The sequence below is a fragment of the Hermetia illucens genome, chromosome 5, assembly GCF_905115235.1.
Source record: "Hermetia illucens chromosome 5, iHerIll2.2.curated.20191125, whole genome shotgun sequence".
NCBI classification, from domain to species: Eukaryota; Metazoa; Arthropoda; class Insecta; order Diptera; family Stratiomyidae; genus Hermetia; species Hermetia illucens.
In genome coordinates, this window is record NC_051853.1 from 447,988 (window position 1) to 592,166 (window position 144,179).

Sequence of the window (144,179 nt, forward strand, 5' to 3'; positions counted from 1 at the left end):
AGGTGTATAAGGCTTCATCCTGCTGACTTGTTGGTAAAACTTGCGCGCCTGGTGCGGTTGCTCCCTGTACTTTTCTAGTTCACAGACTTGTTGGTTCTCCCAGGCTTCCTTTTTCCGTCTGTGAAGTCGCTTCTCCACTCGACGGAGTTCGTGATAAGTCTCTGCGCGTGCCCGCGTTCTTTGAGAATGCAACATTACTCGGTATGCGGCATTCTTCCGTTCCGTTGCTAGCTTAGATTCATCGTCAAACCAGCCGTTCCGACTCCTTTTGCGGCTGGGGCCAACTATGTTTGTGGCCGTATCCATGATAACGTTCTTCAGGTGATTGTGAAGATCATTTGTTGATGCTTCATCTCCAGGTCCTCTGTTGACTGCGGTTATTGCGGCATCCATTTCCCTCTTATAGGTGTCACGGAGGGTTGTGTTGTGGATGGCTTCAGTGTTCACTCTCACCTGATTGTCAGAGGGGATTCTAGGTGGTATTGTTATTCGAGCTCGGAGCACCATGCCAACGAGATAATGATCCGAGTCTATATTGGCCCCCCTATATGTTCTGACATTCATCAAAGCTGAGAGGTGGCGGCGTTCAATCAACACGTGGTCAATTTGGTTGAAAGTGGTCCCGTCTGGAGAGGCCCACGTATGTTTGTGGACCGCTTTCCGCGCAAACCAGGTACTTCCAAAAACCATTTCGTGTGACCTTGCTAATTGAATAGTCCTCAATCCGTTATCATTTGTTTTTTCGTGTAAGCTATGGGAGCCAACGTATCGCCTGAATACGGGCTCCTTCCCTACTTGGCTGTTAAAATCGCCAAGTATGATTTTGATATCATATCTGGGACAGGCTTCGAGGGTTTGTTCTACTGCCTCGTAGAAGGTATCCTTCTCCGACTCTGCAGTCTCCTCTGTAGGGGCGTGAACGTTTATGAGGCTTATATTTCTAAACTTGCCTCGCAAGTGCAGAGTGCATAGCCGTTCGCTTATGTTTTCAAAGCCGATAACAACAGGTTTCATTTTTTGGCTGACTAAGAAACCTACTCCGAGCACATGGTTTACTGGATGCTTGCTCTCCAGGAAACCGGTCCCTGTCCATCGCATCTCTTGCAACGCTGTTATATCAGCCTTATATTGGGACAGTGTATCGGCTAGCTGCTCATCAGCTTCATCTCTGTATAGGGAGCGCACGTTCCATGAGAAAATGCGCAAATTGTTATTCCGTGTTTGTTGCCGGGTCCGTCGTTTTAAAATCCGTCCTGTCCGAGGCTCCTATTGCGGCTTCGTAACAAGTTGTTTTCCGTGTAGGGTTGTCAGCCCTACCCAACCCCCAACCTGGAGGACCAGTTGGTACAATTTGTCCCGTTTTTAGGCGCGGGAGACTCGCCTTCATCCTTCTCGGTCTGCAGCTTTTCGTCAAGAAAGAGCTCCCAGCGGTCACCACGTGGAGGTGGAGATAGGGTTTGGTAGTAGAGCTGTTGGTGTTGGTTCAGCAGGCATTTCCCAGGTTTTATGCTTCATCGTGAGTACCAATCCGCGTTTCGCCCTGGGACCTATACTACCCTTTGACCAACAACGCTTTTAATAAAAGGATAATGGGGTTTGACACCAAAAAAATGTGCTTTGATAGTTTTTATTAGAGTCGCAACTTTCCGTTATTTGTATCTAAAACAATGATAGACATAAATATTTCAATTGCATATAGTTTTTATTTTCTCATAATCTTCTTACATTGCTTAGACGTTTGATCTACCTACAGTTCTTCTTACTTTTCGGCGATTTTCTTATGAGTATGGGTCTTAGTGTTAACATATATTACCCTTAATAGAGTTACTTCAGAACGAAACAATGCCTCAAAAGTTAGTGAAGAACCAATGAATCTTCTAACATATTTCTTTTACATTTAAATTTACTTATTTACAAATTATAAATATATTATCACATTAGGCACTCTTTTTGTTTCGTGTTATTTTTACTTAGTAGTTTTCCCAATACCAGTTTACTTGCCTACATAGTATGCGTACATTTAGAGCAAATGAAAGGTTATGCGTCTATTTAAAAAAATTGACTAGTTTTAATATGTGCTAATAAGACATTGGATATGGTCGTCGTATACTCTATATTTTACTTGAATTTATTAGTTAATATTTTGAAAACTCCGTTATGAATCAATTGACTATTTTGAATTAAATTTATTTCATAGCGTAATTCAGTTTGTAAACTGTATTTCAAATTGACCAGTTTTGTATATGATTTCTTCTTAATATAACTTGGAATTTTCGTCTTTTCTACATCAATGGCAGTTCATAATTTAGCACTTATTTCCTATTAAATGTTCACTGCATGATACTAGGGCGATACCTATATTTTTCATAAATTTTAGTCTTTTTCTGTAGACTTACATATCTAGGTTGGACGTGATTTTATTTATTTCATGTTGTCATCTCAGGAGTAAGACATTGCGGTTTATACAGTAGTACACGGATCTGTTTATTTTATAAAACCAACAAAATTAAAGTACACAATCGGCTACCATAATATATATATTTGTCGCTGTTCTGATTCACAATAATAAAGATGAAAATGATGATACGTGGACCAGAAAAATAGCCTCGAACAGTTTTTATATAACAATATAATTTATACCACAACAACAAAAAACCAAGCTAGTGTAACATTTTGATGTGAATCTGATTTATTATTATAAAACTTTAGAGAAAACTAATTGAATTGAATTTCTGGATAAATAAATTGAAAGCATTGTTTTACGGAGATGCTTCAATATTTTACTTAAAACTTAATTAATTAATTAAGTGTTTCCAGTTCATGAAGGTAGATGTCTAAAACGTACTGCAATTGAGCATTAATTTGGATTTATATGCACCAATAAACGAAATACAATTTCTGCAAATTTTCTTAATGGATGTTTAGTTCAAATCGTTAGAAATGAAAGTGCTTTCCGATTACAGCCTAAATATTAGGCAAATTAGCCATATATTTCCGTAACTAGAGGCTGCTGTTGAGTATATTAGTGATATGTTCTCCGCTCCATTGTTTCGTAAATCATTTCTTTTCAGACCCTTTTCAATGTTCGCCTCTGAAGCGACCTATCTCCACTCTGTCCACTTCAATTCAATCTGTATTTTGCTTGTCTAGTATATGTATTCTCAGCAACGCTGTTGCATTTTGAGTAAAAATAGCTCTAGGACGTGCGCTACTTTTCGTTGAAAACTGACGTGCAACCCAAGTATCCGAAGTCCGCTTCGAATTTGCCTGAACATACCGTGTGCAGCCATTGGCCACCCGCTTGTCCAGTTGCTGCTTCGATACATAGTGCACGCTGACTCGAAAAGGCTTTTACAACGATGTTCATCTAAATTTCATATCTAGGTTGTAAGCTCGACAGCTCAGCAAACATATGATGAGAGCAACATGAACGCCGACTAGAATTTGAAGATAAATAGACGCTCTAAACCCTAGGCGGGACGTCCGCGATGCCTCTAAATTCTCACGAGTGACTTGCTCCTGGCATCTCCCAATTGAAAATAAATCTAAATCACTCATTGGTCGACCATTAACTTCTAGCGGAGATATGCAGAAATTTTTTGAAAGAAAATGACTTTGGTGGTAGGTTCCATTTGCCAATGCGGAGTCTAACAACGTATGGATGTGGCATCCACAGGGAAAGTGATTGTTGATGACTGATAAATTCTCGACTCCATCCAAAAGGATTGCATTTGGATCGGGGGTTTCTAATAAGTGGTTTCCAGTGAACTTTAGCTTCTTCACTTGATTTGTATACGTAAAATTGAGCTCTTCTATGGCATCGATTTTATTGTTTAGTATTTGCAAAGTGTCGACTTGGTACATTCCTGAGAAAGCATTTGCACAGATCGTTCCCAAATCCGACTCCTGTAGTGTGAGAATTAACACATTGGTTAATCCTCTGAAAGTGTACGGCTGTAACTCCTTCAAATCCATGTAGGCAAGTTTCAAGAGTCCAACGGTATCCATACCATAGAATGCATCTTGTTCTATTTCACGGATGCCAGACGGCAGGATCAAGTGTCCAACGTTGGTTAACCCTGAAAATGCTGACGCCTCCAATTTGACCATGGGGTTATTGGATAGTAGAATCAATTTCACATTCGACGTTCCTGCAAATGCATTGCACTCTATGCGAGCGATTTGATTATGACTCAAAAGGATTGTCGAAATATTCTGGAGGCCGGCGAAAGCAAATTGCGATATTGTTCGTAGTGGTGTGTACTGGATGGAGAGCTCACGTAAGCGGGGCAAACCTCGAAATGCAAATTGTTTGATTTTCGTAATGTTATTGCCGTCCAACGATAGCTTCTTTAGCGCTCGAAGACCTGCAAACGAATCCGATTTGATGATGGGAAAGTTATTTTTGGTGAGGGCAAGATTCTCGACAGTAGAAGGAAGACTCTGCAGTGGTATTTGATTCAGGCCGCCTGTATTACAAAGAACCTGTAATAACGTGAACAGATAAAGATTTTCATTTTAGCATATTGTGTATTGCTTGTGAATAGAGGATTCTCACTGTCAGAGGTATGGAAACAAAGGACTAGTATCCCAATATGATCGATTATGCTTACCTGTGTCTGCGAGAGACATATGCACTCGGTTGGGCATGATATTAACGAATCTGAACGTCGAAAGTTCCAAAAGCATCCAATAATCATAATCGGCAACCAAATATTGACCATTTCACGGTTTGGTGGATATTATTTGTAGATATCTGAAAATGTGAAAAGCAAACTATAAGTCCATATTTCATAAAGTGCGCTTCAATAGGAAATACGAGCGGGCATTCATATGTATGTAGCCGAATTCTATGCAAACCATACTTTTGAATCATTGAAATCAATTAAGCAATCTAGTGAATTATTCAACTCCAGCAATCATTCTTAACCAGTTGCGTATTGCGAGTTTATTTGGTCTGAAAAACCCCCATAGATATCTTTGAACCATATATGGAAATCCTTGCATTGCTATTACGATAATATTGGAGAGCTGTAAATAATTTTCGAACAGTGTAGGATTTTTAATTGACCTTTTTTCAGGCTCGTCATAGTATTATACATATATATGTATATATATGTGTATAAGTATGGTTGCATTTTTTGTCGGCTTTACCTAGAATTTTTTTTTTTTGTGCGTACACGGAGGTGGAAAATCTTAGAAAGACACGTCCGCCGCAGCTCCGCCGCCCAAACGGCGGAACAACAGCGAGCGCGTGTGGGATTCACACCCACTAAAAACCACCCCCGGTCTCTCCAGCCCCAGCCCCGCGGGACCACCATTGAGGTATTACTTCGCGGGGTAGGTTTGCTCTTAGGCACTTATCCTTCTCCTATTTGCAGCTTTCCTCCTTCTTTGTTCCTTCTGCAACTCCTCCTGCATTTGGATGATTGCGGAGCCAACCGCAAGCCACTTCTCCTCGGACTCCAGCATCTCAGTAACCAAGCTCTCCGGGGTCCCGCTCCTGCCCAGCACCTGGTTTAAGCTCCTTCTTTTCATCGCAAATCGTGGGCAGTGAAACATCACATGCTCTGGATCCTCCGGTATGCCATCGCATCTGGGACAGTTCGGAAAATCATCCAACCCAAAGCGGTGCAGATACTGCCTGTAGCAACCACCGTGTCCCGTGAGGAACTAGGTAATGTGGTAGTTGGTATCCCCATGTTTTCGCTCAAGCCACACCCTAATGTTGGGAATGAGCCTGTGCGTCCACCGACCTTTCGCAGACTCGTCCCATCTGCGTTGCCAGAGATCAAGCGACTCTGACCTTGCCGCATTTCTACGCTGTGCATGCCCCTCCATGTGTCTTGCATTGTACAGGACACTCATTTCTTTGGCCAGAATGTCAACCGGGATCATGCCTGCCACCACCAATACTGCCTCATCCGATGTGGTTCTAAAAGCACTGCAAACCCTCAAAGCCATCCGCCGGTAAACCGAGTTCACCTGCTTCCGTCTCTGAGAGTTGGCAAGCGCCTCTGTCCACACAGGCGACGAGTAGAGCAGGATGGAGCGCGCCACTCCGGCTAGCACCAACCTCCGGCAATGTTTCGGCCCACCAATATTTGGCAACACTTTTGCAAGTGCCGTGGTGGCACTGGCTGCCTTTTGGCATGCATACTCTAGGTATTCCCTAAAACTCAATTTGGTGTCAATTATTACCCCCAGGTATTTGATAGCCGGCTTTGATACGACCGTATGTCCACCGACCTCCACTTTTACAGTGTTATTTTTCCTGCGTTTCGTTATTAAGACCGCTTCCGTTTTCGCGTCCGCCAAGGTCAGCCCGGCCTTTTCTAGCCAGGACTTTACCGCTCTCACTGTTTCTGTTGCGTAAACCTCCACATCTTCTAGGTGTTTTGCTGCAACAACCACAGCTAGGTCATCAGCAAAGCCGACAGACAGCCGGGAAGAGCGAGTACCCCATTATACATGATATTCCACAACAGGGAACCAAGTACCGATCCCTGTGGTACCCCGGCTGTGACAATGTACTCTTTGGGGCCCTCATCCGTCCCGTACCAGAGAGTCCTCTCTGAGAGGTAGTTTTCCACCAAATTCGCTAAGTATCCGGGGACACCTATGTCAGCCAACGCCCCTTTAATTCTATTCCAGTTGGCCGAGTTGAATGCGTTTTTGACATCCAACGCCACCACGGCACAGCAGCCGCCAGAAATCAGTGCACCTTTTGCCCGGTTTACCACCATGCCAATTGCGTCGACCGCAGAGTGGGCGCGTCGGAAACCAAACTGGCGTTCCGACAAACCATTGCTGGCTTCGACGATGGGCAGGGGTCTGTTGTAGATGACTCTCTCCATCATCTTCCCCATTGTATCCAACAGGCAGACAGGACGATACGAAGCTGGGTTTCCAGGTTGTTTGCCAGGCTTCGGAAGCAACACCAACTTTTGCTTTTTCCACTGGGCAGGGAATATTCCTTCTTTTAGGCACGCCTCGAAGGTGTTGACGAAAAGGTCGGGCCTAGTCTTCACTGCCAGTTTCAAAGCTCGGTTGGGGATGCCATCTAAACCTGGGGCCTTGTTGTCACCGAACCTACCACATATTTCCCGCAGCTCCTCCACAGTTACAGGCGGTATTATGCCGACATTTGGCTGGACAAAAATTTGCCTTCCCCTATTTTCGTGGGGAGGGAACAGAGTGGTAACAATCTGTTTCAGGAGGCGCCGACAGGTCACCTGGGCTGATTTCCGCAGCCTTTTCATCACCACTCTGTAAGCCTCGCCCCAAGGGTTTATGTCCGCATGGTCGCACAGCTGTTTGAAGCAGTTCTTTTTGCTCCTCCGAATGGCTTCTTTTAGGCGGCCACGCAATTGCTTGTGTGCCTCCTCTCGACCGTCGCCACCGGGTTTTCCCCTGAGCCTCTGGCAAAGCCTCCTTGCCCGAAAACATGCGGCTTGCAAACTTGCGATTTCGTTGTTCCACCAGTAGTTGGGTTGCCTACTGGGGAGCAATGGCCTTCTGGGCATAGTAGCATCGCATGCTTCCGTCACCCAGCGAGTGATCTGGGTGGCTTTCTCTCCAGCCGTACCATTCAGGGATATGTCGGATTTGAGCACCGCGGAAAACGTGTCCCCCTCGAACGCTTTCACTGTCCAGCCAAGCATACCACCCGGCATTTTGCGAAAACTCTTTTTCGAGCTCGATCCGCCCTTGATTTCTATGCAGATTGCCTGGTGGTCGCTGTGAGTATAGTCCTCACTGACATGCCAAGCGATTCTACTGGCTAAAGTGGCACTCACGTATGTCAGGTCCACTATAGACCCCAGGCCCCTTCCCCGGAAAGTGTACGAAGACCCAACATTCGCCAGTACCACGTCCAGCTCCGCGAATGCTTCGAGGAGAACACGTCCCCTGACATTAGTTATCCGGCTGTCCCATTCAAGAGCCCACGCATTGAAATCGCCTCCTATTATGATCGGCCAACGTCCTCTTGCATCCAAAACAAGAGCAGCAAGCATCCGCTCATACTCGACGAGTGTAGCGCTGGGTGGAGCAGCTGTAGATGTGGATGCCCTTCACCTTCGCTCTGATGAAGCCCTCCTCCGGGTGCTCCATTATTTCCTGGAAGGCTTGTTCTCCACAAGTCCACAACGCTGCTTGGCCCGTTTGGAATTTAAGACAGGTCGGAAATCAAAAGCTGGACTCTTCAACTCTGAAATGACTTTTTCCCCTTTTATGTGAGGGAGGGACGCAACATTTTTTTTATATCTATCCTACGTATTTAGATATAAAATGGTTGTCTTAAACCTCCGCATGGACCATAGCACGCTAACCGCATTAACGCGCCATCGCTGTGGATTTCCTACAATGTACTTCAATTCTACCCACGATGTTCCTAGAAACTTGCATCCCTTTTTCGATATGCTACGCCTCCTGCGATAGTGGGTTCGGAATTGAATTGCCGCATTTTCCCAATTGTGACCTATACACTATTTCTTTTGTCGTTTGATCAATATAAGTCTGGGTATCTGGCTCATACGCCGACAAAATTCTTCATTAATTATTGTCTTAGGGCAGAATTCACCGATGACAAAACGCACCCATGAGTTGATAGAAGCACTTGCTTTATTTTCTTGGTAGTCCCCTCTCCTCCTTTTAGCATGGAAGGCCCCGATCGTTCCATAACGACTAACTATCTAAAACAAAGTCTCAATGATGCCCTCTAGATTTATAATTGACCTTGTAGTCGGCGTACAAAAAAAAATGCAACTGTGGAACTTGAGCGTTGTGAATTATACATCCACCTTTATATGAGTTGAAAACGAGGAGTCAGAAATGTCTCAATCATGCTAACGGAATTACGCGCTTCTGCTGATCCTGATGTTAAAAGGTAGATGATCCACTGCAATGCTATATCTTTCACTATGTTTATTGTCAGCTTGAATGGGGAGGACAAGCCTAGAAAGCTTGGAGAGTTCCGCAAAAATTAATAGTGATCAACACATCCATATCCTGTTCGGCCTGCATGTGGGCAAAGTTCTTGTTATTTTTTCAGCCAAGAATAGTCAGATGACACTATGAACACGAATATTAATGAAAACTTGGAATATTAGAATCCTAACCGATAATCAAAGCAGTAAGTCGGACTTGTTAGCACTGAGCGAAGGGAACGAGTGGTTCCTGAAATATCGGTATTTGCAAAATAATAAATATCAGTAGCAAATAGAAAAAAGCAATTCTTAATTATTTCAAATATTATAACACTCGCTAACATTACCGCAGCTTCCAACATTACCGCATCACCTAACATTACCGCATTACCAATCACCACTGCATTACCTAACATTATCGCATTGCAAGAGTGATGTTGTATGTTAATATAGCAGTGGAAGTTGTCGATGCTGACGCCAAGTACCGTTGTGCCTTTGCGGTTCCTTCAGGCTGGCTTTGGGTTAGAAATTGTGGCTGCATGTGAATATGGGGATGCAGATTCTTGGATTTGAATAATTGATTTGTAATGGTACGGATTAGAATGAATGACGACTGCTGGTTAATATGTGTATCGCATTAGTCTACGCAATATTTCCTAACGCAAGTGGCTAAGGCGACTATCGAGTGCTGATATCGACTATCGATTGCGAATCTGTTCTCTTGGTTGGCTTTAATGTGAAAAGGTGATTTCGAGTTTGTGTGTGATAAGCAAACTTTAATTATGCCAAGCGAAGATATATCTAGCTGAAATAATGCTCATTCGCAAAAATCATGAGTTCCTCTTCTTTACATGTAAAAATATTGTACTGTCTATAGCCTTATCTGATGGGATGTTTTGTTTTTTTTCTTGTCTTACATGAAAGGTTAATTCCTTCTTCATTTATACTCAATTGGCGCTGTCGTATAGTTCACGTTATAATAATAATAATCGTTGGCGCAACAATCCATATTGGATCAAGGCAGGTTTAATGGTGCTGGTCAACATTAGACTTTCCTTCCAAAAGCCGATTGTGAAATCCTGAAATTTCGGAAAACTTTTTGCGTAGCCTATTCCGAAAATGTCTTGTATAACACATAGGACACGACAGACTTTAACAAGGATACTTTATAAGATGTTAACAATCCTCTTGGTTTTTATATGATATTCATACATGAAAATCTGTATATTCTGGCCCTATTGCTGTAGTAGTCAGTATTATGACATCAAATTGGTGGACCTCGTTACAAAACGAGTAGGTCTGGAGTTGGCTACAGGAATGAATTTGCTGAAGGTCTTATATGAAAAATAATCTTTTTATAAACAAAATTACTAACTAGTAACTTACTATCCCAGGATGGGCGACATGCAGCCACATGGCTGCCCGGGAACTCAGAGGAGAGTGACCTTGAGCGTGCCGCCCAGATGGTTGAGCGCGTCTCTGCACTGCCCCACCAGCCGGGAAGATATCGTCGTTGAGTACAAGGCCTTGATGGCCGCTTGGCTGTCGGTTAGAATGGCTATGTTACGCTTGGGGCTCGAATCCCGCTCCAGCCATCGACAGACTTCCAATATCGCCAGCACTTCCGCCTGGAATACACTGGCGAAACTTGGGAGACCATACGACTTGGATACACCGTATTCGAGAAAACACCCGCGCGGACTACATAGGCCATCTTTGATCCGTCCGTAAAGAATACCGTGTCGTAGTCTTGCAACACGCCGCCAGTCTTCCACTTAGCCCTGGTTGGAAAGTCCACAGCAAAGTTTCTCGTGCAGTTCAGCTTGCATGTGACATAGTCCATGGGGAATGCCCAGATTTCTCGGGGTATTTCATCTAGGATGTTGCTGTGGCCGTAGGACTTCGCTGTCCAGCATCCGGATTCACTTGGTCTGACGGCACTGCACGCTGCAACATATTTGATGTGGAGGTCTAGGGGGAGGAGATGCAGGAGTACATTGAGAGCATCTGCCGGGCAGAATGGCAGAGCCCCCGTAGCACTCGCACACGCGGTTATTTGAATCCTATTAAGCTTAGTTCTATTGTATTTCTTCTTCAAAGCCTGCCACCATACAATAGAGCCGTACGTCAGGATCGGACGCACTACAGCGGTGTACATTCAGAGAACCATCCTCGGCCGGAGACCCCATTCCTTTGCAAAGGTTCTCTTACAGGCATAGAAGGCTATACAGGCCTTCTTAACCCTCAGTTCTATGTTCAACCTCCAATTTAGCTTAGGATCCAGGATTACACCCAGATACTTTACATTAGAGGAAAGAACCAATCTTTGTTCATTCAGTCGTGGTAGATGGAATTCAGGTATCCTTGTCTTGGTGGTGAATAGCATCAGTTGCGTTTTGGTTGGGTTTATGCTAAGTCCGCATCTTGCGGCCCACAAGCACACCTTTCGCAACGCTCATAATGAACAGAAACATCCCTGATTCTAATATCACCAAGTCGTCGGCATACGCCACCATCTTCACCTCGCTGCTGTCCAATGTACGTAAAATTTTGTCCATTACTATTAACCAGAGCATCGGTGAGATGGCGCCACCCTGGGGTGTGCCTCTGTTCACAGTTGTGGTCAAGTGGTTGCCTCCCAGATCGGACTGGATTATCCTGGTACTCAGCATGGATATAATCCAATGCGTGAGATACCCCTCCAATCCAATACCGGTCAAGGCTTCCTTGATGGCGTTGGTATTGACGTTGTTGAAAGCTCCTTCTATATCCAAGAAGGCAGCAAGGGTATACTGCTTGTACTGCAGCGACCGCTCAACCGTGCCAATTACCTCGTGGAGGGCGGTTTCTGTGGATTTTCCTTTGAGGTAGGCATGCTGGGACTTAGAGAAAGGCGTTCTCTCCATAATCGTCCTTAAGTGAATGTCCAGGACGCGTTCTAGGGTCTTCAGCACGAAAGAGGTCAGGCTGATTGGCCGAGAGTCCTTCGCGGACTCATGACCGCGCCTGCCCGCTTTCGGTATGAAAACCACTCGTGCGCGCCTTCAGGACTGCGGTACGTATCCTAAAGTGATGCAGCTCTGGTAAATCTCATCAAGCCACGGCACAACCCATTCCTGCTGCTTCTGTAGCATGACTGGCATTGTGCTATCTGGGCCTGGAGATTTGTATGCGGAGAAGCGGTTTATAGCCCAGCCGATCCTATCCTCGGTAATTACCGATTTGATAGTCTCGCACAGCTGGGGTTGCCGCAAACTCTCCAAGCAAGGTTCTGACTCACAGTCCTCTTCGCTGGAGGGAAAGTGCGTTTGAACCAGCAGCTCCAAGGTTTCACTAGAAGATTCCGTCCAGGAGCCTTCCGACTTTTTAAGAAAGGATGGGCTCTTATGTTCCTTGGACAGAATCTTACTGAGCCTCGCGGATTCACTAGTGCTTTCGATGTTCTGACAATAGTCCAGTCAAGACTGCCTCTTGGCGGTCCTGATGACCGACTTGTACTTCTTCAGGCAGTCCTTGTATGGCTGCCAGTATTTTTGCCAGTAGCAGATGTTGAGGATTTCTCTTCCTGAGACTAGAGACATCTTCGTTCCACCACGGTGGCAGGGTCTTTTTGCTGTACTTAGCAGGGCACGAGACTTTAAAGGCGGTATCAAATGCCTTCTCCACACATGGATACATTGGGAGAAAAATAAAAAATGCACTCTTTCTGTACATGGGAGTGTTACAAGATCATGCCAATCTCTGAGTGTGACTTCACAGATTCCATATTTCCACTAAATTTTGTTTCAAGGGATATAACCGTTTTTTTTTAGAAAAGTACGTGTGACACACCTCCATATCATAAAACACACAAAAAAGATACATATAACACTTCGTCCTCATGAAAAGATGCAATACGTTTAGGAATTATATGCAAACACACATATTTGTGCATGTATTTATGTATCCCAATTCAAAATCTATAACAAAATTAGAAATTTTATTATTTGCAATTATTTTATACATTATTTTCCTTGTATATTGAGAAAATAAAGGAAGTAGTCCCAATTGTAATATTTAGGGACATGAAAATAAATGGGTGCATGTATTTATTTTGTTAGGAAGTAAAGGACGTTGGTACAGCATTTGATTCTCACATAAAACCTGCTTTTTACGATTTCCGAGAACTAACGTTTGGGTGTGCAAATTTCTCAAGCAAACATTATTGTAGCATTCTAATGGCGTTTTCTCATTTATGGTCTCGTATTGAAATCGATCCTTCTCCTGCATCGTATGTGTAACTTTTGTTAATCACTTTGAACTTGTAGTAGCTCATACATATGTACATATATGTTTGTATTTACTGAAAGTACGCACAGATATGCGCTGTGCAAGTAACAGCTTCTATCTTTAATTTCGCCTACTATAGACCATTGGAACCAGTTCATAGATTCGAAGAATTATTTCAGAGTGGGCCATCGGTAGCTTTTCAGGCAGCCCGAGAATTATATACCAAACCTCGATATCGATATAAAAGGCTACAGAATCGAAATTTGTATTTAAAGGTGTTGTCCTTACTCTAGAAGATGAAAACATGAGATATGAACTTGAACAATGGATTCGATTGCTGTACGGTTTATGTGGATATATGTATACATCAATAAGTTGGGATATAATTAGAGTGTCACTCCTGTATAGTACTACTCTAGCAAATTGGAAGTTCGAAATGTTCCACAATAATGTATAAAATATGCATATGCGTGTGACAAGTACGAAAGATTCAAATGAACAGATTTTAGTAGTGAGTGGCTTATAAACAGGGCATTGACTTCTAGGTTACTTTTTAAGTCCAACATCCATTTTCGTTAGAAGTGAGTTAGATCTCCATATTAACTTCTTTACATAAAACTGAGAGAATACAGTGAAATCTTGAACAGATTGGATCAGACAAGTTAATGTCTCCGAATCAATGGAGTTTTTTGTAAGCCGGAGAAGTCCGCTCTCAACGGTGTGAAGTCATTATTCGCATACAATTCACAGCTTCTGCCAATTAAGCAGTGAACTTCTAAGATGACTTGGGTTATTCATATCCGCAGGAAAGCGTTTAGCAAATTGAATTTCCCCGGAGTCCTTCCGTTTCGGTAACTAACTTCAACTTTCTTCAGAGGAGTTTTATTATTTCCTATCTTCCCCCATCGCTCGCCAACAGAAAATGAAAAATCTCATCAGACGAACAGAAAGGGTGAAAGGAAAGCTGAAAAAATAATTTTAGTGCGCATTCTGCACTAGTAGAGTAATGGTTTTCGACCCTTCGTTCCTTGTAGAAAAGTTCAACTATTCGTTTCGAGTTAAAGGATAAAATATTTTTAAGCGCGCGTAAGAGTACCATGTCTGGCAGTCACAATTGTTGTAGGAGCCCGAAATTCCGGTGATGACGGAAGAGATTTTCACCGTGCAGAATGTCGCCGTTTAACGTCAGAAGTTTTGTTATTTCTATCTTATTGGAGAGTCGAAGGGTAAGCTTTTGAGACCAATTGCTGGGCTATGAAAGACGGAGTAGCAAGCGAAATAAACAGAGCATAAGTGTGTAAATTGACATGCTTCAGTTACTTGAAATAATATGATAATAATGTTTTCATAATCAGTTCTACGTTCATCTTAAGAATGTGTATCAGGAAATTTTGTACCAGCTTCATACATACATATACAGTTACTCTTGAAACCAGTCACGCTTCATGTATTAAAAAATGCGACAGGTTTCTGGGATATAAGTTTTATTTATTTGTTTTTTGATCATGAAACGAAACCTTACTGAAAGTGATTCAACGCCTGTTTGTCCATCTGTCCGTCGGTTCGCCTGCCTGTCCCGTCTATCCGTTTGTCCACCTGTCCGTCTGTCCATCTGTCCGTCTGTCACACCCGATATACTCGGAAACGACTGAACCGAAATTGGTGAGAGCATGTGGTGGTACATGGAACGTGCCTTGGGATTAAGGAGGCTCCCCATATATACGAAAGAGGTGGGTAATTTTTTTTTCACAGAATATGATCATGTGAGGCATCAAATCTATGAGCTTATCTAGTACTTTTCGAAACTGGTTTTATTTTTGATAAACCCAGGGAACTAAGAACTTAAAATATCTGACAAGTCTCATTCTCCAAACCTACACAACCGAACAATCTGAAAAAAAATCACAGTGATGCATCTATACAAAATCTAGGCCTAAAAATATATCCCATTCTGATGTCTGCCTAAATAAAGCTGATAATAGCATATTACTATATTTTAGAAAGTTACCTGAAAATCCCCTTTAAGATCATTCTAGAAGTACGAAACTTCAATATAAGTGATAATATAGGACAAAATTCTGGAAAGTTTGAATGCAATTCAACCATTACTAATAAGGTTAGAGAAAGTCAAAGTTCTATATTCCGCGTGAATTCACTGTACTCCAAGACATCCGTAACTTCATCATCGATAAAGTGACTTACGACAGACGCTATCTACTGGCGGGTAGCAACTCGCTCCGTTCTTTGGTAAATGGCGGGCTCAGTTGAAACTCGGTGTAAACCTGGTCCTTTCGAAAAATAATGTATACCCTTCTTGGGTTTTGAATTAAAAAAAAAAATAGACCAAATGCCACCTGTAGCGGGTTCCGGTCACCCTGCTCCCCAATCATCTAGTCCAATAAAACTGTCGCTGGGCCTTGTAACTGTTCCGATGACATTTAAATTTTCACTGCTTACTCCTCCACTTCGTATTCGTGAATTACATTTGGCGAAATTCATTTTACGGAACCTTAAACAAACATATATTCATTAGTTGAGAGTTGTAATCCATAAACCTTAGCTATTCAGCGTAGCACCCCAAGCATTAAGAATTGAAAAAATCAAAAATTTTGACTGACGGTTTCGTCCAGGGCAGAGGCAACTCATCAGACGCTGCCTCCAATACTAGGGATCCATGGACTAAAAAACGAGGGAGTAAGTTGCTCCTCATTTAGTCCGGTCCACCATCAAGTGGATGGGGACTTAGGATCCCGCAGATCCTAAACAACAACCTAGCTTTAGTCTAGCTTAGACTACAACGACTGGTGTTTTAAGTCCAATATAACTCACAACCTTGTCGTGTTTTTGCGATGATAAAAGGGAGCGTCTTTCCACCTGTTGGCACTTTCGGTCACGCTGCTCCCAGGGCAGAGGTGAGGCAGCGTCTGATGAGTTGCCTCTGCCCTGGACGAAACCGTCAGTCAAAATTTTTGATTTTTTCAATTCTTAGCTATTCAATTTTTGACTGGCATTTCGACCCAATATCGTCTTTGGTTCTGCTCCTGTACAATAATATTTTTCTCTACTTTCTCTACTTTTAGTCTTGCCATCCTTGCTTCAAAGGCAGGTCTTTCACCGCTGTAGCATTCAAAACGATAAACACTACTGGGTCGCTCCTTACTTTCTAATTTTCTTCTTTCTATTACTTTACTTTCTTCATAGTTATTATTCCAGAACTCCAGCCTTTCCGTGCCGGTTTCTCCATTCCTTCTGATACCTTCCACTTCTTGTGTCGCTTCTTATAGTTGCATGTTACCTACCTTCCTCTATTCCAATCACAGCACTCATTTTCAAAATTACGCATAAGTGTAAAGGTCGTCGATTTTATAATTTGGTGAACAATTGCTTTCAAGTCACTAAGCAAGCTGTACACTTTTGCACATCTCCCTCGGCTTTGCACTATGCTGTGAGGCATGGTCACTCTGCTTAGAAGTTTCTTCCTGCTGCTTCGTACTTTCTTACGTGGGCTTGACCTGCTATTTGACACCTTTACTTATGACCTCCTGGCCATGGTTTACTGCTTTTTGGTAGTTTCACGCCTCCTCTTTAGCCATTCCCTAACTGACCTTTTTTTGTGATTTTCGATAATCTTGACTCGTACTCTCATGCACCTACGTAGCTGGTCCTGGCCGATTACTATCCTCCATCGGGTTTGGAATTTCACTGGCGTTCTTATGCTGTACTATATTGCCTCCTCCTGTTTATTCACTTCTTAACACTCCCCCCTCCCTCCCTTTTGACTATCCATAGTTTTAATGAGGTAGTCCTCCAAACACTTTATACTTTCTTTTTCCGTTCAGGTACTTCCTGCTTCCCTTTTGCTCTTCCGTCACCTCTAGCCTTCTCGTAACTCTCACTATTGTTTCCTTGCGTCTTTTTCTGGTTCTTTCCAGTCATCCCTTATAATTCCGGAACGCTTCCATGATTTATTGTTTTCTTTCTCTCCGTTACTTTGCCATTTCTTCCATTCTTTCTTCGTTTTGCATTTTTTCTACTTCATAGTGTTTTTTGTCATTTGTTCCATAAATTTTATCTGACTTTCCTCTTGTCGCCTTTCTGTTTCATCCCTTTTTGGATAAAGCTTGCAAAAGAGCTACCATACCGTTGGCATTTATCACGGACGTTCCAGCTGCTTCCTCGCGAACATCGGCAGATTATGTAGGATCACACTGGAATCCACGTTTCTTAACATTAAGACCTAGGACTCCAAAGCAACGGAACGGAAAAATGCCGCATACCGAGTAATGTTGCATTCTCAAAGAACGCGGGCACGCGCAGAGACTTATCACGAACTTCGTCGAGCGGAGAAGCGACTTCACAGATGGAAAAAGGATGCCTGGGAGAACTAACAAGTCTGTGAACTATAATAGAAAAGTACAGGGAGAAACCGCACCAGGCGCGGAAGTTTTACCAACAAGTCAGCAGGATGAAGCCTTATACACCTCGATGCTCATCCTGCCGAGACAAAGAGGAAACTCTGATTTGCGATAGAATGGGCATATTGGAACGATGGGTTGAGTACTTTGGTGAGCTACTAAACAACTAGAACATTGGCGAGTTGGAGGTCCCGCCAACTGAAGACGACGGACAAATACTGCCACCACCAAGTTTAGGAGAAACAGTCCGTGCAATTCATCGGCTAAAAAATCATAAGTCGTCAGGAGCCGATGGAATTACAGCCGAATTGGTTAAATATGGAGGCGACCAGTTACACCAAGTGGTTCATCAATTTGTGCTCAAGGTATGGGACAGCGAATCAATGCCTGACGATTGGCAACGAGGCATTATCTGTCTCATACATAAAAAGGGAGATATCACACAGTGCAGCAATTATAGAAGTATCACGTTGCTGAGTACCATCTATAAGATATTCTCCACTATCTTGCTAGGCCGGATAGCCCCATACGCCCAGAACATCATTGGCCCATACCAAAGAGGCTTCACTCCAGGCAAATCAGCAACAGATCAGATTTTCTCTGTGCGGCAAGCGATGGAAAAACTGTTGGAATATGGACAACAGTTGCACCATCTGTTCATCGACTTTAAAGCCGCCTATGATAGCATAGCCAGGGTAAAACTGTACACGGCCATGAGAGAATTCGGTATCCCGACGAAATTAATAAGACTGACTAGGTTGACCCTGACCAATGTGCGAGGCCAGATCAAAGCAGCAGGATCACTCTCAAGACCATTCGACATCAACAACGGTCTACGACAAGGGGATGTCCTATCATGCGTCCTCTTTAACCTGGCCCTTGAGAAAGTGATCCGTGATGCAGAGGTAAATGCAAGAGGTACGATCTTTAAGTTCACCCAGCTACTGGCCTATGTTGACGATATCGACATCATGAGAAGAACCACCCTAGACGTACAAACTGCCTTCATCCAGATCGAGCAGGCGGCGCGAGATCTTGGGCTGCACATCAATGAAGGCAAAACAAAATATATGGTGGCAACGTCAGCACCGAAGACGAACCAACCAACAACATCAAATCGTACTGGTCAAACAGGAAGAATAAGGATAGGAGAATACAACTTTGAGACCGTTGACAATTTCTCCTATCTAGGGTTGAAAATCACAGCCGATAACAACTACGATGATGAAATCCGCGCACGGTTGTTGTCAGCCAACAGAGCCTATTTCAGCTTACAAAGACTGTTCCGCTCGAAACGTCTCACCATAGGGTCAAAGCTCTTACTGTACAAGACTATGATCTTGCCAGTCCTCCTGTATTCCTCGGAAACTTGGGTTCTTAGCAAGAAAAATTGCGAACTCTTGGCCGCGTTCGAGAGAAGAATCCTCCGAAGAATTTTTGGCCCCCTACATGAGGATGGACGATTCCGTAGCCTACACAATGACGAAATCTATGAGCGATACCATGACCGTCCGGTTGTGGGTAAAATCCGGCTCAATAGGTTACGGTGGGCGGGTCACTTAATCCGTATGGATGAGGATGATCCCACCCGGAAAGTCTATAAGGGCAATATCTATGGTAGAAAAAGAAGACGAGGCAGACCCTGCCTAAGATGGAGCGATTGCGTAGGTCAGGACGCCAGACAGCTTTTAGGGATATCGAATTGGTGGACCTCGGCGCAAACCCGGAATGTCTGGAGTTCCTTATTAAGGCAGGCCTAGACCGGATACCGGTTGTTGCGCCGTTGATGATGATGATGATTCCATGCATGAAGACACCAAACCTCTACAAATTTATTACTATTCATTAATTTCGCAACTCGTTATTTTTATTCTGTTCCTGTTTAAAGCGATCTATTTCTACACATACGTATATTCCTTGCGTCGTGACGAAGACGAAGGTTTACTTAAGGTAGTGAACTATATATTCTTATAATATTGAATAGTTTCCAGAAATGTCAGCTACATTTCATTATCCTTTGCTTGTCAATTTTTTAATAATATATTCATGGAGCGGGTGAGAATTATTGATTTAAATTAAAACTTATCGATTAGGACTGGTCTTCAGCCGTAGTCAATTGCGCTGTCCTCCTTAGTTACTCTTGCGAAATAGACGTGTTTATTAATTATTCAGTTTGCAGGCAACGAATAAATTCACATCTGTTCTGGAACCCGTAATGATTTGATTTTGTCTTTGCTGAAATCGATTTTCAGATGTGGATGCTGTTTTCAGAGTATTAGTAGTGGTAAATATTTTCTGTTTTGGTAAAACGTTTTCATTTTTAAGGGAATAACTTTGAACGCATGGCGCAGCATAAACAAAGTTTTCCATACCAACTAACTATTCCCAGTAGGCATAAGTCTAGTAAAAATAACTTAGAGTGTAAACCACGTTACCAACGTGATTTTAAAGTTGAGTTCATAACTACATTTTTGAATGCATATTTTTCATAGAAATAACAAATTTCAGATAAATAATTGCAATTAACCTAGATTATTAGTATTCGATATGTAGTTGTAAATACATCTACTTGAGCGATTTGCCTAAATATACAAATCATTTCACGTCCTCGATGTCCTGTTTCAGTAGTCAGCCTGTGAATCTTAAGCTTGTTAGCATTTATCTTCAATCCTACTATGCTTGCCTCCTTCTCCAAATCCATAGACATTTGGCAGCACCCATAACTCGGCGAGAGCACAAGCAGATATCATCAGCAAGGTATTACGTTCTCCAACCAAGGCAGCATGAAGAACGTCGCTCCTTATTTCTTTCCTCAAATTTCTTCAGAGATCGCATGACATATGTAGTTGTTTACCATTCACCTCTTGTTGGAGTATAGCGCGTCAACCATGTCTATGCACCATCGCTTACGGTTACCTGAAATGCCCTTCAGCACGACCCCACGACCTCCCAAGACGCGACCACTCGTCCTTTACTGTTCTGTGCCAAGTGCATTTGTGGCGATTCAATCGTCAGCCATCTTGGGAGAGTGGATTCCTCTGCATGGTGCAGCCAGCAATGCAATTATCGCCCCTCCTTAAAGTGTGACCTATCCACTGATACTTTCGCCTTCCGATCACAGTGCCATTCCTGTGCGTTGAATAAGTTGTTCATTTGAGATAGTGTCAGGCCAGCGCACTCCGATGATTCGATACAGACAGGTACTGACAAAAGCTTGGAAAATTTGTGTAACATTGGAGTTAATTTTCCATATGCTACGCCTATATAGCAACACAGATAGGACACTATCAGGGACCAGTCTTGATCTTGGTGTTGAGATAACTGCATTTCCAGATTTTATACAGGACAGCGAAACCGGATGTAGCATCTAGCATATGTTAATGCGTCGGGCAACACCTATTTCGATGCAGATAGGGAGGGTGCGATGACCCGTCAGACTAAGGACCTTAGTTTTTTGGTGTTTATCTTCAGTCCAGTCCAGTCTACTTGCTTTTCTTTCTGCATCCAGAGCAATTTGGCCAAAGTCCATGACCCGGTGAGAGAATAATCAGATGTCATGAGCATAGTCGAGGTGTTTGAGGAAATATGTATGTTATAGACCATTGAACTATTCCACGTCCTCGGGACAAGGCAGCATGAAGGCGTTACTGATAACAAGAAAAAATCATGTCGGTGACATGATGTAACCGTGGCGGACTTCGCTGTGAACCTAAAAATCTTCTAAGATTTTTCCTCGGTGCAGCAGGTGACATCTTTCGTTACCATATGACGCTCTGGTAGTAGTTATCATATTAGTTTCTCCGGAATGATAAGCTTTCCCGAAATTGGTGAAGAGCAGGTGTAGCGAAGATGTAAACTCGGTAGGCTGTTGATCCGTAGGCTGTTGATCCGTAGGCTGTTGATGTGGTCAATGTAGGGGGATTCCGAGAAGAAACCAGCCCGCTCTCTGTCGATCAAGCTTTTGAGATGTTCTTCGATGCGTTCCAGGATTATTTTAGCTATCGTCTTTGCGACAGCAGGGGTCACACAGATACCCCTTCAATTGCTACAAAACGGGCCCGCTTCTTTGGGATCTTGACGATCGTTAAGACCCGTGGTGAAGTTTTCTTGCCACCTCTTCAGTTGTTCATCATCGTGGATAGTCGACTGTTGACGTAATCCACGAGACCATTGAAAGATTTAAGACCACATGCAAATTCTTTCGTGATGTGGTATGCATTCCTGAAATCATTGCGTTCTTTGACTTCTTCCGCTTGACTGGCCAGTGCAATAGCAAATTCTCTCTTGTCACGGCGTAGACTACACTGAACCTCTCGGGATTTTGCTCGGTATCGGAGTTCGAGCGCGTCACGCCGTCATCAGCGGTCAATAGAGCCTTCGACCCTTTCTATTCATCGATCCGCTTTCACGATTTCGCAGCCTGTCAGATATTTTAGCGGCCCTTCAGGACAAGTCCAACCACCTGTGCAGCACTCGAGAAAAGAGCACTTTTGATGGCAACCCAATGTTCGTCGATATTCTCAGGCTTATTACTCAGTTTATCTGTGTCCGAGCGGCAGCTGGGTTATACAAGTGATCGATGTTGAACTTAGGGGTCTCAGCCCCCCAACCCTACGATAAGTGGCGGACACAATACGCAAGCGAACGTAATTAACCATCAGATGATGATCCCTTTCGAGACGGATGTCAGGGCCTCTCTTGTTATACACATACAGCAGACAACTCCTAAGTCTATTGCTGATCGCGCGGTAATCGAGCTGAATGCTCATGCGGCATCGGTTAGTTGAAACCCAACTGACCTTATGGCAGGCTCTGTGCTCGAACAATGTGTCACCAATGAGGTTGCGGTGGAATTTGCAGAAATCCACGAACCACCACTATTACTGTTACGGTCGCCATTCAGATTATCCATCACGATTACAATACCATCTCTAGGAAATCTCCTCTGAACTGCATTTAATTGCTCGTAGAAAGCTTCTTTCCCCGAATATATCGGAAGTCTCTGATGTTGTGTGGCATTGTACAATTGTGATGCTCCTTAAACCTGGACGGGAAACTTGCAGTTAGGAGTCTGTCGCGCGCCTTGCGGTAGAAGTCAGAGGCAATCCGATATACGCAGCCCACAAAAGCACATTGCCACAAGAGGAAGAGGGTACTCCTCAGGGTCCCACCCTCTTATTTCACTTAGACCCAGAATGTCCAGCTAATATCGCTGGAATTCCGTTGGACGAAGCGAGCATTCTGAGAACCCTTGCTAATGTTATCGAGGCGCGTACGCACATCCCATAAACCATTCATAGTCTGTTGTCGATAGTCAAAGGTCGTTGCCATGAGGTCTTTCCCTATCCGAGGCGTTACGGACGTTTTTTCTACCTGGTATCGACTGGTATCCGACGTCAAATCATGAGTATAATAGGATTGATCTATGCGTGAGGAGCTATTATCGACTTATGATGACTCGAAAAGCACGTCCTGTATTGAAGTGAAATTCTGGAGGAATTTAACCGAAGCGAAGTCCACTAGGGTTACATTCTGTCACTGATTATACTCGTATTTCGTTTCGTTATCGACGATGTTTTCCATGGTGGCTTGTTCGGAGCAAGTAGAGAATTTCTATGGATCATAATATTTTTTTCAAACACCTTGATTACGTTGATACACCTGTTTGTTCTCTCAGCGAGTCATTGACCCAAATGGCTCCGAATTTTGAGAGGGAGGTGAACAAGATCGGGTGAAGGTAAATAACAGCAAAACCAAGGTTCCCAATTTGAGAGGTTATTACCATTTTCCTGTGGACATTAATGGGTAGCACATGGAAGATTGTCATTTTTAAATTCCTTCCCCCCTCACAGTCCTTTAAAAATTTCAATAAAACTGAAAACATTTGAAATAATAAAAAAACTTGTTTTTTCTTATTCGCTGATGTTGATATTTTTATTTTTGCAAATACCGATATTGGCAATCCCTCGGCGAATACAGTCAGTGTTCCGCTGGCGGCTGTCGGGGGCCGAGTCTACTCGCACTACCTAGCAGCCGCGGGCCTGAGATGACGAAGGCTTACAAGCTGTGCCAAGTCAAGGAGAATTTGGCCCGCTTATAACATAGCCCGATCACGAGAGCTCCTGTGCCAGACGCGTGAAAATGCATTCAAGATTACGGCGGTCTGCACGTGGCACTGACCCATAGGGGACCATGCCGCTAGGCTCGGCTTACCCTACAACTCGCATTGCCGAAGCTACGGAGAAGGAAGGGAAACCTTGATGCACTTTCTCTGCGATTGCCCAGCTCTGGCTAGAGTCAGGCTGCGGACACTGGATAAACCATTCTTTGGGGACCTCAGAGAGATTTCTAGCTGCAGGGTCGGAGAGCTGGTTTCCTTCGTGAATGCTACGGGCTGGCTCTGAAGATCCGAGCTGGTCTTAGGAGTTTGTGGCATCAAAACGGCGCACCAAAGTGCTAATTGGACTCCTCGGAGCGGCCACTGATACCTACCTACCTACCTACTGATATTTTGGGAACCACTTGTTCCCTTCATCAGTGCTAACAAGGACTAGCGAATAAGAAAAAACAAGTTTTTTTTTTATTATTTCAAATAATTAATCGCTGGAAACATCGCATAATTACACTCAGGCTAAGGACATTTTCCAAAATCTATGGACGTATCTGCAAATATTTCAAGATGATTTCGAAATGTCCATGCTTTACATAAGATATTAAATATAAACATACACATAATATACATACTATATATATACATAAACGCTGGATGACATTGATCTTTGTGAAAATCATTAAAATTCTCAACATTTCATTTACTCCTGTCCATGTTGGTAATCCCATCAGAGCATATTATATATTATACATACAGACAGACAGACATACAGATTCAGGTTCAAGCATGCAATGTTAAGGACCGGCAAGTAAACGAAGACTTTGCGCACAATGATGCAATAGTTGTAGAAATTAGCCGCAGCAAATGCTCCGGAAAATTTCTCAATGACCTTTCCCTACATGAAAGAACAAGAATGCAATTAAGAGATTACCTTTGCTTCCACTTGGCCCCCCTTGTTGAGCGTGTAGCTCTGCAGGTTTTTCCTTAATTACTAGATCCGCATACTAAAGAAAATATTGAACGTTTCTACTTCCACTGAAGTTAGTTGGTTTCGGTGAATTCCATATGGTTGAGGGACGTGTTCAAAATCAATTAATAGTGGCGTATAAAACTGCTGATTAGCAGAGAGTATTAAGAATTAAGGGGATCATCCCGTGTGTCGGATTTGCGGAATCGAATTTTTTTATTGGCATCAATTGTAGTTAGATATAGTGTAGAATGTGGCAAAGTTCAGAAATTATAATGTTAAACATGTGATAAGCCCTTGAGTTTTTAACTCTTCAGACACGGATTGATTTTGTGACCACAATCAGAGCCCCGCTGAGACAAGCAACAACGGTACCAGTCTATACCAAGTGCATGGCTTAGCGTTCATACTGGTGGATGCAAGAATTATAATACCTCAATCTCTACCGAACTAAGAAGTACGGCACCCGTGTTGAAACGCAACACCACGCCGAGGCCCAAAGGTCTTTTCTCGCTTGAGTACAACCACAACCACCATGAAACTCCCGCTAGGGGGCCAACCGCAAACAAACGAGCTGTACTCGCATACAACGGGAGTTCACCCGAAGTATGAGAGTCCAGGAGCTATCCCGGTTCCCATGGTACCAGTATACCCCTGGTAAGGTTTCGTGACCAATTTGCCACTTCAGATGAGTCTCCGTGCAGACTCGGGTCTGATCGCCCTAATTAGGCCTTTGGAGCATTCGCCTACTGCATCACGGCCGGCAAACCAAAGTGAGTACAGCGTCTCCCGGTGTCACCACTATGGAAGTTCTCCTCGGCCACTTGGTTCTTCTTGGTCTTCCTCACCGCCACCTCTGAGCACCAAACACGTGATAAGTCACATGCCAGATTTATGTCGATCCCGTAATAAAGCTCATATTTATCGGTCCGAATGACTTCGCTAAAAGGACAAGAATTGAAGTCAAGGCTGTACATGTGTTTCTTGAAGAAACCTAAGATTTATAGATTAGGTATAGCAGATTAATGGTCAATCAGTAACACGACGCCAAAAATTTAGCTTTTAATATTTTTTAATAATCCTAGTTTGCGGACTGTACGTAAAAATGCCGTTTAGTTTTTCGTTCGCAGCGCCCTCTAGTGTGGCAGCAGAAAAACACGTTTTTTGGAGATGGGTGAATAAATTGCTCTGTATTTCAATAATGAACTATGCGATCGGGCTGGAAAAAATATTATGCACGTTCAAGATATTAATAAATCTATGGTGGAATTTTATCTTTATCCAGTTCTTCACAAAAATTTTTTAAAAAAAGCCAAAAAACGGCCTTCACACGGGATGGCCCCCTTAAAGAAGGTAGCCTTAGTGATTGCGTTGAGTTGGTTCGTCAACTTTGCGATAGATGGGCAACTGTATTACACCATAAGGATTCGATGGACAATTTTTAAGGTTTTATGTAAAACAAAACCTAACTAAGGTTGGGTATGGAACAACATCTTATTAAAATCTACTACGAAATTTCACGCATACGGGGAGTGACATACATTTATGTGGAGTTTAAAGGGGAGGTGGGATGGGGTATGAAATGAAAGTGCCCAATTAGGATTTTCACAAACAGATTTTAGTTTCGACGAATAGTTAAGAAACTACAAATAGACATTTATTTTTGAGTTTGGGAATATGAAAATGAAGGAATATTTCGGATTTTTAGCAATGTACGAATAGAAAAACCTGCATAGAGAAAACTACCGGAGCGTCGGATGTTCCAAATTGTTTGGTTCTCCTTTATTTCCTTAGAAGACCGCTGTTGAGTTTTGAAGAATAACAACACTCTGGCCACCCTGTGTTAACATCCACTTTCACTTCTTTTGGGATTTTTTCGAAGAACTGGATAAAGATACAAATGCGAGTTTTTCACCTTATATTTATTAATATCTTGAGCATGCGTGAAAACTTTTCCAGCCCGATATCATGGCTCATTATTGAAGTACGTGGCAACTTATCCACCTATTTCCAAAAAAAAGTGTTTTTCGGGCGCCACTCTAGAGGACGCTCTGGTCAACTTAAAGAAAAGAAATAAACCGCATTTCAACGTGCGGAGTATATCTCGATTCGTGGACTAGGATTATGAAAAAAATATCGAAAGGTTGCTAGTAAAGGTACTAGTTTGCGAACCTTAGAAATACGTTCTGAAGAAGTCATTAATATTTCAAGAAATTTATTTGGAAATTTGAAATGATTTGTTTCGGATGAGTTGTCCTGAGCCCACCATCTACTTGATGGCGGGCTGCACCGCGAAGTAAGTTGCTTCTCAAATATGTGCAGCCCGCCATAAAGTAGATGGTGGGCTCAGGACAACTCATCCCAAACAAAAATTTTCATTTTATTAGCTTAAACCAGTTTAGGTTCTAACCAAGCGATTTCGGTCGTTATAATTCATACCCTTGGCGGGTTTTGAATTCAACGAGCTAAATGCCACCCGTTATCGCTTTCGGTCACGCTGCCCCGCAGGGTAGAGGCGCTGAGGCAGCGTCTGATGAGATCCTCTGCCCTGCGATCGAAACCGTCAAAGCTAATATTATAATTTTTAAAAAATACCATATATTTTCTGTCGATGAAGAATGTACAAAAAACCTATTTTTATCAGAGTGAAATTGAAATAATAAAACTTGTTGTTTCTTTTTCGTTGGTGTGGGTATTTATTCTTGCAAATACCGATATTTCGGGAACCACTTGTTCCCTTCATCAGTGCAAACAAGTTATTTTAGTTTTTCTCTACATAGTCTCCTTCACACTTTAGACACCTCTACCGACGGTGTAAAGCTTCGCGACGATTTCATTGTTTACCAATCATTCCTTCCCAATGGAGTTGGGAAAAATCATAATCATGATTGCGTGATTATGATTACGAATTTCATGATTACGTGATTGTAATCATAATCAAAGTGAAAGTAATTACAACAAATGTATGTGGTAACTCGGCTCTTCGGGATTTCGCTTTGCCGAAAATCCCCAAAGGGCAACCCTTTTGATTGTGTGTGTGTAATCACAAAATCACGCTCATTTCTGAATACAATCGCAATCATAATCATATGTGATCATAGTCAATCAGACGAGGCAGACCCTGCCTGAGATAGAGCGTTGGCGTAGGTCAGAACTCCAGACAGCTTTTAGGGATATCGAATTGGTGTGCTTCGGCGCAAAACCGGGGTGTCTGGAGTTTCTTACCAAGGGAAGTCTAGATCTTCCTCTGATGTTCCCTAAGGCTCTATACTTGACCCGCTACTCTTCCTGTTTTTTATCAATAACCTCGCCTCGATCCTCACCTGCTGGTGTTTGCTTTACCCAGACGACCTTAAATGATTTGCCTGTATTTCGTCTCTATTTCGTCGACTATGTTCTCTTGCAGTCCAACCTTGATAATTTGGTCCGTTGGTGTTCGGTCAACAAGCTAACACTGAATGTCAACAAATGATACTGGATGTGCTATTCCCTTAAACCAGCCCCTACATCCTTTTCCTATACTCTTAGTGGACCTAGTGACCTCCTTTCAAGATCTTGGTTCAATATACGACGATAAACTTCGTTTCAATTCCCACTTTGTTAACATCTTCAATAGAGCTTCCAAAACATCTGGTTTTATCCTATGTTCCTCCTATGACTTTACCTCAATTCAGCCTTCCTTAACACTCTTCTCACTTGTAAAACATCCTTGAAGATTGCTATGTAGTCTGACCCCCCTTCCGCATCCGTGGTTGTCGCGCTCTTGAAGTTGTACAACGCAAATTCATTCGCACCCTGTTTTACAAGAAGAACCTTCTACGGGTTGACTATTCGTCACGACTCCGCACCCTCAATCTCCCTCAATCTGTATACTCTTTTCAAACTGTGCAATTGCCTGATGAACTGCTCTGTCAACTCGGATATTACTTTCCGCACCGTCTCTCATAACACACGTAGTGCGGACACTTTTGTGGTACCCGGAGCGCGGAGCTTGAGATTTACTTTCACTCCCCGATCCCGAGGCTGTGCCGGTCCTACAACGCTTTACAGCTTGGGTCCTTTGGCTATGTCACTGATACACACGCAAGCCAACCTTGGAGTTTGCGTAACTCCGCGGCTTGTGTGTTGAGTTTGTTTCTTTCTGCCCAGAATATCCCCTCATAGGTAATCATTAGCTTTACTATTGCAGTATATATCCACAGCAGTATCTTTGGGGTGCAATCCCATCTTTTTCCTGCGATGGACCTGCAAATCATCAGAACACGCGTAACTTTTGGTCTAAAGTAGTTTCCAAATATTTGATTTCTGTTTCCCGTTTGCCCTTTGGATGATGGTAATCATGATTATGATTTTCCCCAACTCTGCTCTTCAAGCGACTTTTTCGTGTACATATAGAGAGGGTCTCTGTTATCATTCAGAAGAATGACATCTGCGATGTGCGTACTTTGTCTTTTACTTGGGTGGGCGTCATTCGTGTTATTCAAACAACTGGTAATAGTAAACCGCATTCACTGCTTCTGCCTGAGAGACGAGTGTTCGCCTTCCTGGGCAGGGTTCACGCTTTCTTCACTACTCCTTACTTGCCGTTTTTGATTCCGGAGTATCATTATGTACCCTCATCACATATGAGGCATTTGTCTTAAAAAATCCCTCGTTTTCTTATCGGAATCGATTCAAAAGCCTTTCTCAAATCTCAAACCTATCATGTTGTTGCTTTCTGTTAACAACCTCGAGTATTAATTTTTCTGATCCTAAGATGTTCACTGACACTATAAGCTCTCGAATCGTACGGATATTGTCATCCGTGAAACTTGCAATTGGCCCATGATCACGAGTTTCATTTTCTAGACTTTTTCGGCTGTCGCTAAATTGTTTGGCCCAAATGAACATCCGCTTCAGTGTAGCGTCACCTAACTATAACACATCGTTCAATAAGTCCCGGGACTAACTATGAAAACAACATTTTATCGGCAAAATTCTTTATTATTCATCAACATAATCTCCTTCAAGGGTTATACAATCATTCCAACGCTTCTCTAACTTTTCAATGCCAAATCTTTTTCCCTGGAGCATCTTTTTGAGATCCGCAAAGAGCCAGCAGTCGCTGGGGGCCAGATCCGGCGAGTAAGGAGGATGAGGAAGCAGTTGGAAGCCTAATTCGTTGAATTTGGTCAGCGTTTTGATTGACTTGTGGCACGGTGCGTTGTCTTGATGAAAGATGACTTTCTTCTTCTTCATGTGTGGGCGTTTTTTTGCTATTTCGGCCTTCAAACGATCCAATAACACCATGTAGTAGTCGCTATTGATGGTTTTTCCTTTTTCGAGGTAGTCAATGAAAATTATACCATTCGCATCCCAGAATACGGACGCCATCATGCACTACCAGTTGATATGTTCACTATCTTAGCTATCTCGCGCACTTTCATTTTGCGGTCACCCATCACGATTTTCAATACTTGCTTGGTGTTTTCGGGAGTTACTCCCTCATTGGCCGACCCGAACGTTCCGCATCATTTGTATCAGCACGACCGCGTTTCACGTCGAAAACCACCGACAAATGGTTGTTTTCGACGGAGTAGAGTCCGGATAACGTTTTTCAAGCCATTGCTGAGCTTGAACAGTGTTTTTTCCCCATTAGAAAACAATGTTTTATCAACACACGAAACTCGTTTTGGTCCATTTCTTCACGATTGCAAAGGTAGCGTCAGTTTAACCACTATAGCTTTCTTGGTTATGTTTCGAATTACATCAAATTTTGACATATCTTATCTGAAGGTTGGTACTTCTGAACCTTGGTATATAAATGGCATTATTACCACCATTTCTACGCTAGTCCCGGGACTTATTGAACGATGTGTTACCTTCAAACAAGTTGAAATCGTTATTTTCTTTTTTAGACTATGTCGCGTTCAGTAACGGGGTCGGTTAGAAATCAGTTAAAATTTCGAACGATTTAATATCTTTTTTAGCAATTTTTTTTTATAATAATATGCAGTGTCAGCCAAGTACACTAAAAATATTACCGTTTATATTTGAACCCCTCCAGTACCAGTAGCCAGTAGCCAAATTTCGTGACAATAGTTTTAGTCGTTCTTGAGTAAATTGGATGTGACAAACAAACAAACACAAAGCCAAACATTTGTGCCATTTTAATAAGGTTTTGTTTTACACGAAATCTTGAAAATATACGAGTATGTATTGACGAAATCGCCTTGATTTAAATTATGACCATGCCGAGTTTCCGTGGTTATACTTATAGTGTGTCCGGATAGCTGAGTGATTAGGAGGCTGTCGTACGGAAGGTCGCGGTTCAAATCTTACTGGTGGCAGTGGAATTTTTATCGTAATTTGACGTCGGATACCAGTCGACTCAGCTGTGAATGAGTACCTGAGTCAAATTAGGGTAATAATCTCGGGCGACCGCAATGCTGACCACATTGCCTCCTAGTGTACCGTTACGGTCTTGAATGAAGTGCTCTAACACACGCTGATCCAACATGGATTGTTCCGCCAACGATTATTTCCGAGTTATCACAATCTCGGCAGATGCCGGATTTTACCTAATACTAGCACTGTCTGTCAAGCAGTTAGGCTCGGACGATCCTACCTAGTTAAAAACTAAAAGGGCACTGGTGGTGGTGACCGGTGGTAGGTCAGTGGGAGAATCCGTCGAGTACTCCCCGCAACATCGAGCACGTATGCAGAATGGTGCACTTCTGCATGGTTTGAACCAGACTGTGCGAAAGTCCCAGGACATCAAGGGAAGCCGTCAGGGATTTAGGTACAATACCTGTAGCTGACAATATTATGGGAACTACAACCACCCGCTCGAGACGCCGAATTTCTTTGATTTCCCGAGCCAATGGCTCATAGTTCACCTTCTTCTCCACGTATTTCCGTTCACTGTTGCTATTATGGAGGATAGCAACATCAATAATATACGCGGAGCGACCCGTCTTGTCAACTAGCAGTACGTCAGGCTTGTTGTGTGGAGTATGGCGATCAGTCAGAACTTACCGGTCCCAATACATGCTGTAAGCAGAACTATCAAGTACTGCTTGCGGCTCATATCGGTAAACCGGACATGTTCCCGTGATCAGCCCATGCTTATATGCAAGGTTTTGATGGATAACCTTACATACAGCATTATACCTGGTGATGTATTGCACCCGTGCCATAACACTACAGCCAGAAATGAGAAGGTCCAACGTCTCTAACGTCGAACCACACATTCTGCACTGGTCGTTCTCCACCCGTTCTTTCATGATGAGCTTTTTATAAGCTCGGGTGGCGACCACGCCATCCTGAATGGCACACATGAACCCCTCCGTCTCAACAAAGAGCTCCCCAGCACACAGCCATCTGTTCGACAGATGCAAATCGACAAATGGCTGCCAAAGACAATTCACGTGTTTACCGTGCATTGCCTTCGACTTCCATTCATCGATCCGCTCTTGGTTCGACTTCACCCCACTCAGAGGATTGAAGGATCGATCCTTCAAGTTAAGTGGAGTCAGTCCACAGTCTGCCTTACAGACAGCCGCATGCAAGGGGCTCGCCTGCTCTTTGCTGTAAAAATAAGCGCGCAGCGAGTCGACTTGGCGATGATGTTGTGCCGCCAGGTCAACCATGCTCCTACCTCCGATGTCACGAGGCAGGTTCATCCGCTCCATGGCAGACTTTGGGTGATGCATTCGGAATTTGGACATAGTTGTCCGTATCCGCCGCTGGACGTTTTCCAGGTCGGTCTTCGTCCACGGCAATATTCCGAATGCATAAGCCAGTGAAGGGACAGCGAATACATTCAAAGCGCTTATTTTATTCTTCCCCGAGAGATGCGATTTCAGTACCAGCTTTACACGTCGCAGGAATTCGGACAGCAGAACTTCCTTCAGATCACCAACTCGAGCATGGGTTCCTTGCTGAATTCCTAGGTACTTGTAGAAGTCTGTCTCGGTCATAGTTTCGATGTGGAGGTCACCAATGCTATGTCCGGCATGCGGCTCGTGATGCCCTTTGCGGATGGCTTGGATTCGACACTTGTCTAATCCAAACTCCATCCGAATATCACGGCTGAACATGTCTATTATTCGCAACAGACTTCTAAGATGGTTGTCAGTACCAGCATACAGCTTGATGTCATCTAAGTACATCAAGTGTGTCAGTTCGCACTTAGCACGTAGGCCATATTATATTGCAAAACCATGTCCTCTAGTATCATTCAGTAGCCATGAAAGGGGGTTCAGTGCCATACAAAACCAAAAGGGACTCAACGAATCCCCCTGGAAGATGCCCCTCCGTATACGGATAGGCTCTGAGGTATTAGCACCCTCAGATGTACGCACCGATAAAGTGGTATGCCACCCTTCCATGACTGCCGCCAAAAACTTGATTAGTTTCGGATCAATGCGATACAGATGTAGGATATCGATTAGCCAGGTATGCGTAACGCTATCAAAAGCCTTGGCATAATCGATATAGCAACTGAAGAGGTTTCTTTGGCCTCTAGTTGCTTGTCCTACAACTACCGAGTCGATAATGAGCTGCTTTTTGCAACCCCTTGACCCAACTCGGCAGCCCTTCTGCTCCTCGGACAGAATGTTGTTGGTCTCGAGGTGCGCATTGATCCTTCCACTAATAATGGATGTGATGAATTTGTAGAGGGTTGGTAAGCAAGTGATCGGTCTTGTGTCTGCGGGGTCCTGCACCGTGTCCTTCTTAGGGATAAGGTAGGTAATCCCCGCAGTGAGAAAAGGTGGAAATTCCTCCGGCCGACTCATGACCTCATTTATACTGCGTGCCAACCGACTGTGTACGCTGGTAAATTTCTTATACTAGAAATTCTGCACCCGATCCAGACCTGGGCCCCTCCAGTTCTTCGAGATGTTTATGGCTCGTCGAACTTCCTCTTCGGTAACATCCGCAAAATTCATGCCAGGCGTATTGGCATGGCGGGTGCCTTCGGCGGTGATACACTCAGCATGCTGGGCGGGTAACCCCCAAAGTCCAACCCAATACTCTTTCGCTTCCGTCATCGAGAACTGTATTGTCTGGGCGCTCTGTTGGGATTCGTTGAGAGATCTGGAAAAGCTCCGCTGGTTCCTCGCGTATGTTGCATTCTGGACACGTCTGGAATAACTTTCGCCATACCGTCGTAACCGACTGCATATGACAGAAAGTTTCTGTTTTAGTGTGTCCAGAATTTCAACTACGGGTGTCTCACAGGGGATGGCATAGTTCCGGGAAACCCTCTGCACTTTATTTTTCACCCGTCGGCTGGCACTGCCAGTGCTGATCTGAATCATTCTAGCAATGTCCTGCTTTAGTGAGTCTCGCTGACATTCCAGACGAATTTTCCATGGTGGATCCCTTTTGTCACTCAAACCAATAACACGAAAGCGAATCTTCTGACCGTGCTATCTGATAGCCGTAACTGCACCACAATACACAAGTGATTGTAGTTGCAGCAGCGACATATCAGCACACAGTCGAGATGCAATCTCATCATTGATTTGAGATAGAATTCCCGGAGTTGCTGGAGATGCATAGAGCCTGGGAATACCTGGTCTATGCAAAGGATCCATATCCGAGAATTCTATACACGCTCTTTGGAATTCGTTCCGAACCTCAGCGGAAACCTCAGCTGGACGGTGGAGAAGAGTGCTTCGGCGAGTACTGAAATTGTTACCTGCAGTGCGGCGTGGTGTTGTTGATGCTGCCGCCTCTGCCCCCATCGACTCTCGGTCACCAGTTTCCCCGATGACTTCAAGTCAAACACGCTCCCTGATGGTGGCCGGGATTGTGTCGCTGCGAGTAATAAAGCGGTACTGGTCTGCGACTCGCTGCACAGTCACGTGCGCGAATTGCGGGAAACGCTCGACGAATCTCTGGTGCAACAAGGGGCGGTAAGATGTTGTACCCGCCCCCGCCGTTACAAACAGCTGCAGCAGGCGGAGCTGTGCTCCTGGTCGTCGTGGCGCCTAGACGTCGAACCGCCCCACGACTGGCGGTTTCGACGCCGTGCTGTCCATTACGAGAGCCCGACCCAGTCACCAAGTCAGACGACTCCCGCCGGTTATCCGTACCGGACCTTAAATTTCTCCTTCTTCTCATTTTTGGTGGTGCATTTTATCCCTAGCTGCCAGGTGTTGAGGTAGTTTCCTTAGTGCAAGACTGCAACGTTCCTACACTTTCCTCACCTACCCCCTGAGACGCGGCGGTGGCGTACAGCCATTCAGACTGAAGCTATCCATCCCTCCTCCTTTCACAACCGGGCTTGGGACCGGCTTCGGCGGAGGCTCTAACACACTTCAAGGCCTGATCCAACATGTTGCGCCAACGATTATTATTATTATACTTATACGAGTGAGTAATATATTGGAAGATTTCTGCGGTCATGTCACTTGCAATAAAGCTAAGAGTATTTGGTTGATAAACTGCCCGCGATATTTGCTAAAGTTTTCGTCCCTATGATTTTTAGATACAATCTACCCTTTTTTTACATCGGTTGTATTTTACATTTCTTTTAATTGAATAAAATATCAGAACAGTTCAACAAGAAATATCAGTCAGCTCACAAACAGATTTGGGCCAGAAGAATACATTTTAAAACCCAGCTACAAATCTAATAAATTATTCCTACGCATCTGATAATTAGACCTTTCTATCTAATGTAAAAGCTCATTAAGAAAATTTCGTGTCATCCGTAAATCCAAATTAATAAAACACCGCGCTACCTAATACAATTTTAGAAATGAACGAGTTAAGGTTAAAAAGATAAGGGAAGTACACGGGACGTTAATTCATTCCGCCATAAATGGGATTTTGGGGTATCCGCTTATTCCCCAGCATTGTATTATGTTCGGCGATGCCGCCTTTCTCTTTTTGCTTCATGCAAATTTCGGATAATGTTACAGCTTGTGCTATAACTTCACATCGAAAAGGAAGAGGTCCTTGGTGGAATGCAGCCCTACGATTTTTGGAAGGATCTGCTGTAATTATCATGCCTATCATATTATGTCGCGACGTTTGACCTTGTAAGGAAAACGTATTAGTGTTGAAAGGGAGAAGGACGATTATTCTAGTAATTACATATGTATACTGGCCTCCAGGTACGATTGGGATGTTTTCCAGGGATTGCTGGATCCATTCCGATTTCGGAAATGTACCAATATTTTCCTGCACACACTTTGAACGCCCGTAGGGGGACGAGAGGAGCATACCTGCAAAGTACCCGTGTGCTGAATCAACGCCAAAATACAACCGTGAACTTAGCGCGCACTCATCCTTTAATAGAGTTATCATATGCATGAGTGCCGTGTCCAATTTATCATGTTCACTTTGTCAAATAAAAATTTTTTTGGCAGGGTTAACAGTCTCTTGTCTGGGTTTTATATGCATCCGTGGGACGTAGGTATGTATCTACGTATTTGAATGACACATACGTACGTGCTCAATCGTATTCAACGTCACGGCTGCCTGCTTCCAGGACTGTGAGTTGTTTAGAAAACGCACTGGAGCAACATTGGCGCAATGGTCGACTGAACTTTATAGCCTCAATTGAGCAGGAGCGGATCTGAATGAATATTAGTATATTTTATGTAACTTAGACAATTGTCAAAAATAGTTACTCATCCAGCTGCATATGGATGCTAGGCATACGTGCTTTCCCTTATGCTACATTCGCACCATTCATATAGTAGAAGTGCACATATGTACATATGTATATATAAACATGTTTGCGGGGGAGAAAGCGTGTTTCTATCCTTCATAAATCAGCTGGCATCCACCATTTCCCATATGAATGGCTACTAAACGTTCTGGAATACGTATGTACATATCCATATACATATATTCATACAAGGGTGAAGCGGCGTACATATGTTCATCCTGATAGATTAGTGCTGGGATGGGAGTCGGGATATCTCACTTGATAAACAGTCAGATTCTCCCTTTCTGGAGGACGTTAAAATTAGTACAAGTTTCAATCATTTCGTCCCTCTAGAAGTTGCAGGCCTGATATACTCTCTTATCCTGTACCAGTTATACCATCTGGAAGGCGAGTATTATCACTCTAGATCTCTGTCAATCCTGTAAGTCAATGGAGCGCTTCATGCAGTTCAAGTACGGTGACATGTTGTTTATTGTGTGATAAATCTTGCCCTTAAAATTTATGTCTCCTGGGGAGTGGTTACGCTTTGCAACTTTTCCTAAGTGATTTATTGCATTTTCTCGTTTCTACATTTAAAATTGAAAAAGGATTTAATCAGAATTCCAGTGCATACAAATTTTGTCATCTAATATGTGTTTATGTTTCTCTAGTTTGCACCAAATTATTGATTCTCAATTGAGCGTGCACGTTTGAATATGCACATTCATCATCATCATCAACGGCGTAACAACCGGTATCCGGTCTAGGCCTGCCTTAATAAGGAACTCCAGACATCCCGGTTTTGCGCCGAGGTCCACCAATTCGATATCCCTAAAAGCTGTCTGGCGTCCTGGCCTACGCCATCGCTCCATCTTAGGCAGGGTTTGCCTCGTCTTCTTCTTCTACCATAGATATTGCCCTTATAGACTTTCCGGGTGGGATCATCCTCATCCATACGGATTAAATGACCCGCCCACCGCAACCTATTGAGCCGGATTTTATCCACAACCATGGTATCGCTCATAGATTTCATCATTGTGTAGGCTATGGAATCGTCCATCCTCATGTAGGGGGCCAAAAGTTCTTCGGAGGATTCTTCTCTCGAACGCGGCCAAGAGTTCGCAGTTCTTCCCATGATGTCGATATGGTCAGCATAGGCCAGTAGTCGGGTGGACTTAAAGAGGATCGTACCTCTTGCATTTACATCAGCATCACGAATCACTTTCTCGAGGGCCAGGTTAAAGAGGACGCATGATAGGACATCCACTTGTCTTAGACCGTTGTTGATGTCGAATGGTCTTGAGAGTGATCCTGCTGCTTTTATCTCGCCTCGCACATTGGTCAGGGTCAGTCTAGTCAGTCTTATTAATTTCGTCGGAATACCGAATTCTCTCATGGCCGTGTACAGTTTTACCCTGGCCATGCTATCATAGGCGGCTTTGAAGTCGATAAATAGATGGTGCAATTGTTGCCCATATTCCAACAGTTTTTCCATCGCTTGCCGCAGAGAGAAAATCTGATTTGTTGCTGATTTGCCTGGAGTGGAGCCTCTTTGGCATTGGCTAATGATGTTCTGGGCGTATGGGGCTATTCGGCCTAGCAAGATACCGGAGAATATCTTATAGATGGTACTCAGTAACGTGATACCTCTATAATTGCTACACTGTGTGATATCTTCCTTTTTATGTATGAGACAGATAATGCCTCGTTGCCAATCGTCAGGCATTGATTCGCTGTCCCATACCTTGAGCACAAGTTGATGAACCACTTGGTGTAACTGGTCGCCTCCATATTTAACCAATTCGGCTGTAATTCCATCGGCACCTGGCGACTTATGATTTTGAAGCCGATGAATTGCACGGACTGTTTCTCCTAAACTTGGTGGTAGCAGTATTTGTCCGTCGTCTTCAGTTGGCGGGACCTCCAAATCGCGGATGTTCTGGTTGTTCAGTAGCTCATCAAAGTACTCAACCCATCGCTCCAATATGCCCATTCTATCGGAAATCAGATTTCCCTCTTTGTCTCGGCAGGATGAGCATCGAGGTGTATAACGCTTCATCCTGCTGACTTGTTGGTAAAACTTGCGCGCCTGGTGCGGTTGCTCCCTGTACTTTTGTAGTTCACAGACTTGTTGGTTCTCCCAGACTTCCTTTTTTCGTCTGTGAAGTCGCTTCTCCGCTCGACGGAGTTCGTGATAAGTCTCCGCGCGTGCTCGCGTTCTTTGAAAATGCAACATTACTCGGTATGCTGCAGGTTCTTTAGGTGGTTGTTGTTGTTGATTTGTTGCATTTGTTGATGCTTCATCTCCAGGTCCTCTGTTGACTGCGGTTATTACGGCATCCATTTCCCTCTTATAGGTGTCGCGGAGGGATGTGTTATGGATGGCTTCAGTGTTAACTCTCACCTGATTGTCAGAGGGGATTCTAGGTGGTGTTGTTATTCGAGCTCGGAGCACCAAGCCAACGAGATAGTGATCCGAGTCTATATTGGCCCCTCTATATGTTCTGACATTCATCAAGCCTGAGAGGTGGCGGGTTCGATCAACACATGGTCAATTTGATTGAAAGTGGTCCCGTCTGGAGAGGCCCACGTATGTTTGTGGACCGCTTTCCGCGCAAACCAAGTACTTCCAACAACCATTTCGTGTGACCCTGCTAATTGAATAATCCGCAGTCCGTTATCATTTGCATTTTCGGGTGAGCTATGGGAGCCAACGTATCGCCTGAATAAGGGCTCCTTGCCTACTTGGCTTTTAAAATCCCCAAATATGATTTTGATATCATATCTGGGACAGGCTTCGAGGGTTCGTTCTACTGCCTCGTAGAAGGTATCCTTCTCCGACTCTGCAGTCTCCTCTGTAGGGGCGTGAGCGTTAATGAGGCTTATATTTCTAAACTTGCCTCGCAAGGGCAGAGTGCATAGCCGTTCTCTTATGTTTTCAAACCCGATAACAGCAGGTTTCATTTTTTGGCTGACTAAGAAACCTACTCCGAGCACATAGTTTACTGGATGGCCACTATAATATATGGTGTAGCGGCTCTTCTGCAGGAAACCAGTCCCTGTCCAACGCATCTCCTGCAACGCTGTTACATCAGCCCTATATTGGGACAGGGTATCGGCTAGCTGCTTATCAGCTTCATCTCTGTACAGGGAGCGCACGTTCCATGAGAAAATGCGCAAATCGTTATTCCATTGTCGTTGCCGGGTTCGTCGTTGTTTAATCCGTCCAGTCCGAGGCTCCTGCTGTGGCTTCGTAACAAGTTGTTTTCCATGTAGGGTTGTCAGCCCTACCCAACCCCCAACCTGGAGGACCAGTTGGTACAATTTGTCCCGTTTTTAGGCGCGGGAGACTCGCCTTCATCCTTCTCCGTCTGCAGCTTTTCGTTAAGAAAGAGCTCCCAGCTCCCCTGGAGATAGGGTTTGGTAGTAGAGCTGTTGGTGTTGGTTCAGCAGGCATCTCCCAGGTTTTATGTTTCATCGTGGGTACCAATCCACGTTTCGCCCTGGAACCGATACTACCCTTTGACCACCATGCACATTCATACATATGTATATATGCCGACAGCACCAGCTCCTTCGATTTTCCACGTGGGTTTATTTGTGTAAACAAGCTTAACGACAAAAATTTGTCTCTTTAGAATTTTGTGTAACACAAAACCTTATTAAAGTATGTTCAATGCTTGTCTGTCTACCGCTTTCAATTTATGGTTACAAACATACAATTATTGTGAACGAATTTGGTGGAAATATGAAGTCCCTGAAGCTTCCAATTCTATACAGCTGCGGACGAATTACGGCGATTGCTGCAAGCGACGATAGCCTCATCATTAAGAAGCATAAACAAGTCGGGAAACCGGAAGCTGGACGCTTCAGGTACGAAAGGTTTTGTGTATTTCTTAGTACGTAGCACGTAATATATCCATATATTATGTGAGAGCATCCACTTTCGGGTGATATTGACATTCATAGTCTTCAATTTTCAAAGAAGCAACAAATTTGAAGTATCATAACTTTGTTAGTAATAGTGCGATTTCCATCAAACTTGGTAAGATTATGCTCTATATTATAGCCTATATCACCACAAAATTTCATGGTACTAGGATGAACTTAAGGGGGGTTTCTAACCAATTACAAAAAATTGTAGTAATATACAATTATTAACTTTCTTTAAACAGATATCGGCATGGAAGGTGTTTCGGAGCCCAGGCACCATATAGTGGCAGCCTTCTGATTTTTTTCAGATTTTTCGGTTTGGTAGTTTCTGAGAATGGCCCCCTTAAAGAAGTGACCACTTTCAACCCCCGCGCTCCCCACCCTTCCAACTAATGTCAAAACTAAGATCGGCTTTGAAAAGTACTAATCGAGACCTTTAATTTGATACCCCACATGATTATATTTGATGAAAAAAAATTTTACAACCCCCTTTTGCATGTATGGGGACCCTCCTCCTTAAATTCGACGTAAAAGGATGTAATTCACTATATGCGTGAGCGTTAACAATTCCCACCTTTCCACCAAATTTGGTGTCAATCGCTATAACCGTCTCCGAGAAAAATGCGTGTGACGGACAGACAGACAGACCAAGGTTGGCGGAAGGAAAAATACGACGCAGAAAAGAAGATTACGGCCCGAATTAATCATCATCTCCAAAAAAGGGGATATGACTTACGCCGATATCTTTAGGAAGGTCAAATCCGATCCTGAGCTGATGGACCTTGGAGAAAACGTCAGCCGAATCAGACGCTCCCAGAAAGGAGACTTGATGCTGGAGCTGAAGAAGTCTCCGGGAAAAACGGTGGCAAGGTGGATAAGTCCTTAAGGGAAGAAGCTCAACTACGGGCCAGAAAGCAAGAGCTTGTCATAGAATGTAAGGACATTGACGAAATCACGACCAAGGAGGATATCCGTGACGCCTTAGAAAGCAGTTCGGACCACTTGGCTTGCAAGATTCCGCAATCAGGGGACCGAGGAAGGCATACGGAGGCACGCAAACGGCAACCATAAGCTTACCAACTGAAGCAGCGTTCAAACTGCTGGCGGCTGGGAAAGTAAAAATAGGTTGGGTCGATTGCGGACTCAGGGAGCTGGTGTCCCTTAAGCGCTGCTTTAGATGCCTGGAATTCGGCCACATAGCGGCGAAATGCACCGGTGATTGTGACAGGTCAAAATGTTGCAGAAAATGTGGGGGAGAAGGCCATATGTTCAGAGAGTGCAAGGCTGAGCTTAAATGCATGCTCAGCAAAAAAAAAGGGCGTCGACTGTCGGCACGTTGCAGGCAGCAGCAGATGCCCAGTGTTTAGGCGAGCCTTGAATGTAGTAAAAAAATGAGGTTGATACAAATCAACCCCAACCACTGCGAGGCAGCGCAAGACCTTCTCTCGCAGATCATCTATGAGAAGGGAATCGAAGCTGCCATAATCAGCGAGCCTTATCGCAACAATAAGAGCGGTGCCTGGACTTCAGATGAAACTGGCAAGGCGACAATATGGGCGTGTGGAAATCAGGCCATTCAAGAAGTGATGGAGTTTCCAGAAGTTGGATTCGTCAGGTCAAAAATAGCTGGTATCTATATATATAGTTGCTATGCTCCACCAAGCGCGACGATAATAGAATTCCAAGGAATGCTAGGTATGCTAGTCTCGGATGCAAGAAGTCGAAACCCCAAGATCATAGCTGGTGATTTTAACGCGTGGGCCGTGGATTGGGGCAGTCGCACTACGAACACCAGGGGCCGTATCCTGCTCGAGGCTTTCGCGGAGCTAGATTTGGTGCTTGCCAACACGGGAAACGTTTCCACTTTTCGTGGGACAGGGTCGGGCTCAATAGTCGATCTGACATATGTGAGTACCACATTGGCGAGGAGAATGACATGGTTTGTCAGTGAGCATTATACTCACAGCGACCACCAGGCAATTTTCCTCCAGATCGAATATGGGCCATGCGTCGATGCGTGTTCCCGTGAGGCTATGCCGAGGCGACGAGTTCTCGCAAAAAGGCGCTCAAACTATTGGTGGAATGAAGAGATTGCGGTGTTATGGGACGCATGTTTTCGTGCTAGAAGGATCTGCCAACGATCTAGAGCAAGACCAGACTTCGACGAGAAACGGCTAGCATATGTGAACCTTCGAGGTAGGCTTAAGCAGGCTATACGGACTAGCAAGCAAGAATGCTTCAAGGAGCTTTGCACAGAGGCAGACCAAAGCCCCTGGGGAACAGCGTACAGGATAGTTACGAAGAAGGTGAGAGGGTGAACACCACAATTGACGTGCCCGAATCTTCTGCTCGATATCGTGACGGCGATTTTCCCCCCGATAAAGGGGAGCGCAAACAACTCAAGCGAGCACTGGACGTCTACACCATACCTGCGGTAACTGAGGAGGAACTTATGCAAATTTGCCGGAGAATTGGTGATAACAAAGCACCCGGTCTGGATGTTGTTCCCAATAGAGCCCTTAAACTCGCTGTTAAGACCAGACCAGACTGGTTTATCAGCGTGTTTGACACATGCATGATAGAAGGAGTTTTCCCCGATCGGTGGAAAAGGCAAAAACTAGTTTTGCTCCCGAAGCCGAATAAACACCCAGGACACCCATCATCATACCGACCGATTTGCCTTATCGACACGGCAGGAAAGATGCTCGAAGGGGTCATCTACAACAGACTGCTCCCTATCATCGAATATAAGGATGGACTATCGGAGCGACAATTTGGATTTCGTCAAGCCCACTCAACGATCGACGCCGTAGACGTTGTTTTGAAGCTGGCTCGAGACGCGATGTCGTCTAAAAAATGCTGTGCTGTAGTGACGTTGGACATCAAAAATGCGTTCAATTCCGCAAGCTGGGAGTGGATAAAAAATTCACTGGCTAAAACGGGTGTCCCTAGTTACTTGATTAAGTTCCTCAACAGTTACCTTTCGGAGAGGACACTGTGGTACGACACGGATGAGGGATCCAAGGAGTACACCGTCACCGCAGGAGTACCACAGGGCTCAGTGTTGGGTCCTCTCCTGTGGAACGTCATGTACAATGGGGTCCTTGTCCTTTCCGTGCCAAAGGAGGCCACGATAATCGGTTTCGCAGATGATCTAGCTGTGGTTGTCGTCGCGAAAGAACCTGAAGACGTTGAAATGTACGCTAATGAAACCATTAGCGCTATAAAAGCTTGGCTGGAGATGGTTCAGCTTGACCTTGCGGAACAAAAGACGGAGGCGGTCTTGATTACCAATCGTAGGAAGAGGAATACGGTTAATATTCGCGTTGGTGGTCACGCCGTCACTTCGAAGCCGGTTATCAAATAAGAGGGGTGATGATTGACGCTAAAATCAATTTCAGGGGACATCTGGACTATGCCTGTGAGAAAGCGACAAATATCAGCGTATCATTAGCGCGGATGATGCCTAACATTGGAGGTCCAAGGTGCAGTCGCAGATTACTTGTAGCGGGAGTGGTTCGCTCCACACTATTATACGCGGCACCAGTTTGGGAGGAAGCACTAGCGTGTGAGAGTAATCGTAGGAGAGTGAATATGACTTACCGCTTAGTGGCGCTAAGGGTGTGCAGCGCCTTCAGAACAATATCAGGCGAGGCAGCGTGTGTTATTGCGGGAATGATCCCGATAGAGATTCTGGCAAGTGAGACACGCTGCCTGTATGAGGCAAGGAAAATGAATCCTCTTGAAAAGGATGCAGAATACCGAAAGGCGGCAAGACGAGAGTCGCTGGAGAAGTGCAGAAACGGTGGGATGACTCGCAGAGGGGTCGCTGGACCCACACTTTGATTCCCCGTATTGAGGAGTGGATCCAGCGATGACACGGTGAGATTAGCTACCATCTGACGCAATTCCTGTCAGGACATGGCGGTTACAGGAAGTACCTGCACCAATTCAGGCTGGATGATTCTCCCTTGTGACCTGAATGTGGTTGCACACCTGAGGACCCGGAGCATGTTATGTTCTACTGTCCACGATTTCTCTCAGAAAGGAGGAGTCTGGAAGACTCCCTGAAAACCACCCTAAGCCCGCAGAACATCGTCGGGGAAATGTTGAAATCGGAGGGAAACTGGTGTGCGGTGAACACCGCAATCAAACGAATACAAGAGGAACTTAGAAGAGCGGAGCGTGCAAGGAGGACGCGAAGAACGGAAGGCGTGGTCGCGTAAAGCGCAGTCCACCCCGCGAAGTAATGCTTTGCGGCGGTCCCGCGGGGAAGCTGCTATAATCAGCGTGTTTACACAAAACCTTAAAAAAACATTTAATCTGGAATAATAATATAAGTTAAAAATTGTCTTCAATACGTAACAGACCTCGTCCTACCAGTTGTCTGCTCGGGCCTCCTCTTGACAGAGGTCTAAGCACCACTAGTGAGAGTATTTCTTTCCTTATTTAAGTTTTTCTTTACTTCTCTATTGACAATGCCCCGGCATCTTCTCTCATTTCAACCCCCGCTCGGACTACGTCTTTCGAGAAGAGGAAAATTCAACTTATTTAATTAAAATTAGCGCCAGGTAAAGTACATATAATTGTAGAGTACGTTCTTACATCCGACATAATCATTTATTTGAAGGAGGTGGTTTTGTGCTGATGCAGGGACTGTGATCATCTCCATAGCATCTCAATTCTCTTCGCTGGCGAGGGGTTACGTTCGTAGTTGTAGTCCTTTATGCAAAGTTCCGAAGAATGTACTTTTTCTCTCCTCATTTTCCACGTCACCTTCTCCTTGAGCTGAAACTTTGTGAGAGTGCACGGCGCATCCAAAGGTTGATGTATGCCGTGGTGAAAATTTCTTCTCTCAACGAAAATGTTTTCCCAAACGAGTTTCGCTTTTCAAAGTTCTTGAAACTAATTTAGCACAGTTCTGAAGAAGCGAGACTACGAAGAAAAGAAAAATTGAATTTTATCAGGGAGGGAAGGAAGAATCTGGCAAAGAGTCCAATATTATCTTTTGCGCTTAATGTGGAACAGTCGTAAATGTTTGCAGCATTGAACACGCGGAAATATTTTCTTCTGAGAAGTAGGTCGTCAATTTGGAGTTTGTTGAAGTAACATCAATGGTTGCAGTTGATGATGTTGATTGAAATGTCAGTAATCAAGAAATTAGTAATAACCTGTTATTAGGGTTTTGTGCAGAAGAAGATCTTATTAAACTCCAGACACTGTATATCTGGCATACGGTTAGTTTGTCTACCTGTCGATTTATTTAGAAACGGTTATACTTATCGACAGGAAATTTGGAGGAAATGTTGGAATAATGAAACCTAATATTCAGTGGATCAAACGTATAATCGGGCTATAGAGAGTGATGCATGTTTTGAGCATATTTTGAGCATGTTTTCAATTGAAACAAAACGTTTGTCTGTCTGTCACACCCGATTTATTCGGAAACTGCTAAACCGATTGTCACGAAATTTGGTGAGCACGTGTGGTCGAGTGAAGAATCCTCCGAAGAATTTTTGGCCCCCTACATGAGGATGGACGATTCCGTAGCCTACACAATGACGAAATCTATGAGCGATACCATGACCGTCCGGTTGTGGATAAAATCCGGCTCAATAGGTTACGGTGGGCGGGTCACTTAATCCGTATGGATGAAGATGATCCCACCCGGAAAGTCTATAAGGGCAATATCTATGGTAGGAAAAGAAGACGAGGCAGACCCTGCCTCAGATGGAGCGATGGCGTGGGCCAGGACGCCAGACAGCTTTTAGGGATATCGAATTGGTGGACCTCGGCGCAAAACCGGGATGTCTGGAGTTCCTTATTAAGGCAGGCCTAGACCGGATACCGGTTGTTGCGCCGTTGATGATGATGATGATGATGACGTGTGGTCTGTGAATCCCTTTACAGGTAGCAAGCGGCGCCATTTTTTGTTGCACTTCACCTAGGCTCCTCTAGGCTCTTCTTTTCTTCCACGGACCTCGGATATTGGAAGAACATGTTCGCTGGGTCCTCTGGGACTCCTTCGTAATTTGGACAATCAGATGAAGTATCAAGTTTAAACCTATACAGTTATTGCCTGTATCCTTCATGGAGGAACCGAGTGAGATTATTATTGATTGCTGAGTGTAATTATGCAGTGTTTCCAGCGATTAATTATTTGAAATAATAAAAAACTTGTTTCTTCTTATTCGCTAGTGTTGATATTTTTATTTTTGCAATTATCGATATTTCGGGAACCACACTCAGTAGGCTTATTAGGTGTATAAATGCAGCTAATAAGCCTGCGGAGGAGCAGACTTGTTAGCACTGATGAACCTTTCGGTTAAAGTATGCAATGTTATGGACTTCGGTTCGGACTTGTCCTACCTGTCGCTACTTTCGATGCTCCCAGGGCAAAGGTGAGCCTTAACCTTAAGTTGTTTTTTTTAAGGTTTTGTGTAAAACAAAACCTTATTAAAATCGATTCAATATCTGTCTGTCTGTCACACGCATTTTTATCCAAAACGGCTAAACCGATCCAAACGAAATTTGGTGGACAGATGGGAACTATGAAATCCCACGCATACAGCGAGTGGCATAAATTTAGGTGGAGTTTAAAGGGGGGCTCCCCATACATGCAAAGGAGGAATTCAAAATTTTTTTTCACCGGATATAGTTGTGTAGAGTATCAAATGAAAGGTCTCGATTTGTACTTTGCGAAGCTGACATTAGTTTTGGCATAAATTGCAAAGTACGTGAGTAAGGAGTCAAAATGTACGCATTTGAAGTAAGACAGGACTCATTTTCGGAAACTACCCAACCTAAAAATCCGAAAAAAATCAGGGTGGTGCGCCTAGATGAAATCTAGGCCTCAAAATATGTCCCATTTCGATATCTGCTCAAATAAACTTACTAATAGTATATTACTACTTTTTAGAAATTTACTGAAAAACCCCCCTTAAATTCATCCTAGGACTTTCGAATTTCGAATTTCGTACCAGCATAGAGGACAATATTTCGTATATATGCGCTAAATTTCATAGAAATCAGACAATTAACGCCAAAGTTATAGCAGTTCAAACTTAGCAATTTCGCGCGAGTTTACTGCTTCCAAAGCCATGCAAATCAGATGCTGATGTCATAATTAACGAGAATAATTGAAATTCCAGTGAAATATTAAAATTCCATTCAAGAAGAATCTAATTCTCCCTAGCCCTTTTTTATATTTGATGTTGGTTAAATTGTTGGCATTTTCTAATAATATTAAACTCAGAGTGTGAAGCGTATGAGGTTGACCATTATCAACACAGGGCTTTCCATCAAGTGATTTATTTAAATCGCTTTCTAGAAAATAGAGGGCAATGGAATTTTTAGCTATATTACACGGAGCTGTCGTGCACTCGTCGCTCCTCACATCTTTTTCTTTTTCTACAGCCTTCAGTTCACAAGCGGGGTCGGCTAGTGGTGATCGGCTTTGTCATTTTATTTTATCAAATCCAGTGTATCATGCGACCATTGTTTCGGCCGGCTTTTTGGTTGCTTACCATTGACTTCGATGATCTCACCAATACTGGTTGTTGAATTCTCGTTAGCGTGAATTACGTGACCACATCATCGAAAACGCCTCTCTTGCAGTTTTTCCACAATCGGTGGAAACCCATATCGATCGCGATCCGGTCATTGTCCTTTATAGTCAACACTCAAACTATAGAGAGCGACAGACGGAGGACATTGCGATAAATTTTAGATTTGGGACGTGCGCTGATACGTCGATCACAAAGAACACCAGTTGCGGAATGTCACTTCATCCAGGTGGCGTTAATGCTTGAAAAAATTTCATTACGCAGTTCTCCATTGGCTGATAGCATTGACTCGAGATATTTAAATCGCTCAGTTCTTTCAATGGCAGTAATCTGCCCCTCCAGATATTTAAATCGCTGAGTTCTGGCAATGGTGGTAACCTGCCCAGAACTGAGCGATTTAAATATCTCGGGTCAATGCTATAAGCCAATGGAGAACTACGTTATGCTCCTCACATAGGGAAACACAACACCTTTTATACCTGAAGCGTCAAGCTTCCGGTTTCCCGACTTGTTTTTTTTTCACATCTAAACGTCATCGCCCCATCCGTTGTGATAAGAGCGCGGTTTGCGGCACCTGTTAGTATCAGTCCGACATCGGATCCTGTTCTACTACCACTGCGTTTGAAAGTATACAAAAGCTCAGTGTTGTCAGAGTAAAAACAGTGCACTCCTTACCACTTACCACTTCACTTCGCTAGGTATTAGGATTATCGCAGCCATGATGAATTTACAAAATGGTATATATATCATTTTCGTTTTTAACTTATGTTAAAGCTACTATCTTTGAAAGACTTAAGATCAACTGTTTAAATGAAGCTGGATAGTATTTACTTATAGTCGGATTAGGCTAGAGAATTCTCAAAGGTGAGGTGAGTACGCAGGTGAAATTTTTATCTTGTTCAACTGAGTATGATTCTCCTGTGATGTGTATCTAAATTGAAAAAGCGCAGTTTACTCTATATTACCGTATTATAAGGTCGCCTCTCGACGCATCTGCTTGTGAAGCCTTATTCCTTATTCTAGGTACATTTAACCGCACCACTCCGTATCATATTATTGTCAGATGTTTTAATGTATGGTTAAATTCCAAATGTTAATTTTCTCTGTGACACACCAGGTCTCCTGGATGTCTATATTGTATAAAACAAGGCCGTATTTCAATGAAGATGAATATTTTTTTGAATATATATGTATTTCCACTTTCTGCTTTCATTTAAAATTTCAATATAAGATATTTTTTATTGTAACCTTTGTCCTATTATTTATACATGTGGTTCGAACGCACCCATAAAAAGAGGTCATTCTAGCTATCATTGAATGTTCCGTCGGAATAGTTTCTATAGTTTAAGCTGCTTTCCTCATCCCTTACTTAGGTGCAATTGCAAAAACAATCTAATGAGTTTTTACTGTTTTCATTCTAAAGTTAAAGCTGTACCTTGTCTTTCACAATGAAGCAGAGAAAAAATCAAAGGCCTCAACTGTTTCTATGTGCATGAAAGCCAAGAAAGCGAAAAATTGGAAAACAGCGAACAGTGTCCTCATTTTTCATCTATTTATGCAAATTAATAATTGAGATTTAAAGTGCTCTATACACGGTTAGAACTTGTCGAGAGAATGATCAGAGTGGAACGCAGCAAAACATGGACGTCCGAAATGGAATACAGTGTATTAGATATCGAGTGTTGAAGTTATGGAGGACGAGAAGGCAGTTGTAGGGCGGAATTTAGGGGAAGACATCAATATAAATATTCTGCTGTGTACAGCTCGCTATGTGGGATCCAAGGGACGCTTAGCATCACTTTTCCGAGGGAAGTCGCTCCATCGCACTACCAACGGACGGACACAGTTGAAATAAAGTGTATGGCAGAATTCTGTGAGGTTTCATGCTCCATCTCCAGAATCATAAGTCATAACAATAAAAATAATGACACAGTCAAACGAGAAGACCGAGAGGTTGAAGTAGGGAAAGTCCTTCCGGGAAAAAATATGATGGAAAAAATAGCACTGGGGCTCCTATTCCTCTAGTGGGAATGAAGGAAAGGAGAAAGGATAATTCAAGAAGAAGTGCAGCTTTCCTCTTCGGATAATATGACTTCTTATAATGTGAGAATTTATAGATATGCGGTGCGTTATGAAGTCATATTAGAGCCTGAGCGGGTAATGGTACGGCACGCAGACCGTCATTAACAATCGATTGAATATAAGTCCTTCGGACTATCTGTTGTCATCATTCATCACAATGTCAGTCGGAATGAAGTACAAAACAGAAGCAAGGTGGGCAGCAACCAGGCTCGCGTGAGTAGGCATAAATTCTGGGATGGCTTTTGATAACTATTGTATACCACTACCATCAACTGTTTTCTTTCGTTGTTGCGCAGAGCATATTACGGAATGATAATAACAAACAATGGGGAATATTGGAAAGTAACATTTATTCATATTTGAATTATTGAATGACCGGAGGGAGGGTTCACTTCCAATTTGTGCGACCCTAAGTAAGTTTGTGGTCATGAGCGCCAACGTCCACTTTAAAGTTGGTTTCAACAAATATTCAAAAAAAAACATTTCTGAAGGAGTTAAACAACAGAGGTAGAATTAGAATCCATCTAGTCATATTTTTTAGAAGTTTTGGTGAAAGTTTGTGTTTTTTTCTTAATAATATTATTTCGTCGTAATCTAACAGATGAAATGACAGTATGAAAGCGGTTTGAACTAAATATGGAGTGAATTACTTCACTCAGGAAAAATTCAGATGGTGAATGAAAAGGCTTAATCTTTGGTAGAGATAAATAAATGCAAAAAAAATGACGGGAGAAATCAATTTACAATTTAACTAAGAAAAATTGAAAAAGAAGAAGTTTCTTTGCTGATGTTATATTTTTTTCTTAATTTTTAAGTTTTTGTGTAAAACAAAACGTTATTCAAATCGGTTTATTGTCTGTCTGTCTGTCTGTCACATGTATTTTCCTCGTAGACGATTATAGCGATTGACACCAAGTTTGGAGAAAAGGTGAAAACTGTTGAAATAAAGTGTGTGTATGTATGTACGAAATTTTGATTCGTTCGTGAATTATGAACGCTAAGAAAATATGCGAAGCTTCAACTACAAGCAGCAATAGAAATCAAAGTTTTCAATTTATGTGCTATATATCACAAAGACCCTTTGTATTAAGTTAATGTACTGCCCAGATACCATTGTATTTTCAATAAATTGCATTGGATCCGGTCCTTCCTCGGGAATGTAGCTAAAAATCATTACTGCTGGTGGATATTTAAACTTTTTAGTATCAGACAAGTGTTCGCCCTTCCTTCTCTGAACATAATTTACCACTTCAGGCGTCATCAAAGATGACATGCCAAAAATTAAAATAGCCAAAATTTGAAGTCCGAAAAAAAGTTGAGGAAAAAAACTTTCTCCAATAGCTCGAATTGTAATCCTCATGAAGCGGACCCATAGCAATCACGGTAGCATCGCTTATATTAACTTTGGCTTTTTGGCCTCTTGCAAACGCCTGTGTAGTGTATGATGGGATAACCCAATGCCAGTGCTGCACACGTCATCCAAAATACTCTGCGAGGTTGCAGTTCAAACCTTTTGAGACTTTCGCAAAATTAGTCGGTCTTCCCTTTGAATAACCTTCCATCTCTGGTCTATCACGAACAAAACTGATGGAATTTAGCAAGAGCTGATCCAGAGTCGCTGAGTGACTGTCATTTTGGAAAGTGGTCGCCGGCTACATAAAATGAGAAATTAAATCAGTGAAGAAGGGTTTCCGAAACGATAAGAGGAACAGAATATTGTTAATTAATTGAACCCATTTTGTTTTGTGAGGGCACCTTGATCCTGAGTTGTTCCTTAAGGAAGAGACGGATAATAAATGTTTTTAAAATTACAGATGCTTCACGAGAATTCATAATGGCTTTTTCGTTTCAATTTTGCTTTAATTATTTTCACTTTTATATTTTAGTTTTTTTTTCTGTGCTTTTCCTAGTCATTTAAGGTTAGTTTTACGTTTTCCTTTTCCACAACTTTTTTAAATTTATTTACTTTTATATTTTTTTTACAAATTATTAGTTTTGATTCGTTTTCTTTTATTTTTCCATAAATTATAGCTGACATGAAGAGAAACTAAACCTCTTTGATTTGTGAATTACCTCTTTCTTTTCTCCTCTATAACCTGAAAGGCGCACAATAATTTAGGGCCCCCTCCAATATAATGGCTTGAGGATGTTAAGCCTGGGATGAACCTCAAAATCTGGACCTCATGGTGCGAGAATGCGATTCGTTTTGCATCTTCTCCCTCTATCGCAGCATTTCCATGGTCGAGTCATCATAGTCTGTCAGTACTCTGAAACCTGCTCCGCGGCCAGGTTAATATTAGATTTGAACAAAGTGAACTATTTGATTCCAGGGCGGAAGGAGCTGCTTCCACTTTCCAATATTCGGTACCAGTATGTTTTGTTCATATATATAATCTGGGTTATTTACGCCGTTCTCTCACGCTCTTTTTCTAGTCCCTCTTTCTTGTTCCTAATTTCTACTTCCGCCGGCCCCCGATTTTTTAGTGCCTAGACATATTTAATGCATTGATGTCTAAAATTGCCCTTTGGGATGTCATGGAAAATTCTGCCTCACAATCTATGTGGATATCTCGTAGCCCTGGCTACTTATAATCTCATCAATTATATTCCAAAATATTATTATTGTTTGTACAATGTTCAATTTTAAAGTTAATTTAAAGCGAGTCGGGAAAGCGAGAGCTGGACGCTTCAAGGTTTTGTATATTTCTTTTATAAAGACATTTAAGTGTGCATTTGTTACATAAGTACGTAGTACGTAATATATGCATCATTATGTGCGAATATCCACATTCAGTCTTGAATTTGCAAAGAAGCGAAAATTTTGACCTATTACAACTTTGTTGGTAATAGTGCGATTCCCACCAAACTTGGTAGTATCATGCTCTATGTTATATCCTATAATATTGTATGGTGCTAGCATGAACTTAAATGGGGTTGTTACGAAAAATTATAGGAATGTAATATTATTAAACTTATTTATATAGTGGCAGCTTCTTGATTTTTATTCAGATTTTTCGGTTAGCTCATCAGCTTTCCCTCGGTCAGCCGGCCTCGGTCCCGCTAATTTCGTTCCATTTCGGTCTATGGCCTTGAATTTAAAAGTCTATGCCGGCTCAGCGTCAAGAACAACATACAATGTTACTCCACCCAATAATGTGCAATATGAACAAGTTTATGAAAAATAAAATTAAAATGGTTTAATTGAAATTGGACTAAATGAAGGACGGGATGGGAATTGTGAAATAAAGAATAAAGAAATGGATAATAATAGTCTTATGTTAATTGATATCCGCTAGTGATTATTATATTATTAGTCCCCTTTTAACAAGATTTATATGCAGCAAACTTAAAGAGATGCCGACAGCCGAGAAATATGCAGCAGAAAAGCTTAATATAGGCACTTAAGGAAGGTTTACCAACCTGCAAATTTCGGAACTTCACTGTTATCGAAATGTCAACAACTCCTTGGATAAAGACTACCTTTGGCTACTGAAAACGGACTATGATTGATGATTAGTTTCTGGAATGTGTGAATGCTCCTCGACCCCGGGGGTCACCAGGATGTTCGCTTTCGCCAACTCAAGCGAGAATTCCAGTAACATAACTTGGACATTCTGATCCTAAGCGAAGTAAGATAGTAGGACTCTGACGAGTACCGCCTTACCTTTTGCCACACTGATGGCGATGCGCTTTTGTATTCTGGAAGCCGAGTGGTAGTAGACACGAATCCGGTGTCAGGTTGTTTAAGACAGCTACCGGATAGCGCACCCCCTTGAGTTGGGAGCTGGTGCTGACAGAAGCTAAGGAGCAGTCAATTGTACAGTGGTATACACCAACAGAGACTATAGTGGAAAAGGATGCACTCTAAGAACAATTACAGGCAACGTAAGGTGGGCTCTTGCAATACCCTGCTGCTTTACAAACATGTGATGGGGAAACACAGTCCCCAGACCGTAACGATAATGGTAGAAGATTTGTGCATTTTTTATGGAAACAAATCTATGAACGGAAGGGGTGTTAACCGCTGCCAGTGATGGCGGGCGTGACGCTTTCGAATTCCGATACCGAGCAAAATCCTGTGATGTTTAACGTATTGTGCGCATGATAAAAGATAATTTAGAAAGAACTTGTATGTGATCGTAAGCTTTTCGATGGGCCAGTAAAGGACGTTAACGAACAACTCCTCATCCACGATGTTGAGCAACTTAAGAAGTGGAAAGCACACTGTACCACGATTCTTGACCATATAACATCCCGTGAAGTTCCTCCTCTTCTAGAAGTTTTGTCTAGTTACCATAACATGCGGATATGGACTGCTCCTCCAAACAGAAGAGAAATCGTTTCGGCCATTTATGCACTCAAACGGAGTAAAGCCGCTATGTTTGAGCGTCTTCCCGTAGAGTTGTTCAGACCTGCACCTGCAGATCTTCTACTTCCACTCATTTGGAAATCTTAGGAATCCGAGACCTGCATCTGCTCTTCATCGATCTAAAGAAAGCTTTCGACGCAGGAGGGGTATTCCCGATAAACCAGAGCTACATTTGTTGACTCGAAATGTCACTCACCATTCGCATCTTGTCACCGACATTACTTCTTCTTTTTATGGACGAATTAAATGACCCATTACAACTTTCCTAACACGTAGTCGAACTACGCTGTATTCAATCTGGAGATGCCATTATATCAACACCATATAGTAACATATGGAAAATGACCACCACTGCCACCAAGCTTTCGTGAGCACTTGCCTGCGACGCAATCCTGTTAGTATTTCGAACAAAGAACTTGGGCGAACGCAGATCTGTTACCCAGAAGGCGAATGTGGATTATTCACGCAATGGAACCTGCTCTGGCAAGATTGCCGACGAATGCTTGGCGTAGAACAATAGAAGCGGAGCGCGAGCGTCACGCGAAGTCCTGGAGGGAGTTGAAATGTATTTCAGAGGACGAGAATGTAGGTATAATGGGTGCTGTACGTCAACAAGGGGTGAATTGCAACCATATGTATTAACGAAAGATAAATCACTAGTAGATTATCATTACAATTTTTTTTAATTTTTTTTCTGCATCCTAATTTCATTTCAATCAACCTGCAATAAAACTTGATAGAGGAAAGTTCAACTCCGAATCATGATACCCAGCACAATGAAAATTTTCAACCTTGAATGAATCGCGAGAGAATAGTTTCTTCACTTTTATGAAAAATAGCCTTTAAAAGTTGACTCGATTAGAAATAATTTTACGCAAATCCATACTATTGTTTCCTGATAACCGGCAGAATTAACAATTATTAAATTTCCCCCCGTCACAGCTCTATAGTAAAACATCTTTCTCTCCACTACTTGAGCCGCACTGGACGACCTCAATTCGCTGAAGTACTTTTCCGGTTATGCGGCTGAGACAAAGTATCAACGATATTTTCCTAAATGTACCAGTTACCATTGCCTGGTCGAACCGTTATGAAGAATACATCGGAAGGCAATAAGGGGAAACATGTAAGGTTCAGGCGTCCGGATAGTCATACATAAAAAGGGGGATATCACAAGCCACTCTTCCATTCAGTATGTTATTAAAAACTCTCAATCCGAACGGACCGAACGGAAAAAGCGCTTAATTTTGTCATCAGTGAAAGAAAATCCAAGAATTACGGCTTCCAAAATTAGCGAAGATGTAAGGGAATCTTTAACAAAAACTTTCATAAAGATACTGTATGAAAAATATTGAAAAAACCCGATTATCATTGAAGTGTATCGCCTAGAAAACCGTATATATCCGTCACCAACCGAAAGAAAAGAATGGAATTCGCTAATGAATACATAACAAGTCGGGAAACCGGAAGCTAGACGCTTCAGGTATAAAAGGTTTTGTGTATTTATTTTATAAGGAGATTTGGGTGTGCATTTGTCCCATTGGCATGTAGCACGTAAAATATGCATATATTATGTGAAAATACCCACTTTCAAGTGATATTGACATTCATAGTCTTGAATTTGCAGAGGAGCGCAGATTTGACCTAGTATAACTTTGTTAGTAATAGTGCGATTTTCACCAAATTTGCCTACATGCCTACATTGCTGCAAAATTTTGTGATTCTAGGGTGAACTTAAGGGGGGTTTTCCTGTCAATTACTAAAAAGTATGGTAATGTACTATTATTAACTTTATTTGAATAGGTATCGGTATGGAGGGTATTTCGGAGCCTAGGCACCATATAGTGACAGCCCCCTGATTTTTTTTCAGATTTTTCAGTTGGGTAGTTTCTGAGAATGGCCCCCTTAAAGGAATGATCACTTTCAACCCCCCGCACTCCCCACCTTTCTAACAAATGTCAAAACTAAGGCCAGCTTCGAAAAGTACTAACCGAGACCTTTAATTTGATACCCCACATGACTATATTTGATGAAAAAAAAATTTACACCCCCCTTTTGCATGTATGGGGACCCCCCCTTAAATTCGTCGTAAAAGAATGTAACTCACTGTATGCGCGAGCGTTCACAGTTCCCACCTCTCCACCAAATTTAGTGTCAATCGCTACAACCATCTCCGAGAAAAATGCGTGTGACGGACAGACAGACAGACAGACGGACAGACAGACAGGCAGACAGACAGACAGTAAACCGATTTTAATAAGGTTTTGTGTTTACACAAAATCTTAAAAATGGCTCCAGAATTCTGGGAACGGCTCCTATTTTCCGAGGAAAGCAAGTTCTGTCTTTTTGGAATAAAAGAAAACAAGTTAGTTTGGCTGAAGAAGGGAACAGCGCTCAATAAAGAAAACCATGCTCCTACGTTTAAGCACGGAGGAGATGGTGTTCTGGTTTGGGGGTGTATTTTAGCTGCAGGGGTTGGAAAATTAACTTTTATAGAATCCACAATGCACCAGCATAGTTATTTAAATATTTGGAAACAACATTTACAACAAAGTGCATAGCAGCTGAACCTAGGACAAGATTTTTGGTTCTAACAGGATAATAATCCTGACACCAAACATCAATTGTATACACCCCCTCAATCACCAGACTTTAACCCTATTGAACATTTGTAGGATTTACTGGGGCGTAAGATTCGCAGAGATAACATCACGTCGGTAGAAATGCTTAAAAGCGTTATTATGGAGGAATGGGGCAAAATTAGCGAAAAAGAGACATCAAAATTAGTCAGATCAGTGCAAAAACGAGTTTCGTTGTTTCTCCAATGCAAAGAATTTGCCACTAATTACTAATAGTAGTTATAAGATACCATAAAATAATTTTTTTTTCCAATTATATTTCAAATATACAAATACTTTTTCTGGTGGATAATTTCTATAATTTGGTTTATTTTTAATTTAAAAAGAAGTTAAAACATAATGAAATTTGTAATACATAATAAAAAGAAAGTAAACTCTTCAACAAAACCAGGACATTTTTTAAAATTGAAAGTTTAGGTTTAATGTGTACGAACAGTTTTTTTGGCAAGTGTACGTAGCTTAAGTGGAAGAATTCTGCTCACTGCGGCTGTGTTTATTAAGGGGGTTTTCAAATGTTCTGCAAATCGTTAAATTTTTCTTTTATATATATTTTAATAGTAGAATGTGTTGGGAGCACACTGCAGAAATTTTAGACGGAAAATCTCAATATCACGTCATACTGACGTGCCTACGAAATGGGAAATTTAAACGCATTTTTTCGAAACCAGATTCTTTCAACTGGTGAGAAACACTATTAAGATCCTGTTGATTCCATCCACTTGAAAGCTTTACACATTACTCTACACGTCAGTAGTTCTGGTCCGAACCACGATTATGAATTTTCGTTAATGATTTCTTATCTTTATTCTGAATTTCCAATGAAAAGTGGACCCAATTTTTGCAGATTTTGCTTTAAAACTCGGACATTTTAATATTTAGTAAGGTAAAATTACAATCGCCAATTTTGACCACAAAAAAAAAACAAATACAAACGATTATCAAATTCGTTAATTAAAATCATGCATCATACCTACATTTTAAAAAAGTTAAAATACTGAGCGTCACACGGGGAAACCACCTTGGAAATCGTGCAGTTAACACTATGTGGAAGAAACCTGTGGCATGGATGTGTCACTTTCCCTTGTTTGTAGCTTTCAAATCCTCTACATTTACTTCATCCTTCCCAGGTATGTATACTGCGACACAATACCAAGGATAAATGCCCTCAACGAATATTAATGTCGGAGATAAAAGTTTCTCTAATTACCAATTGTCTGCAATGCAGAGCAAAGTCAAATTCGGCATCCATATCTTTCAAAGAAGAAACCGAAACATATTTGAAACAAGAATGGCGTGTGGGGCGTGCGAAATATGCACTTATGGAAAATTGTGGTGAGATTATGAAATCATCTTTTCTACAGAAGACGCAGGCAATTTACTCTCGGGTGTATGCATATATAATAGTAACAATCTTGTATCTTTTTCGTGTTCGGTGTATACGAATGAGGTTAATTTAACAGACTGAAAATTGGAAATATCAAATTTTTCTACTGATTAGTATTCGGCGGGGGAAAGGGAAGGGTTTGAATGCTATTTTTAGTTCGTTTTAATCACTACAAAGTTTGCATAAAAGAGAAGATATAAGTGAAACAATCTGGTCCCAGCAGTTACTTATGACAGGTGTTGAAATAAACTGAATCTCGAAATGAAATGGAGGAATATATATAATAATAATAATTGGTATAAGAAATTTACCAGCATACACAGTCGGTCGGCACGCAGTATAAATGAGGTCATGAGTCGGCCGGAGGAATTTCCACCCTTCCTCACTGCGGGGATTACCTACCTTATCCCTAAGAAGGACATGGTGCAGGACCCCGCAGACACAAGATCGATTACTTGCTTACCAACCCTCTACAAATTCATCACATCCATTATTAGTGGAAGGATCAATGCGCACCTCGAGACCAACAACATTCTGTCCGAGGAGCAGAAGGGCTGCCGAGTTGGGTCAAGGGGTTGCAAAAAGCAGCTCATTATCGAGTCGGTAGTTGTAGGACAATGAACTAGAGGTCAAAGAAACCTCTTCGGTTGGTATATCGATTATGCCAAGGCTTTTGATAGCATTCCGCATACCTGGCTAATCGATATCCGACATCTGTATCGCATTGATCCGAAACTAATAAAGTTTTTGGCGACAGTCATGGAAGGGTGGCATACCACCTTATCAGTCCGTACATCTGAGGGTGCTAATACCTGAGAGCCCATCCGTATACGGAGGGGCATCTTCCAGAGGGATTCGTTGAGTCCCCTTTGGTTTTGTCTGGCACTGAACCCCCTCTCATGGCTACTGAATGATGCTAGAGGGCATGGTTTTGCAATAAAATATGGCCTACGTACTAAGTGCGAACTGAGACATTTGATGTACTTAGATACAGTCTGTTACATAAGAGCGTGGTCACTGTTACACGAAGATAAAAAATCAGAGCGTCCTGTTTCTTTTTCTATGACATAGAGGGCACCTCAGTCCTTCATGCTTTTTGTAAAAAGTCAGCTCTCTGTTAAATTTAGTCTTCAATTGAGTGGGTTTTACGCTTCTCGCTTTGAGGCAATTTTTCTATGTTTGCATGAAAAAGGACCCAAATTAACGCAAACTGCTGCTGCGAAATATATGGGAAAGTCGAAGCAGTTCGTTAGCAAGTGGATAAATCGCTATAAAAAGGTCGGTAACGTTGATGATTTTCCTGATCGCGGAAGTGCAAGCAAAGTCTCAAAAAAAGACGAAAAAGAGATTCTCGCATTGTTCTCGAAAGATTCAACTTTGACTTTACGTGGAGCTGCTGTGAAATTGAAAGCAAAAGGTGTTGACATATCTTACGGAACGATTCGCAGGCACTTGCTTGCCAATAAACTGAAATATCGCAGTACTTTGGAAAAACCAATGTTGAGTGCAAAACACGTTGAAAAACGAGTGGAAAGGGCGAAGGAAAACTTGGACCGCGATTGGAGCAACGCAATTTTTTCTGATGAATCCTCCTTCTGGGCATTTCCGAACATCAAACACGCCTGGACAACCTCCATTAGTAGGATGTTTCAACGGACTGTTAAACACCCCGTCAAGGTCCATGTTTGGGGGTGCTTCTCAAACAAAGGTTTCGGTACTTTGTTCTTATTTACCGAGAATTTAAATGCCGAAAAAATGAATAAAATATATCAAAAGGCTTTGTTACCATCTGCTAAGCAATGGTATATCAAGAAAAATTAAAGCTGGATGCTTCAAGAGGACAACGATCCGGAACATCGGAGTCGAGCGTGTAGCGAGTGGAAGGCGCAAAACGGAGTTGTCACTTTGGATTGGCCATCTCAGTCACCGGATGCAAATCCCATAGAAAATGTGTGGGCTCTGATGAAAATGCAGCTTCGCAGACGCAAGCCATGTAATTTACATCAACTTTCTCGACAAAATCGGAAAATTTGGAGGTCTTTTCCAGTAGAATATGCAGAAAAACTAGTGGAAAGTATGCCTCGACGGTGCCAGGCCATAATTGACAATGCAGGAGATTGGACTTGCTACTGAGGTATTTGCATTGAGTATTGACGACCAAATTATCAATAAATTTGCGCAATTTTCGAAAAATCAATTGTTATTATTTAACAGTGACCACGCTCTTATGTAACAGACTGTAACATCAAGCTGTATGCTGGGACTGACAACCATCTTAGAAGTCTGTTGTGAATAATAGACATGTCCAGCCGTGATATTCGGATAGAGTTTGGATTAGACGCAAAGGTCGTCACGAGCCGCTATTCGCTATCCCTTCACTAGCCTATGCATTCGGAATATTGCCGTGGACGAAGACCGATCTGGAAAACGTTCAACGGTGGATACGGACAACTATGTCCAAATTCCGAATGCATCATCCAAAGTCTGCCGTGGAGCGGATGAACCTACCTCGTGACATCGGAGGTAGGGACGTGGTTGACGTGGCGGCACAACATCATCCCCAAGTCGACTCGCTGCGCGCTTATTTTTACAGCAAAGAGCAGGCGAGTCTTTTGCATGAGGCGGTCTGTGCTGACTCCACTTAATTTGAAGGTTCGATCTTTCAATCCTCTGTCTGAGTGGGGTGAAGTCGGACCAAGAGCGGATCGATGAATGGAAGTCGAAGGCAATGCACGGTAAACACGTGAATTGCCTTTGGCAGCCATTTATCGATTTGCATTTGTCGAACAGATGGCTGTGTGCTGGGGAGCTCTTTGCTGAGACGAAGGGGCTCATGTGTGCCTTTGAGGACGGCGTGGTCGCCACCCGAGCTTATAAAAAGCTCATCATGAAAGAACGGGTGGAGAACGACCAGTGCAGAATGTGTGGTTCGGCGGTAGAGACGTTGGACCATCTCATTTCTGGCTGTAGTGTTATGGCATCGGTGCAATACATCACCAGACATAATGCTGTATGTAAGGTTATCCATCAAAACCTTGCATAAAAGCATGGGCACGGGAGCATGTCCGGTTTACCGATATGAGCCGCAAGCAGTACTTGATAGTTCTGCTTACAGCATGTATTGGGACCGGCAGGTCGCTCCGCGTATATTATTGATGCTGCTATCCCATAATATTGTCAGCTACAGATATTGTACCTAAATCCCTGACGGCTTCCCTTGATGTCCTGGGACTCTCCCACAGTCTGGTTGAAACCATGCAGAAGTACACCATTCTGCATACGTGCCAAACGTTGAGGGGAGTACTTGACGGATTCTCCCACTGACCTACCACTGGCCACCACCAGCGCCCCTTTAGTTTTTAAGTAGGTAGGATCGTCCGAGCCTAAATGCTTGACACACAATGCTAGTATTAGGTAAAATCCGGCATCTGCCGAGATTGTGATAACTCGGAAATGTAATAATTTGGCGTAAAGTCAAGGGAGAATATAGGCTGCTCCATATTCCCAAAAGAAAATGAGGCTTCGAATGGATCTTAACTAAGCTGAAAGGAAATCAAAATATTCGAAAAATGGCATAGAAGTCGTATTACTTCTGTACATGCATGCACAGCCATTAATTCGTTGTTACTTTCACAAACATTAAGTAGTATTTTTTTTAAAAATCCATTTCTTCAACATTTCTTCTTTTATTGTTACGTTGCTGGTACTCGAGGAAATAAATGTGCAATGAGCACAGAAGCGAGTGCCATAAAGAAATGGACGAGTTGCAAGTCAAAATTTTGTTTGCAATCATCGGAAAAAGAACACGTTGTCTATCTTGATAGTAACTTTGTCTCTTATCCATCTCTAGACTCTAAAGGAGCAGATACAAATTCAACATTTTGTTATTCAAATATTGAATCAGCGAATTTGCACTATGAATGAGCTGCGTAGACTTGCTTTGCATATCTCATCAAATGTAGATTGTCTATTTATTCGTGGAAGCTCCATACTCAGCAGGTAAAGGCGCAACGAAATGGCAGGAAACATCGGGTTGGAATCGTCCCAGGTCTCTTCTGTATAGATTAGAGGAAACAGCAAGCAGAGAACATGAAAAAAATCCCGAAATCCAGGGAAAATGAAATTTAGCGCCTGGCAGCCATTAGAACTGCATGGAGACTTCTGAATACAATCAAATTATCTTCACTCGTAGCGCTGAACTTCTGAGTTGAAACTTTTTCCTGCTTAGAAAAGTAAATGCAGATCCAAAGGCTTCCTGAGTGAAATAAAAAGAAAGTTTTAGTAAATTCATACTCGTCACTATTTCGTACTCAATCGTCGAAAGGGCTGAACATAGAAAGTTTTGTTTGTTTCGCGGAGGAAAATTCTTTTATGCTATTCCTTCCGAAACACTCCACATAACCACGTTAGTTTGTGGCTTTTGTTAGCTGCAAGTGTTAAAGCGCATTCTCCTACATTTTGAAAAATAGTTTTTGTTTAAGTTTTCAACACATTATTCTAAGGGTCTCTGAAGAAACAAAGAGCAAAGGCAAACACAGCAGAACAAGTGGAGCAAGAACACCCAAGAAAAATGTTTTGCTGTAAAGAAAGTTAGCCCGTTGTACTCCGTTGATGAAGTTGTCATCTAGAGAGGGAAATCATGTTTCTATTAAGTAGCATTTGCGGAAAGTACATATTGTATGTTTCCTTAAAAGAATGTTTGGTATTAATAGATGATTTTTGTACGAAAGGCTATAGTGAAGCAAAGAATTTGGAGGTATCTTGGCTTTGTATGTGAAAGCACATGGTACACATTCATATCAGGGAATTTTATCAGCGCTTGAAGTAAGTCTATTTAGTTTGCTTGGGCGATATGAACTCAGGTACGCTAATGCTGCAAAATGAGACCAATGACTATTCGTGGGATTTAGTATTGTAGTTCACATGACGTCTTGCCATTTGGAGGAACTTATAAAATAACTACTTCCCTGGAAATTTCCTTCAACATTGTGTCAATTTTTCATCACACACGCGCTTAAAACGAGCAGTAGGCTGACATTTGTAGAGAACGGACGTGTCTACAAATTGATATTATTAATAAAAATAATTTAAAATTGAAATTAAATTAGCTTTTATCAAGAATATAAAAAGATACTTATATTACCTAATTAATAATATATAATTTAAAACTTAATTGAAACTAATTTACTTTTGAGTTGTTATCTAAGTTACTTTTCCTTAAAAAGTTTTGAGAAAAAATTCGTTTTTTTTGGCTTGGCGGGAATGAGGGCCAGCCGCCGGTGGGTGGCGGACCAGATCGGCCCCCCACCATAAGGCCTAGGGGCATTCGAATCGGTCGTGGAGTCCGCAACGAGGAGGATCCAGACTTGAAAATAGCCAAAGTGAGGAGAGCCAATCTTGAAAGAAGAAATGGCGAGCTGGCGAAGACACTCGAAGATTTCAAAAAGCAAATGACAACATTGATAAAAAAAAATAAAAAGCTTACAGAACAGCTAATGGCTGGGGAGGCAGGCCCGCCATCTCCAAAGGTAGCCAGGAAAAAGGTTAAGCTATCTTCGACTACTTTTGCAATCATGGAGGAACCGGGCTGCCTTGAGGACGAACAAGTTCTCGACAGCGAATCTGTCCGTATGGAGGACATAGAGAGCAGTAAAGCAGACGATACGAGAGTCAGCGACAACGGTGGCGATGGAAATGTCCCAGAAGAGGATGCTAACCAGGCAAGTTGCAATAGTGAAGATGGAAAATTGGGTGAGTTTTTGGTCTATGTTTCCAAAAAATTAAAGAAAAAAAACAAAACTCAAGAAAAAATGTTAAATAATGTAAAAAATAATGCAAGTACGAGTGAAAATTTAAAAAATAATGCAAGTACGAGTGAAAATTTAAGCAAGTCGGGAAACCGGAAGCTTGACGCTTCAGGTATAAAAGGTTTTGTGTCTCCCTATGTGAGGAGCATAACGTAGTTCTCCATTGGCTTATAGCATTGACCCGAGATATTTAAATCGCTCAGTTCTGGGCAGGTTACCGCCATTGCCAGAACTCAGCGATTTAAATATCTGGAGGGGCAGATTACTGCCATTGAAAGAAGTGAGCGATTTAAATATCTCGAGTCAATGCTACCAGCCAATGGAGAACTGCGTAATGAAATGTTTCAAGCATTAACGCCACCTGGATGAAGTGACATTCCGCAACTGATGTTCTTTGTGATCGACATATCAGCGCACGTCCCAAATCTAAAATTTACTGCAATGTCGTTCGTCTGTCGCTCTCTAAAGTTTGAGTGTTGACTATAAAGGACAATAAACGGCGCCTTGCGGTAATGGGGACGAAGATGTTGCATTGCACTGGTGGCGTGGCACGTTTTGATCACGTCTGAAATGAGAATATCCGCGATCGATATGGGTTTGCATCGATCGTGGGAAAACTGCGAGAGAGGCGTTTTCGATGGTGTGGTCCCGTAATTCACGCTAACGAGAATTCAACAACCAGTATTGGTCAGAACATCGAAAGCAATGGTAAGCAACCAAAAAGCCGGCCAAATAATGGTCGCATGATACACTGGATGGGGATTTGAAGGTCTCGCGATTACATCCTGATCAGGCATTTGATAAAATAAAATGACGAAACCGATCACGACCAGCCCCGCATGTGAACTGAAGGCTGAAGAAAAAGAAGAAAATGTGAGGAGCGATGAGCCTGACAGTTCCGTGTCACATAGTTAAAAATTCTATTGGCATCTATTTCTTAGAAAGTAATTTAAATAAATCATTTGATGGAAAGCCCTGTATGGAAATAGTCAACCTCATACGTTTCACACTCTAAGTTTAATATTATTAGCAAATGCCAACAATTTAACCAACATCAAATATAAAAAAGGGCTAGGGAGAATTAGATTCTTCTTGAATGGAATTTTAATATTTCACATAAGTGTTTTACACAAAATCTTAAAAAGTGCTGCAGATAAGAAGATTCTTCATAAATGTGACTTTAATATTTCACGCGAATGTCAATTATTCCGGGTAATTATGACGTCAGCATCTGATTTGCATGGCTTTGGAAGCGGTAAATTCGCGCGAAACTGCTAAGTTTGAACTGCTATAACTTTGGCGCTAATTGCCAGATTTCTACGAAATTTTGCATGTATATACGAAATATTGTCCTCTATGCTGATACAAAATTCGGAAGTGCTAGGATGAATTTAAGGGGGGTTTTTCAGTAAATTTCTGAAAAGTAGTAAAATACTATTAGTAAGTTTATTTGAGCAGATATCGGAATGGGATGTATTTTGAGGTCTAGATTTCATCTAGGCGCACCACTCCAATTTCTGGATTTTTAGGTTGGGTAGTTTCCGAAAATGAGTCCTGTCTCACTTCAAGTGCGTACATTTTGACTCATTACTCACGCACTTTGCAATTTATGCCAAAACTAATATCAGTTTCGGAAAGTACAAACCGAGACCTTTCATTTGATACCCTACACAACTATATCCGGTGAAAAAAAATTTTGAATCCCCCCTTTGCATGTATGGGGAGCCCCCTTTAAACTCCACCTAAATTTATGCCACTCACTGTATGCGTGGGATTTCATAGTTCCCATCTGTCCACCAAATTTCGTTCGGATCGGTTTAGCCGTTTTGGAGAAAAATGTGTGTGACAGACAGACGGACAGACAGACAGACATTGAATCGATTTTAATAAGGTTTTGTTTTACACAAAACCTTAAAAATGGTCCGACTGGGGATACAATTATCACCCGAAATAAAGAAAAGGGGGAAAGGGTGCCCCCCATTAATGTTTATAAATTAGGTGGTAGAGATTTAGCCACTCTACTTAATAGGAGCGCGGGGCTCTCAAATTTTGTTATTAAAAAGACGGGGGCCGAGAGAGCCCAAGTCAAATGTAATAAAATTGCAGACTACAAAAAAGCACGGGAGGTCCTCGAGCGAGTGAAGGCTCCTCACTTCACCTACACTCCAAAGGAAGAGAAGGTGCAAACCTTCCTTCTGAAAGGCTTGGATGCGGAGGAAGAGCCCGATGAGGTGCTCAAAATGCTCCGGGAGACGAGAACTGAGATCAAGTTCCTCTCAGTGTCACGGTTTAGTACGATGAGATCCGTTTTGAAAAAGCGAATCCTGCCGCACTTCCTCGTGCAGATAAGCCCGGAGAGCCGGGGAAGCGATCTGATCGGCATCAGGTCGCTTAATTACCAGGCCATTCGTTTTGAGCGCCTGCTAAGGGGCAAAATAGTCCAATGTCGAAGATGCCAGCGCTATGGTCACTCGGCAGTGAACTGTCAAATGACCTTACGATGTGTAAAGTGCGGGAAAGACCATACCGCAGCTGAATGTTCGCTGACTGAAGCAGATGGCAAGGAAAAAACTTTCTGTGTTAACTGCGGAAGCGGAGGGCATCGGGCTTCGTACCGTGGATGTCCTGCATACCGCAATGTTAAGGTCACAAGGCAGCAGGCACCGAGATCTCCCCAAAGAACGAAGGTGTCAGCGGCGTTGGACGGTACCGTCCCTTCGGCACCAATCGTCTCGGGGATCCCATTTGCAGAAGTAGTTCGACAAGGGGGAGCTAAGAAGCCCCAACAAGATGCAAGTGGCGGGATGAACACTATCCTCAGTAAAATACTAACCATGTGTGAAAACATGCAGCATACGCTACACGTACACAATACAAAAATAAATAGCATAACAGAATATTTACACCTAGCAGCGGGCATGCTGCTAGGTCTGCAGTCACAGCGGTACCACTGGATGGTCTCCGGATCATCGCGATTAATGTGAATTCCATCGTAGGAATCCATCGAAGAGCGGAGCTCCTTGATTTCGCTGCCAGACAACAGCCTGACATAGTCTTGATTTCAGAAACCCACCTCAATCCGAGGCATTCGATAACATTCAAGGATTTTGAATTCGTGAGGAACGATAGACGAAATTGTGATGGGGGAGGTGGTACCGGAATACTTGTGGGTCGCCAATATCGTTTCAGGCATATTAATAGGCCTGAATTTGAAACCTTTGAGTGTATCGAAGTCTCATGTATTCTTTTTTCACTGCCTAGAGGAGGGAATTTATACATTCTGTCAGTCTATGCAGTGGGAAACAACCGAGCCAAGTTCAGAGAGGAATTCCATTCTCTGTTTACGATACTCGAACTGAATAGGCTGCATAATTACTATATTATAGCTGGCGACTTGAATGCTAAGTATACCTCGTGGCTAAACACCACAAACAATCCCAGAGGGGTATTCCTGAAATCTTGGATAGAGCAATACCAGATAGAGTATAAATGCGAATTATATGGGTCAGAGAGTCCAACCTGGCCCAGGGCAAATTCCTATCTGGATTTGTGCATTGCTGACGCGCGCTTGAACTTTAATTTTAGGAATCCTCAACGGAAACTACAGACTCTTCCTTACGATAGCGACCATAACGCTATTCTTATTGAAGTTCTGTTTGATGGACGAAGAGTTCGCCTTCTGCCAATGGACAGTGGCGTCCACAGGCTGAACTTTAAACAAACAAATTGGAAGAAATTCCAAGAGAGGTTTATTCGGGGATATCGAGAGGAATGCCCACCTCTTGATGGGGAAAACGATAGTACAATTGCACCAGGTGACAGGAACTTGAGCAACGAGGAAATACTTCAGTATCTTCTCAAGCTGGAGAACTTGATGCTGGAAAAAATTGAACAAGTCGTCCTTAAGATTAAACCTCGCAATAATATGGAAGGATATGAAACTGCAGCCATAAAACGATTGAAAAAAAGTGAAAAGCCTTCTGCTCACTCGCATCAACAAAATCTATCGGAGATATGGGGACTATCATCATCCCATATTGGTTGAGTTCAAATCACTTCTAAAGATCGCGCGGGATCTTATCCGTCAACATTACGTAAATGAAGTGAACTTCCAATGGCGGGAGAAGTTAAAGGGTATTTCACCAAGCGAGCCAGATTCCATGTTTACTAAGATAAATACGTTATTCCGGAAGAAGTCACGAATAACTGTGCCGAGAATTAAAGTCGGTGGCAGCGAGATACAACACCTTATTGACTCAGGTATAGACACGAATAGTGTAACTGCTGATACGCAAGGCAATTACATCGTGATGGATGATGCTCTGAAACTCGAACTTATTGGGGAGCACTTTGAATCGGTGCATCGGCCCAGAACGGACTTAGAGCCAATGCGACTTTCGGAAATTGTAGAACGAGATGTCCACAATTTCAAATATAGCCTGAACGGCACCACAGTTCTCCAATTTAGCTCTGCGTTGCAGGCTGATCTCATACCGAATGATAATCTGCTTGATTACTTTCTCTCATGTGTAGAGTTAACTTCCATATTCAGAAGAGTAAACAATAAGAGATCATCCGGTATGGATGGCATTCCCAACGTGGTCCTCAGGCATTTACCAGACATTGCCATTCGTAATTATTGCATTTTGTTCAATAATTTATTGAGCAATTCCTTCTTTCCAGGACAATGGAAGAAAGCCCAAGTATTCCCGATTTTAAAAAGAGGGAAGGATTCATTCAGCCCTCAAAGCTACCGTCCAATCAGTTTGCTGCCTAACATCAGCAAGGTGTTTGAGGTTTTGGTATTGAAAGCCTTGAACGGGCATATCAAGAAGAAGGAATTATTACCGAACGCCCAATTCGGATTTCGATCTGGACACTCGACAATACATGCAATAACGAAGGTAACGTCTGATATTTGCTGGCGGATTAACAATGGTGAGTGCGTAGGCGCTTGCCTTATAGACATGGAGAAAGCCTTTGATACCGTCTGGTTGGATGGACTGATTTTCAGGCTCCTGAAGAATGAGTTTCCCAGTCACCTCGTAGCGATGATGTGTAGTATGCTCTATGGCAAGTGCTTTGTCATTACGGACGGAAATCTCACTACTAACAGAGAATTTCATGTTCTGAATGGATTACAGCAAGGGACAGTGACTGCGCCTACACTTTTTGCGGTATTTACCGGCGAATTGCTCAATTCTTTCGATTTTAATAAATCTCCTAAAAGGTCGTTGGTTGCCTTTGCTGACGATCTGATAGCCTACACGGCGCACAAGAAGTTAACTGAGGTGCAAGTTGAACTTCAGAAGATGTTCAATGATATTAAGTTCTTCACGAACAGTTGGCGGATGAAAATCAATGCGCAAAAGTGTGAAACGATTCTGTTTCGAAATTCCTTGGCGTATGCCAGTAGGAACTTGAAAAGGAATTGGAGAGATTTCCACATTGTCGCGAACGAGGATAGTTCTGAGCGCATTCCTCATAAGAAGTGCGTTAGATACCTGGGTGTGCGTCTTGACGAGTGTCTCCAATTTAACGAGCACGTTAAAGTCGCGCTAGAGAGCGCTCGCAAGGCATTCATGTCTCTTCGAAGTCTTTTTTATGCTCCACATCTTAGCCGGAAGGTTAAGACTATTTGCTATCTTACTTTGGTTAGACCGGTGCTCACCTACGGGTGTGCTATCTGGTTTAATTTGAGTGCTAGCCAAATGGAGAAAATAAGGATCTTTGAAAGGAAATGTCTGCGTTCTTGCACTGGGCTTAATGGTACTGCTTCGTCAAACTATGAGCACTATGTAACTAATGAAGTGATGTATGCAGCTGCTGCTGTGCCAAGAATCGACACAGTTATCGTCAGATTGATTCGGAATCATATAGTGCGATCTGCTTCGCAGCCGTTCTACCCAAATGATGGGTATTTCGAGAAAACTCTCACGACAGGTTTCATTCCTCCCGAAGCGTTCGTGTATCTTGACAGGAATGGTCTAATTCTTGATTCTGCCGGTGATCCGGTTATGTATCATATACATAGACGGGCCACGGACAAAAGGATAGAATACCCCCCGAATTTGACAGTGGGGTCTCCGGGATTCGACTGGAGATACTCCAGAGCGAGAGCAATTGATATTAAGCGGGATGAAAAAGAGAAATCTTGGTACTGGTGGCTGCGGGATGCCGGTTAGCGGTGGCCGTGCTCAGTTCTGCCATTTGTTTCTTGGTGGGGCTTTGTAAATATGTACATATTGAACGTGTGCTGATTTTGTCTCCAGCTGTAACTTATAAATACATACGTTATTATTCTTTGTTTTTTTGTATGGATGTTATTGTTAAAAAAAAGAAAAAATGTGTAATATAAAATATATAATTATGATAATTTTAAGAACAATAATTTAAGTTAAAAGTATTTTTTGAAGCGATCAAATATTTATTATTACTTCTATATTTCATTATTTGCCACTAAGGCCAAGTGAATTCTGTCGGGTTTTTGACCATTTCCCGACAACTTATTGTAAAATTAGATTTTTATTTCTTACTGTTTCTCTTCTCTGTCTGTAAATTGTTATTCGAAAACTTTGAGAGCCCACAGTGGCCATTAGATTTAAGTTATTTTTATTATTTTAAAGGATTGTTTTTTTATTGTTCATTTTTCCAATCTATATACTATTGTTACCTATTTCTTAAAAATAAAAATGATTTTAAAAACAATAAAAACAAACGCGCTTAAAACTACTAAGTACATATTCGCTAGTACAGAACTTTACAGCGATGATACCATGCTTCACAGTCACATCGCAGAATATCTAATGAAACCGATTCATGCTCTTTAAGTTTAAGTTGAGGAAACTCCGATAATCCAATATACCGAGCAAATAACATGACTTTCTTACAGGAAGGCATTTAACTGAAGAAGCTAAAGAAATATCCTTCAAACAATTGGAAATCTTCCCCTCTTCCGAAAATAACGAATCATTGACTGATGCAAATACAAATTGTCTGTGAAATAAAAGAGTACTTATAAATGGATTTATGTTTTTCTATTCCTTTTGTTTAACAAATTGTCTGGGATTTCCTTCTGTTCTCAAAAATCATCTTATTTCCGTTTAATAAACGACAACATTTTATAGATAACAAGGCAGGCAACCGACAAAGATTGAAACTTCCGTGAAAAATATGATAAGATTGCTGAAAATGAATTCCTTTACAGATGAGGACCAGGTTTGTATCTGTCTCCGCAACGAGAAGGAGAATTATTTCAAAAGAGTGAAGGTTGATTTGTTAGAACTGAGCTTGTCTACTAAGATGATTTGAATTGCTTGTGTAATGGGAGGGAATCGATTAGTTCGACAGAGGACCACGTAACTGGGCAACGAGAATTCGCAATGCTCGAATGGAGCGAGCATAGAATTCCACTTAAAATGTGGAGCACATTCAAAGTAATACATTCATTTGCAATTGTTCTCAATGGTGAATGTTTATTGAAGTAAGCATATCAACAAATGCTAATATACATATTCCCTTCCTTCCCTTCAATATTTAATATCTGCAGTAGGGGGGGCGATACCAGCTTAGAATGAAAATCCATCTCCCAGCCATAAACACGAATCTCGGCTGTGCGAAGATTTCGAAATAAAATTGAATTTCATATAAAGACTGCCGACTTGCTCACACTCCGCGCCACCCCCGACGACGACGGCTCCGACCCACCGACCGCGAATACCCTTAAATCCCAAGCTGCCGCGTCATGTTTTAAACATTAGGATTGACTATTGAACACGTATTTCAATTTTGTTAAATAAAACACTCTAGTCGAAGTTACTGGAGAATAAGCCATTATCTTTGGAAATCACGTTTTTAAATTCCTCCTAAATTACATCGGTTCAGGAAAATTGTGTTTTGCCGGTTGCCTTAATCACGGCATAAGGAAGGAACTTTTAAAATTAGGAAAACGAACCGAATGTTAACCTTGCGTTGTTTTTTGTGCATTGTTTTGAGGGAGTAGCCGTCGTCAAAACACAATCTCTTGTGTTTTCGAAAACTCTTGAGTGGGTTTCACAAGGTATACATACATATATGATATTGGCCTTGCTCATGGTCAAAATTTCTAAATCACTTGCTGCCTCAAAGTAGCCTACAACCAGTGGAAATTCCATCATGGTTACAGAGAAACCCATTATTTTTCACTTCAATAATTAATAGTTGAATCCTGATTTAGATTACTTCTATTCTCTTCGCTACGGAATGAACAATTTCTCAAATCGATCTCCTCAATTATACAAACAATTTGCAACGTAATTTTCGGGACCACACTCTGGTTTGGGGGGAAAGCATAGTCCTTTACAGCAACCAGCTGAAATTTCGCATTTCACTTTTGGAATACGACCACCTAATTGTCTCGATAATTTATCTCTGCCATGATAATGAGAAAAAAGAAATAATTTTTGGCCGCGACTGGTAAGTAAATTATGCTCCCCCCCCCTGAAGTGCGCGAAAATTATTATGAAGATGTGATTGGTGTTTTTGTCATCATCACGATACTTCATTCTAGAAGGCATTCCCGGGAAAAGGAATTTAAATTTCTAAGCCTGTCGTCCAAAGAAAATGGAATTTGTAAAGTTTCTTGCAGCAGGAACGGGATTGAAACTTGTAGGACTTTGCAGGACCCATTCGGTGGTTCGGTGACAAAGTGCCAACTTCTTTGAAATACTTTGTAAAACTCGAAAATTCTGCAAGGAGAATTATTCAAAGAGCTCATACCTTCCAATCACTCAGCCAACCGCAGACTAAGTTACGAAAGTGCACACCAAGACCAAAGCCTTGAAAATATCTCGAGCAACTAATTAACCCAATTACAAGACGAATTGTTCTTAAGAGGACAGGAAGATGTAAAGGAAAGGTGCGACAGTTATGAAGAAATGACTTTTTCTAGATCTATTCTGAATTTAGCTTTGTTTCAGATGTAAATTTGATAAAAATTTTCGGAACTTATACTCAGTGGGTATAAATTGAGTTCTCTTTATTTGAATATAAAATGTCTGAAAGAATGGCATAACATTCCCAGATAATACAACAGAATGGCGTAAATTAAATGGGTGATCAATTTGGACGTCATGTAAAGGCGATACTAGTAAATGTTCGCTCCCAAGGAATCCTTAACGCTTCCCAGTAAACTCCTCAAGGTGGATGATCGACTCGAACCTACGATTTCCAGTTGGTACTTTTTTGCCCAATTCCTGATGTTATTGAATAGGTAGGAGTATGGGATACTTATTCGTCTGGCGGTTGCCTCCTTCTGCTGCGAAAATAGCGTTGTATAGGCATGCCTATTGTGTTGCCTGACTTTCCTTCTAATCAATTTCTCAATGGTCTGAGAATTATACCCATTTTTAACAGCGGTGTCAATAATGTACTGTCGTTCTTTATTGAAACCGCTTATTGAAAGGGGGTATGTGATCAGTCGGTGAATCATGCAATTATAGGCAGCCATGTTTTGGGAAAACGTGTGATGTGAAGTTACCGGTATCGTTCTCTGCGTTGCTTACGGTATATCTCGAACTTAAGCTTTCCGTTAGAGTTGACGACATTTAGATCCAGGAAAGGTAGAACCCCATCCTTTTCTACCTCTAGTGTAAACTCGATTTTATTATGAATCTTGTTTATAGAGGAGATGACCATGTCTATGTCGTCCCTACTAACGATCGCAAATACGTCGTCTACATACCTAAACCATACTTTAGGCATTATTCCCCTCGATTCAATTTCTTCTTCGATTGATGACATAAACCTTTCAGTGAGTAATGGCGAGAGGGGGTTCCCCATCGCTACTCCCGAAGTAGTTTTGTAGAATTTGTCTCGAAATGTAAAATAGTTTTCGTTCATGCAGAGCCTGGCAAGGTTAGCATAGATACGAACTTTTCTTCTCCATTCCGGGCCAGATCCAAACTGGTTCAGCCATCTCTCGAGTTCGAAAATTGACTCTTTTACTGGTGTGTTGGGAAACAATGCCTTTACATCAAACAACACCATCACCTCGTCATCACCCATCCTCTCAATGCGTTGCAGCTTCTCTATTAATTCATGGGAGTTAGCAACTGAGTACTTGGTATTCGTCGTCCCCAGGTTCTGGCACTCATTAATCAACCACTTGGCTATGTTGTACGTCGGTGAGTTCGAGTCAGCAATAATTTCTCGCATCTCATTTCCTTCCTTGTGGATCTTCGGCTGACATCTGATTCTTGGAAGCGCAGGATTAGGCATTCGGAGTCGCCCAATATTCGGAAATACCGCACTAGCTTCCTTCAATGCTCGATCAACCCTTTTGATGGATTCGGGCAGTGGATTGTTCCTCAGTTCGAAGGAGTTTCCACTCTCCAATTTTCGAAAAACAGCCTGGTCATACCTAGTTTTTTCCATGACGACGACGTTGTTCCCCTTGTCCGCCTTGAGAAAGTATAGCGGCTTATCACGAAGTTCACGTATTATTTTTAAATCGCGTTTACAAATCTTTAACGGCGCGTTATTCCGAATGATTTTTGTTAGACCCGAACGAATTTCATCCTTGGTTTCGTTATCCAAGAATTTTATACCCGCCTCGATATTAACCACGGTTTCGTCGACAACCTTGGTTGGTGGTACCGCGAACGCAAGACCGGTAAATTGTGTTCGGAAACAAAAATCGTCCATAAGGTCATCAGTGGCAGCGCACATAGTCGAAGAAGCCCATACCATTCAACGCGATAACCTTGAGCTCTTGAGGCATACAAACCGAACGACAACCTTGGACCCTTGGGAAAGTCTAGAAATTCTGAGAGAAGACGCGACGCGGTTATAAAATACAGATTCCGGTAATTGCCCCTCAAAACTAATAAGACTTGCCGCGGTAATTAATAGATAATTAAGTTAATAATTTAATGTTTTTTTCTTTTCTTCCTTGGTAAAAGTAATTTACCAGAAAGCTACGAGGGAAAAATGTGGTTGCACCCCGAAGATACTCTTTTGGATGCACACTGCAACTTTGAATATACACTACAATAGTATAGGCCAATGATTACCTTGAGGCGGTAATGTGGGCAACTGAACTCAGCACAACAGCCAGAGACTTACACAAACTCCAAGGACTGGCTTGCGTGTTTATCAGTGGGGTGATTTTAACATGCCCAACGGCACCCCTGGAAGTCCTTCTGGGGTCCCATCTCTTTCTGCACACTCAGATACAGGCAAGGAGGGCAATCTTCAGGATGGGCGGGAGTATTAGTGAGGTGTGGAGCTGCCAAAAGCGAAGGAAGATTGATATTCTTATACCGGATTTTTTACTCCAAGGGATAACATGACAACGAGGTTTCACTTCGATAAAAAGTTTGAAACACGTCGGAGCAGCAAGGCAAACTTGGAGAGCGTGGATAAATCAGCAGCTGATTACTTGGTACACTAACGGATCCCTCATATCAGAGGGAGCCGGCGCCGGGTTCATTGGTCCAAGAAAAATGTACTTGGAATTAATGGGTAGCATATTCCATTTATACGCCATAGACAGATATGCCTCTTTGAATCTCCAAAGGAACTACAGGAGGCAGGACATTGCTATTCTGACTGACAGTCAAGCGGCGATTAAGGCACTTAGGCTCAACCAGGTGAACTTTAAACTGGTCTAGAAATGCCTTAAGAGACTAAATACGCTTGCCTGGCAAAATGAGGCAGCGGCAAACTAGCCAAGAAGGGAGCTGGGACGCCTTTACATTTCTATGAAATTAAAAATGAAGAAGAACGGCTTAGGAAACATACTGAGCGAAACTCCCAGCAATGAAGCAGTGGGAGCTTAATGGGGGGATATGAACCCAATTACAAAGGTATGTTTAAACCTCACCAAGAAGGACCTCCGAATCAAAGTGGAAATTATCACTGGTCACCGCCGACTAAACTGTCACCTAGGGAAGCTAGGAACCGTAAAGCCGCCATCGCTTGCTTTTTTGAAAAGTTTGGGTGCAAGCCCTAAGCGAGGGGTCCGTGGACCAGGAAAGAGGGAGTAAGTTGCCCCCCATTTGGTCCAGTCCAGCATTAAGTTGATGCGGACTTAGGAGCCCATTATTCTCAAAACGAATATTTCAGCTCTGGCTAAGCTCTGGTCAATAAGGCGGATTTGCGCTCAATATAATTCGTAGGCATGTCGTGTTCTACCAATTATATGAAGGAGCACTCAACATCTGCGAGCCGCTACGGTCACGCTGCTCCCAGAGCAGAGGTGAGGCAGCGTCTGACGATTTGCCTGTGCCCTGGTAAGAGACCGTAAAGCCGCCATCGCTTGCTTTTTTTTTAGTGCAACTGATGTCACACGAAACAACGTTGAAATTAAAACCCCAAATAAAGAATTTTCTTTAAAGGACAGCGTCAGGAAGCGTCTATTTTGCGGTCGGCAAGATCCCACCCAACGTATAATAAAAATTCACATATTGTAGGAAAAATTAAAGCCCCACGAGTGAAAAAAAATATACGTTGGCTTTCAAGAAGGGAGATAAAATAAAATATCTGAGTGTAATTACGGAGTGTTTCTAGCGATTAATTATTTGAAATAATAAAACTTGTTTTTTCTATTTGCTAGTGTTGATTTTTATTTTGTAAACACCGATATTTCGGGAACCACTTGTTCCCTTCATCAATTTGAACAAATACTTGTTAGCACTGATCAAGGGAATAAATGGTTCCCGAAATATCGGTGTTTGCATAATAAAAATCAACACTAGCAAATAGGAAAAACAAGTTTTATTATTTCAAAAAATAAAAAAAGGTGGGGAAGTGAATCCTGGACGCTTCAAGCATGAAAGGTCTTGTATATTTCATAAGTAGGAATATTTGAGTGGTCATTTGTTTCATTTCCCATCAAACTTCGTTTTTTGAGCAAAGTTCATGCGACAGATAGACAGACAGTAAACCGATTTTAATAAGGTTTTACTTTACACAAACCTTTAAAAAGAAAGGGCTACTGTAACGGTCAAACTTACAGAATTTTAAAAGAATTCTGTGAATTCGGAAAATAGAGAGATAACTGTGAAGGTTTAGACTGCAGAACTTTAGGACACCAGATATGCGAAAAGCAGCAAGAGCGATTCCGAATTTAGGTGGAACGAACAGTAGCGGTTACGACCTGGAATTCTATCTCGACGCGACGACCTGGACACACTCATCGGTATGGTTCAGAATCAGGACCAAACTCAACTTCGGTACTTGCTGATGACTAAGTTCCGAGTATCTAGCCAGTATTATGGACATCCGAAAAATTGGAGCCTTTCAGGTCTCCTCAACTCATTCAGCCCTTTAACACTTCCATCAAGTCCACAACCTCCTCTACAACTCGCGTTAATAACTTCACTTACTCTGGAATTTCTTTTTCTTGCTGTATAACCGCTTTTCTACTCCCTTTTCTCTCCTCTGTCACATTGCATTCCTCTTCTGATTTTAACTCTGTTCAACCCTCATTAGTCTTCTTCAACTCCCTCGTTAAAACCATCCTTGAGTACTACTTTATGAAGTGATCGCTTTCTCGCAACTGAGATTGTTTTACTCTTGAAAAAGTGACCACAATTCACCCGACCCCAATTCCTTCTGAGCTTCTTTGCCGTAGGGTGTCGAATGGACTGCTCCATCTCTTTTCGCAGAGCTTACTGCACCGCTTCATATAGCACACATTTTCGGAGTGCGTTGGCAAAATTCTAACTCTATTTCCACTACTTGGTTCCTAGGCTAAGCCGGTGTTGCAACGCACTACAGTTTGGTCTGTTAGACTTCTGCTCCTACTTCAGTTTGAAAGTAGGTAAAGTTCTTTACTTTCTCCTCCTTATGGGAGCAATATTTAAATGCATTGAGTCTGTATATTATCCACTTTTAAATAAATAAATGAATATAGGGCATAAGTCATGAGGGGCATGAGTGTACTCGCACTACCTAGCAGCCGCGGGCCTGAGATGGCGAAGGCTTACAAGCTGTGCCAAATCAAGGAAAATTTGGCCCGCTTATAACATAGCCCGATCACGAGAGCTCCTGTGCCAGACGTGTGCAAATGCATTCAAGATTACGGCGGTCTGCACGGGACACTGGCCCATAGGGGACCATGCCGCTAGGCTCGGCTTACCCTACAACTCGCATTGTCGAAGCTGCGGAGAAGGAAGGGAAACCCTCATGCACTTTCTCTGCGATTGCCCAGCTCTGGCTCGAGTCAGGCTGCGGACACTGGGTAAACCATTCTTTAGGGACCTTAGAGAGATTTCTAGCTGCAGGGTCGGAGAGCTGGTTTCCTTCGTGAATGCTACGGGCTGGCTCTGAAGATCCGAGCCAGCTGGACTATGCTTCCCTGTTCCTATGACAACAGTCACGGTCTTAGGAGTTTGTGGCATCAAAACGGCGCACCAAAGCGCTAATTGGGCTACTTGGAGCGGCCACTGATACCTACCTACCTACCTAGGGCATAATACTTTAAATCTGAGGGAAACCTTGCTATGGTTAGCGATGTTATAGGCAGTCCAGCCTACCTTTTTTGTGTGAATTTGCTTTGTACTGAAACATTAGAATCTCAAGCGGATAGTCTGATATTGAAGGCTCTTATATAGTGTCATATAATTTTTGCCGATTGTAAACTTCTGGATAACCGCTGCAAAGCTGGATAAATGAAACGAAGAAAGCAGATTTCCAAAAGCTGCGACATTGACCGCGAACGCGGTAAAAATGGCTACAAACTTCTCTATTTTGGTAACCCACACACTCAATATGGTGTTGGCATTGCCATCTCAGAGGGTTTCCGTGATGCCAATAAAGAAGTCGAACGATTTGATGATCGGCTGATGAAGCTCACCATTATATCAGCTGATCGCACTATTCACTTCTTCACCGCGTATGCACCACAAACAGGTCGACCTGATGCCGAGAAAGATGCCTTCTGGCAACTTCTCGATGAAAAGACTTGTCACGTGCCTGCTAACGATTACATAATCATTGCCGGCGACCTTAATGGTAATGTGGGTGAAAAAGCAGACGGTAACAGGTGCCATGGGGGAAAGGGGTTCGGAGCGCGCAATGAAGGTGGCGAGCGTATAATCGATTTTGCGGACACCCATGACCTTGTACTTATGAATACATGGTTCATCAAACGATTGTGTCACCTTCCCACATTTTATAGTGGGAACAATAAAACGCAAATCGACTATATTCTCATAAGACGCCAACATTTTACCACTGTCACTGATTGCAAAGTCGTTCCCTATGAGACCATCGCACCTCAACATCGGCCGTTGATTGCTGTCCTGCGAATTAAGCCACCGATAAAACAGCGTGAGGAACGCACTGGCCCGCCGCGCATTAAATGGTGGCGATTTAGTGAGAAGAAGGAAGAAACGGTCTCACTCATACGATTGCCAACCATTACGAATGTGGAAGAATCATGGAACCAAATGAAAGACACGATCCACAAAGCGGCCTCTGCAACCCTCGGGGTCACCAAGCCGGGTAAGCGGTACATCAACCGAGATACTTGGCTTTGGAATGATGATATTGAAATGAAGGTCCGTGAAAAGAAACGCCTCTACCACAAATTTCTCGACGATAAAACGCCTGCTAATTGGCAAATTTATAAGAATGCCAACCGGGAAGCAAAGAAAGCGGTCGCTGTCACCCGAGCGAACCATTCAAAAATCTTTACGATAAACTGGACACTCGGGATGGCGAGAGAGATCTGTATCGACTTGCTAAAAGCCGTGATGAACGCACACAGGATATCGAACACTTCTGTTGTGTTAATGACAAGAACGGTACTTTGCTTACCAACCGTCGAACCGCAACGGATAGATGGTGAGAATACTTCGAGCAGATTTCAACTGAAGAATTTGCTCATCCTCCACTTCCACAATCATTGCCGACATTTGGAGCAGTTCCACCAGTCAGCGCAACAAAAGTCGAGGAGGCAATAAAACAAATGAAATCGGGGAAAGCAACAGGACCTGACGACATCGCATCTGAGCTCTGGAAAGCGAAGAGTTGGGACCCAACACTGTGGCTCAGTGAATTCTTTAACCGGGTTATTCAGGAAGGAAGAACACCATCTGACTGGCAAGAAAGTACCACTGTTCCAATATGGAAAAAGAAAGGTAGCCCAGCAGAATGTTCAAATTACCGTCCGATCCGGTTACTTTCCCATACCATGAAGATTTTTGAACACATTCTTGACAACCGTATTCGCGAAATCGTTGAAATAACCGTGAATCAAGCCGGATTTGTCAAGAACTGCGGAACTACTGACGCAATACACGTTGCGCGGTTACTCATGGAGAAACACCGTGAGAAGCATCGCCCTCTTTACATTGCCTTCCTGGATCTAGAGAAAGCGTTTGACCGTGTACCGCACGAACTCATCTGGTATGCTTTACGACAACACTTCGTGCCAGAAGAACTCGTGCGCTGGGTTCAATTGCTCTACCACGATCCGAAAAGTAAAGTTCGAAGTATGGCGGGTGTATCAAAACCGCTTCGTGTCTCTGTTGGAGTTCATCAAGGAAGTGCCCTCTCACCACTCCTCTTTGTCCTTGTTATGGACACCGTCACACGGGATATCCAACGTCCAGCGCCCTACACACTGCTTTATGCAGATGATGTTTTCCTAGCATCTGATAGCAAAAATGATCTTGAGCAACTTGTTCAAAAATGGAATGATCGCTTCATGCAACACGGTCTCAGATTGAATTTAAACAAAACTGAATTTTTGACGACCGATCCCCATGAAACAGGCACAATCACTGTGAGCGGCAGTGATCTGCCCAGAACTGAGCGATTTAAATACCTCGGGTCAACGCTATCGGCCAATGGAGAGCTGCGTTATGAAATTGCTTCACGCATTAACGCAACCTGGATGAAGTGGCGTTCCACAACTGGTGTCCTTTGTGATCGACGTATCAACGAACGTCTCAAATCTAAAATTTACCGCAATGTCGTCCGTCCAGTCGCTCTCTATGGTTCTGAGTGTTGGCCGACCATAAAAGACAATGAACGGCGTCTCGCGGTAATGGAGACGAAAATGCTACGTTGGACTAGTGGCGTCACACGTTTAGATCACATCCGAAATGAGGATATCCGCGATCGTTATGGGGTTGCACCGATCGTGGAAAAGTTACGAGAGAGGCGTCTTCGATGGTATGGTCACGCAATTCGTGCAAACGAGAATTCACTTGCAAAGATTGGTCTGAACATCGAAGTCGATGGTAAACGACCAAAAGGCAGACCTAAGCAACGGTGGCTTGATACGCTGGACGGGGATTTGAAAGCCTCGAGATTGCACCTAGATCAGGCATTCGATAGAGCCAAATGGCGAAGCCGATCACGACGAGCCGACCCGGCTTGTGAACGGGACAAAGGCTGAAGAAAAAGAAGAAGTTGTTGGGAATGATGATTGATCTAACAAGCATTGAAGCAATTGAATTTACTTTTATTTCTTGTTTAGTTCCTATTTTTTTTATTGAACTTGAGCCTGCCAAATAGTGCTCAACCTACGCTCGCTGCAATGTTTTCCGAAACGAACTTATTGTTTAAAGTACGTACAAAAGAAGCAGTCGTGCACCCAAAGGTCCTTAAATATGAAAACCACAAAATCTTGCATTTCTGGAGTGCCTAAATCATTGTGTACCAGAACGATACATAGGGTAAAGAATAAACGTATTCTCTTCGTTGTCATTTGGCTATGTTCAAATTAAAAAAAAAAACAATTCAACAATTTCAACAACCATCCTTTATCCTTAAATTTATTATAATCCAAATGACAGTGGGTTCACACATCATTTCGCTACGTATTTGGAATGACGTACATAAATCTTACAATGTTAAACTGGAAAAAGCGCAAACAAAAAAAAATCTAATAAAAGTCCAATGAGTGACTGATTAATCCCATTGTTGCAAACGTGAAGAGTGTAAAAAACTCTTACCATGTCATATCATGACATTTTCCCGGAAAAACTTTGCAAGAACTTTATAAGATTTCCTAACCCATCTGTTGACGGTAAAAGTATAGTGGAAAATATAAAGTTTTCACCAATTCATTCGTCCAGATTATTATTTTTTACAACAGGCTGGCAAATGAAGGAATGCAAAAGGAGAGAATATTTGACAGTCCAGCTTTACATTGGTATATTTTTCCTACATGTTGTTTTATGTCTGGTCAAAATGTGGGCATCCTTTTGAATTTCAACTAAACCCTTGTCATTCACTTACGAAACATTTGTGGATTTTCTGCATATGAAAATCCTATCCTTGAGCTTATGCTAATGAATTTTTAATTTTTCAGGGGAACAATATACTTTCTGCCAAGCAGATATGTAAGGACTTGGTTAAACTCGATAGGAAGGAAGGAAAACCTACATTCATTCGAACAGTAGTTCTGATTTAGAGATGAAATGTCTTTTCACTCTTTATGTACTGAAAATTGTATATGATACCAAGTGCAAATGCAGTGATGTCTAATGTGAGTTCATTCATCTTTGGGATTACTACATGGCCGTAAGTAAAAATTTTACCGGATTAACAATATCATGTATAAACTTTCTGAATCAAAGCAAAGACAACAATTTCATTGATACATATTTATTGGGGTTTTTATAAGAGTAAGGGAGTATATAAGAGTAAAGGACGAGCGGAGCAGAACTGTACTCTCCCAATCTTTCTGAAGTCCTGCCTTGCCTGGTAACGATCAGCAAATCTAACTCGTCTGTTGGATTTTTTTTGGGATTACCATTTCAGGTCTTTGAACGGGAGTTTGGCCGGTTTCTGGGATGTCTCTCTTCTGAGCATGTTTAAGTTTTTAAGTTTTTTATTCATGATAGTGGCTTACTTTCTAATACATGATTAATTACATTCTAGCTTAGATATTAAGCTTAACTAACTTAACTTTATTTCAATGGGTGGCTATTACAATTGTTTGGCTTACCCGACCTTCTGTGTAATTCTTACGTTAATTGTATTGATTTAGTACATGAATCTTCACATTTATTTTCAACTGATCTGAATTATTTCAAGACTGCGCTTGCACTAAAAGAAGGCATTACTTACTTACTTAAACTAACTAAGCCTAAATTTAATCTAACTTAATCTAACTTACTCTAACAATAAATACTTAAACCTACATTTACAATAGCACATTACATGTCTTGTGCTTAGCCTCGATGTACCTGTTCTGTCACTGCATTATTTCAGTTTATATTTGTATTAACATTATTTGTATTTTTATCACAACCGCCTTAAAAAAGTTATTAACAAAAGTAACTAAAAATTTTCTAACTTGTAACGAATTAAATGAATCAGTCCTTCTTAGTGACGTTACGTGTGTATCCCGCCGCGGTTTGGAACAGAAGAGACCGACTTATTTCCATGCGGTCCTTACTGTCCAACCAACGGCATTTTTTCGCCGCTAATTCTCCACTCCCCGGGTGCGTTCCGAAAATGAGTGAGTGGAGAGTTTCGCACCATCTACCCGTCCACATCCGCAACATTCGAAATAAATTTCGAATGCTGCAGATCCTGCCGCGCCACATCCCCCTACCAGGCAGGGAGAATCATATAGGGAAAGGATGGCGGGTTTAAGAGCTTCGCTCACTATTTGGCAGGGCCTTAGGAAGTTGGCCAATGGGAAGGTGCTACCCTGTTGGTAGAGTTGCCGGATTAGTGGATTTGAATGATTCTCCGTTCTTTCGAAGAACCGTTCCACCAAGTTGAGAACGAATTCTCGAAGAGGTTATACCTTGGCGCGCCGATATACTTCGGCGTTTTTTCCAACCTTCTTGGTTTTCTAATTATAGGAAAGACCAGTGCAGTACCTTAATATCCGGCGTTCGAATGCCTCACATTTGAACATGGTTCGAGTGGAGCAAGTGATCCACGTGGGCGCTCCATAGCAGATAATTGGTCTGATCAGGGTCTTGTAGAGAGTCAGTTTGGCTTTGGTGCTGAGTCCTACCTTCTTTCGAAGAAGAAAGTAGATCCTACTGAATGCACCGCGTGCCTTACCGATAGCGAGCTCAAGATGTGGCTTGAACTTAAGGAGTTCGTGAAGTTTAACTCCTAAGTACTTGATGGTCTGGGAATTGCTCACTATAGTGTTTCCGATCTTCATTTTGAAGCGTTTAGCTTTTCTATAGATTCCTCTAGAACCTAGGTATCTAGCTTTCCTCCGGAAGGTGCAGAATTGCGTTTTGGCCTCATTAATCTTGATGCCCCATGCCAGGTAATATTTGCCAAGGTCTTTCAAGTATCTCTCGACCGCTTTGGCTGCCCTGTTGGGGTGGAGGCTTGAAGTGAAGATGAGAGTATCATCGGCATGTTGAACAAGTTCGGTGTCGGGCTCGGGAGTTGGGATGTCAGCCGTGAAAATATTATAGAATGTGGGTCCAGAAATGGATCCTTGCGGTACTCCCGATGTTACCGACAAGAGATCGGAGAATTCATTCCCCACGCTGACGTAGAAATACCTATCTTCGAAGAAGCTTAGCGCAATTCTAATGATCGGAATTGGGAACTCAAGATCTATCAGTTTGTAGATTAGTCCGTTTACCCATACGGAGTCAAAGGCCTTTTCTAAGTCTAATGCACATGCTACCGTCGGTTTATTATTTACGTTAAGTCTTGCTACGACGGTGTCGTGAAGGTAGCTAAGTGCATGTTGAGTTCCGTGCTTGCTGCGGAACCCGAACTGATGGTTCGGTATAATCTCTTTGAGATTGCAATATTGGACTAGCCCGATTGTCCATGCTCTCTCAAAGAGTTTACCTAAATTGGATAGTAATGAAACGGGTCTAAAGTTTTTAGGCTCAGTAGAGCCGCCTTTTTTCCGGATCGCAATTATTTTAGCTACTTTCCAGGTGGTGGGAAAGTAGCCATTATTTATGCAGTTATTAAATACTGCCAGCAAAAATTTGATGGAGTCTCGGGGGAGTTGCCTTATTACGTAATTAGGAATTTCGTCAGGTCCGTCTGATTTTTTACCGTTTAGGTTTGAGGGCAAGGCGGTGAGTTGTGATAAACTCAGGAATTGTTGCGAATCCGTTGGTTTTACCGAGGAGTTCGTTTGGGAGAATGTGGTTAATTTATTTGAATGTCTAGAGACAAAGTCGGCGATAGTTGTTTTAACCATCGACACTATTGCCGGGTTACTTTGAGGCGGAGGGGTATTGAGCTGAGACTCAAATGATTTCGCAAGGACTTGCGCCTTTCTGGCGTCTCCGCAGATTGGTTCCTTGTTCCTGGTGAGAACGAAATTACGGGACTTATTTTTCCCCGCTAGCCTATTTATATGTTGAAACATATCTGGCCCAGGCTTAATATCTGCGAGATTACGTGTTAATTCTTTATTGCGGAATTGCGCCACCATTTCCCGGATAATTGTACTCAGGCAATTAATCTGGGAGAGCAATGTTTTGTATTCAGCATTAACTTTATTTCCATTTTTATGGAAGTTGCGCTTGAGGTTCCTGCGCCAAATCTGTCTGACCTTCATATGTAGCATGATGTCATGCGGGAGTTTGTTGTATACAAACTCATCGACTTTAATCAGCCTGGTATTTCTGCGTGTAGCAGTATTGATGGCGTCCGTGGCCAAAATGATTGCTTCGTCGATTTCTTTGTCCGACAGATTACGATCTGTAGCGAGTTTCTTCAAGTTCAGCCTTGGTACTAAATCTGACTTGAATTTGTCCCAATCAGTGTGGGCGAATGACCTGATGGTTACCTTAACTCGCTTTTGCAGTTGTGAAGTTGAGGCCATTCTGAGTTCAACTGCAAAATGGTCGGACATGCCTGGCAAGGTTTTACAGGAAGTTACCTGAAAACTTTGCTTGGTTTCATCAGACAGCAGGAAAAAGTCAATGATGGATTGACTAGCGGGTCTTGTCGGCGAATCCGGCGAGACCACCTCAAGGTTGGCTGGCCTGAAAGGGTCGTGGATCCATTTAAATTTTCTGCCTTATCACCCCAGGATTTGTGCTGTGAGTTAAAGTCGCCACCGAAGATAAGATATTTTGATTTTAACTGGAGATCGCCCAAGACTTTTAAGTCATGGCCCAGTTGCTCACTTGGGGAATTGTATTTAAAATAAACGGAAACTACCAAAATCCGTTTATTATCGATAGTTTTAACTATTGCCGCTGCAGTGGAACAGACTAGTAAACCCTCGATGACGACTTCCTCAAAATGGTAGTCTTTTTTGACTAGAAGGGCAGTGCCCGTGTTGCTGTTATGCCGAATAGTGGAATATCCGGTGAAATTGACATTATGTCTGTGGTTTAGGTGGGTCTCCGAAACGCAAAATATGTCTGCTTTCAGAGTATCAACCAACGCTTGGGCAGTGGCACGTTGGGCGTGTGAGACCAGGGACGCGGAGTTAAATGTGACTATATTTAACTCCATAAATTCATCAGTAGTTGAATTGCGGCAATCTGCCGCTGCTCATTCGTTTGTGCGGAAGCGAGGCTTTCGACCAAGTTCTTGAAGGCCAGTTTGTTGCCTTGTGGAGCTTGAGGTACAGCTCTGGGAAGAGTATTCCGAGCTGCTTGGGCGTACGATACACCTGGCCGGGACAAGCTTTGTGACATCTGTGTCACCGTTTGCTTGGTTCTCGCCGTTTCTGCATTTTTTCTCGCCCTGCCAGCTTCCCTTCTGGCAACCATATCTTTGTATGCCGGGCATCCGCGGTAGTTGGCAGGATGTTCGGTCTGGCCACAATTGCAGCAATGCGGCGCCTCCGCCGATGGTGTGGGGCATTCCCCGCGGACGTGTTTTTTTGCGCACTTCACGCACCTGTGTACAATCGAACAGTTAGGGGCAATGTGGCCGAAATTCTGGCAGTTGTAGCACTCCACTTCTTCAATTGGCTTGACTTTCTCAAGCGAAATCTTCTGATGAAGTATATATTTAATTTTTAGTACTTCACTAAGCTCTTGGGAGGACTCGAAGGTGGCTATGAAAAGTCCCGATTGTGACCTCATCGGGAGTGCCGGGTTCTGGCTGTGTAGAAGCTTATCTGCCAGCGTGACTAAGTTGGCCACGGTTTTCAATTTTAATTGCGGATAATCTTCGTTTAGCTCCCGTAATATGTCCGCTGGGTCTGTCTCCCTGTGGAGACCGCGAATAACCAGCGACTTGGTTCTTAGGGTCGGTGGGGTGCTGGTGGTGGCGTGAAGCCCTTTCTCTCTTATGAGAGCGAAAATCGCCGCATGGTCTTCAACCGTTTCGGCGAAGATGAGGGTCTTGTCAGCCCTCGTTTTCTTCAGGGTTGCTTTCAACTCTGAGCATGTATTGTCACCATGGTTTCCTAGTGTTGGCTCATGAACGGGTTTCCTTCGATGTCGTTGGCCATCGCGTAGGAATTCTCGTGTCCATCGATGTTACTAATAGACTCGCTGGTCATTATCGCAAGAGCATTGTCTAGCAAATTCAAGATAGCAGCACTGTATGGAGATTCATTTTGCAATGTGTGGTGCTCAATTATTTGTTGAGATATTGATGTCACTGAACATTGCGGACATTGCGGGATTTCGGGCAGACATAGGCTGGTGTCGTGATAGGGATGAAACATTCTCCGAAGCCCAATCACATCATTTTGTGCATTTTGTTGCCTCGGAATTGAACCTCGAATGGTACCCAACATGTACCCTTGGGGCGAAGATTTTTGGAGCTGCGCTGTGTAGTTGACCTCGACCGAGAACGTTGAAATGTTCTCCAGCATGAATTCTTGGAGTGAATTTGCCGTTTAACTGCGCGTACCTCCGCTCGCAGCTCTGCGAGCTGACTTAATAATTATTGAACTAGCTGCATTCAGGGTATTTCCACTGCTGAAGGAGAGGATGTTTGCATGATATTGCTTCTGCGATGCTTGGTGTTGAAAGAAGCGTGGCGTAGATCTTGAGACATTTATTGTCGCCATAATCGGTTGAGGAGCAGATGGTAGGCGTCTTACCCGCAGATTGCGCATTAGCGACTCTGGCACTACGGTATCGCCGGGACATTGCAAGCGGCGGAGGAACTGGGAGTGTTTCTCGTCACCCACAGAAGTGCTCTCCATAAGTTGTCTTGTTTTCACCTCCTGGCTAACACTCAACCACTTTATCAATTGTTTGCGTAAGCGACTATATGAGTTATCTGTCACGGACCCTAAAATTAGGTTGCAGGCTTCGGTAGCATACCGCAGTGGTAGCACTGCTATGACTTGGAAATATTGCTATTGTGGGTCTGTTATTTTAATAATAATAATAATCGTTGGCGCAACAATCCATGTTGGATCAGGGCCTTCAAGTGTGTTAGAGCACTTCATTCAAGACCGTAACGGTACACTAGGAGGCAATGTGATCAGCATTGCGCTCGCCCGAGATTATTACCATGATTTGACTCAGGTACTCATTCACAGCTGAGTCGACTGGTATCTAACGTCAAATCGCGATACAAATTCCACTGCCACCAGTGAGATTTGAACGCTCTAACCACTCAGCTATCCGGACACTCACTGTTATTTTACACCCCATAAAGCTTGCCTCCACTATTTTGAATCAGATTTCGGGCTTCTTCGGTGTGAAGTCCGGAAATATGGGAACGCAGTCATACTCCTGCCTGCAAGCGTGTTACTTGTCTTCGGCATTCTCTTTGTCACTGTTTCTCTGGTTACCTTGAACCGGACAATTTTCCTTTTGAACTCGGGGTCACTACTTTGGGAATTGCGAGTTGAGGTTGATAACAGAAGTTGTTTGAAAGCCATGTTTATATATTTGATTTGTCGGAGAAGCTAGAAAATGGTAGCGGGGGTACACATATGCTACTACGATGCAGCTAGAAGGTGAGGGTCGAGTCATCTAAGCATACTTACTTCTAGCAAAGTTGACATCAGGACACGGGCTCTCGGTCTTCATCCTAGAGGATTCTTAACCCTCTGATCTAATTTCACAGATTTTATAGAACCGATCCAGACAAATATAAGGGCAGTTCTACTTTTACTCTCTTTAACTCAGAAATTATAAAATAGAACGTACACGTTATAATTAGTGCTTAAATGAGCTCCAGTGATAAAATTTATTACAAATAATAAAAATTTTCTTGAAAAGCACTCACGTCACTTTGCATCCTGTTCCAAGTCAATATAATTAAGGTAAAAATCCGGTGAATTCTTTTGCACTTTGAAGAGCTCATCCCACTTCTGCACATTCTTCAAGGATAATTTAGACTCCAGTCCAGCAGCGCCTTATCTTACTCATGCTGAGTGTAACTTCGTTCAACCCAGTATGTAGATTTTTAGTGGCGTTCTGTAGTTTTAATGCCCAAATGCGGAATTTTTAAATTGCAATTTTCATACAAAGACGCAGAAATGATTGCAAGTTGTAAAAACTCTCGACCATTAAGAGGACCCTTGAAAACGGAACCCAGAGAGGAGATAGTAATGAACGGAAAGTAACTTGTAACGATCCTTGGAACCAAATAGCTCCATTATGAAATAAACATTAAAGCTAGTTCCACCTGTAACGGAGCACATAGAATTCTTATCTGTATCGTATCCTACTCACCCGTTACATTCGAGTATGTGAACTAGACGAATTTCTGCTCATTTGCTTTATTTGGGGCGAAGTAATCACTCTAAACATGATATTAACCATAATCACTTCCATTCCGAATCATATCGTCCTAAAAATATATTTACTGTAGCGCTTGACTCTAAACTTTATCATCCTTTCGGTGAAATGAACCTATAACTTAATCCATATCAGGATAAGCACAGTGCCAGCCGATAAACATCTCCACATATTTTTTCATGATTTCTGGATGAATCTTGCACGGTAAAAAGTAATTTCTTTTGTAGCCCCAGGGGGTGAAATGCACAGTAAAATTAATCAGGAGTTACTTAGAGGAATTTGAAAGTGGCCGGTGTTTATTTGAAATACAATTGACTTTTCTCAGAGTTTTCATTATGCATGGCCGGACTGGCACGTATCCACACACTCTGGGGACCGAAAGAAACATAACTGATGGTTTGCAGTGTACCAACATGGAATGAATATTCGCTTGAATGAAAGGAAGGAGGACGTCTATTATTCCTTTCCACCATACGATCCTAAGCTTAATATTATACATGCTAGCATCAATCCGCGAGTAAATAAAGTTTTGCCATCCAGAAGATGGGTTTGTCCCCTTACTCATATGAGGACGGCTATAAAATAGAACGCTGCTGTACCAGAACCATCGCGTCGACTTGGCATGTGTCTAATTAAAGTTTTATTATCAAACAATACTCCGAAACGGATACGATTTTGTGAACTGTACGAGTAGTATAGCTCCCAGATTTCTGAGTTCCCTATGGCATGAATGATTACAAAGTGCAGGGTTTCAGCTCTTGAAAACGAGGTCCATAATCTTCACGGTTTACAGTTCTGACATCAACGAATGTGATATGAATCGTATTCTATATTGGAGTGGAGTTGCCGAGGTAGCGACTTCCAACTGGAGAGCCTAGGAATACAGTCCCGGAGGAATGTATCTGAATATTACGATCCTTCTGACAGTATGAAATTTGTTGGCTATTACGATTTATAGCTGAGATTTCCAACGGCATAATTGACTTATTAAGATTTAATGGATTGTCAAACAATATTCGAAATTATGTACATAAATTAAGTTTATCGTCCCATGTATCCAATATCCAATAGATTCACATCAGTTTCCAATGGAATCTCTTATTCGTTTTTCACGGAGAATGGAAAGTTTACCAATTTGGAGATACAAAGTCAGTAAAATGAATGTATTAAAGATAAACTTTGTAACTATATCACTTCTCCGGTTATTTGTGATAGAAGTTTGAAGTGTGAATTCTGCAAGAAACACATATACATATTTCATTCGTAATTGAAAAGGTTCGCCTTGACAGTGAGGTACTGCCGTACATAGCATTTCGTCGACATTATATCCAGCGGGCTTGTTTATTTTATTAATGGTGTATGAATTGGTAAAAACTGTTCAAAGAAATCTCTTTGATTTGTAGCAACTAGCATATATTGGATACATGTATATATTCACCAACGGGAGGGCAGAGGAGGAAGGGAACTGTCAATTCAAGGAGCCCCCTGCCATCCGGCCCCTCCACCGGTCGAGTTCTATCTTCTTAGCAACGAGAAGGGCCCGAACGTAATGGGCAACACGGTTCCACCTGCCAGCAGTCCTCAGCATCTCTTCCACAATGTTGTCTGGAGAGAGATCCCCTGTGTTTAAATAGAGCTGCTGACGAACCCCATCCCACCTTCCACAAGAAAAAAAAGTGTGGTGGGCATCGTCCACAACTCCATTGCAAAACACACAATCCGGAGAACGCGCCTTTCCAATCTTGTGCAGGTAAGACTGAAAACTTCCATGCCCACTTAAAAATTGGGTAAGGAAATAGCCAGTCTCACCATGCTCCCGATTCAGCCACGCACCTAAGTTGCCGATGAGCCGCGCAGTCCATCTGCCTCTAATTTCATTTTGCCAAGAGAGCTGCCACTCGTCTAGAGTGTGTTGCCGTTCTTCGTGAGCAACCACCTCCCTTGGCTCATCTCCCTTGCGCTTGTATATGGCCTGACGCTCCCTAGCAAGAAGGGCAACGGGGATAAGTCCCCGCGATCACCATCACGGCCGGTTCAGAGACTGTACGGAACGCAGACGCCACCCGTAAAGCTCCCCGTCTCTGTACTTGTGCGAGGCATCTACGATATACCTCCTTGTTAAGAGCGCCAGCCCATACCTCTGCGCCGTAGAGCAGGACAGACTGCATTGAGCTCATCAGGAGACGGCGCCTACTAGACGTAGGACCCCCAATGTTTGCCATTAGCCTACTTAGCGCCGAAACTCCAGCCGCAGGTAGCAGAACGGTTCCGGACCATGACAATGCTGTCGAATTTTTGGCATGATGAACAGCAGAAGACTGATTATCCCCTTTGCACGGATGCATGGCAGTAAGATGTTGCCCTTTGCATATTTCGCATTGGAGATTCTTGCGTTTATTGCACGCTTCCCCCCTGATATATTTGTGGGAGAGACAATAAATGCAAACATGATAACGGCGGAGCAGTTTTTCCTTGTCGGTACTTTCAATGAATTGAGGACACTGGGCTGTGAAGTGCTTCCCCATACATAAGAAGCATTTAATCCAGTTTCTCTTTTCACCATCCGACTTGGAGGGCAAGGCTATCTCCTTCTGGGTTTTTCTCTTATTCCCAAGATCCTCCGCCTTGGATATCCCACTAAGACCATCCCAACCGGGGGACATGACCACATATCTATTTTCTAGGAATTGGTCGATGTCGTTTATCGTAACGGGCATTTTTGGATCTCGTAACGTTAAGTCGAACTCCCTCCGAGTTGTCATATCCATTTTCCTCGTCAGGACGAACGGAATGAATGGAATACCTTCATCTGCATTGAATCCTGCTTTCCGTAGGTTCTGAACTGCGGAACGCATGGTATGCAATGCTCTTCCCAGCGATCTAGCCTCCCTTTGGTTTATCTGAGGTAAGTCAACTAACGCCTGAATTTCCTTTTCTATTAAGGCCCGACGATTACTGTATCTTCGGTCAAGAAGAACCCATGCTTGTTGGTAATTCTCTCCGTATCCCTAAATGGTCGATTACACGTTTTGCATCGCCTCTTAACTTGCTCTGAAGCATCATTAAGCGCTCCGCAAAACCGATTTCAGAACCATCGTATACAGAGTTAAAGAGGCTTTTGAATGGTTCGTATTGACTGATATCCCCACTGAATATTGGAATATCTGGGATTGGTGGGGCGGGTCTAAAACGATATCCTGAGTTCCAAGGGGAAAAATGGCTCGAAGGACCAAAATGGTTTGGCCGGGTCTGACTGGGATCCAAGAAGGATTCTGAGCAGTTTGATCCAGGAGTCCGCAAATATTCTGGGCGGGGCTGACTAGGGTCTAATAAATAGTCCGGTCGTAGTTGGGTGGGGAAGGGCCCAAGATTAGATGTACGCGGTTCGTCTCTCCACGTTGGATAATTTTGTCTATCCTTATCACAGGCCCCCCATGCCCCTCCGAACGCAACTTCACACCTGCTTGAACTCCTGGGCAGATCCCTAGCTGTCGCTTCACCTTGGAGTCTGTCGTTGACGTCTAGACCCAAGTCTCGTTCTAATAACTCTGTTTCAACTTGTCTTGGGACGGCCCCCCTATTCGAACTTCCTTCACCAGGATCTATATAATTTTGAGTCACTGGCGGGGGTTTAGGGACTTGCTCCCTAACTGGCCCCAAAGTTAACGGGTCGACCTCTGTTTGTCTCTCCTCAGGAGTAAGAGAGGGATGAACTCTCTCAACGAACTCCTTTGCTTTCAAATAAACTGATTGCATGAGTCCCAGCTTATTCTCTCGAAAATATATTAACTCTACCGAGGGATTCAATAATAGTAGCCGTTTATGTTCTGCAATGAACTCTAAATAGATCTGCCGGACCTCACTCCACGCGGTTTCAAAGCGTTCCTTAGTTCGCTTCTCCTGCCGCAGTTTGCATAGCGTCTCGCGAACCTCTTCAATTTTCAAAACCCGCTTTTGCTGAGCTTCAATGATCTCCTGGATCTCCATTTTTTGGTTCTATTTCAACTGGTGGTCAATTATTTGATTTAAATATTTCCGTTTCGCACGGACAGTGTGTATGAACGACACACAGATAACGTGGGAGGCGCAATACTATAAGGACCTTTCCTTTGGTCTGAACGCGCCCACGTAACAACAACAATAATTTTTAAAAATTTCCGTTTCCCACGGACAATATATTATGAACAACACACAGAATACGTGGGAGGCGCAACACTATAAGGACCTTTCCTTTGATCTGAACGCGCCCACGTAACAACAACAATAATAAAAATACACACCAACGATGTTAGAGTGTCGTTTGAGAAACGTGGGAGGCGCAACACTATAAGGACTTTGACTAGGGTCTGAACGCGCCCACGGATCAACAACACCTCAAAAATTTACACCAACGATGTTAGAGTGTCGTTAGAGAAACGTGGGAGGCGCAACACTATAAGGACTTTGCCTTGGGTTTAAACGCGCCCACGGATCAACAACACCACAAAAATTCACACCAACGATGTTAGAGTGTCGTTAGAGAAACGTGGGAGGCGCAACACTATAAGGACTTTGCCTTGGGTTTAAACGCGCCCACGGATCGACAACACCACAAAAATTCACACCAACGATGTTAGAGTGTCGTTAGGGAAACGTGGGAGGCGCAACACTATAAGGACTTTGCCTTGGGTCTTAACGCGCCCACGGATCAACAACACCACACAAATTCACACCAACGATGATAGAGTGTCGTTAGAGAAACGTGGGATGGTATCGTTGTCCCCAAGTCCCAAGTGTTATTTTTAGAATCTGGAGGGGTGATAACTGCTACCTGTTAGTTGCGGCTATTGCGGCATCCATTTCCCTTTGTAGGTATTACGAAGGGCTGCGTTGAGAGATACTCCTCCAAATACCACACTCAAAACAGGCGATCATACCCTTTTTCCACTCTCTGGGAAAGATCTCGGAATTCCAAGATTTCTATACCAGTGGATGCAGCAGTACAGCTGTAACTGCAGACATAATGATAAATATCTCTACGGGGAGACCGTCAAACCCAGCGACTTTACTTGGTTTGAGTGCTTTGATTACTGAAGTGATTTCTCTTCTGCTCGGCATGTTACGTTGACTAGCCATTTCTTCCACAAGAGGAGAAACTTCACTGAATGTAATACGGTTAAGAACCATGATCAAGTGTTCCTTCCACTTATTCAGTTATTCATCGTTATGGATAAGAAGTCGACCGTTGGCGTCCTTCACTGGACCATCGAAAGATTTGCAATTACTTGCAAGTGCTTTTGTGATTCGTGATGCGGTATACATTCTTGAAATTATTACGATCTGCGACATCTTCCGCTTTCCTGACCAGCTCAGTAGCAAATTCTCTCTTTTCACATCGTAGACTACGTTCAAATTCTCGAGATTTCGAACGGTATCCAAGTTCGAACGCATCACACCCGTCATCGCTAGCAACTGTCAATTGAGCCTTCAACCCCGTCCGTTCATCAGTCTGCTTCGACAATTTCACAGTCACCCAGATTTTATAACGACCCTTTTACTTTTGATGGTGGGTCATTGCTCACCGATATTCTCATTCAATATATCTGCCGGCCGAACAGTAAGAATAGCTCTCCTACTATCAAGCAACAACTGACATTCAAGCGGTCGATGTTTAACTCAGGAGGTAGCAGATCTCCAGTCCCACGGGAAGTGGCGGATGCAACACGCAAGCGACCATCAGATCGTGATTTTCTTCAAGGCCGATGTTAGTGCCTCTCTTGTTACGGACCAACTATTTGTTGGGTCAATCTGCCACATTCCTATCATCAGTCGAAGATTTGGGCGACCTTCATGTGGTTCACCTTCAAGGAATAATGTCCTGTCTGGAATCTTTGATGCAGTTTTGACCGTTGCATCCACCCTATATGCATTTTTGTATTCATTAAAAATTTGCGTTGTCTTCACGCGAACGTCGAAAACTATAGGATTAACGTACCAGATTTCCTGTGGTATTGGTGAAGGAGTTTGTGCAAGCACAACATCAACAAATTTGCAATTTCTGGTCCCCATTTTCATTGATCTTTCAGAAGTTTCACATCAAATTTTGCTAGACTATGGCAAACAATTCACAATTTACTAGAGTTAAAGTGTCATCTAAAAATTAAAGTGTCAATTTACCGAACTTTTGTTAGCCCCTCCGTAAGTATCATCTCCAGCAGCATGATTGATTCCGGCATTTCCATAGCAACCTGGATATCTCAAGAGTTTAAAGGTTAGTTTACCTACAAACCATAAACCTGAAATTTGAGGTTGAAGTGCAGATCAACATTGTCTAGGTGTTTACCCTTCAAGACTTCAACACTTATCAGAATCTAAACATTCAGAAAAGAATCTAAATAATCAGTCTGTAAAGATAGTAAACAGTAGTTTGGCTTTTCATTTGATAATTGTCTGGCGAAACTTAGCTCCACAAAAAACGAAAATCTATAATATAATTATATGTATGAACATATAATAGTATCTTTCAATAATTTATACAAGTACCAATCACAAGCACGGTCATTATTTAAATTATCGATAAACGTTGTTACTTTGTTGTTTTGTCTACAATTCAAAATAATGAACTTGCAGTGGGAAGTGGTGTTTTCTGAATATAATGAAGAGTATGAGTATGTTGTATGTAGGGCGTAATAAGTTTTTTATGTTGATTCATCAAAGAATAATTATTAGTACAGTCAATGCAGCATGGACCACTTCAGGAACATCGGGAGCAGATTTGTTAATTTCTAATACAAAACAAACTGAATTGATGATCAGCATCTCGTGCTATCTGCGACAGCAACAACATTATTTAACAATTTCTTCTGCAATAGAAATGATTTACCGATGTCCTACCATATAAGGCTATGCTCTGTATTGTATTTTTTAACCTTGGTGTACTACATCGTAGACGGAAAGTAGCGTACATAGTATTGACAAAATTCTACGTTACTTTTGGTCCCGATAGCTCTCATTAGTGCACCCAAACCCGTAAATTGAATTCTTAGTTGTTTATCCGGAACGTGACGTCTCACCCTTGAGCAATTAGATCAAGGGACTAGATATTCAAATTTTTATAAGCCTGGTTTCAGAGAAAAATGAATCATGCATGCCGGAGAACGAAAATCTTCCACAATACAGTTAACACACGATATAGTACCTCCTGTGAATTTTTCCAGGGACAAAGGCAATTGGCAAAATATTACATTTAGGCCGCCTATAAATTTACCTTAAAGCGTTTTATCGCCGCCTAACAGGAACACTTATGGAACTGACTGATAATTCATCTTCGGCTCCCTATGCTCTGATGCTTCCTCCCAAACCATTGCCAGTCATCCAATATCCAGTCCAATGAAATAAAAATATAGTATGACGTCTCGTATAATTTCCACTCTGGGCTCGGATTTTCCTTCTAGGGCCTGGCGATGCCAGAATAACAGATCTTCTTTAATTGTAAAACTAAAGAAGTTCGAAACAAAAAACGCATCTCTCACTCCTTCAAAGTCAACCCAAGGTCTAGAATCGGACAATCAACAACGGCGCAGACACTCTCAGTGACAAACATCCCCACATCCCCACATCTCACCATCATCACGCTACGCAACTTGACATCAACTACAAAAGGGGTTGATTTGAGTGTTAGTGCTGCCTCAGACTCAGTTAAATCATGATACAAATCCCAGTGCCACCAGTGAAATTTTAACCACGACCTTCTGTGCAGCAGTCTTGTGATCTAACCACTCAGCTATCCGGACCTGCAACAATACGTTTTTAATAATTTCTATAAGTAATATACCAAAGCGATGGGTTTACCCCAACAAAACAGTGATCTATAAAGATGAACACGATCTTAAGACGCGGAAATATTGTACATAGAGGTTTGACAATGCTAAGTCTGGACCATAGGCTTAGTTGCAGAACATCATATAAGTAGTATCCACACTAAATTGACCGGGCATGCGGTGTATTAGAAAAGTTTATCCGTACACATCATAGGCACTAAACCACATATATATACTGCTAGATGCTAAAGGCCTATGATGTAAACAGATAAGATACATTCGGAAATCCGGTCCATTTATCATAGTTTGGGTACTGCCTATTAGATATACTGTGCCCTTACTGTCAAAAAAGATAACAACGAGTTGCTCATTTTTCAATTCATTTGTATTGAGAGTAGGTCCACCATGATGCTGATGCGTTACCTTCGTATCGTACCGAAATGTCTATGTTTCATCACCGGTATTAGAAAAACAGTTCGACGGTCAGAGTAACGCATTGAGATGTTTTTTTTAATGATGGTAGGCACAGTAGCTTTCTGAAGATAAGGTGTTCGTCAAATCCCACAAAAACACTTTAGATGGGCAAAGTTCAACAAATCAGGATGATAGTTGAGTGTGGGGGTTGTCAATTATCCTCTTAAAGGATTACCTTACCAGCTTCAATCGCCTTAAAATTTGGATCTTTCAATCGCTTGATTAATATCTATGCAACTTTTGCCAAGTTTGCCTCATCGTGCGTTGTAACATAGACATTCCAAATAATGCAACCTAAATCTTCTTCCTTGCCACGTTCAGTAAAAAGTCCTGCGCCTCTTGATCGATCGCACCTTTTTTTCTCGGTCATAAGTCTGATCAAGGTGGAGCCAAGTGGTCCTTAAATCACTGCTTAGCGTATCAAACCATCATTGTTTCATTTGGTCTTTTGCTTAAATCGACTTCGATACTCAAACCAACTATAATCAAGCTATAAAAGATGCATTTCCCCTAAATTTCGGATATGATCGTGGCGTGTTACTCAACTGGTACAACGCAACATTTTTGTCTACGTTGCCACGAGGCGTCATGCATTGTCATGTTCGGCCAGCACACAGAACATTAAAAGGTGAGAGGTTGCGCTGATGTGTAAAGCAATGTCATAGCACAGTTCACCGTTGGGTAATAGAATTGATCCGAGATACTTAACTCGTTCAGTTTTCAGCAGATCGCTATCAATGACAGTGATAGTGCCAGCATCATTGAGATCGGCCGCCAAAACTTCTGCCTTGTTCAGATTCAATCGAAGGCCATGATGCATGGGGCGATCATTCCACTTGAGAGATAAACGCTCTTGCGGAAAGCGAGGAAAACGTCATCTGCATGAAATGGTGTGTAGAACGCTGGATGATGAAAGGAAAGAGGGCGCTTTTGTGATGGAAACCATGAGAAACATGACTTACTTTTCTTATTCTATATTCAAACGGTCGTGTTTTTTTACCGGTTCTGAATAGAAGATTATTATCTGGAAATTTCTTAAAGGTTGAGAATGCAAATGGTTGATTTGGAAGCATTTGGTTTAAATTCCTGTCATAGTCTAAAACGTAATGGTGAAAAATTGGTAACAAGAACCCACATTGGGCGCCAACATAACATTTTGAAAAATAATGTACTTCATAATTCATGTTAAGTACCAAAGGTCACTGCGTAACTGAATACACAAAATATAGCTGTTGCAACCAACTTCCAACTGCTTGTATAAAATTGTCAGATGAATTATATCAAAGTCTGCAAAGCATCACATCAGCGATCTGTTGTTACAATTACCCACTTTCAAGTGCAACTGAGAAGAAGAGACAGTGCATTGGACAAAAAACGAGTGACGAATAAATATGCCAAGTAAGGTCCTTTTCTCGGTACTATCCACATTAAAATTGAGATAAATATATAGGAAATGTTACTGTATGGATGCGAAACGTAAACTAAAACGAAGACACTGGAAAACAGAGACGAAGATGCTACGTTGGACTAGTGGCGTGACACGTTTAGATCACGTCCGAAATGAGGATATCCGCGATCGTTATGGGGTTGCACCGATCGTGGAAAAGTTGCGAGAGAGGCGTCTTCGATGGTATGATCACGCAATTCGTGCAAACGAGAATTCACTTGCCAAGATTGGTCTGAACATCGAAGTCGATGGTAAACGACTAAAAAGCAGACCTAAGCAACGGTGGCTTGATACGCTGGATGGGGATTTGAAAGCCTCGAGATTGCACCCAGATCAGGCATTCGATAGAGCCAAATGGCGAAACCGATCACGACGAGCCGACCCCGCTTGTGAACGGGACAAAGGCTGAAGAAAAAGTAGAAGAATATTTTTAAGCGTAGAATACTTGGCTGCGTCCTTGTACCAGTATGAGATGGACAAGTCTGGAAGATTCAGTTCAACCATAAGTCGCATAGGATCTAGAGCCATCCATTATAATAAAGCTGCTTAAATCGCAATAGAACAGACCCGTGACGTATATGTATGACGAGAAACCTTGTAAATGCGTACTTATGGAAGAAGCTCAGAATCCTGGCCACTGGAAAAACAATGTTGCAAACAATCAGTTGGCATGGCTAGTAGAGTGTTTCTTAGATTTGAAAATTGGAAACCGTGATCGTTTGTTTGGGACAGTTGGAGACGGCTTATGCTAGAGGCTAAGGCCAGAGCTCTATTTAACCAAGGTTATCTAGTTGGCGGTGTTCCTATACTCAACATATTTCGAACCACCCTTAGAATTACTTCAAACTGCCTTAATTTAGAATACCTGGAACACGATTGATCGCAGCAAAGTTGAATTGAATGGAATAGATTTATGTCGTAAACTGGCGGTCTTATTTGCCTTGAGAGCAGTGATTTTTGATTTTCTCTTGAAGGTGTACTTGGCACTCATTTTGACCTATTTGACCGATCGCTATTTGAAAGCTATGAAATCCCATGCATACAGTGAGTGGTATTAATTTGAGTTTTCCATACGTGCAAAGCTGTGCTGTAAAATTGTGTGGGGTGCCAAATAATAGGTTTCGGTTAGTACTTTCATGGACAGATCTTGGTTTCGAAATTCGTTGCAAGATGAGGAAGTGTAGGGCCACAATGTGCAGACAGGACTCGCTTTTGGAAACTATTCAACCCAAAACTCCCAAAAAATCTAGGCCTCAAAATACATTCCGTTCCGATATCTGCTCAACTAAAGTTAATAATAGAATATCGCCAATTTTTTTAAATTAACCGGTTAGGTTCATTCTAAGGGTGGAAAATTTGACATAAAAACATAAAAAATGGTTTTTAGGACTTAAAACTCGATGGTATAGTCACGTAATTCCCGCTAACGAGAATTCAGTTGCCAAGATTGGATGGGGATTTAGAAGTCTCAAGATTGTATCCAGATCAGGCATTTGATAGAGCCAAATGACGAAAGCCATCACGACGAGTCGACCCCGCTTGTTGACGGGACAAAGGCTGAAGAAAAAGAGACTATCTCCGTAGCTAGTAGTGATTTTTTATTCGATATATATCGATATTTCGGGGTCTATATATCCGGTACTAAAGAAGGGTACAAGTTCTTCCCGAAATATCGATATTTGTCGAATAAAAAATCACTACTCGCGACGGAGACGGTGTTGAGTTTTAATTCCTAAAAACTTTTTGCTGGAAACACCGCGAACAGGCATTGATTATAGAAAATGGTGTCACACAAATTCTACCATTAGTATCAAAGTTATAGCAGATCAAAGTTATCGTTTTCGTGCAAATTTACCGCATTTTAAGGTATCGAAATCTAATGCTGACGTCTTAATTAAACGGAATAGTTGATATAAATGAGGTACTAAAGACTCACATGTAAGCTACGTAATTGTCCATCCTCATGTAATGATAGAGGAGAAGGTCTAAATTTGGCCCCTGCTGGTATTTTGGCCCCCTACGATTCTACGCGACACAAAACAGCCACAGATAAAAACGCCACTGTGCAACAACCACAATCTTAACAGTTGTTTTTTCATGTATCCATATGTCATTTAAATGACAAATGGTAGAGACAAATTCTAGTTTCTGTTCTTTGTGTTCTTCTAACTTTCTTCCAAGAAGATATTTGTTGTCGGTATTCCTGTAAATGTGGCATATTTAAATGGTGTTTTGTGCTAAAAAGTTTTTACAGGTTCAGCAGTATTACATATCAAGGTAATGCTGAAGCACGGCTTACTTTTCGTTTTATTTTTTGCTTTTTTTTTCTGTGATTGCATAAGTCTAATATGGCCCCCCGTTCGGTTTCGATTATGGCCTCCGGGGGCCATAATCGATGTTTGAAACACAAAAGTATTAAAGATTGCTGCATTGTTTCCTATAGATGCCCCGGAACAGCATTATGTTAACCGTAGCCAAAAAGAGGAAAACATGGGACCCGGAACAAATGAAAAAAGCTATAGATGCAGTCAGGAGTAAGACGATGGGTTACAAAAAAGCCGTAAAAATGTTTGACGTACCGAGGACTACATTAAGAAGGTTGGTGCACGATCTAGGAGAGTCTGAAAAAATTGTTGAAAAACCGCTAGGCAGGAAAACTGTACTTCCACTTAATATAGAAAAGAAACTCGTGGATTATATTCTTCTAATGGAACCGAAATACTATGGTCTAACACGAATAGATGTTCGGCGAATGGCCTATCAGTTAGCTTTGAAAAATAACATACCCAACAATTTTACAAAGGAAATAGCAGGGCGTTCGTGGTTAGACCTTTTTCTACGAAGACACAAACACGAACTTTCTTTAAGGAAACCATTAGGAACATCTTGTGCCCGTGTTCAAGGCTTTAACCGTGAGGCAGTAAAGGAATTTTTTGAGATTTTAAAGGCGGAAATGGAAAAAATTCGATACCCTCCTGATCGCATTTTCAACGTTGACGAGACCGGGCTGACAATCGTTCAATCTAAAGTTCCTCAAATAATTGGGAAGAAAGGCAAAAAACAAATAGGTGCTTTAACTGCTGCGGAACGAGGATCATTGATGACCGTGGTTTGCTGTATGAATGTTTCCGGATTTTTTATACCACCCATGATGATTTTCCCCAGAAAAAATTATTCCGATATACTTATGAAAGGAGCTCCGCATGGTGCTATCGGCAAAGTCCACCCATCCGGCTGGATTCAAACGAATTTATTCACCGATTGGTTTCGTCATTTTCTTTCTAAAACAAATCCAACTAAGGAGTCGCCTGTACTGTTAATACTCGACGGGCATTACAGCCACACTCGTAACATTGAACTTCTGGAGTTAGCTCATGAGAACTATGTAACAATAGTTACTCTTCCACCTCACACCACGCATAAATTGCAGCCCCTGGATAAAACCTTTATGGGGGCACTAAAAACCTATTATAGTGAAGAAATCCGAAATTTCTTGTTGCATTCCGATCGGTTGCTTAAACCCTACGATATCGCCGAATTGTTTGGTCGAGCCTATCTACGAAGCTCAACAGGAGAAATCGCTGCAAATGGATTTCGCGTCACCGGAATCTACCCCTTTAATCCGCAGATTTTTTCTGACGCAGATTTTTTAGCAGAAGCTCAAGTTTATAACGATGAAAACACTTCCGAAAACCGCCCAGGGAGCAACACACAGGAAAATTTGACTGCATCGCAAAGAGATCATCATTGCATCATCAGTTAAACATCATAGTTTCACCAGAAATTATTCAACCAATACCAAAACCTAAAAATAAAACTTCGAATCGAGGGCGAAAACGTACCACACCAAAAGTACTCACTTCTTCTGCATATAGAACACACCTGGCAGGTACATCAAGTGCTTCAGATGGAAATCAGAATCCTGACAATATCCAAAGTCGTAGCCGTGGAGGGAAAACCACTGTCTCAGATGAAAATCATTTAGACACACAATCCGACAGCTTCGACGAAGGACCTTCAAATGATAAAATACCAACGAGCTTAGATGCAGAATGCTTATTTTGTGATGCAAGGTATTCAAATGACCAACAAGGGGAGGAGTGGATTCAATGCCAGGGATGCAATTTATGGGCTCATTGCGTTTGTGCGGGAAACGAAGGAGATTATTATATTTGCGATTTTTGCCGATAACTTTATTTTATATGTATTTTATCTTGATTTCGTTTTTATTATGTTCATTATTATTTTTTTACTAATGGATTTACTTAATTTTAAGAAAAGAAGGTAATTTATTGTTTATTTTTTACTTAATTGTTAAGTTTTGGAGAATATTTTTTAAAGAATTTTTCATATTTCCAATATGGCCCCCTGGGTGCCATATTACCCACACTTTACATCAAAACCAAAATTTTGGATACGTCGAAATATACGATTTTGTTAAAAATATATGGAATTTTATCATCTTTTTTTTTCTTACGAATCAATGACCAGGAGAATATTGAAATGCATAGCACATGAAACTTGACATGCCGATCTTCATTTTTCTTTTCATGCTCGAAAAACAAAAGGGGGGGCCACATTTAGACCTTCTCCTCTAATAATATTCGTTGGCGCAACAATCCATATTGGATCAGGGCCTTGAAGTGTGTTAGAGCACTTCATTCAAGACCGTAACAGTACACTACAGGCCCGACATCAAATCACGATACATATCCCAGTGCCACCAGTGAGATTTGAACCGTGACCTTCCGTACGATAGCCTTCCTCATGTAGGGGGCCAAAAATTCTTCGAAAGATTCTTCTGTCGAACGCGGCCAAGAGTTCGTAATTTTTCTTGCTAAGAATCCAAGTCTCCGAAGAATACATGAGGACTGACACGATCATTGTCTTGTACAGTAAGAGCTTTGACACTATGATGAGACGTTTCGAGCAGAACAGGGCGGGTCACTTAATCCGTATGGATAAGGATGATCCAGCCCGAAAAGTTTATAAGGGTAATATCTGAGGTAGAATAAGAAGACGACGTAGACCCTGCCTGAGATGGAGCAATGGCGTAGGCCAGGACGCCAGGTAGCTTTTAGGGATATCGAATTGGCGGACCTCGGCGCAAAACCGGGATGTCTGGAGGCCTAGATCAGATACCGATTGTTACGCCGTTTATGATGATGATGACACATATGACGTATCTACTTTTCGCCAATTTTTTTCCGTATGTTTTAAGTGAATTTCGGTGCACTTGCAAAATAGTGATCAATTCTCACTGTGAATACAGATACTAAGGCAAATGGTATATTGTCGATGCATTAGTTTCGAGAAAAAATTAGTTGTGTAAATGGTTGTTAAGGAATAGTGCCCAATAAAATTCTCTGTCTGTCACACGCACTTTTCATTGAATATAGTCATCGAATTATAGGTTTCGATTAGTACTTTCCAAATCCGGTCTGCTGAGGGATAATTTATTTCACAAACCCATTCTTAAGAGCTACTTAAAAATCTGAGAAATTTACGAAGTTGCCTCTATACAGTGTCCATGCCCAAAATATTCCAGACCGATATCTACTCAAATTAAATTAATAATAGTATATTACTATGTTTTGGGGAAATTGACTGGAACCCCACCTTGAATTCCTCCTAGAGGCATAAAAATGTGTTGTAATATAGACTATAGTGTAAACTGTGATATCCCCGAAATTGTGCTATTGTTGAGAAAGTTACAGTAGCTCAGTTTCTCTTCCTTGTAAATTCATTGGAAAGCAAAACACTAAATATCAATGTCGCACTAAAGTAGGCTGACGTGCAATACAGATTAATTACGGACTACGTACAAAGGGAATAGTTCTGTACTCAAATATACTTGCACCAGAAACATATAAAACCGTTCATACCTGAAGCATGGAGTTTATTAAGTTTACACAGTTCACTTATGCCGATATTTCTGGAACAACTCGTTTCATTTTCAACCCCATACGTCCTATACGACTTGTTACCGAAATTCGGTATTTGCGAACTTAACACTAGCGAATAAAAAAATCCGTCTCATTATTTCAATTTGGTCACTTTTATGGTTCAAAATCTATTTAAATATATGTGGCAGAATTTCCAGAACCATTTTAATATTTTGTCATTAACCCCCGCAACATTTTGAAACTCGAACTCAAGGACTCTCATATCATTTCATTCATTAACAAGCCATTTTCCGCAAAGCAACACGCTCTAAACACTTCCTTTGTCGGGGGGAAATATTCAAGAATGAAGAAATCAACTAGCTAGGAGTATGATAATGGCAAGTAAGACACTTAATTATGTCGGAATTCTTGTCAACCATTCTAGTAAACGACTCAAGAGATTACCCTTCTCCCGTCTCTGCCTTTTCACGTACACCCTGCCTTCCGAGATATGAGATTTCTTCAATGTTTCATTTCCCTGAAGTTATTCCCACTTTGTATGTCAGTGGATTACTATGTAATGTTCACCTTCTGTAATCAATCGTCGAGGTAATAATAATTAATTTTTACTTCAGAAATTCATAAAGAGGCATTATCCCTAATTACCTCTATTAAGGGAAATTAACGTTGTGCAGCCATTAGGTTGAAGTTTCTTCATGGCAGAGTCGAAGCACGGCGACCTTCCGGGAGTAGAGCCGAAAAATTGGGAAAAGCGAATAAAATGTAAAACTCGAATTATAGAATTTTCTAAGTAATCTTTAAGGGTTTTTGAAATGTTAAATATCAAGTATGAATTCTGCAGTTATCTTTAGTTTTTGATCCGTGGCGTGGAATTAGGGTATTAGTTGTTCGGGTTTCTTTTTGAACTAAAATTCTTATATTCCTGTCGATAACTGCCAAGTCGGGAAATAATTTCATATCAGAAATCTATGGTATGCTTATGAAAGAAGGTTTGCAGAAGACTCCTACTGGTATGGTAATTTATATATAATTGATAATCGATAAACTTCCTATGTGCTGAAAGATAATGGAGGTATGAGTGTTCCAAACACCTCGCAGCTATAAATAGCAAGAGATTCCTTCCTGCCACATTTTATAAGAATTATTAAATAGAGGACTTCTACTGGAGTTTTCCGATTAGCGTTTAATTTTAACATAAGTAGGAGAGTAGGACAGTGAATATTAATAATAATCTCGTTTTCGAACAATGTACCGCCATAACTAAAAATGTAATACACAATTTTGGAAAGTTTGAAAAAATCCAACTATTATTAACAAAGTTATAGAAGATCAAATTTGTGTATTTCACAGAAATTTATCGTGATCTAATGCGTGTATGACGTCATGATCATATGAAGTGAACTCACCGAAACGGCGGAGTTGGATATATCAAGGAAGCTTTTGAATTTTTAGCAATGTACGAATGGAAAACCGTGCATATTAAATTTTTCACACAAGATGAACACAAAACCTTTATACCCAAAGCGTTCGGCTTCCGGTATTCCGAGTTGTTTAAATAAGCGTAGGCTGAAATGAGCTTGTGGCGCGGCAGGATTCGCAGCATTCGAGTATTGCCGTGTCGGAGCAAAATTCACTGCGTTTCATTATAAACTCACCGCGTGTTCATTGCAAACTCGTACTTTTCGTTACTCAAGATGTCGTTCGATAGCAAAGACGCGGCAGGCCCATCGGACCCGCAAGTGACCGCCCTCGCCGTATGTGTTCCTCCGTTTTGGCGGCGGAACCCGGAGCTGTGGTTCGTGCATTTGGAAGCGCAGTTCCAAATGTCCGGCATCACATCGGACGCGACCCGCTTCAACTACGCGGTGGTCGGCCTGGACGAGGAGTCTATTCTTCTAGTGTCCGACGTAGTGAAGTCGGCATCGTACGCACAGCTCAAGAGTGAGTTAATCAGGCGCCTGTCGGCAAGCGAGTCGGCAAAATTAGACCACTTGCTGGTGGGTTTAATGTTGGGTGATCGAACTCCCAGCCAATTGCTTCGCGAAATGAGGCAATTGGGTGGGAGCAAGATTGACGATGACCTGATCAAGTCGCTCTGGCTGCGACGGCTCCCGGAGGGCACCCAGGCGATCCTCGCTTGCGTCTCCGGTTCCTTGGAGGAACTGGCAGCGACGGCCGACCAGGTGCAGCAGGTGTATGTACGCCCAACCTTGGCGGCCGTTCAACCACCGTCGGATGAGGTGGGTGACTTGAGGCGCGAGATAGCCGCTTTAACAGCCAGTGTGGCCGAGATGCGAGCGACGTTGGACGCTCAGCGTTCGGGCGCCAGATCGCGAGCACGCTCACAGTCTGCCACCCGAAAAGGGCGATCAGGTAGCAGGTCGTCAGGACAGTCCGCGGACCGAAGGATTTGCTGGTACCACCGCAGATTCGGGGATAAAGCGACAAGATGTACGTTACCGTGTAGATTCGCGCCTACCGCAAAAAACTAGGTTCGTGGGGGGTCTTGGCGACGGCCACCCAGAACGCAGCGCCACGTCGCCTAACTATTTTCGACCCCCTCAGCAGGCGCAGCTACCTCATCGAACTTTTCCCACAACCACTCAAACTTGCGGCAGCAAATTCCTCCCGCATAAACACATACGGGCATAGGCAAGTGGACGTGAGTCTTGGCTTGCGTAGGACATTTTCGTGGCGTTTCATCCTGGCGGATGTCAGCTTCCCCATACTAGGCGCAGACTTCCTGTGTCACTATGGATTGCTGGTGGACTTGCAAAACAAGTCTCTTATAGATTCCACGACCAACCTTAATTCGTCGGGACAAATGGTATCTCACCCAGGCAATAATCTTTCCGTTCTTTTAGAAGACATTACCGACTCTCGTGTTCGGGCACTTCTTCAAAAGTTCAGCCAGATTACTACCAAGTGTAGTCTCTCCAAACCAGTGAAGCACAATGTGCAGCACCACATTATCACTACTAGTTCCCCGATCTTCTCGAAGGTGCGTCCTCTACCATCCCAGAAACTGGCTATTGCACGGAAAGAGTTTGAACAACTCGTTCAACAGGGCCCTCAAACAGCTGTTGGTCTTCCCCACTGCATATGGTCCCTAAGCCAAACGGCGAATGGCGCCCTTGTGGGGATTACAGAAGGCTAAATGCACAGACTGTTCCTGACCGATATCCAATTCCACTCATCCACGACTTTGCGCATCACCTCGCGAATTGCCGCATCTTTTCGACCTTGGACTTAACCAAGGCTTATCACCAAATCCCAGTAGCTCCTGAAGACATTCCAAAGACGGCAATATGCACACCCTTTGGACTCTACGAAGTCTCAAAATAATACGAGAGTCACAAGATTAGCAAAGAACAATTCAAAGAGAGCGCGGGCCGACAGCTTACATGAGGGAAAATAAAAATATTATTACTTGTTGCTTCGTGGCATATGCCCCATGCAAAAGAAATTAATCTATCTTAGAAAGCATCTAGGTTTAATGCAAACGAAATTAGAACCATGTATATTGCCTCAACTACCTGATATGAGGAAACTGGTCCAAAGAGCCAAAGTTAACTAGTGAAAAATTGCTTGCCGCATACGTAGTGAATTAGATCTCCCATTGCCTCTACACTTTTATATTCGTTTTATTGACCACGTGACATGTCCTTGTGTTTTGAAGTTTGATAACCGTGGAATTGCTAGGTTAATATTGATAAATAAATATAAATTTCAATGATGCACAATAGTTCCTCTCCAGGATATATGGGTCCAGGGGGAGGGGAGCGGGTCCTTGCAATTGTATATAATTTTTAATAATGTTTCGGAGGAGACAAATCGATGTTAGTGGTATCTTTCAGCAGAGAAGTTTCATATACAGGAAACCATGATGAATATTATCGTTTTTATTAAGTTAGAACACGATCCTAAGAATAATTTAGAAGAATTGGAAAGAAATTTGCTTAAATGTAAATTTTTTTTGTAGCCATTGTCGAATATTATCCTGTTTTCCGTGGAAGATATTTTTGTATAAAACTTTGTTACTTATTTTGTATACAATCGAATCAGATATACTCTAACGATTTTATCAAAATATTGAGTATTATGTGAAACTTTCTTTACGTACTACATTATTACAGCATAGTTCTCGACTCCGTGTGTGATTTTAAACAATCGAAACCAGATAAATTGCTTACCGAGCGTAATTTTCTATTCATACAACACTTCACCATCAAACTAGGACCATTGCATTGGAAGCAATGAATACGAGCCGCACAGTACGATGATCCATCCGTCATTCAGAGAACTTAATCCGAACGAAAGTATCCGTGTCGTCTATAGAACGCGTACCACACATTGTTCATTCTGTTTATGCTTCCAATGGCGAATCCTGCTTGGCAAAGGCTTTGCAAAATCTAACGCCGCACATTGAAAACTGAATTCCGTGGGAATTCGCCGAAAACAGGACATTCAAAGACTTGGTCTGCGTTATTCCCGAACTTCGAACATCCCTTCATAGGACACAACAGATAAATTTTCCACTACCATTTTGTTTTGTAACTCACTTCTTCCGCTTCATAAGCTTACTGAAATAATCTTCAGATGCTAATATGTATATACTCTTTCCGTTTCCACAACCATTGTTATATGTCCGTTTTATAATATGTATTCGACTATCACGGGCCACGACTTTGAAGACGACTGGCGAACGAAAATTAAGCTCAGGGAGTGATGCCTTCTATCGCGGAAAAGGTTTTCGCTTTTACAAAGCCTCTTTGGCAACTGAAGGCTTCCGTTCCTTCTCAATCAAGTACATCCCACCGCCGACACTCTAACCTACGTCCTCCAGAATCGGAATACATCGGGACTCCAGCGACGAATGCCTGCACAATACCCAAATAGCGTTTGCGCTTTGAAAAGGATAACGACGACAATGAGTGCAACTGTATCGTTAAAACTTCAAAACTCTGAAAATATTGTGGTGAAGCCTCAACGGACGAGCCGTTGTGTACGGCAGGCACTCACTGAGAGCTGTGTGGTGTTCCAATAACCTAAGGGATGGTTGCACTTGTCCAAGTTTTTGGGGTGCAATAGAGTTGCCGAGATATTATCATGGATGCGAAAATTTGTTTGATGGCTAGATTATTTCGACTTCGTGCTTTGGTGGGAACTGCAAAAGGCATACAGTTGCGACTAATAACTAATGATTGCAACTATTTTAATAATAATGTAGTTGCAGATAATAGATAGATTCCAGCTATTTGTTGAAAATGAAGGACTACCTTCTCAGATATGTGTGACCAGGTACCCAGAGTAGTTCCACCGTATTGAATCTAGACATAGAGTTCAAACTGTTTCTGCATTGCTGAACGATTTTCGAGGTGATCAAAGGACTGCTCAATGCCCTCAGTGCAGCTTGACTGTCACTGCAGATTGCGATGCGCCTGCCCTTCAACCGCTCGTCAATCACCCAGTTTGCCACCCTTAGGATCGCATAAACTTCGGCTTGAAAAACCGTTGCATATTGTCCCAAAGGAAAAGCCCACTTCTCGTTTTTATTCGAGAGGTAGACTCCGGCTCCAGAACTCCCTTCTGTTTTTGAGCCATCGATGTAGAAGACTTCCGTATATCCCGCCACGCATTCCTCTGGGTCTTCCCAGTCCTCTCTACGCTTCAGGGTAACTACATATCTTCTACCAAACAGATGTATGGGGACACGAGAATCGGAAGGCATTGTAAGAACTAGATTTAGTCATCTCAGTAACTCTTCCAATGCTCTGTGCTCCCCACATCCGTTTTTTTTCCCATAGATCTAATCGAATTAGCCTATGAGCTGCTCTCATTGCAGTGCTTTGAATAAATATATCCAAGGGCTGCAAATTGAGTAGTGCATTCAGAGCTGCGCCGGATGTCGTGCCCATGGCACCAGTGATACCCAGACAAACATTCTTTACAGTGCGTCTAGTTTACGGTGAAAACCTTTTTGTCTCACCTTAACCCACCACACTGCGGATGCATATACGAACATCGGCCTAATGATGGCAACGTATATCCACATTACCACATGAGCCCTGAGTCCCCATATCGAGGCAAAGGTCCGTCTGAACAGCCCATAAGCTGTGAGAGCTCGTTTCATCTTTACCTCTACATGTTTGTTCCAAAGAAGTTTTTTATCTAGAGTGACCCCCAGATATTTCACTTCTTCGGAGAGTTGAAGGGTAGTACCCCTCATCTCAGGGAGACAAAGTCCATCCAGTTTTCTCCTTTTTGTGAATAAAACCATTGTGGTTTTATTTGAATTAACTGACAAACCATGTCTAAGGCACTAGCTGTCTATCAAATCAACGGCACGCTGTATATTCCTACACACCGTTCCAAGATCCCGATCAACAGCAAGTACAACCACGTCATCAGCATAAGCTTGAGCGTGTATTGGCAAATTTTGCAGTTCGCATAGCAGTGAGTCGATCAGCATACTCCACAGAAGCGGCGAAAGCACACCTCCTTGCTTCCGTAGTCAGGTAGCGATCGACCCCTACCTCAGCGTACAACAATCTTTGCGTTAGCATAGCATGGATCCACTTAATTAAAGCATCATCAACACCATGCGCTCTGGCGGCATCACAAAGTTTTTGAAAAGGCGCACAGTCAAAAGCCCCTTCAATGTCCACGAACACCCCCATCGCGTACTCACCATTCAAAGTTGCATTCTCTATCTTTGTGACCAAAGAATGAAGAGCAGACTCACAGGACTTTCCACGTTGGTAAGCATGTTGGTTTTCACTAAGTGGGTGTGACGTAAGTGCGTTTCCACGAATGTGATGCTCCGCCAGTCGCTCCAAACCTTTCAGCAAGAATGAAGTCAAGCTGATCTGTCTGAAGTTCTTTGGATTAGAATAGTCAGGTTTCGGTATGAAAACTACCTTAACCTGTTGCCAAGAAGAAGGCACGCAGCCCAGAGCAAGATATCCTCGAAAAATATTTCTTAGAGGTCGCTCTAAATGCTCCATACCCCCCTTTAGCATTGCGGATAGATGCCATCCATGCCAGGTGCTTTGAAATGTTCAGAGGACAGTATGGCAGGTCTCACCTTTTCATGGGTAACAACCGCTTTCCAGTGTTCCAGTTCCCCTTGCAACGCTTGCGTGTTGAAGGGGTTCCAAGAACCGTCAACTCTCCCCCTACCACTTCTCTCACCCGTTCTCTCGGGTGGTGTACTTCCAGGACGGTCTGTACTGAGTCCAGTCTGGAGCTCGTGAAAGTACTGTCGGGTTTTCTAAGAGAATCCAGCTTGGCCGACTCATCCCTTTTGAGGACTCTGCACAGCCTTGAAGTCTCCCTTTCGCCTTCCAGTTCCTCACAGTACGCTCTAAAGGAGTCTCGTTTCGAGCACCTCACGAGCCTCTTATATTCACGTTGTGAGTTCCTGAAATTTAACCAGTCTTCGTCCTTGTTACTTTTGCAAGCACGATTTAGAAGTCGCCTGGTTAATTTCCTGAGTTTTTGCAGTTCTCGGTTCCACCAAGGAACCGTTTTACCGCTTTGGCCTCGGGAAATAGGACAAGCCTCTTCATAGCACTCTAAAAGTGTGCCGTTCAGAGTTTTCAATTCATCTTCCAGCACCAAAGGAGTCCCTAGTCGCCTATGGAACTGTACTTTATTGCCAAGAAGTTCATTGAACTTTGCCCAATCCGTTTTCCTAGGGTTCCGTGTTTGTACTGCAGACTGTTCGCCCGCAATAGTCAGATTGAATTCTAGATATCGGTGATCTGACAGTGAGACCTCGTCTTGCACTCGCCAGTGTGTAATCAACTCTAACAATTTTAGGGTACAGATTGTTAGGTCAATTACTTCGCTTCTTCTCGGTCCCACGAACGTAGGGGCGCACCCTACGTTTGCAGTCATAAGACCAGCTGAAGTGATGAAATCAAATAGCTTCTCTCCTCTTGGATTGCATTTGCTACTGCCCCAACAAATATGTTGAGCGTTCGCATCGCAACCTATAAAGAGTTCGAGACCACTTGATTCTGCATACGCCACCAGATCCCTAAGTTCTTGCGTCGCTGGAGGATACAAAGAATCATAGGGTAAATAAGCGGAGGCAACTATGATGTTTTTCCTCTCGCCATTTATTTGGTATTGTATGATGACCATAGCTAAGTCCTGGGAACAATATTGTCTCAGCATAGTTGCCTCTAACCGTCTTGACATCAGGACGCAAGCTCTCGGTCTTATGGATCTTTCGTCGTAGAAGATCCTAGCCCCCTTTACTGATCCAATACCACAGATTCTGTTAAATCGAACCCACGCTTCTTGCACCAGAAAGATATAGGGGAAATCCTGCAGCTTTGTCATTCTCGCTGCCAACAGGTAGGAGGGAGCTTTGGCATGCTGCAGGTTGATTTGACCAATCTTTATGTTTTTCGACATAAACTTAGTCTATTGTCGCTGACAGAAGAGTCTGGTGCGTCCAGTGTGGATCTTACCAGGGTTTCCAGTTTATCCCCACCTTCTACCGGAGATTCCGCTTCCTTGTGTCCGATTTCTCTGGGCGTTACCGCGCCTAGTGGTACAGCCACGTTCATGTCCTCATTCCCAAGGTGCTTCATCTTCCTTCGCAGTGCTCTCTTCTGCCGTCGGCTTCGGGCCTTTCCAGGTTCACGGTGTCCGGACCGCTTGGATCCATTTCCACATACCGGCGTTAAACCAGTAGCGTCCACGTCACCAGCTTCCCGTTTTTCCGCTCTTCCTGGTAAGGATGAAGGAGAAGGTTCTGACAGGCAGAATTCAGCCGTAGTCGGATTTCCAGTTTCTCCTAATTTGAAAGTTTCCGTACTTTCCTTTCTGGCTAACTTCGCCGTAGGCACCAAGTGCAAACTTTCCACTGAGTCGGAAAGCATGCCTTCTACAGATTGATCTGTAGGCGAGTATGAATGTGGTGAGGCCTCCAAAATCCGCGCCTCGGCCGCGACATGATTGCTCATGGTCGCGGGTGGATTCGAAGTCTGTGACTTCTTACTATTTGGAGAGTTTAAATCCATCGTTTCCATATCCATATTTTTGGACACCCTTAGTGTAGTAGTAAACTACTACAGGCTCCCCCACCACGACAAGGTGGTGTCCGAGGGGGAGACTATATACAATTACTAAATATTATACTTATATACTATTGTTAACTTTATTTAAACAGATATCGACATGGAGGGTATTTCGGAGCCCAGGCATCATATAATTTCTGAGAATGGGTTCGTGAAAGAAATGATCACTTTCAATCCTCGACCCTCCCTTTCCAATAAATTTCATTTGATATTCCACATGACTATATTTGGTGAAAAAAATGTACACCCCCCCCCCCTCCCTCTTTTGCATGTATGGCGAGCCCCCTCCCCTTTAAATTTGACGTAGACTGATGTAACTCACTTTCACACAGCCTTTCCACCAAATGTGGTGTTAATCACTATAACCCTTTCCGAGAAAAATGTGTGTTACAGACAGACAGAGCTCACTAACTCGCCAAGTAATGTCCCTCATCAACGCACTGTTTACCAAGGTACTGTTTACGAAAGTAATAGTACTTTCGTAAGCAGTACGTTGATGAGGGACATTACCTGGCTAGCTGGTGAACACTACACGCATAGCGACCATCAAGTTATACTGTTTTGTGTAGTGGAGAACAGGAGAATGAAGCATCCGAAAGACATAATGTTATGCCAGTGGAAGCAGTGGACGCAGAAATGTTTACTGAAATATTTAAGGATAGTTCCACACCAATAGGTACAGCGAGTGAAAAATTTGAAGCAAATTATCAGAAACATGGTCGCAGCCTGTGATGCCTCTATGCCAAGACGCAGAAATAACCCTCACAGATTATCGAAACCGTGGTGGAATTACGAAATCAGACGACTACGTGCCATATGCTTGTAAGCGAGAAGAAATTACCAATGCGCAAATTATGAGCAGGAAATTGCACAGAGAATGGCGAGGTACAAAACTAGTCGAAAATGCTGTGGAAGGCGATCCGTGAAAGTAAACGGAATTTCTTTAAAGAACTCTGCGGAGAGGCCGAAATCAACCCGTGGGGAGGAGCCTATAGAGCAGTAATGGTTAAGTTGAAAGGAAACAGACTAAGTGCCCAGTTTTATTGCGAAAATAGTGACCACTGTATTCCCATAGCAAAGCAAATACACTATTGCGGTCGACAGAGAGCATCACAGAAAGGATATTTCGAGTATAACAGAGGAAGAGCTTACCATTGCCTGTGAAAAGATGGGGGCTAAGAAAGCACCCGGGCTGGACGGAATACTGAACGATAAAAGCACGACCGGAGTACCTTTAATACTTGCTTGGAAGAGGGCAACTTCTCGACTTGGTGGAAAAGGCAAATGCTGGTGCTCCTACCAAAGAGGGGTAAAACACCTGGAAATCCGTCCTCGTATCATCCCATTTGTTTGCTGGACAGTATGAGAAAGTTGCTGGAGCGCATTATATGCAACAGACTGCTTCAAATTGTAGAGGAAGCAAGAGGCATGTCCACACAACAGTACGGTTTTCACGCCGGCCGATCAACTGTGAATGCTATCAACACAGTAGTCAATCTGGCAAAGGAAGCAATTACAGGTATAAGGTGGCGGTCCCAAAATATACTGTGCCATAATCGTCCTCGACGTGAGGAATGCTTTCAACTTAACGCAAAAGCAGCATATAATAAGATTCTTAAGCCAGCTGAATGTGCCCACTTATATTTAGCTAATCATCAATAATCATTTCGTGGATAGAAAGCTCGTCTATGACACCGGCGTAGGCCCAGTTAAATTTGATACCCGGTGGTGTGCCCCAAGGATCAGTGCTGGGCCTACTGCTCTGGAACATGAAGTATGACCATGTGCTGCTCATCAAACTCCCGAGGCATGCTATCGCCTATGCAGAACACAACGCAATTGTTGCAATAAACAAATACCTAGAGGATGTTATTTGGGCATATAAGACGTTGGTTAGGCTGATCAAGGATTGGTTGGTACCACATGGATTAGAGTTAGCGGAACACAAAACTCAGCAGCAGCCGTAAGCTAAAATTCTACGGTTCTGTGTGGGACAGCATGTGATAGAGTCCAAGCCTTTCATTAAATACCTCGCGTTATGCTGGATCTTCGATTGACCTTGAAGGAATACTTGAGCTACGCGCGCGAAAAAGTAATCAAAGTTTTAGCTGCGTTACCTGGCATGAAGCCAGTTGTTGAAGGACCCAAACCACCAGATGGACATACAGGGTGGCTCCAAACATCCAGCTCTGAATTATGTGCAGCCATGGAGATGTCCACTATCACTTAACCTAGTTTCTAACTGGCATGGTGGATACCGTAGGTATTTACTTCCTTTGGACCATGACTATTCTCCCTTCTGTTCTGAGTGTATAAACGAATACGAGGACCCGGAGTACATACTCTTCGTATGTCCGAGATTTGCAAATGAGAGAAAACAGCTTCAAATTCTCTTGGCAAGAACCTTACAAGTGGAGACGATCATTCCGCAAATGCTCGAATCCCAAGAAGTGTGGAATGCAGTTAGTGACATGGTGCCTGTTGTGAAGGTTTCACTATTTTTAACAAAGTCATGGGTGGCCAGAGTTATTGCGTTTGTGTGAATTTACTGCAAGCTAAGATGTCACAGGTATCATAATCAGTATCACATTAAAGGTCTGACATAGTGAAATCTAGAATCTACCGGCGAATTATTTCAGAACCTTACTCGAGTAAAGTTCATTTATTAAGCGATAACGAAATGTTTAGTTAAATGCATCCACGACGTAAGACTATATTATACCAAATAATAATTACACTACAGTAACCGTTTCTGGATGGGGCTACTTTCTTATATTTATATCTTTCTTCTTTCTTAATTAACGCATAACGCAAGTGGTATTTAAAGGATATCTAAAGATATTCCTCCCCTTAAATGTGTAGCTACGTATAAATGGGGCATGCCGGCATACTGCCGGAGATCCTTCGATAAGGAAAGTTCAAATTTTTCATATTTGAAGCTTCTAGGCTTCCCGGTTTCTGATTTTTTTAGTTTGTGGCGCGGCACTATCTGCAGCATTCAAAGATGTACGCTACCTTGTAAATTCGCGCCTACCGCAAAAAACTAGGTCCGCGGGGGGTCTTGGCGATGGCCACCCAGAGCGCAGCGCCACGTCGCCTAACTATTTTCGACCCCCTCAGCAGGCGCAACTACCTCGTCGACTCGGGTGCGGAGGTTTCGGTTCTTCCCGTACCCCGGCATCATCGACTATATCCACAACCCCTCAAACTGGCGGCAGCAAATTCCTCCCGCATCAATACTTACGGGTACAGGCAAGTGGACGTGAGTCTTGGCTTGCGTAGAACGTTTTCGTGGCGTTTCTTCCTGGCGGATGTCAGCTTCCCCATATTAGGCGCAGACTTCTTGTGTCACTATGGGTTGCTGGTGGACTTGCAAAATAAGTCCCTTATAGACCCCACAACCAACCTTAATTCGTCGGGCCAAATGGTATCTCACGCTGACAATAACCTTTCCGTTCTTTTGGAAGACATCACCGACTCTCGTGTTCGGACACTCCTCCAAAAGTTCAGCCAGATTACTACCGAGTGTAGTCTCTCGAAACCAGTGAAGCACAATGTGCAGCACCACATAAATACTACTGGTTCCCCGATTTTTTCGAAGGTGCGTCCTCTACCACCCCAGAAACTGGCTATCGCGCGGAAAGAATTTGAACAACTTGTTCCACAGGGTATCTGCAGGCCCTCAAACAGCTGTTGGTCTTCCCCTTTACATATGGTCCCTAAGCCAAATGGCGAATGGCGTCCCTGTGGGGATTACAGAAGGCTAAACGCACAGACTATTCCTGACCGATATCCAATTCCACTCATCCACGACTTTGCGCATCACCTCGCGAATTGCCGCATCTTTTCGACCTTGGACTTAGCCAAGGCATACCACCAAATCCCAGTAGCTCCTGAGGACATTCCAAAGACGGCAATATGCACACCCTTTGGACTCTTCGAGTTCACCCGAATGACTTTCGGATTGTGCAATGCGGCGCAAACCTTTCAAAGGTTCATTCACTCAGTCCTGCGAAACCTCGATTTCTGTTTCGTCTATTTGGATGATGTTTTGGTCGCTTCTTCCACTGAGTCTGAGCACTTAGCCCATCTCGAGTGCATTTTTCAACGTCTCCTTGAGACCGGTTTAGTCCTAAACGTTGAGAAATGTAAATTCCTTCAACAACAGGTGAGATTCCTCAGCCACTCCATTTCCTCTGAAGGAATACAGCCCGACCCAGACAAGGTGCAAGCAATCACAAGCTTCCCGCGTCCAAAAACAGTGAGGGAGTTGAGGAGGTTCTTGGGCATGCTAAACTTCTACCGTCATTTCCTGCCCAAGGCCGCCCATCACCAGTCCGTTTTGAACGCATACTTGTCTGGCCCCAAAACAAAAGACACACGAGAGATTGTGTGGTCTGAAGAGGCTGTCCGCGCGTTCAATAAATCCCGACAGCAACTGGCCGATGCTACACTTTTGGCATTTCCTCAGCAAAATGCACCCCAAGCCGTTTTTGTTGATGCCTCTGACATCGCAGTAGGTGCTGCCCTTCACCAAAAGGTGGATCAAGTTTGGCAGCCGTTGAGCTTCTTCTCGAAACAGTTGAATCCCGCTCAACGGAACTACAGTACCTACGATCGCGAACTGCTCGCCGCGTACTTGTCCATCAAATACTTCCGTTTCTCCCTAGAAGGCAGGCCGTTCACAGTGTTCACGGGCCATAAGCCTCTCACGTATGCTTTGAAACAAAAGCCCGACAAAGCGTCCCCTCGTCAGCTTCGACACCTGAGCTTCATAAGCCAGTTTACGTCAGACATCCAGCACGTGTCCGGCAAGAACAACATAGTTGCTGACGCTTTGTCTCGTGTCTCCGAGGTTAACATCCCCGCCTCACTCGATTTCTCGGCTATTGCCAAGGCGCAGGAGCATGACGCAGCACTTCAGAGCCTCAAGTCCAACCCCAAATACAAATTTCGGGAGTTGCCCATCTTCGGCTCAAACCTCTCGCTCTGCTGCGAAGACTCGGAAAAGGGACCTCGGCCATACATTCCGGCCACATTTCGCAAGGAAGTGTTCCACGCAGTTCACGACTTGGCGCATCCCGGCATCAGGACAACAAACCGGTTAGTCACCGGAAAATACTTCTGGCCCTCCATGAACAAGGATATCAATTCCTGGGCCAGAGAGTGCATCGCATGCCAAAAGTGTAAAGTCTCCAGGCATGTAAGGAAAGAAGTGGGCTCATTCCCCCGCACTACCAAGCGTGTCTACACGATACACCTCGACATAATAGGGCCTTTGCGAGACTCGCTTGGTTACAAGTATTGCCTTACAATCATCGACAGGTTCACGCGGTGGCCTGAGGCAATACCTCTGAAAGCCATTACGGCGCAATCTTGTGCCGAAGCCCTCTGCCTGAGAGTGGATACCTCGCTTTGGCGTCCCTGCAGTGGTCATCACTGACCAGGGAATGCAATTTGAATCCACCCTTTTCTCGAAGTTAAGCAAACTCCTGGGTTTTAAACGCCAGCGGACTACGGCATACCACCCGCAATCCAATGGGATGCTGGAAAGTTGGCACCGGGCGCTGAAAGCCGCCATTATGGCACGCGACGACCCGTCCTGGACTCAAGTCTTGCCTCTCGTCCTACTCGGCCTACGTACAACCCGCCGAGAGGAATTTGCTGCCAGCCCCGCGGAGCTGGTATACGGGGAGAACCCAAGACTCCCAAGCGATCCGGTCTTCGACAAGAGATCGGGTCTCATGGATTCGGGGTTGGTGCGTCTGCTGAGGGACAATTTCCGACGCATCAAAGCGCCACCACCCACTCGACACTCGTCCATACCTGCTTGTTCGCCCAAGGAACTGGACACATGCACGCACGTGCTGATCAGGACGGATGCCGTCCGGAAGCCGCTGCAGCCTCCATATGAGGGTCCGTACCGCGTTCTCGAGAGGGGAGAACATTTCTTCCAGCTCGAGATCGGTGGTCACAAAAAGGCGGTCTCTTCGTCCAGGCTGAAACCCGTGTGCGCCCCGAAGCAGCGTTGTGTCCGCTTTGTGGATTAACGGGGAACGAAGTTCCGGGATCCGTCGCCGAAACCTCCTAGGTTTCGTCTGGGGGCGGAGTGATGTGGCGCGGCAGGATCTGCAGCATTCGAAATTTATTTCGAATGTCGCGGATGCGGACGCATAGATGGCGCGGAACTCTCCATTCACTCATTTTGGAACGCACCAAGGGAGTGGAGAATTAGCGGTGGAAAAATGCCGTTGGTTGGGACAGTAAGGACCGCATGGAAATAAGCCGGTCTCTTCTGTTTCCAACCGCGGCGGCGTTAACACGAATTGAAAAGATCCAGTTGGAATGCCCAAATTCAGAAAGTGATCAAGTACTGTACGCGCATCTTGTGATAAAGTTAAATAAAGTTAATTTTTTGTGTTTTAAATATACAAATTTAATTTATTGCTAAAAGTTTATTAATTTGGCTGTCAATTAAGGGAAGGGTGAACAACTAGTCTTGTCAATTGTTAATTATTAGTTGAAAATGTCAACAAATTTGGAAAAAGCTTCTAAGACCGTGACTGCTGTTATGAAAGCAGGAAGGCATAGTCTAGCCGGCTCGTATCTTCAAACTCATCCCGTAGCATTCACGAAGGAAACCAGTTCTCCTACCCTGCAGCTAGAAATCTGTCTGAGGTCCCTAAAGAATGATTTACCCAGTATCCGTAGCCTGACCCTAGCTAGAGCTGGGCAATCGCAGAGAAAGTGCATGAGCGTTTGTCCTCCTTCTCCGCAGCTTTGGCAATGCGAATTGTAGGGTATGCCGAGTCTGGAGGCATGGTCCCCTATGGGCCGATGCCCCGTGCAGACCGCCGTAACCTTCGCACGCGTCTGGCCCAGGAGCTCTCTTGATGTGGCTATGTTGTAAGCGGGCCATATCCTCCTTAATACGCTGGATGGAGTTTAAAGGCCACGCGATTGCATCCAGATCGGGTATTTGATAGAACCAAATGGCGAAACCGATCACGACGAGCCGACCCCGCTTGTGAACGGGGCAAAAGCTGAAGAAAAATAAGAAGAAGAAGATGTAATCGGGATAGATGTTACAATGAGGCTGAACCTTCACTACTGGAACTACGGTTTCTCTTTAAAAAAATGTTGATGTGATAAATTGCATTTCCATTCTCAACATGGTCACACTATTCTTATCTCTCCTATGTGTCAGATGCCCGAACGCAACTAAAGTAGCGCCCGGCGGTATCAGAATTTGTCTACAGCTAATAGGGATGTCCTATGCTCCTGTGCTAGACTACTGATGCTAGGTAAGCATCCAACCAGCCCTGATGGTTTTTCGCACGCTTCCAACAATTAAATCGTTCTTACCAATTGTCATAAAATGTCGCATGAGGGCAGAATTTTTAAATGAGGATGTGTGCTTACAACATGGTATAGAATGAAATTGTTGAAAGTTGCGTCCTGTCAGTTTGCTAAATCTAGACGCACGCCATTGATATTTACAACAAAAAAAAAAAATGCATAATATCAGCAAGAAGTAGCGAGTAGAAAAACAGTAACATTTCTGCAGTCAGAAAATAGTGAAATGAATACACCATTTCCCATATTTTCTAGGGAAAATTCTAGTAATTATTTCCTTGCTATTTGCTTTTAAATTATTTATTCCAAGATTCCATGGGAATGAAAAGTCTATAACTCTAATATACCTATTAGCCACGATGGGGCATAAAACTAGCGAAACACTTGCTTAACCAGCACCAACAGTTTTACTACATACAAACCCTATCTTCACCTTCACGTGATAATCGTTAGTTTTTTCTTAATGAAAAACTGCAGTCGAAAAAGATAAAGGCGAGTATCGCGCCTAAAAAGGGAGACGAATTGTACGAACTGCTCCGCCGGGGTGAGAACTGGGTAGAGCTGACAACCCTAGACGGAAAACCAAGGTTACAGATTCACAAAAAGAGCCTCGGACTGGACGTACGAAACCCGGCAATGAAAACGGACAAGTGATTTGTATATTTCTCAACGCCCATGCACTCTGCATTAACGTTCACGCCCCTACAGAGGAGCCTACATAATTAGAAAAGGATACGTTCTACGAGGCAGCCGAACCTTGGAGGCCTACCTCAGGTATGATATTAAAATTACTTTGACATTTTAGCTATCAACTCGTATTGAAGCGATACGTCGAGTTCGATAGCTCGCATAAAACAACCAATAACAACGGACTGCGGATTATTAAACTACGCATGAAATAGTTGACGAAAGAACCTGGTTTGCGCGGAAGGCGCTCCGGAAAGAATCGTGGGCCCCTCCAGATGGGACCATTTTCAGCCAAATTAACCGCATTCTAATCGAACGTCAATACCTTACCGACAAGTGGGTGGTACTGCAACTTTACAGGGGCAAAATGTCTTGAAAAATATAAGCTTCTCAGGAAGTCCTGAAAGAAACTGAACTTAATTACCGGAAACTGATGGTGCTATACCTCCAAGAAGCTGTAATGATTAAAGTGGGAATTGGAGATCAGGTCGATCATCCTCAGTGGCCGATAACGACCTGATCTCCAATTCCCACTTTAATGATTACAAATGGCGCCCAACGTGGGGCCAAATATTTCCTGGATTCAGGCCTAATTTCGTATTTGCAGGTTTTCTCAAGTGGAAGATAGCCTATTCCGGCTTCCAACTTCGCTTGGTGGTGTCGGATAGAGAATCAATAGATTCTCAATATTGTTCCCGGCTAGGCTCCACGTACACTTGCCTTCAGATTTCTAGTTTTAGGTTTCACGCCTTTTTCCCCGGAAGCAAGTGTTCCTAAGCCTCAATTTCCTTTCCCACCTTGTAACGTAGAGTTTCCTGTCCTATCCTTGGTAGAATACCATAAGAGCTAGTCGTTTGTTGTGTTCGTCTTGAGATACGTCTCGTAGGTGATTGCCTCCCAGAAGCCTCTGGATCTACGGGCCTTTGCGGCTATAAGCTGAAAGGTATTGCCGTCCGAGCTTCTGAGGAGTGTCCTTCCCTACCTTTATGTGAAACGACTATCTCTTCGTTTAAGAATTTGAAGAAAATTAAATATTCTTTCTTCTTCGTAGGGATGAAGTGACGGGTGAGATGGATCCTTGATGGAATACGGAGGTAGTCGGCTATATGCTGTGCCGTTCCGTCCTCAATGATTCATCTTCATTTTGTTCTCTGACTCCAGACGAGGAAGATTGAATTCTCGCGATCCTTTTTTGATTGTTTTTTTTTTATATTCTGCGACGGGGAGCAACTCGATTGTTGTCTCTTCATGAAAAAACACTGTGTGTGGAAGTTTTCGGCACACAGATGAAAAAAATCTATGAGGTTGGGATGGCTTTTTGGTCATCCGAAAGTTCTGCAGGAATTGAACAGGAGTTTGAGATTTGGCGTTGGAGTAGGTGGACAGGTGGAAGGAAGGAGGTGCTGGAGCGGAGAAGAAAGGAAGACGAAGGAGTTGGAAGGAAAATAGGGAATCGTGACATGGCTTTTGGTCAGCCGTCATCAGAAGTGTATTGGAGATGTTCCTTGAGGAATATTCTCGCAATTTTGCCTGCGTCTGTCCAGAATTTTGCTTATGGATTTGAGTTGAAACCTGCTAAGATGAATTTGTGTGACGGGATTGAGTGTGATTTTCGGGCGTTGTGGTGAAATTCCGGAAAAATTTTCGTTAATAGAGAAAGACAAATTTTGAACAGCTAATAAACGTGCGGATTCTACCATAATATATTGATCGTTTCCGTAAGGAATTACGCAAGTGTTACATATTTTGTACGAGAAGGAATCGTCAAGTTATAAAAGTTATTTGTATATTGTCGGCGGTTCGCCTTCAAGGATATAAAATAGTCTTGCCCGCCACTACACGCTCACCAATCGGAACTGCGACGATAAGAAAGAAAAACAAAAATAATTTAATAATTTAAATTAAATAATTTAATAATTTAGTGTTACTTTTAGGATTATCAGCATCACATTTAATGAAATTAATATTCAACAGCACCAACCTTCGAGCTCGAAGTTGACGGCTTCAGTGAGTGTTTTTAAATTTTGTTGCATTACTTATTTTTTTTCCTTTAGTTTTTTTTTTCTTGTTTTTATTTTCTTATTGCATTGCATGATTTAAGTTAATTTTTTTTCTTTCACTCTATTTCTTTACCTTACATATGTATAATTTATTTTTCTTTTTAATATAAAATGAATCGAGTATAAATTAAGCGTAATTTGAGGACTTCCTCCCTTTCGTATCCTCCTTTCCCCCGCGGAACTTCTATACAAAGGGACATCCTCAAAGTGAATAACCCGCCTGAGGATGTCGAGGTAGAGTGGGAACCTCAGAGGCCGAGCCTTATACCAGATCTGAGGCGGAAGAGACGATAATTGAGACGGTGATCCGTCGTGGATCTTCCCCTCCTTGATCGCGGCACTCGGGTCCGGAGACTTACGGCTCCACGCGCGCGGTCGAGCCGGTTTTTTTTTTTCTTTTCTATTTTCCAACTTAGTTCGCGTTCTGTTGTCCTTCGATAGGCGGTCGCGAAATCCGTAGTAATGTCGAATTTAGAATCCGTTGCGGACTCACGCATCGGAATAGACACGTTGTTTCGAGTAATGAAGCGTGAGGGATCAAAGCGCTCATAGGACCCCCCCACATTCCCGAGCCTGGCTAGCACAGAGGCGTGCAAGAACGTGTCGACCGAGCACTTTGATGGAGCTTCAATCTTTGTAGGTGGACCTTCACGGTCAATTTAGCCACTTTGTTTAGTTTTTTGGGATAGCTCCGCTCTCTAGATCGTTATCGGCCACTCAGGATGATCTACCTGATCTCCAATTCCCACTTCGGGCAAACCGCCTTCGGGCAAACAGCCTCCGGGCAAACCGCCTTCGGGCAAACCGCCTCCGGGCAAACCGCCTCCGGGCAAACCGCCTCCGGGCAAACCGCCTCCGGGCAAACCGCCTTCGGGCAAACCGCCTTCGGGCAAACCACCTCCGGGCAACGCACAACCAAAGAGCTGTGCCAAGGTTGAGGGGAAAGGAGCGTTCGGGGCACCTGCGGCTAAGGGGAAACCGAAGCGGCAGCGGTCCTCGGACGATCCCAACTCTTCGACACAAAAGGCGGCAAAGAGGGCTCGGCCGGCAACGGCTAGGCCTTCATTTGCAGTCAAGGCTATCGAAGCCGATGGATGGGTCCTGTATGACGACTCTAATCTATCCGGCTACGATACTGAGCAGTGCGAACAGCTTAGGAGGAAACTCCTCCTAGCTGTAAGGACTGCGTCCGCGCAAGGCATTAAGCTTTGCTTTGAGTCGGTAGGTGTATACCGTAAAATGTTACGGCTGAATTTTGCCGACGAAGACACGAACGAGTGGCTCAGGCAGTACTGCTCCTCCCTTAATGATGTGTGGGAGGGTGCGCGACTAACCTTGAAAAGGGTCTCTGAGCTGCCATCGATCAAGAAGTGCTTTCTCTGGCTTCCAGAAGAAGAGCGAAATGGTGTCGGGGTTCTGGAACAACTTGGTGTACAGAACAACCTTAACACTTCCACCTGGTTGCTGCTAGGCAGCAAAACAGGAGAGAGAACCGATAGGCCGGGAACTTTTCTCACTATTGGCGTTCCCGAACCTGATGTTAAGAAAGTTCGGGAAAAATCGGGTTGCCGGCTCTACTATGGACTGGGGACCGTCACGTTACAAGTGTCGGCTCCTAAAACCATTGAAGGGGAAATGCCGCCCCCGGCATCTACATCTGAAACGTAAATGAGGTGCCACATTTCCCAAGTAAATTTGCAGCATTGTAAAGCGGCGACTGCACTTATCAGTCGTCGGATCAATAGCTGCAAGGCATTTATATACCTCATACAAGAACCGTGGGTTGTTGGTGGGGCAGTCAGGGGCCTAAACTTCCAACATGCTGACCTATTGTATGTCAATGGAAGCGATCGACCCCGCACCTGCATGGTAGTCTCCAAAGACTTCCAGGCTAACCTGGTTAACGATCTATGTGATGGCGACACCACATCGGCTAAGCTAACCATAAAAAGTCAACAGGGAGATAAAGAGATACTATGGTGCTCTGCATACTTCCCCTACGACGCAGAAGACGTTCCCAGTGGAACATTCATCAGAGCTATCCAATATGCCAAAAGTAGAGGTATGGGGGTAATAGCAGGATGTGATGTCAACGCTCACCACATATGCTAAGGAAGTTCGAACATCAATGCAAGAGGATCGAGACTACTGGAGTATCTAGTAGGAACCGATTTGCAGATCCTAAATGTGGGTAATGAACCCACCTTCTTCAACGTGGTCAGGCGAGAGGTCATCGACATCACGGTGGCATCTCCTGACATCGCGTCTCTGATCGGAGAGTAGAGAGTATTAAACGATGTCACACTCTCGGATCACAGACGCATTGATTTCGTTATGGGCATGGACCTACCTCCACCCACTCCATTTCGGAATCCGAGGAAGACAGATTGGGTAATGTATCAAACAGAATTGAACGCCCGAGTCACGATCCCTGGGAGGCGCATCAAATCCATTGCTGGAATTGAGAAGACAACCCAGATGATCACAACTAGCATGAGAGAAGCTTTCGAAGAAAGCTGTCCACTCAAGATGCCAAAGAAGGGTAAAACACCATGGTGGAACTCGGATTTGGCAAAACAGAGGAGAATGACAAGGATGCTCCTTAATTGTGCTCTGAAGGGCGAATCAAGCACTAGCTGGAATCGCTATAAAGAGGCACACAAGGCTCTAAAGAAGAGCATAAGATCGGCTAAACGATCATCTTGGAGACGCTTTTGCGAAGAGACTAACTCTCTTGAGGCAACCTCAAAGCTGAAGCGGATTCTGGTCAAAGAACGTAACCAGAAACTGGGTTACTTACGTTTACAGAATGGGAAGTACACAGAAAGCGATGAAGAAACGGCAAATCATTTGCTTGAAGTACACTTCCCAGGCAGCATCCAAAATCTAATCTCGGGGCCAACAGGTGCATACAGCCCTCAACCGAGAGATTGGAATTTGGCATGCAAGGTAGTATCACTGGAGCGAGTGAAATGGGCATTTAACTTGTTCCACAGATATAAGTCTGCAGGTCCGGATGGCATCATTCCTGCGCTAGTAATAGAAGGAATGGATGCCCTGGGTCTACACATTCGGAATATATATCGGGCATGCCTAGCACACGCTTATATTCCAATTAAATGGCGGGATGTGAAGGTGTTGTTCATTCCCAAACCAGGAAAACCCACCTACACAAACGCAAACAGTTTCGACCGATCAGCCTAACGGCCTTTCTGCTAAAAGGACTAGAAAGACTAGTAGATCGGTTCATAAGGGATACACACATTCCTAAATGGCCACTTCACCATAGGCAACACGCCTACCAGAAAGGCAAATCCACGGAGACAGCACTCCATGAACTTACGGCAAAAATTGAAAAGGCGATGTCCGATAAAGAATACGCCTTAGGCGCATTCATGGACATCGAAGGTGCCTTCAATTATGCCTCATTTGCGGCAATTTGTGATGTGGCAAGACAGCATGGAATCGAACCGTTGCTAATCAGTTGGATCCTTCACATGCTAGAGTGGAGAAAAATCCACATATCGGTCGGCCAGAAGTCTATTGAAGCAGGATGTCTCAGGGGCTGACCACAGGGAGGGGTTCTCTCTCCACTGTTATGGCTCTTGGTGATGGATACCCTGCTGTGGCTGCTAGAGGACAAAAAAGTCTTCGCGCAAGCATTTGCGGACGACCTAGCCGTAATAATTACCGGCAAGTTTGCGGACACAGTATGTGACCGCTTGAATGCAACTCTGCATGTAATCCACAGCTGGTGCCTCCGCAATGGACTCACGGTGAACGCTAGAAAGACTGGACTAGTTATGTTCACTAGGAACGTCAGGTGGGGCAGCTATACGCTACCCACCTTAACAGGGGCGGAAATCCAGCTGGCACAAACAGTCAAGTACTTAGGAGTACATTTCGACTCCAAGTTAACGTGGAAGCATCATATCCAGGAACAATATCAGAAAACCTGCAGATTGCTCTGGTGCTGTAGGAATGCGATAGGTAAGACCTGGGGACTTTCACCTAAACGGATATATTGGATGTATACATCCATAATAAAACCCATTTTGATGTATGCATGCATCGTCTGGTGGCCAAAACTGAACTTTGCTAACAGCAGGAAGCTGCTAACGCAGATTCAGAGACTTGGTTGCCTAAGTATTACTGGAGCAATGAGTACTACGCCGACTGCGGCACTTGAAGCCATCCTACATTTACCCCCCATCCACTTGGAGGTGAAACGGAAAGCAGCCAACGACGCATATAGGCTCGATACCATTGGGGCGTGGAAAGGCGGCCAATCCAACGGGCATGCGTCTATATGGAAATTCCTTGAAAAACATCCGGTAGCCCTGATGCCGACCGATCATATGGTTTCCAGATTCGTCTTTGAAAAGACATACACTGTCGTAATCACCGAAAGAGAAGAATGGTCGACAAGTGGCCATGAGTCTTTTCAGATTACAGACCTAATAATCCTCACCGACGGGTCAGTCACGGAGGATGGAGCGGGTGCAGGCGTGTTCTCGGAGAAACCGATTATAGAACTGGCCCGACCCCTCGGAAAAATGACGACCATATTCCAGGCGGAGATATATGCCATTTCATTGGCAGCAGAAGAATGTCTGCGACAAAAATGGAAGGTGAAGATTACCATTCGAATCTGTTCCGACAGTCGGGCGGCATTATCAGCACTAGATGGCAAAAACATATCAAGCCAGTTGGTGTGGAGTTGTCATCAGGTGCTGCTGAAACTTGGCCGACTGAACGAAACATTCCTGATGTGGGTGCCGGGGCACTCTAACATCGCCGGTAATGAGGGGGCTGATAGACTGGCTCGCCGAGGGTCTGGATCCACAATGGTGGGACCAGAACCAGCTCTTGGAATCCGACCATCTACTGTCAAGTCTACTCTGAAGGGTGAAATTGCAAGGATTCACGCAACCGAGTGGAGAAATTTGGACTCTTGCCGGCAAGCGAAAATCCTTGTGAAGGAGCCTAGGGCCACTAGGGCGGCATTTTTGTTTTCCCTTAAGAAGTGGGACATGAAAACCCTAGTTGGGCTTTTGACGGGACACTGCCCCTTAAACTACCATATGGAAAAGATTGGGGTAGTGGTTTCGGCTGTGTGCAGCCAATGTGAGGAGGAGGAGGAGACTGCCCTGCACTTTTTATGCAGCTGCCCGGCATCCTCAGATCTCAGACGAAGACACCTTGGCAAGGTTTTCTTCAATGAAGAATCTGCACACTCTCTGCCTCTTGAGAATGTTCTCAGATTCGCTAAAGCCTGCGAACACCGTAGGCGGGAAGCCATTGAATAGGCAACTTACGGGGATAGTACAATGGGCCTAATAATGGCCTGAGTGCTCGGAGCTGCGGCTCCCCCCATTTAACTAAACTAACTAACTAACTCAATCATTACAAAGCACGGTATGCTTTATAAGTGATCCTTGCTGTTATTATTAATTTTGTTTGAGCGAGAGAGATTTTTTGAGTTGGATACGTTCTGAGAACGAGACCTGCTACACTTTTTGGGGCACGCATTTTTAGACCCCAGATCAGTGTCGAAAAATACTAATCAAACACTTTCGTTTATACGCCACATGGCTATTATTGTGTGAAAAGAATTAGAATCGCCTTTCGCATGTATGGGGAGCCCTCTAAACCCATTGCAAAATGAGGTCACTAAGAGATCAAACGTTTTTACCAAATTTCATGACAATAGCTTCAGCCGTTTCTGAGTAAATCGTCAGTCAATTTGTGTATTTGTTTTAAAAATTTAAAATCAAGGTCCTTATGGGTGAAACTTATATATCGATGACACTGACAGGAAAAAAGCAGAAAAATATTGAAGTTTTGGAGAGGAGCAGCGGAGGGTCAACATTTTAGGACGCTGATGATTTCCCTCTTTTATGACGAGAGATTATGATGCTGCTAAGCAATCTTCATTAGTTTAATTTGTGACATCTTTAGTGCTTCTCCCCAAGATGGTAGTAAAAACCGCTAATTAATTCCAATGCAGCCGCGCAAATTAATAGGATCATATTTTTCATCTCAATATTATTTCAAGTGCCAGCATGGTTATTGCTGACGAAATTGCTCAAAATACTCATTCCCATTTACTAAGCACAAGTAAATTGAATCCTATTTTTTTGCGACTTTCTTCTTTCTTTGCCCTCTTGCTAAGATCCATTTATTCGGCTTTCTTGTCCGCATTGTATCTGTTCAGTCAGTGACGGTATCCTGGAAATTAAACGCGCCGTTTAACTTGAGTCGTGGAATTTCTAATGAATTTCCACTCGACTTAGTAGTGTAAGGATATTCATTACATTTTTTTTTTGCTCTACATATACACTTACATTTATGAAAATATGTGTTCAAGACATCGGGCAGTGAACAAGTTTATCCGGCAATGAAGGCAGTTAGTTCAATATGTTACCAAGATTTAAACATTCAGATACTTTGCTAACTTTATAGTTGAAGTAATGAAGATGTCGATACATATATACTTTCATGCTTTTGTTAGTTGCAGCATTTCATGCATTGCAGTAAGTATAGTCTCCTTTGAGTATTAGCACCTAGCTACATGTATGTATGTAATCCCTGCCCTAAAGCAGTACAAATTCTTTACAAATGTACCCTCTGTCCAAGAAACAAGCAAAGGCATTTAAGATTGAACTTGTAAAATTCACGTATAGAAACTTTTATTGCCTTTGTTTGTAGCATATGCATAGCTTGGAGGTGAACAGCTATAAACTCCTCTGCAACACAAATCACTTTGGCGTTGTAGAGGTTACCACCAAGTCAGGGCATAAACGATTCAGGAAGGATTTACTTTATATCAAATGATATATTGACTTCCGATTTAACTTTTTTGATACTCTAGAGAAATGGATAGAACAGAAAAGGTACAAAGGAAAATACTATCAAAGATGATCAACATGGCTTAGTGGTTAGTGAACTAGGTGGTCCAGGTGCCAGGTTGTAGTTAAAATCTCACAGGTAGCAGAAGGACAGTAAAGTTCAAAACGTTTTAAAAAGAGTCGAAGCTATGATACCAAGGTGTAGCTAACGAACGAAACGAGGAGATAGTGGAAATGGAGAGTGAGCTGGCTGCGTTTATTCGCAGCACGAAAATGCGCCGTTCGCCCCAGCGCCCAGCGAAGGACGCCACAAGGGTTGAAATACCCGACGAGACATCGAGACGCGCAGACGGAGAGAAAGACCCGGAAAGTGATGCGGCACCTGCAACACAGATAGGAACCCAGACCATACCGCACAGTGCTGTAATTGGGGAAAGAGGCACAGTGGAAACTGCCGAAACTAATAAAATGGTTTCGAATATAAGCCGAGTGGGAGGACTGTCGATTATTCTGGCGCAAGCTGAAGAGGAAAGACTTATTAAGAAATGCACAGCAGTTGTGAAGCACATGCGATCTGCGACGTTCCTCCAGAAAAACTTCGACAAGGGGGCGAAAAACGGGCTAATGGAACTGGAAGAGCTCCTGGACAGGATTGTGTGGGCCACCCCAGCGATCTACATGTACATGAAACGTCGCGAAGGTGAACACCGGGAAGTTTGTCGAAACTCTGGGAACGGGTGGGGCCACGCTGGAGGAAACTCTTGGGAGCGGTGGTGCCGCAGCTGACACTGTCGTAAATTCAGTTATGAACCTGATAACGACGGTCTGCGGAGCCTCCATGCCCAGGAAGATATCGAGGCGCGGCAAACCTTCCATGTATTGGTGGACAGTTTAAATCGCAGAGCTCCGGGAGGAGTGTCACAGGCTCCGCCGCTTAACACAACGTCTAGGCGACCGGGAGAAGGCATGTACCATAATGATGGAGTACAAATCAGCCAAAAGGAAACTCCGTAGCGCAATAAACAAGAGCAAAGCTCGCTGCTCGGGGCTCTGCGGAAACCCTGTTCACTTAAGGCCGAGCAGATGGACCGCATTGTGGGGGCACTCTTCCCTGCACACCCCGTATGGGATGGTGACGTCGGTGCGAAGAGCGCAGAGGACTGTCCACTTTTCTCTATAAAAGAGTTGGAACAGGCAGTCCTCTCTATGAAAAACAAAAAGGCGCCAGGACCCGATGGTATTCCAGCAGAGGTATACAAACTGGTATTCCAACACCGGCTAGACCTACTGCTCGGCGCATTCAACGCTTGCCTGAAGAAGGGCATTTTCCCTGCTCGTTGGAAAGTTGCGAGGCTTGCGCTGATCCCTAAAGGGAAAGGCGACTCCGAATTGCCGTCTTCATACCGCCCACTATGTATGCTTGACACTGCTGGGAAAGCGCCCGAAAAGCTCATCAGAAGTAGACTCGCTGAAGCGATACGCGCTGCCGGAGATTTATCTCCCCGGCAGTTTGGTTTTAGGGCAGGGAGATCGACAATTGATGCTGTCATGCAGGTTGTGGACGCCGTTCGGCGAGCAGAGGCACATAGCCGCCGAACTCGACGGGTGGTGCTCCTCGTAACGCTTGACGTCAGAAACGCCTTCAATTCCGTAAGATGGAAAGACATTCTAGGCACACTAGACAATACCTTCAACGTGCCGAACTATCTCTTACGGATTTTGAGGAACTATCTGAGGAACCGCTCCCTGCTCTATGAAACACTAGAGGGTCAAAGGTGGATGGAGGCCACGTCGGGGGTAGCACAGGGATCCATCCTAGGGCCGGACCTCTGGAACGCTACCTATGACGGTCTGCTTAAACTCGACATGCCAGAGGAGTCACGCCTGGTCGGCTACGCAGATGATGTTGCGCTTGCTGCTGGACGCACTGTCGAACAGGCGCAAAGCAGACTCGGCATATTAATGTGACGGGTAAGCGGATGGATGACTACTCATGGTTTCAACCTTGCACTGGAAAAAAACCGAAGTAGTCATCCTAACAAAACAGAGAATTCCGACCCTGCGTCCCATATCGTTCGGCGAGTCGATGTTCGAGTCAAAATCAGCGGTAAAGTACCTCGAGTTGACTCTTGACTCAAAGATGAGCTTTTCTGAGCAAATCCAAGCAGCAGCGAACAAGGCTGCGGCTGGAGTTTCGGCGTTAAGTAGGCTAATGGCAAACATTGGGGGTCCTACGTCTAGTAGGCGACGTCTCCTGATGAGCTCAACGCAGTCTGTCCTGCTCTACGGCGCAGAGGTATGGGCTGGCGCTCTTAACAAGAAGGTATGTCGTAAACGCCTCGCGCAAGTACAGAGACCGGGAGCTTTACGGGTGGCGTCTGCGTACCGCACTGTCTCTGAACCGGCCATGATGGTGATCGCAGGAGTTATCCCCGTGGCCCTTCTTGCTAAGGAGCGTCAGGCCATATACAAGCGCAAGGGAGATGAGCCAAGGGAGGTGGTTGCTCGCGAAGAACGGCAACGCACTCTAGACGAGTGGCAGCTCTCTTGGCAAAATGAAACTAGAGGCAGATGGACTGCGCGGCTCATCGGTAACTTAGGTGCGTGGCTGAATCGGAAGCATGGTGAGACTGACTATTTCCTTACCCAATTTTTAAGTGGGCATGGAGGTTTTCAGTCTTACCTGCACAAGATTGGAAAGGCGCGTTCTCCGGACTGTGTGTTTTGCAATGGAGTTGTGGACGACGCCCACCACACTTTTTTTTCTTGCGGAAGGTGGGATGGGGTTCGTCAGCAGCTCTATTTAAACACAAGGGGATCTCTCTCCAGACAACATTGTGGAAGAGATGCTGAGGACTGCTGACAGGTGGAACCGTGTTGCCCATTACGTTCGGGCTCTGCTCGTTGCTAAGAAGGTAGAACTCGACGGGTGGAGGAGCCGGATGGCAGGGGGTTCCTTGAACTGACAGTTCCCTTCCTCCTCTCCCCTCCCGTTGGTGAAAGGAATTCCCTGATTTGAAGGCTCCGCAAAGCGGGAGAGTTCGGGGACTAGCCCGAAGTAATGTGACAAACGGTTCCAGGCTAGCTATCTGACGATGGGGAGGTGTTTAGTTGGTAGTCCGACGACGTACCGAATCGGGAGTCCAACAGTGTGTGCGTAAATGCATTCAACTACCCTACCCCCCAAAAAAAAAAAGGTGTAGCTAACGCTCCATATCATAGATTGTCACCTACTTTGGCGGACGCGAAAACGGAAGCGGTCTTAATAACGAACCGCAGAAAAAATAACACTATGAAAGTGGAGGTCGTTGGACATACGGTCGTATCAAAGCCGACTATTAAATACCTGGGGGTAACAATTAACACCAAATTGAATTTTAGGGAACACCTAGAGTATGCATGCCAAAAGGCAGCCAGTGAACTCGTTTTTTATGTGATAATTGGAGGGATATCTGAGTGCTCCTTGCCGTTGCAAAGATAACAGCTAAAATAATCCTGGAGTGCATCAAAGAACATCTCGAAAGTTTGGTCAATAGAGAGCAGGCGAATATTCGTTCCGGATTCTCCTGCATTGACCACATCACCAGCCTACGGGTCATTTTTTGAACATTGCGCTAAGTTTAGATTTTTGGTGTTGGTGTTCTGTACGCAGGAGGGATGATTCCGTTGAAACTAATAGCTTTTATCAGAGCGACATATGATGGCACGAAATATCACGTGCTGCACCGAGGTAAAATATCGCAGGGTTACGAATTCCAAAGTGTTATCCGCTAGGATTGCATCTTGTCACCGATATTATTCCTTCTGGTTGTTGATGACGTTCTTCTAGGTGCTTTGTCCGGAGGACGTAGAAAAGATCATGATATTTTTCATCAAAGACCTTGACAACGCTAATGACAAGAGAGAGCAAACAGATTTCTCAACGGGACATGGATCTTGACCAAATGGCTCCGGATTTGGAAAGCAAGGCAGGGGAAGTTGGACTGAAGATAAAAACCAAAAATCTGACGAGTCGTAATACTTTGGATAACAGTGAATGAGTCACACATTAAGAACGGGCGAAAATTGCATTGTTGGCTACACCATGCACTGGAATACACTCCGGTTGACACTCTATACCCCACAAAGGGGTAAACGACAACTATATATATATGGCTTCACCTTTTAACCCGTCATAAATTGAAAAGATTGAACCTCGCTGGGGAAAAGAAAATACCGAACGGTAATTCGTATTGGGTATTGGGGGATGTTCTTTGAGAGTGTGAAGCATAATACGCTAGAAACTTTGAAGGAATATCGTCAATAAAGTTACCATCGTATGGGCTGCTTTTAGATATCGCGGAAGGTCTTCAATTTGCTTTATAACCCAAAAAGTCAATTCTAGCTATTATTTTCACTTTGTTAGAGAATGTGCCGTCGTGTCCTTACTCTTCTTCTGAATTATTAATTTCTACACTTACTTCTAATCCAACTGATAAATTTTTGGGCTGGAAAGCAAATGGCTTATGTTAAGTGCTCTCTGATATGGTGAGACAGCTTTTCAAAGGCAAAGTGTCCCTCTCCCCATGTAGGAGGTTTCACATTTCTCATCAGAAGGTGGAAATCGCTGATCTGTTGACTTAATGTTAGGTTGACGTATGCCCCGTTCTGAGCAATCGCCGGTCACTTTTCAGCTTTATTCTGAGCTCCGCTACTAAAACTGATTTTGTCAAATTTGTCAAAGACGTTGCCACTGTAGGAGCTTGCCTACACTACATTCTACGTTTTTAGAGGCCTTTTTGATCTGTTTTATAGAGCCATATTAATTTGCACTGGTAACTATACCTTACGATTTTAATTTATCTAGGAAAAGTGATTACATTTTTGATATCACATACCAGATTATTCCGCTGAGTTGGGGTTTAAGAACACACCCTCAGTATGTTTACCGCAAATAACAACTAAAAGCAATAGAAACTTGGAGACTAATAACCTGTAGGTTTTGAAACTCCGTTGCTGTAGAAACGTCAATGCCTTGGATAATGACTGACCTCACCGCTGTTGTAGATGCTTGGGCGGTCAAAAATGACTTCAATTGTTTTCTGAAATATCATCAAAAACGGTATCGAGGATCCCTAGTTTGTTTCTTTTTGCCTTGAACGAGAATAGAGGCAACGTTCTGCGAATAAGCGAAGTGATATCTCCTCACTTTTTCGACACTGGGATTTTGTATTTTGAAAAGCGTAACCATAGTGAGGAATCCTGTGTTAGCCCGTTGCCAACAGCTACCGTAAAACACACCCTCAGTTTTTGTCAAAGTCTTGATTGTTTAATTGATTGATTCTCAACCAAGTGAAGAAGCATCACAACGCGTTAACGGAAATTTTCGACTTGGAAGAGAAGGGATGTTTTCTATGAGCAACTACATATAGTTCATGAGAGGCTTCCTTAAGCTAATATTTTCATGCCAACGTAGACCGCTGATATAGGTGAAGGAGATCACCATCTAATTATCGCTTAGTTTTCCCTGCATAACACTATTGCCGCTCGGACTCTAAATAGAAATGACATCAGCGCTGCAATTAATGCGCTGAAGCGGAGAAGCGCTTACCTTGATGATCTTCCTGCGAAACTCTTTCGTGCAGCTTCTGCGGAGGTGCTACTTCTATCAATTTGTAAATCATGGGAATCCAAGATCATATCAAGTGGGTCTAAGAAGGGGATAATCATTACGATTGCGGAGAAGGCACACACAATTGGAGGGTATTAACGTGCTTTCTAGCCTCCAAACATCATATCTAAAATAATCCTGCACCCGCTCTTCATCGATTTTCAGAAAGAAGAAGAAATGTTATCAAAATCACATATGATGACGGAAAGGTCACGTGATGCATCCAGGTAAAATCTCAGAGAAATTTCACTTTTAAAGTAGAGTCCTCCAGGGTTGCATTTTGCCACCTATACCTTTTTTTTTTTCTTGTCGTTATCAACGACGTCTTTCATGCTGCCCTGGCTGGAGAATGCAACACCTCAGTTACGTTAATGAGATCTGTATGCTCTTTGGATCTTGGCCAAATGGCTCCGAAGTTGGAAAAGAAGGCGAGCAGGATGGAATTTAAGATGAATACCAACAAAACCAATAATCCTGACGAGTCATCACATTGTTCTTATTCGGATAGGGTCAAACAAAATTTGCATTACTAGGGTTTTTTTCCTACCGACGACTTGATATTGCTACGCGCGTTAAATCCGCCTTAGGTGGAAATGCAGTTAGGTCAATTCTGACATTAAGTTGACGGTGTTCTGCTGGTTTAGACTAGAAACTCCCTGTCAAATAATACTTCTGAGAGATCAAGGTGTAACACAATACGAATGCTTTTAATGCGAACTTAAGGGGGGTTTTCGGGTAAATTTCCAAAATATGGTACAGTATATTACCAAATTTACCCGAAAACTCCCTTAAGTGCATCCTAGAAGTTCAAGTTGGTGGGTTATAAGTATTATAATAACATAACGCACAAGTTTGAAAAGTTTGACAAAAATCCAATTATTGTTAACAAAGCGGATAGAGCGGATAGAGGACGTCGCCGGTGCTCTCCGTGGCTTTTTAGAACTCGCCACGAGAGTGGAGAGCCAGCGGTGAAAAAGTTCCGTTGGTTGGAGACTGAGGGACCGCGTGGAAAACCAACCGGTTTCTTCTATCTCCAACCAACGGAACTTTTCCAACGGATTTGTATTCGGGAGTTGCCCATCTTCGGCTTGAACCTCTCTCTCTGCTGCGAAGACTCGGAAAAGGAACCCCGGCCATACATTCCGGCCAACTTTCGCAAGGAATTGTTCCACGTGGTTCACGACTTAGCGCATCCAGGCATCAGGACAACAAATCGGCTAGTCATCAAGAAATACTTCTGACTCTCCATGAGCAGAGATGTCAAGTCCTGGGCCAGAGAGTGCATCGCATGCCAGAAGTGTAAAGTCACCAGGCATGTAAGGAAAGAAGTGGGCTCATTCCATCGCATTACCAAGCGGTTCCACACAATACACCTCGAAATAGTAGGCCCTCTTGCACGGTTTCAAGTATTGCCTCACAATCATCGACAGGTTTACGCGGTGGCCTGAGGCAGTACCCCTGAAGGACATTACGGCGCAATCTTATGCCGAAGCCCTCTGTCGAGAGTGGATCCCTCGTTTTGGCGTCCCTGCAGTGGTCATCACTGACTAGGGAATGCAATTTGAGTCCACCCTTTTCTCGGAGTTAGGCAAACTCCTGGGTTTCAAACGCCAGCGGACTACGGCATACCACCCGCAATCCAATGGGATGCTAGAACGTTGGCACCGGACGCTGAAAGCCGCCATTATGGCACGCGACGATCCGTCTTGGACTCAAGTCTTTGCTCTCGTCCAACTCGGCCTACGAACAACCCGCCGAGAGGAATTTGCTGCCAGCCCCGCGGAGCTGGTATACGAGGAGAACCCAAGGTTCCCAAGTGATCCGGTCTTCGACAAGAGATCGGGTCTCATAGAGTCGGGATTGCTGCGTCTGCTTAGGGGCAATCTTCGACGCATCAAAGCCAGTCCTCCCACCCGACACTCGTCCGCACTTGTCTATGCGCCCAAGGAGCCCAAGGACCCATGTACGCACATCCTGGTCAGGACGGATGCCGTCCGGAAGCCGCTACAGCCTCCATATGAAAGCCCGTACCGTGTTCTCGAGCGGGGAGTGCATTTCTTCCACCTCGAGATCGGAGGACACAAAAAGGCGGTCTCCCTATCCAGGCTAAAGCCCTTGTGCGCCCCAAAACAACGTCGCGTTCGCTTTGCGGAATGATGGAGAACACAGTTCCGGATTCTCTCGCTGAAACCCCTCGGTTTCATGTTGTTAATGCGAGCGGATAGAGGACGCCGCCGGCGCTCTCCGTGACTTTTTAGAACTCGCCACGAGAGTGGAGAGCCAGCGGTGAGAAAGTCCCATTGGTTGGAGACAGAGGGACCGCGTGAAAAATCAACCGGTCTCTTCTGCTCCAGCCGTAGGCACTCAGTCGGTGCCATATCTAAATTAAACATATTGTTTCTGAATTTAAAAGAAAAAGAAAACGTTTTTAATTTGTGCGATAGTGGATTAGTGGATACTAAGTGCGGCAGCGTCAAACTGCTCATAAGACCGGCTAGTGTTAGCAAAATAGGCGTTGGAGGCCCGTTATAGGGAATATTTTGAATTAAAGTATATACGAATGGGAAAACGCGAATTGGAAAATTCTCACACAAGATGAACACAAACCTATCTACCGAAAGCGCTCAGCTTCCGGTATTCCGACGTGTTTTATTTGGAGTAGTTGAATTACTCTTGTTCACCAATATCTAGTCGCTCTAAGAATTCCTGTAAACGTACGGAATCATCATCCATGTTTGAAGAAAATTGCATACGTCGATATCATACTTTTTTTCCATGATGATTTGTTAAGGTTTTGTGTAAACACAAAACCTTATTAAAATCGGTTTACTGTCTATCTGTCTGTCTGTCTGTCCGTCACACGTATTTTTCTCGGAGACGGTTTTAGCGATTGACACCAAATTTGGTAGAAAGGTGGGAACTGTGAACGCTCATGCATACAGTGAATTGCATCCTTTTACGTTGAATTTAAGGGGGGCTCCCCATACATGCAAAAGGGGGGTGTTCAAAGCCGATCTTAGTTTTGGCATTCGTTGGAAGGGTGGGGAGCGCGGGGGGTTGAAAGTGATCATTTCTTTAAGGGGGCCATTCTCAGAAACTACCAAACCGAAAAATCTGAAAAAAATCAGGAGACTGCCACTATATGGTGCCTAGGCTCCGAAATACCTTCCATGCCGATATCTGTTTAAATAAAGTTAATAATAGTATATTACTACAATTTTTTGTCATTGGTTAGAAACCCTCCTTAAGTTCATCCTAGTACCATGAAATGATATAGGCTATAATATAGAGCATGATCTTACCAAGTTTGGTGGAAATCGCACTATTACTAACAAAGTTATAATAGCTCAAATTTGTTGCTTCTTTGAAAATTGAAGACTATGAATGTCAATATCACCCGAAAGTGGATACTCTCACATAATATATGGATATATTACGTCCTACGCACTAAGAAATACACAAAACCTTTTCTACCTAAAGCGTCCAGCTTCCGGTTTCCCGACTTGTTTTTAAAATATTTTACAACCGCAAGGTACATTGTTGGTGGTGGCATTGTTCAAAACAATAAATTGACGCCCAAAATAAGTGAAACTGTTTAAAATTGTGAAATTCGAGAGCAGCATTATTTTTGCGGATAAAAAGATTCCTTTATCTTTCGATTGTCTAATTTGATAGTCAACGAATCAGGTGACACATTGCCGTTTAGAAAAAAGAAATGATGATATTTCTAATTCCCAGAACAATTGAGCCAACTATATTCGCATTACGTATCTGATAGCAAAACCGCAACTCGGAACAGGATCTGCTCCTATTATTGTTGTATTCAAGCGTGCGAACTGTTCAGCCGTCCAACAAACGGCGGCTTAGCTTAACTGCCGACTCATTTCTGTAATGGAAAAACATTTAACACCTTCGGTGCTGGCACATAACCCGTACAAATAATAGGGAATCTGGTTTTGCTTCCAACATCGTCGTACTCACAGTCATAATAGAATTTAATAGGATACTCAATAGTGCTTCATTTTTAGTGGAAAACTGAGAGCGAATGGGAAAATGACATCATTCCTATCATAGCGGAAAATTTCATTGAAGCCTCCATTCCCGCTGTCGATGCCATACTTCCTCAACGCGAACCATACCTAATCAATTTAGTGGCTTCGCATCACGGAAAATTCGACATTCCAGACGGAGGAAAGTTATGTTAAAACATAATAGAGACGGGAAAATGAATCGTGAAATCCGTTTGGTTGTAAGATTCCATTTCATTCTTTAACGTTAACGTACGTAATACGTATTTGAAAGGGGGCAGTCGGAAAACTTTGGTAATTTCAGTAGTAGACAATATAATGGCGGCGAAAGTGCAAACTACCAGACTGAATACATCAAGAATATCCTCATGCTGTCTTGAATTTCCATAAGTCATGAGGCGCCAAGTTTGTGCTTTAATAATGTAAAACTGTTGTATCTTCGTTCGGCAGATAGAATTTTTTGATTAAATCGAAAACCTCACCGAAGGAAAACAGCTTCACGGGTTGGGCTAAGAATTTCACGCTAAATTGCTATTTAATAGACGAGAAAATGCGATATGATTAGGACTCAGTGGAAAGGGCCATGCTTTCACTGCTCCCTTATACAACTAGAGTTTTTAATTACTCCAATATATTTCGTGGTTGTGGCCAGAGGTTAAAGAGTTTCAAACTTCAAGAAAGTAAACCAACAATTAGTGTAGAAGGATTTCGGAATAATAGAATACAAAAGCAGTATGGTAGTATTGAAGCGTAACGGTCCTTTATTAATCGAAATAGAATTGCTATTTACATTCTTATATTAATAAAAAAGTAAGTACTAAGTAGTAAAGTACTTCTTCTTCTTCTTCTTTTTCTTCAGCCTTTGTCCTGTTCACAAGCGGGGTCGGCTCGTCGTGATCGGCTTCGCCATTTGGCTCTATCGAATGCCTGATCTGGGTGCAATCTCGAGGCTTTCAAATCCCCATCCAGCGTATCAAGCCACCGTTCCTTAGGTCTGCCTTTTGGTCGTTTACTATCGACTTCGATGTTCAGACCAATCTTGGCAAGTGAATTCTCGTTTGCACAAGTTGCGTGACCATACCATCGAAGACGCCTCTCTCGCAACTTTTCCACGATCGGTGCAACCCCATAACGATTGCGGATATCCTCATTTCGGATGTGATCCAAACCTGTGACGCCACTAGTCCAACGTAGCATCTTCGTCTCCATTACCGCATTGTCTTTTATGGTCGGCCAACACTCAGAACCATAGAGAGCGACTGGACGGACGACATTGCGGTAAATTTTAGATTTGAGACGTTCGTTGATACGTCGATCGCAAAGGACACCAGTTGTGGAACGCCACTTCATCCAGGTTGCGTTAATGCGTGAAGTAACTTCATAAAGCAGTTCTCCATTGGCTGATAGCGTTGACCCTAGGTATTTAAATCGCTCAGTTCTGGGCAGATCACTGCCACTGACGGTGATTGTGCCTGTTTCATGGGGATCGGTCGTCAAAAATTCAGCTTTGTTTAAATTCAATCTGAGTACTAAGATTTGATGCCTCATATGATTACATTTCGGGGGAAAAGTACAAGTTTTTAAAATTACTTGTGCAGGTGGTGAATATGGAAGCCGAAGTAAATTTCGGGTTGGAGGAGCAATGACCGCCTCAGGTTTTCATATAACGATAAAGAGTCCTAATATGGAAGTCTCGCAGCTTGTCTATTCTTAAACGGTTATATCCATATTTATAAACAAACAATGCAGTGGCTGACAATTTCTTCCGGTGCAAAGGTAACTCATCAGATGCTTCACCTCACGATCTATGAGATATTCGCCGTCATCTTTTTAATCTTTAGGCAATTTATCGCAATCGATTGGATACTGTTGGACTATGGTCATTAGTTGCACTATCTCTTCATCGATTTTAAGGTCACTAATGCGATAGCATAGTCAGGGTGAACTCGGTATCTCAACAAAATTAGTAAGGCTTACTGATCCTAGCCGTGTACGAGGATAGACAATAGCAGCAATATTACTTTTTAGATTTTTAACCATAAATGGAGATTTGAAACAAGGCTAAAATAGTCGACTGAAAACAATAAAGATAGGAGACTACAATTTTGAAAACGTTGAAATTTTCTCCTATCTAGGGTAAAAAATCATAGTTAGGTGACGAAGTCTGCACACGATTATTTGCAACAACTGTCTGGTCCCGATAGGTTTAAAGCTTCTTCTGTACAAGGCAATGATGTAGCCAGTCCTCATATTTTCTCTGATTACGGTAGGCTTACATTGGAGACATTGTGTGAAACAAAACCTTATTGAAATCGATTCAATGTCTGTCTATCAATCTGTCCGTCTGTCACACCCGATTTACTCGGAAACGGCTGAATCAATTGTCATGAAATTTAGCGAGATGAGGTCTAGGAATCTGTTTATATATTGCAAGTGGCGCCATTTTGTGTTGAGTCTGAGGGGGGTTCCCCATAGATGCGAAAGGTGGGTGTAAAATTCCTTTCCGCAGAATGTGGTCGTGTGGCATATCAAATGAAAGGGCTCGATTAGTACAACAACATAGAGGAGAGAAGACTAAAAAGGTATATCCCTAAAAATGAAGCAGGTCTCATTCTCAGAACTTATCCGGCCGAAAAATTTGAAAAAAAAGTTTTTTCCTCTTCGGTCTCCTGGATCATGTCTTCATCGGTTTCAGTAGCTTCTTTCATTATAGCTTCGTCCGTTAAATCAGCACTGACATCATCAAAAATCCACTGTCGCATACAATTGATTCCGATGCCATTTTCACGTCGTTGAAAATTTCAAGAGCAGCATCTAAAACTGCCAAAAATTCCCAATTGCCCAAATTCATAATTAGTGTGGTAAGTTTTACTTGTTTCCAGGCAAACGCATCTTTGCCGGTGAAATTTCTCAAAAGTGATGAGGTGTGGTCATTAGGTTGACTGACAATACCCATAAGGAGACGTTTTTTGTAGTGTGCCTTGAGAGTTTTAAAGGCGTGTTGATCTATAGACTGAATTAATGCAATGGTATTTTTCGGCAGATACATTGCCTCGACCTATATATCAGCGGCTTTAAT

The 144,179-nt window shown here is 43.1% G+C and overlaps 1 protein-coding gene across 1 annotated transcript; it reads right to left on the bottom strand.

The window, feature by feature from the left end:
• Nucleotides 1-2,811: 2,811 nt before the first annotated feature.
• LOC119658452 (insulin-like growth factor-binding protein complex acid labile subunit) lies at nucleotides 2,812-110,167 on the bottom strand. Its single transcript, XM_038065859.1, has 4 exons — nucleotides 109,936-110,167; nucleotides 109,567-109,881; nucleotides 4,614-4,756; nucleotides 2,812-4,485 (listed from the first exon to the last, which is right to left on the bottom strand). The coding sequence occupies exons 3-4, from the start codon at nucleotides 4,722-4,724 to the stop codon at nucleotides 3,364-3,366; spliced, it is 1,233 nt and encodes a 410-aa protein (XP_037921787.1). The 5' UTR covers nucleotides 4,725-4,756; nucleotides 109,567-109,881; nucleotides 109,936-110,167; the 3' UTR covers nucleotides 2,812-3,363.
• Nucleotides 110,168-144,179: the final 34,012 nt, after the last annotated feature.

Bases quoted from the DNA above. Each gene is read 5' to 3' on its own strand.
- LOC119658452 (XM_038065859.1), bottom strand. From the start codon at position 4,724: ATGGTCAATATTTGGTTGCCGATTATGATTATTGGATGCTTTTGGAAC. The intron at 4,486-4,613 runs GTAAGCATAATC...ACGTTATTACAG, and splicing joins TATGTCTCTCGCAGACACAG to GTTCTTTGTAATACAGGCGG.